The 144,179-nt window shown below is 44.1% G+C and overlaps 7 long non-coding RNA genes across 7 annotated transcripts in view; all 7 read left to right on the top strand.

The window, feature by feature from the left end:
* The first annotated feature begins 8,789 nt into the window (after nt 1-8,789).
* On the top strand, nt 8,790-12,353 carry LOC126525764 (uncharacterized). Its single transcript, XR_007598286.2, has 2 exons — nt 8,790-8,959; nt 11,938-12,353. It is a non-coding gene; the product is annotated as an uncharacterized lncRNA (long non-coding RNA).
* A 7,622-nt stretch (nt 12,354-19,975) lies between these two features.
* Nucleotides 19,976-23,679, top strand: LOC126525763 (uncharacterized). The gene is made up of 2 exons (XR_007598285.3): nt 19,976-20,348; nt 23,529-23,679. It is a non-coding gene; the product is annotated as an uncharacterized lncRNA (long non-coding RNA).
* Nucleotides 23,680-41,626: 17,947 nt separating this feature from the next.
* Nucleotides 41,627-45,280, top strand: LOC129383274 (uncharacterized). Its single transcript, XR_008611147.1, has 2 exons — nt 41,627-41,947; nt 44,870-45,280. It is a non-coding gene; the product is annotated as an uncharacterized lncRNA (long non-coding RNA).
* Nucleotides 45,281-52,241: 6,961 nt separating this feature from the next.
* Nucleotides 52,242-67,315, top strand: LOC140213012 (uncharacterized). The gene is made up of 2 exons (XR_011889950.1): nt 52,242-52,741; nt 66,991-67,315. It is a non-coding gene; the product is annotated as an uncharacterized lncRNA (long non-coding RNA).
* A 14,580-nt stretch (nt 67,316-81,895) lies between these two features.
* Nucleotides 81,896-87,835, top strand: LOC140213013 (uncharacterized). The gene is made up of 2 exons (XR_011889951.1): nt 81,896-82,083; nt 87,585-87,835. It is a non-coding gene; the product is annotated as an uncharacterized lncRNA (long non-coding RNA).
* Nucleotides 87,836-103,299: 15,464 nt separating this feature from the next.
* LOC129383357 (uncharacterized) lies at nt 103,300-109,842 on the top strand. Its single transcript, XR_008611223.2, has 2 exons — nt 103,300-103,688; nt 109,412-109,842. It is a non-coding gene; the product is annotated as an uncharacterized lncRNA (long non-coding RNA).
* Nucleotides 109,843-137,252: 27,410 nt separating this feature from the next.
* Nucleotides 137,253-144,179, top strand: part of LOC140213015 (uncharacterized) — a 7,244-nt gene continuing 317 nt past the window's right edge. The window contains exon 1 of the long non-coding RNA XR_011889952.1: nt 137,253-137,677. This is a non-coding gene — a long non-coding RNA (uncharacterized lncRNA). The remainder of the gene's footprint in view (nt 137,678-144,179) is intronic.

Genomic DNA, 144,179 nt, shown 5'->3' on the forward strand with positions numbered 1-144,179 from the left:
TAATACAGACACCCAAACGACTGTTCGTTAAGATGATTTTTGCTGGGAGTAACTTTGCTTCATGCATCCCGGTATCAGTTCAGTTATGGATGGCGTTCGGTTTCGGATCACGACGTCATCGGTTGGATTCCATCTCGTGGTGGTCGCAATCCGATGCAGGTGGAATGCGAGAAAGCTGGTGTGCCTAAATTAAGCCACCTGTGTTCGACAACGCGAGCTAGTCGAAAATAATTTGCAGTCCGACAACCACTACGTGTCTCTTAGCCGGAACGCTGCTTTAGGACGGTAAACCACGCACTCACGTTTCATTTTATTTCCTTTTTTTCGTTGTCTTCAACATATCATGACTACGGCTGTATCTGTCAGTTCGTCACCCTAGTAACATTCTGTTTACTGATCTTCATATTCTTTCTTTCACGGCGTGAAGAAATTATAGGATCACTTGTTTAGTTCACAAAATGCTCAACACCTACTTCCCCTTACCCTACGCCATATTTACCTTCCCTAGTGCACACAACAGGCAAGCAACCAACTTTAATCTAAATATTCCTTATTGCAGCAATGTCTACGGTGAACGATTATTAGAGTTCTTTGGCGCTATAACTTAGAACACTGTGCCCGTGAAAAGAAAACTAACCTGAAATTTTGATCTTGTACGTAAACGTTTCTTCTTGTCAAGCCAAACGTTTTAACTCTTCCATGAAAAAAAGTACTTGTTCATGTAAATACTGTTCTTACTCATTGAGCAAATACGTAGTTGGTTGGCCTGTATATGTATTTTCTTCTATTGGACCAGCTACTAGCCACATAGGCTAGTAGCTGGTCTAACTATCACTGTGCGCATTCCTTGAATTGTTTATATGAAGTTAATTCTTCGGTATTGATTAAAGAAAATAAAGGGTAGCTCAAAACGTCGCCTTTAGCATGCTCTCAGTTACGTCAATTGACAGTTATCACTTTCGAATTGCCAGGATTATCTTCGAGGGAGGAGAGATGTATCCGATTCAGGTGCTGAAGGAAATCAGGTGCAAACAATATCCGGCTATTTCTCCGTTTTAGGTTTCTTTCCCGGCGACATTCAGTATTTTTCTCTTATTTTACAGTTCAGCGGCACGTGATTTTCTCTGCTTGTGCTGATATACTCATTCAATAACAGATGCGTTTTAAAAATCATTTTCACTAAACCGGTTATCACGCTGGTAGCAACCGCTTTGTAGTGAATTGTACCATGGAATATATATAGTTGCGGCAGCTAGGGGGTGGGATTTCGACATAATGTGCCATTTATTTTGTAATAAGGGTGTGTTGAAAAAAATAATCATAGTTTTCTATGACACTTTTTGAGCACTTTCTTTAGAAAGCACTGCTCGAAAGTTTGTCTTATACTGAGTTTCTCTTTGGGGCCCGTCCTATTTTTCATTTGCATTATTTGCATGAATTTTGACCACAAAGGCTCATGAGCGAACCTACCCTTCCGTTACCAGTAGCACTTGCGAGGTTTCCTCATATCGCAACTAGGTAGGAACATTATCCAGCCAATTTGATCATTCGCGTAGAAATTTATGGTTTAGGATGGCTACTGAAATGAACTTCCATCACGCCGTCATGATGACGGCTTCTCCGTTCGCCTTCATGAAGCAGTTACGACAACCTAGCGGTGGTATTTTGACAAAGTTGGTAAAATATTGAAAAAAGTGATATGCAGCGATATAACAAAAGCGTTATGCAGAAGGAAACAAATATGTCCTGAAAGTAAATTTCGGCCTCCTAGGGGCGTATGTTTTCTCTCAACTATTATCATCTCCTTTCTTGCGGGTTTGTATCGGTGCGGCATACCGCTCCTGCTAGCAAGCTAGCTAGCGCAGATTGTTAAAGAAAGTAAATGTTCGGCCAGATTGACGACAATATTGGCTGGTGGACAAGATAGGCACGAAAGGTTGTAACAAAAATTTAATGCGTACATGACAAAGCGAGGACCAACCAGCACCATGAAGCGAAACTGGGATAAGTGCTATCGCGTATTACCGGCAATTTATCGTAAACTTTATCCCAAAAAAGAAATGATGCACTGGGGTACATTTCCTCAAGAGCCAGACATAATTAGGCTTTCCGCATGCGCTGTGAACTTAGCGTTTGTGAGATTCTTGCTTGTGCGTTGGCTCATAGGAACACACCCGTTCAAAAGCGGACGTGGACCGTGGACGTGGACCATATTCATCTGGCGTATCGGTGTGTGTGCTCTACTCACTCTTATATGCAGGGTGCAGACGGAACGAGGAATACAAGGAGCAAATAAGCAGCAGTTGTGCCGAATGGAAATGCTGGTGCCTGTATAAAGGCTGGCCCGTTGGATGCACGCGGGACTACACTAGCGGGTGTTTCTGTCGGGAAGGTTACTTCAGAAACAGGAGAAACAAGTGTGTAAGGGGGTGGAAATGCTTCGGAGAATTCACCACCTACCGAAATGAGCCGGCAGAGTAAACCTCAAGATGACATACGGTGACCTAGCTGTCGTCCGAAGCCATTGATCTCGGGATACAAAAAGCAGGGAGGTAAATTCAGGTGACGAGCAAACGGGGCAAAAGAGAAAATCAAAACTCAAATGGCCAACGTCATGTTCTGCGATACAGAACGGCGCATCTGAAATAATATAACTGCGAATTTCGCTGAATAAAGATAATTTGAATTTCTGGCAAGCGTGCGTGTGCATGCAGATTTTTCCATTTGCACACTTTGCGCCAGAAAACTCCCGCAACGCGGTGCGCAACAAATGGGGAGAGGTATGGCACCTAGCCCTTTATATTCTACATGACAGTACAGTGAAACGTGGCATTAAACTACGCCATGCGAAATGAAATCCCTAGGATAAATTCGAATCTAGATCAGCCAGTGTTTTCGAGCAAATGCAATTAGCCCGGGCGCTCAGATTTTTTCCACAGTGGGCGTGCTTCTCCGATAACACAGTGCACAGGTAACAACACAGATAACAACAGTGAGCGATGCAAGACACCATAACTTCCGCGTATTTTCTATTGGAGCGCTCCAAACACCATTCGAAAATACGGTAACTTCTACTACCCTAGGTAGAGTGGGTGGTGCCATTACACAAAAGGGCGTTTGTAAACTTTTTTTCATCCAAGTAGAGCTACCATTTGAACTAAAATCAAAGTAAACAATTTTGCATCTAAAGATCATTTTAATGTTCCGTGCGACGTTACGTTGTGAATCATTAGGAATCAAAAGAATCTTTTTTTTTCTAGTTTCAAGTTCAGTGCGACAAGAAATATGAAAAGGAGTCTAAAAGCGAAACTTATTGAACCTCCCAATTGAAAAGAGAAGCACACGATGCGAAAAAAACATTTTGCTCCACATAGCACGCGCTTACTTTTCTACGTATACCTAAAATGGATAGCAGCACCTTCGTCTACATGTACCCAAAGCATACGTGTCAAGATTGCGTTGTCACCGCTACCAATGTGCATGGTTTTCAACGGCTTCGCTTTGAGGGTACGTATGCACTCTGGCAACGGCACCAATCCCAGGCGCGAAAGGTGAGAGCTTGCCAAATTTATGCTTGTGACACACGGGCACCCTAAGGTCCTTTAGATAAGGGAACTTTTACCTGAAAGGCGTCCAAGCGCTGTGACACACGTTAAAGGGGTATCTTCCTTAGGGGAATGTTCCTTTGCTGGAAAGCAGATTGCGCGTCTAGTTTTCGAGCGGAAAGGGATACTGTCGCATACAACGTGTACAACTCGTCAATAGAAGGAAACTTGTCCCCAAAACTACACTGCCCCATAAGTATATCTTATTACCTTTAGAAATATTTTTAAATTTTTGTCGGTTATGCGATTAGTCGAAAAGTGATGATTTGCTCTAGCTATACTCTCAAACGCTCACATCATGTCGCTCGTATTGCAACACAAACGTGAGAGAAGAATGGCAGAAACGTGGGCAGTACCATGGCAGCGCCATAATAAACAGTGTGCACGGCAAAACTCCGACTGTCCATTATTGCCTGACAAACTAAAGTTGTTGCTAACGGAAAAACATGAATAAGATAAACGAATATCCGCATAATAGGCTATAAACTGTGGACAAAATTATTGTTTTTATGTTCTACAATCGCTAAATGTAATCTGCATAGGCAGATTTTTTCTAATGTTTTCTCTCTTGCTGCTCTAACAAGCAGTGCGACTTCTTTCTTCTTTTTGCAGCGTTCATCTGAGGAACCACATCAAGAAGTTAGTGTGGTACCATGTGTGAACGGCGCAACTACTTTCTGAAAAGGATGCTTGAGAGTCACAAAAGGACTTTACTGAAAAGGACTTCAATTTACCCGTGTGTCAGTGGTATTAGTTAACTTTTTTTTTTCTTAGGAAGTGTGGCCAGCAACGGGAACGCTAGAAGAGGTCAGGCCGTCCTTACTTCGTAGAAACAGCAGGACGGAAATAAAATACACCGTTATGGAGAAGGTGGGCGAGCAAGAGGAGACCCTTCCGTGAAAAAGAAGTACGTTTCGATTGAAGTGCTCGATAGGTGCTTCCTGGCACTTCCTGTGTTGTGACACGTCCATTTTGTGGATGTTTTGTTACATTGACCTTGCTAATGAGTTTAGTAAATAAACTTCAAATCTTTATCATATCATATTTAATGCGATCAAGCTTCCTAAGATGCTACGCGCACTTTTCGGGATCTATGTATGTCCGGACGTAACCCTAAAATTTTCGCACAAACTTGGGCCATTTAATATTCGCCATTGGTTCGCTGTATTCCTAGCATGTTGTCACAATTGGTCGTCGCAGCTGTGTTCGGCATACGTGCGAACGGTGTTGCGATGCGGCGGCTTTTAGACTGCTCAAAGCGGTGACACTCTTTCATTCTCTCCGGTACCGTTTCACAATTTCTCGAAATATACTCTCCGCAATGCCGACAGTGTGGAGAGATAGCTAACCTCTACCACATGGTGTGGGCGTGCCAATTTAATCCCATAGTTGACTCCATTTCAAATCCCTCAGAGGACCAGTGGGAGGCTATTCTGCTCAGCGATGATCCTGGCCGTCAGCACTGGCTGGTGGGGAGGGCCAGCGCTGCAGCAATTACAAGTGGACTACCGGACTGTGCGGCCCACCCACGAGTTCTGCGAATATTCAGCAAATAGAGGTGTTTTCATTCAATCAATCAATCCACACGAGCCGGCTGAAAGCATCGTCGGGGATTCCCTTCAGTACACGCCCAACCTTGTCTGGCTCAGCCATATCACTCTCGGCCTTACAGCACAGAGGCAGCACGTCGTCGATGTAAGAGACGTGTGATTCTGTGAACGTGCGGGCGCGGGTCACTAGTTCTTTCTTAGTGCTCTTCCGCCCGGCCAGGACGGCCGAGTAAGTCCATCAGCTTCTGTATGCACGTGTCCAAGTCGTTAAGCTCTTCGTCGTGGTTGTCATAGCACACTTTTGCCGAGCCTTGTAGGTAGAAGACCAAGTTAGCCAGCATAATCTTCGGAACCCATTTGTTGTGGGTCCTTACACGCTCATACATGGTGATGTAGTCTTCGACGCCGAGGTGGTCAGTGCCGAAGAACATTCCTGAATCATGTGACTAGGCCAGCACAACCGTCGTGGTTGTAGACGTTGATGTGGGTCGCGCCATGTCGGGTGCTGCTTCGTCCGTCATGTTGTCCTGTCCGAAATGACAACCACTGCTGAGCTCCGCTGTTGTGTCTCGTGGGTACCCCGCACCTTCCCCGAATTTGTTAATCTGCAAAATTAACATACAAAGATGTATTTACAATATTTACGAGAGACACAATAATGCATAAACAAGCTGGCCGTGGAGATCGATTCCACCTCTACAAGTCAAATTGTCTTCTGACTGGCGCCACTCTTGGTATCGACGTAACAATATGTTCGGTGCCAGGGCAAATAGGTATAATAGCCAATATACTTGAAGACAAGCTAGCTACATACATAAGAACAGGAGCCTGTAACTCTGCCATAACTATACCTCTGAGAGACTTCAAGCCTTTCTTGCACAGAGAGCTGGGAAACTTTTGGCAATTCATCTGGAAAGCTGAAGCCAGGCTAAAGTGGGCGACCCTAACCTAACCCTAACCCCGACCCTAACCCATTCGCGCCTCGGCGTTAGTGGTCTTTACGTTAAGCGAGCGAACGTCTTTCCCCTGGAATGATATGCGGGTGAATAGTGAGAGAGGGTGACGAGGAAGCGCAGCACGCGCCACCTGGCGGGACGTAGTCCTCTAGCGAGCGACGCACGAAGAGCGCCTCACGCGCCCTTGCCGGTGCTGACGCCAGAGCATGTAACGAGCGCGTGCAGCTGTTGCAAGTAAGCGAGCGAGCAGGTGAGCGCGGGGAGAGAAGTGAGAGAGGAGGGAATGACGTCACATCCACTTTCCTAGGCTAATGTTCAGATTATTCCAGGCGACTGGTTTCCATTAATTAGCCGGTCAGACATCATACCACTTTCTTGTATGCTGCTCCGTGAGGCGTAGGGAGTCCTCAAGCTGCATTTGGCAGCTTTTTCCCTTCCGTCCTCTCTTATTCTGTACTTTGTTTTGAGAGAAATAAATCTATCTATGTCATTAGTCTGTAAGGTCATGGCTTCCGCTTTCCACTTCCCAATTTCCAGGGACTTCGCAAGATCTGTGCTCACGTGGCGGCTCTCTGAAATCTACGATTCTGTGCTTTGGTGTGACCTAATCAATGATTTCTAATTAATTCTAATAATTTCAGACATTTCAGTGACTCAACTTGTAACTAAACTTATCCCCAAGGGACTCGGTGAGGGAGCAGGGCTACTCGCAGTGATGTATTTTTGTATATCACCTCTTCATAATGCATTGCATTTTCATAGGACATGTCTGGTATCATTGCCTGGCTTTAATGCGTACATATTTACACACTTATGAAGGACTGTTCTTTACAGACCTCTGTACCGCCGTGTTTCGTCGACACCTGAATTTTCATTTTTCGTATACCAATGTCAGCCCATTTCCTTGGTCTTGGCGCTCTTTGGCCACATCTGGCCATTGTGCCAATGAATTACGATCATAATCACCAAAGCTATTAGCTTTGAAATGCGCAGTACCCTGCTTTCGGCCAGCAACACCGCGAGCAGAACCGGGAACAATTCGTCTACGAGCGCGTGCCAATGCTGCAGCCCAGGCGCATGAGCAACCTCGCGCAGCCGAGCACAAGCAGCAACCGTGTACGTCGGATACGACAGCCTATCAGGCCGTCGTTTACTGAAACCTCGGGGTTAACCCAGTGATGAACACCAGGCCCGCACGTTTCGGCTTCGATGGTTAACCATATGTACGGAGTGCTTGGGCGGCGATATTTTTTTAAGTAGGAGAAAGAATACTTGTTTGCGTCACTATGCCTTATGCGAGTATATGGATGGATGGATGGATGGATGGATGGATGGATGGATGGATGGATGGATAACTTTCTTGAGGTCCGTCGGTGCGTGCGATTAGTGCGCAGCGGACCGCTCCCACGTCGGGACAGAGAGGCCATGCCCCTGCGCCGCGTCACGGGCCTCATGGACAGCCTAGAGCTATGATTCAAGGTCCGAGCTGCGTAGAGCCCGGACCCACTCTTGCTTGGTGGTTCTGACTCCCGGCGCCAGGGGGCAACCCCAGAGTCTGTGAGCAAGGCTAGCTATCCTGACAGCAGCGACGCGCATTGTGAGGTGCGCGTCCGGAAAGGTTTTGTGCAGGTAGGCCGGGCATGAGTAGGCGCCCGTCTGAAGCCGCCTGTGCGTGACTTCTTGTGCTTTATTGAGTGCTTTGTGCGGTAGCGGCATGGTTCTCTTGAGCAACTTATAATGCTGGGTGAGATCGTTGTAAGTGACGAGCGGCATACAGTGGCGGCATACTCAATTTCAGCGCAGTGCCGGAAAGAGGGAATAGTCAGACGAGTATATGAAGGAGGACAATACAATATGTTATCTAACCATTCCGTTCTTTGATCTCACTATTGCCTCTTTCCGGCACTGCGCTAAAATTGAGTGTGCCGCTTCTGTATTCGTGCGCCGTAGGTTGAGCTAAAAACAAGTTGCGGTTACTGTGGAGCGTATTGGTGGGTGTGGATTATTTCTTTTTCATTTGGAAGTCTCGTCTTTTTTAGTAGCACAAATATTACTATCCGTATTCGTCTGCGTCACTGTCCATTCTACCAGTCTCTAGAAGAGCGAAATACAAGATATTATCTAACGATTGTTTTTTATTTTTATTGCTTGCTTCCGGCGCTGTGCTGCAATCGAGTGTGACGCGATTCTGTTCGCGCACAGTAGGTGGAGCTCAAAAGAAGTTCGTGCTACTCTGCAGCCATGTGCGTGTGGTATAATATTTCATTGTGATTTCGAAGTCTTCTTTTTTTATGTAGGAGTATGAATACTATCCGTTTTTATCAGCGTCACTGGACGTTATATAAGAGCAAAATGCAGGACACTATCCAGACCTTACGTTTTAGGAGGACATTATTGTCCAATGCTTTCTGGCACCGTACGGAATTCGCCGCATGATTGAACGACGCTGAGCACAATTTAGCAAGCATCTCAAAATAAAAGTTGCATGAATGAACTATCGCGGCGCCTCAGCGCAGGCTGCTGCCCCCAAAAATACTTGCAAATAAAAATGAAAAGCCCTTCCGATCAATTTAACCTGTCCTTGCTGCTAAGAACAAAATATCCGAAAAAAGCTTGCCGCTTTCTACCATTGTCTTGAGTAGATATAAATGTCGTGCTAGCTTACCTGCATTTGCCGGGCACCCCAGCAATTTCAAGATGTCAACCATGTCTATCCTGGAATTTCTGCTAGCGTTGATGATATGTGCTTCAATTCTACCTGCGAAAGCAGAAGAAAGGGCAGCAGTCGCATCAACAGCAGCTGCTCCTGGAGTTTCTTGGTGGTCCGGGAATCGTTTCGCAAGGAAGTGTATGTATCTGTTATTGCGAAATATATAGGGCTCGAGTTACTTTCACAGTCATTGGCCTAGATAACGGGCATATAATATGCATACCTACGACCGATGTTTATGTGCTTAGAGTGCTTCAGAAAATCTTTGTGTGGGCAATTCGAGCACGTATCCTACACACCTAACTTTTTTGCAGATATTGAAGTTATTACCGCCAGGGCCACGCACGTCCTAAATGCAAATGATTGTTAGACACTGCGACGTTGCCTTGGCCTCCAGTGGTCTGTTTTATCGCTCGCGTCTGGATGATTGGCTGATTGTTGTTCAAGCGCAAATGAAAACACGGTGGAAGCAAGCTTCCTATCGTCGCTGTCCTCACTAGTGCTTGAACTTTCCACAACATATCTTATCTACGAGGCGACAATTTTACTTTCCTAATTGATGAATTATGGAACGTGTGTGTGTGTGTGTGTGTGTGTGTGTTAGACAGCTGTACTTTGTTTCGGTCCGGTTTACGTCAATACATTTATCTTGTACCAGCTCTGTACGCTTCTGGCGTTTTAAATCCAGAACATGGCTGGACGAGATTACGTCCAAATGTCAATTCCCTTTTTGTTGTACTTCTCTGTGTGTCAAGAATATCAGTAGCGCTGATTGCACGTATACGTGTTGTCTTGAATGGATACCTGTATGCGTGAAGCGAATAGTCGTACGGCTGATCTCGTCCATACAGAGGTATGACGCACCCCCTTTACCATTAGTCCAGAGATGAAGCTGAGTAGAGTTTTGAATTTCTAATTTTATTTTACCAGCCGAGGTATGGGAAAAACCAATAAGATAAATAGATAACACGCACTTGGATCGTTAGCACACTGCTAGTATGGGTCCATACACACATAAAAAAGATATAATACTTGTTATACAGGTTCTTTTACTCCAGCGAATTTTGAACCTTTCACGAGACATTACGTGCATCAATAGAAGCTGTGGTTCAAAGTATTGTCTGTGAAACGATTTACATACACCTGTGTCAGTGGCGAAAAAGACAGGGTCTGGCAGAGCAAGATGTCGCATTTTTAACGAGAATATCGGGGGTCCTTCGCTTGCCGGCTGGACCAATCGATTCACGAGACGTTGTAAAAGGCGTGGTCATCGGTTTGGTCAGTGTACAGGCATAATTTGTACAATTTCAATGGAATCTCGTATGCACACTGCCTGACAATCAAAGATATATCTCGTGACTTCCATACAAAGGATACAGACGCCCAAACGACCAGTCGTAAGAATGATTTTCGCTGTGAGTAACATTGCTTTGTGCATCGCGGTATAATTTCATAGCTATGGATGGCGTTTTGCCTCGTAGTACGACTTCACCGATTCAATTTTCTCTCATAGTGGCCGCATTCACATGCAGCAGGAATGCTAGAAAGCTCGTGTGCATAAATAAGACAGCATGTTTTAAAGAACGCGAGCTATTTTGTGACCGAACGCGTCTCTTTGAGCCGGCACACTGCTGTAGAATCGTAAGCCGCGTACTGATGTTTGATTTCGCCTTCTTATCCGTGTTAACTTTCACATATCATTACTACTGCTGTTCTTGTGGTACTAAAAGGTAGCTAAAAACGGCACCACTCGCATGCTGGCAGTTACTCGCATGCTGGTAATTCACAGTCACTGCTTTCGAAGTGGCGTGAATATCTTCGAGGGAAGGAAAGATGTATGCGATTCAGGTGATGAAGGAAAGCAGGTTCAAGCGGTGTTCCACTATTTTTCCGTTTTATGTTTCTTTTCCGGTGCCATTCAGTTTCTTTCTTTTTCAATTTACAGTGCAGGGACACGTGGTTTTCTGTGCCAGTGCTATCATACTCATTCAGCATTAGATGTGCTTTCAAAGTCATTGTCATTAAAGTGGTCATCAAGTCCACAGCAACCGCTTTGTAGGTAATTGTATCGATGACTATATTGTTGCGGGCGCTAGCGTTTGAGATTTTTACAGAATGTCATTTATTTTGTTATAAGGCGCGACGTTACGTCTCATGACGACTCATGAGGACTCATGACGACTCATGACGACTTTTGACGACTTTCTTTAGAAAGAACTGGTCGCGAGTTTTTCTAATTGAGAGTTGTTGTTTGTGAACCTTTCCTCTTGCTTATTTGCGTTGTTCGCACAAATTTTTGCGACATTTGTTCACGAGCAAGCATTTTGGTTCCATTACCAGTGGCACTTGAAACATTTCCTCATATTAGAAGAAGATAGGTACTTTATCTTGCGAATGTAATAAATCGCGTCGGAATTTATGGTTTAGCATGGCTACTGAAAAGAACTCCCATCATGCGGTGATCATAACGGCTTCATCTTTCACCCTCATGAAGCAGTTAGGACAAGTTAGCTGTGATATTTTGACAAAGTTGAAAAAACATCGAAAAGTGATGTGCAGTGATATAACAAAAACGATACGCAGGAACAAAGGAATATACGTGGAAAGTAAATTTTGCCCGTTAAGGGGCTTATGTTATCTCTAAAAAATTATCGTCATCTTCTTTTCGGACTCGTATCAGTGTGACATAGTGTTTCTGCTAGCAACCTAGCTAGCGCAGAGTGGAAAAGAAAGGAAGCGTTCGGAAGTTTGATGACATTTTTGTCTGATGGACAAGATAGGCGCGAAAGGTTGTAACAGAAATTTCGCGCCTAGGTGACAAAGTGAGGAAAAACCAGCATCATAAAGCTAAAGATGAAAAAATGCTATTACTTATTACCCGAAATATATAATAGATTTTACCCCCAAAAGTATAATGCACTTAAGTACATTTCCTAAAGAGCCAGCCTTAATTCAGCTTTCTGTATTTGCAATGGCTTAAGCGTATATGAAATTATTGAAGTTGCACATTGGCTCAAATGAACACATCCATTCATATAGTGACGTGGACCGCAGAACATAAATTACACATTTATGCGACGTCTCGGTGTTTATACTCTACTCCACGTTACATGCAGGGTGCCGCAAGAACGAGGAATACAAGGAGTGCCAGAGCAGCAGTTGCGGCGAGTGGAAATGCTCGTTCTTGTATAGAGGCTGGCCCGATGGATGCACAATGGACTGCGAAACGGGATGTTTCTGTAAGCATGGTTACTTCAGAAACAGCAACAACAAATGTGTAAAAGGGTGGAAATGCTTCAGAGAATTCAACTTGTACCGACCTTCTCTCTCCGAGTAGTGCTGAAGACACCATGCAAGGACTTTTCATCCGAAGCCATTCACTTGAGGGAACAGAAAGCAAGCGATAAATTCTGATGATTCAAATATGGGGCAAGAAATGCAAACGAAAATAGGCAATATTGTATTCTTCACTACAGAAAAATGCATATTAAAGAGAACTGCACATTTGTTGAATAAAGATAACTTGAACTTATGGCATGTGTGCATGTAGATGTAGATATTCCATTTGGACACTCTGCACCGTGAAAATTCCGGAAAGCGGTGCCGAACACTTAAGGAGCGGCCTGTTACCTCGCTCTTTTCATTGTACCTGATAGTAAACAAAAAAACAACGTGGTCTTAAACTATACTTAATGGAAACTGATATGTCGAGTATGAATTGGAGTGAAGATCAGCCAATGTTTAGCTGAAAGTACTGTTATCTCGGGCGCTCCATGTTTTGGAACAGTCAGTAGATTTTGTACCGCAACGTGCACAACGCAACACATTATCACTTCGGAGTATAAATTATCGTACGCCAATCACCATTTGAGGAATTGGTATGTTCTTCTGCAATAGGTCGAGCGGGCATTGCCATTGACTAAAGGACAATTGTCAATTTTTTCATGCCAACTGGAGCGGTCGGCTGTACTAAAATGACGGTATTTCCTTATGTAAAGATTCCTATAAAGCTCCCTACGATGTTACTTTGGAAAGCATTGCGACTGATAAAAATTCTTTTGTGTAACTTCAAGTTCAATGAGAGAAGAATTACGAAAATATGTCTAAGAAAACGAAAATTATTAATCCTCCAAGCTCAAAACAGAAGCCCACAATGAGAAATACGCTTTGTTTAAACATCACAGGCTACTCACGTTAAGTATAGCTACACTTCCTAGCAGAGCCTTCATGTATGTAGATGAATGAAAAGCATGCTTGGCTAGATAACGTTGTCAGCGCTGCCGCTGCCGGTGGATCCTGACGGCTTCGCTTTGAGGGTACATATGCACGCTGGCAACGGCACCGATCGTGAACTTGAACTTTTAGTTTACTTTTTTTTGTGAGGGAGTGTGGACTGCGGCGGTAACACTATGAGGGATCACGCCGTCATTACGTCGAAGAAATAGCAGGACGCAAATAAAATACCCTCGTAATGGAGAAGGTGGGCGAGCAAGAGTGAAAGAGAGGTATCTTTCGATTGAAGTGCTCGACAGGTGCTTCCTGTCGCTGACTGCATTGGGATACCTTCATTTTGCGGATATTTTGTTAATGTGGCCTTTCTTCGTAAAGGCCAAGATTTCAAATATAATCATGTCCGTTTTAATGCGATTAGGCTCCTTAAGACTCTCCACGCACTTCCCGTTGTCCATGTATGTCCGGACCTAACCGTAACATCTTCACGCCAGCTCGGGTTGCACACCTAATGTGTGCCCTTGGGTCGGTACCAACATAATAATAATCATTATGACATATAAAAGATATATAGATAATTGAAATAACGTCACCAATAATTTCCAAAGGATCCCTGTGCCGCAAGTTCAGCTTTAGCCCGAGTTCATACAATACGTGGAAAAGATGCATAAACTGTGGACTTAACCAGTTACTGTGACCAGCTTAAATACGAGGGTGAATCAGAAAGTCTTTGCCGATATTTTTCAGCCAAACTACGCCGGTAATTATGAAGTGAACATATCTGTTCCCAGCGGCGGACCTTTCTTGGGCCGGCCCGACCTTATCTACCGGTAGCTCCACGACATGGTGCTTCAGTGAGCTGTTGAGCACGACGGTTGTGCTTCACACGTTCACCACGTACGAGCAGCGCAGGATGCCTCGTTTTCTATAGAGTAAGGGATGAACGCCCATCAAAATCCCCAGGGAAATGCAGCCGACGTATGGGGAAAGGGGTGTGTCGCTTTTGAAGTGCGAGGCGGTACTGTTGTGAGTCGGCAAAAGCCCGTTAAAACCTGCATGACAATGAGCGTTTGAGGAGGGCGCGTGCGTCGCTGACTGACGACCTTTCCCGCCTGAGTGCAATGGTGAAAGCGGATCAGCGTGAGCGCCTCAAGGACATTTCCTGGGAGCTGGGCATTTTGCGTGTCTACGACATCGTTCACGGGTTATTAGCGTACCGCTAGGTGTCACGTCGGATTACAAGCACTCGTATGACATGATGAAAGGCAAGCGAATGATTTCTTAACTGAATCATCTGCAGTTGCATGCCTAGAAGTTTCTTGTACCGCAATGTTACTGGCGATGAAACGTAAATACTGCATTTCACGCTGGAGTCGAAGGAGCGGGGCATGATGTGGAAACACCCGTGTTCGTTTGTGACAAAAAATTTCCATTGAGTGCCATCTGTTTGGAAAGTGATGTTAATGGTCTTCTTGGATCGCCGAGGACCGATCCTGCTGGATTTCATGCCATAAAGTGCAACCATCAATGCCGTCACTTATTGTTCCACACTGTCTCACCTGATGGCTGCAATCAGGCAAGGACGATGAGGGATTCTCGATATGGATAAAGATGTTATCCTCCACGACAATGTGAGGCCACATGCGGCAATCAGAATAGTGAAAAGATCCGGTCATTTCAGTGGGAGAGTCTTGATCACCCACCACACAGTCCGGACCTCGCATTTAGTGATTTCCACGTTTTCTGCCCACTGAAGGAGTTCCTGCCAGAATAGCGATTGACGAGCAACGATGAAGCCAATACAGAAGTCCGATGGTGGTCCCATGACCAGCCGGATAAATTCTATCACAGGGCATCTCAAATTTAGTGGTGCGATAGGAGAAATGTGTACAACGTTGTGGGGACTATGTTAGAAAAATAATTTAGGGTATGTAGAGTAGCACGTATATAAACATTTGTAATTACGTGTATGTACTGTAGTTTAACTATGAAAAAAGTGGGTGAAAACGTTCTTACTCGCACTCGTATATGATTTTTCAGTAGCATAGGATAAGAAGCGCATAGGCGGGTGAATACCTTGATAACGAATCTCTACATTCCGGCACAAATAAAATGATACGGTGTCTTGTGCTAGAAATTCTCAGCAATGAAATGTTGCATCTTTAAAAAAACAAATTGCACGCTATATCAAAGGCGCATAAACGCGGTCCTGATTGCTGTTTTACAGCCGGTACATCTCGTTGCTGTGTTGGGCATTATTTCGCACATCTAGAGGCTTTTTCTTTTAATTTTTGGACATTAGACACATGGCATTTCTTGTAATAAAGAACAGCTAGCTTTCTTTATTTGTGTTCAGCTACGCCTTGACGACTTATTACGAAAGAGTGAGCCACTTTTGGGAAATATCTGAAAAGAATTGAAGACGCGATTCGGTGTTAAGCGATTGTGCCTAGATTTTTATTTATTATGCTACTCGAAAAGTAGGCTTATTCATCTTTTCTGCTAAAGTATAAGCGTCTTCATAATTATCTTCTGGCGACACGAGACCCGTTCAGTGGAGGGACCCTAGGTTTAAGACAGCTTTGCTTTTATGCAAGCCAACAGAACGTACAAGCGAACATACCACCAAGAAGTGGTAACTGGAAGCGTCAGTCTTGTTTGTCGGTAGCTGCCGTTTCCTGTTTTCTTCTCCAGTCTCTGTATTTCTCTCTTACTTTCCATCTTCCGGGTCTTTTATTCACTTCAGTCTGACTTCCGATTTTCCAGGCAGCTAGGGTTAACACTGTGTGAGTAGCCAACCTAGGTTATGTCATATTCGGTGATAGTAGTAACGTACAGGTCGCGTTTACAGGGCATTTTTTTTACAGGCCCTGAAGAGTCCCCTTGGAGGGATCATGGATTGGCGGCGTGCATTGATGCCGAAAACTACTATTTCACCTATGGACAGTTTCTTCTGCCCACTCCTGATCGCTCGCAGAAAAGAGGGCGCACCGATGAAGTTTTACTGTTTGTTGGTCACCCGGAAGAGCACCTTCCTCGATTCCATATCATCCACACCGAAAAACCACAAAAACAAGCACGAACAATCTCACCGCTTGTTGGTTAAAAATATCCAGCTGAGGCATTTGGACCACGTTATAAAACAACGAAGATGGGTAGCGGCGATCCGCTTTTGAAACTCCGCGATGGAAAGCAACACGAGAAACTCTAATTTATCTCAGTTTAGCGATGTCCCGTGGACAGAGACCCCAATCCGCCCAGTATGACGAACACCACAAGTGGCGTCATTTCCAATGTTGATCTAGCGGAATTAACAGGGCAAGCTGGGCGAGTTGGTGATTGAACATATTCCTATCGGTGGGCAGCGCAACCCGGACGAAAGACGAGAGGAAGTATACAATACGAGCACAGACTAACAACTGGTTTATTTTTTGAAACAAGGGACTACAATATACAGAAAATGTAAACACGTGTAAAGTGACGTTTACAAGGGTGTTAGCCTATCGTGCCATTCAAAACATCAGTTTTTTTATCCTGCTGAGTGATTTATCCTGCTGAGTGATATCCTGATGAGCCATTCCGATGTGTGTTCACACATTGGAATGGCTCATTATTTTTTTTTCGTATATCACCTCTTCATAGTACATCGCATCTTCATAGCACATGTCATGTATCATTGTCTAGCGTTAATGCCTACATATTACTGCGGCGCTGTCTTAGGCTAGTTTCCAGCGTTTCGTGATGTGCATATGCAAAAGGCATCATTATGTTGGCCGCATTTGCGGGGGTATGAGCCATTGCTTAAGGGGAGATGAACCTGTATGTACGATTCTACAGACGAACAATGTACGTATGACGTACAAGTGCGACAAGCCATTTGGTGGTATGGACATCATAATGCGCGGCGATCTGCGGAAACTGCCTCCTGTTCGTGCTAACCAGACCTTTCGGTGCGGACACGGTCACAACCAGGTGTTCCGCCCGGCGGTGAAGTGGCATCACCTCTCCTACATCACGTTGTGGCAGGTTGTGCGTCAAAAGAATGCCGCGTGCTTGAGAATACTCACGAAAATTGGGGACGGGAGGGCCCTCCGGCCGGAAGAGGCGTGGCGTCGTCGAGGGTTGGTTAGACAGCGCCGATCGATCCTTGGTCTTTGCGCCGTGTGCTGTGCGACTCTTCTACTCTAATAAGTAGGTCGATGCGTTCAACATCGTTGTTATCCTGCAGGGTGCGGGAGACATATACGAGGATAGAGCAGTTGATGTGTACCTCAAATACAGGTCCGACGACGAATGTGTTCGCGCACGCACCAAAGTGGCCGGTATGAGGCAGGTCGAAATGGGAAATTTACCATAAACAATACTGCTCGCTCAGGAGAAGCCCTGCATGGTCACGTTCAATATCGACACGGACAACGGACTCGTGAATGGGTGCTGTCGGTGCACTTCGAGAGATTGAGAACAGGAAAGGCGACATGCGCGATGCAGTGTGCATTTGGGTGAAAGTTGATGTGTCACATACTGGCCGTCTGGCTCAGATCAAAGCCAAGCCCGTCGGAGAAGCTGCTCGGAGACGACGGATTAAGATCATGGCCTATTGGGTGTCCATCGAGTTGTGTATCTTTACTCTCACCCTGGATAGAAAGACAGGACTGAGTTGCCGACGAAGGCAGTTTGCGCTGGTGCAAGCTAGTGCGGCCACCGTACAGACTGGAGACGGATTCGTTGTCGCCAGTGAATGCGCTCAAACTGGAATGTCCAAGACGGACCTTGAAGAATTTATGAACGACACCTTTGGGTGGATACTCCCAGTGGATCGCAATCCTATCGCCATTGTTGGTGACTTTAACGTCGATGTGTCTTGTCCAGACGGAAAGTGTTTCTTGGCGTTTTTCTTAGGAAGGTTCGGCCTTCAATGATGCACCAAAACAAACGTCTCCATGACGCGTCATCGGTAGCGTAAACGCCTAACGTTCGCCAAGAACATCTTGTGTCGTCACATAGCTCTCCAGTGTCGTCACACAGCTCATGGCTGCCTATCATAGTGACCATCACGCAGTAATTACTATGGTCACGAGATAAATGTTAATGCAAATAAACATAAAAAGTACGTACTTTTGCAATACTCTTTTGTTGTTTTATTTTATTTTAGTTAGAGCTACGTACAGCTCCGCTGATCATCAACCTTCACAGGGTGAAATGGCTTTGAGTTTTTCAACGCTTTTAAACGAATGTTTTTTTAGACCTCTATACAGCCGTGTTTCATTGAAACCTCGAATTCATAGTTCATATACCAATGACAGCCTATTGCCATGGTCTTGGCACTCTTTGGCCACATCTGGCCAATAAACTGTAATCATCGTCATGATAGCTATTCGCTTTGAATTTCGCAGTACCCCAAGTGGATTCAAAGTACAGGCCTAGAGAATTTCTGTCAGAAATCTTATTTCTCCGCCACTACATTGATACTGCCACAGAGAACAATATAACGCCAATATGACATTGCAGCCAAGTGGTCGTTTTGTATTATTTCTCACATATTTCGAAGTCGCCTGTGGGCCAAAAACTTCTCCGGCGCAATCCCATGCGCATGCGCGATAGAAAAAGAGAGAAATAGAGGCGCGCGGTTAACCTACGGAACCTAGATAGCACAAGACCTGTTTATTCCGATCCATGACCTCAAGTTACCTGGCCCGAAATTTCCATTGACAAGGCTGGTGTGATGAAAGCGGTAACGTCAAAATCCCTGTTGACTACTCGGGAGCATCACCATTAAATTCTATAGCAGTCGAGCAATGTAATATGACGTCATGGATTGGAGTGAAAAGGCCTTGTGCTATCTGGGTGGCATTGGATTAGCTGTGCCAGTAGTGACGTCGTTGCTCTCCGTGGCATCCGAGCGCGCGCGCAGTAGTTTCTCTCCGGCTCCGAAATGGGTAGGCCACGTGTCATACATATTCCTTACGAGCAGGGAGCATTCGATGAGTAACGCCGAGAGCAGGACCGGGAACGAGCTCGATTAGGGGCGCATGCGAATACTGCAGCCCTGGTACAAGAACAGGCTCGTGCAGTCGAGCACAAGCAGCAACTGCATACGGAGGATACGACAGCATACCGAGCCGTTGTTTAATGGAACGTCGGGATTAACCCAGTAATAAACACCGGGACCACACGTTTCGGCTTCGCTGGTTAACCATATGGACGGAGTGCTTGGGCTGTAATTTTTTTAAAAGTAGAAGAAATACTATTATTCGGTTTGGTTTGCGTCACTATGCATAATACGCGTATAAGAAACAGGAACATACAAGGTATTATCCATCCATTCTGTTTTTTTTGCTGTCATTATAGCTAATTTCCGGCGCTGCGCTGAAATTGAGTGTGACGGTATTGTATTCGCGCGCCGTAGGTTGAGCTAAAAACAACTTCGCGTTACTGTGCAGCCAAGTGGTCGTTGTGTTTTATTTCTTTTTTCATTTGGAAGTCTTGATTCTAGAAGTAGGACAATGAGTACTATCCGTTTTGGTTGACGTCACTATGCGTTATACGCGCATATGAAACAGCAAAATGCAAGATATTATCCAGCCACTCAGTTCGTTGATGACACTATAGCCTATTTCTGGCGCTGTGCTGAAATCGAGTACGACGCCATTGTGTTAACGCGCATTAGTTTGAGATAAAAGCAAGTTCGTGTTACTATGCAGCCAAGAGCTCGGCGCGTAATATTTCTTTCGGATTTTGAAGTCTTCCTTCTTTTTGTAGGAGCATAAATACCCTCCGTTTGTATTGGCGTTAGCATGCGTCATATACGAACGAGCAAAATACGAGATACTCTCCAGCCGTTATGTTTCGTGACGTCAATTCGCCTATTGCTTTGTGGCGCTGCGCTGATGTCGACCCACGATGCTAGTCAGGCTAACTGCTCAATGCTAGTCAGGCTAACGCCTAAAAATAAGAATCACGTGAGTTGCTTAGCGCTGGCGCCTCTGCGTAGGTTGCTGCTACCGAAAATACGAGTAAATAAAAATGAAAATCCTTTCTCATCAATTTAACCTGTCCTTAGTTCAAATAACACAATATTCGAAAACAGCGTGATACGTTTTAGCATTGTCATGGTTAGATATAAAATACCTGACTTGGCCGGGCATGCCAGCAAATTTCAAGATGGCAACCATGTCTATCCTGGGCGCTCTGCTTGCACTGATCGCATGTGCTTTAATTCTATCTACGAAAGGACAAGAGAGAATGCCACCTGCTTATAGAGATCCTTGGTGGTTGGGGAATGGTCTCGTACCGATGCGTATGTACCACATATATTGTTTCGAAATACATTGGGTAGGACATACTTGCATAGATGATGGTCTAGATAACAAATATTGTAAAATGCGTAGCTACGGCTTCTCTTTGAGTAATTGCGAAAAGTGCTTCAAAAAAACCTAGTGTGGGTAATTTCAGCATTTATCTTGCATGCCTAATTTACATTTTCTTGCAGATATAGCTATTACCACTACAGCCTCACGATTAATGCAAAACATTTTAAGACACTGTGGCGTTTTCTTGGTCTTCAGTGGCCTATTTTATCACTTGGGCCCGAGTGATTGGCTGAACATTGTTCAAGCGCAAGTAGAAACACGGGCGAAGCAAGGTTCCCATGGTAGCTGTCCTCTGTAGCGCTTGAACTTTCCTGAATATGCCTTATCAACGAGGCGAAAATTTACTTTCGTCATTGATGAATCATGGAACGTGCATGTGTATGTGTTCGTCAACTGTTCCTTGTCTAAGTATGGTTCACGTCAGTACCTTTATCATCTACCAACTGTGTATGTCACTAAATTTTTCAAATTCAGAACATGCTGGAAGAGATCACGTTCAAATGTCTATAGCCTGTTTGTTGTACTTTTGCGTGATTCAAGAATATCGTTGTGCTTTTTGGAGGTACACGTGTTGTTCTGAATAGATTTTTGTAAGTGTGAAAATAATAACGGTACGGCTGATGGCATCAATACACAAGTATGACGCCCCCCCCCCCCCTTTTTTTTTCCTTTCTGTGCAGAGATGAAGCTCGGTACAGTTCTGAATGTCGAATTTCGCATTTCGATGGGGGCTAAATGAGAAAACCCCCGTGTATTTAGACTTAGGTGCACGTTAAAGAGCCCCAGATGGTCAAAATTTTCGGATTCCTCCACTACGGCGTGCCTCATTATCGGAAAGTGGTTTTCGCACGTAAAACGCCATAATTAAATTTTATTTTGGGTTTTAATTTTTCTAGCAGAGGAATGGGGAATACTAATGATATAAATGGATGACACTAGCTTCGCCTGTCTCAGTCACGCCTCGTTGTGCAGCGGTGTTGCTCTTTTTCTTCAGGTGGCAGGCACCTGGATCCTTAGCACTCTGCTAGTATGGGTCCGCACACACACAAAAAAAATCATAACAGTTGTCATACCGGGTAAATTCTAGCAAATCTTAAACCTTCCGCGAAGCATTATATGCGTCAATAGAGGTTGCAGTTCAAAATATTTTGTGGATATGATTTAGATACGTCTGTACTACTGGCGAAAGAATCAAGGTCTGGCAACGCAACTGGTTGCATTTATAATCTCAATTTCATGAGTTGTTCGCTTCCCGACGCACCATTTGATTCATCAGGCACTGTAAAAGGAGTGGTCAGCGGTTCCCCCGTGTACAGGCATATTTCGTACAATTTTAATGGAATCTCGTTTATACCCTGTCTGACAGTAAGTTAAAGATACTTCTCGTGACTCTCGTGCAGGATACAGGCGCCCATATGAGCGTTCCTTAAGATAATTTTCGCTGCGAATAACTTTTCTTCATGCGTCGCGGTATAATTTCATAGCTATGGCGTTCGGCCTGGCAACATGACGCCACGTGTTCAATTCTCTCTCGCAGTGGCCGCATTCTGATATAGCAGGTATGCTAGAAAGCTCGCGTCCACAAATTGGACAGCGTGTTTTAAAGAACGCGAGCTAGTCGAAAATATTTTGCAACTGGTCAACTAGTGCTTCAATTTTAGCCGGCATGCTGCTTTATCAAGGACGGTAAGCCGCATACTGATGTTTGATTTCGCCTCCTTTTCCTCGTGAACATTCGAATATTAGTACAAATGCTATATTTGTCGCAGTATATAGAGCTCAGATCGTCACCTTTCGCATGCGGTCAGGTATGCCAATTGACACTAATTACTTTCCAATTGCCGTTAATATCTTCGAGGCCGGCAATATGTAGCTGACGCAGGTTATGAAGGATACCAGCAATGTTCCGCTATTTGTTCGGTTTATGTCCTTTTTCCGGCGTCATTCAGTTTTTTGCCGTTTTATTTTACACTGCAGGGACACATAATTTTCTGTGTCAGTGCAAATGTACTCTTTCAAGAAAATATACGCTTTAAGCTCTATTGTCATTAAACTGGTTGTCAACCTGACCGCAACCGCTTTGTGATTAATCGTATTGAGAAGTCTTTTCTTTTAGCAACTAGTGTTTCAGATTTTTACATAGCGTCCTTTATTTTGTTATAAGGGTACGTGTTACAAAAAAATGCGTCATATCTCCTATCAGAATTTTTTACCACTTTTTTTTGAAAAGCACTAATCGAGAGTGTTTCTTATTTCATGTTGTTGTTTGCGAACCTTTCCTGTTTCTTATTTGCATTCTTTGCATGAAATTGCGCGGCAAGGGTCCACGAGCACTCTTTTCGGTTCAATTACCACTAGCACTTTAAAGACTTCCACATATCGCAACAAGATAAGTACTTTATCCTGCCAATGTGATAATTCGCGAAGGTATTTATGGTTTAGCATGGCTACTCAAATGAACTTCCGTCATGCAGTCATCATGACGGCTTCTCCTTCACACTCATGGAGCAGTTACGACAAGCTAGCTGAGGTATATTTACAAAGTTGGTAAAATATCTCAAAAGTGATATGCAGAAAGAAAGGAATATACGTTGAAAGTAAATTTTGCTATCTTGGTGGCTTATATTTTCTCCCAGTCATTATCGTCATCTTATTGCGGGCTCGTATCAGTGCCACATAGCGTTCCTGCCAGCAAACTAGCGAACGCAGATTGTTAATGAAAGGTAGTATGGTGCAAGAGTGATGACAATTTTGCCTGGTAGATGAGATGGGCGCGAAAGGTTGTAAAAGAAATTTAACGCGTAGCTGACGAAGCTAGGAGAAACCAGCATCATGAAGCGAAACTGGGATAAATACTATCACGTAATACCCGTCATATATCACAGACTCTGTGCCAAAAAGAATAATGAACTGACGTACATTTCCTAAAGAGCCAGCGTTAATTCGGCTTTCCGTATGCGCTATGACTTCAGCGTGTATGACGTTCTTGAACTTGCGCATTAACTCAAATGAAAACAACCGTTGAAAAGTTGACGTAGGCCCTGGGACACAAGTGACATATTTGTGCGACATGTCGGTGTTCATGCTCTACTCCCTCTTATATGCAGGATGCGGTAAGAACCAGGAATACAAGGAGTGCCAGAGCGGCAGTTGCGGCGAGTGGAAATGCTCGTTCTTGTATACAGGCTGGCCCGATGCATGCACGTTGGACTGCCAAACCGGATGTTTCTGTAAGCATGGTTACTTCAGGAATAGCAAGAACAAGTGTGTGAAAGGGTGGAAATGCTTCAAAGAATACACCATGTACAAGCCTCTCCTCTCCGAGTAGTGCTCAAGCCACCATGCAAAGACCTCCCGTCTTAAGATACGTGCGTCAGGGAAGCGATCGATTGAGGTGATATCAAAATGGAGGAAGGTATAGAAATTAAAATGAGCCATATTGCATTCTTCACTGAAGAACGATGTACAACAAGAAGAACTACATATTTGTTGAATAAAGATAATTAGGATTTGTGGCAAGTGTGCATTTGCAAGTAGATTTCCCATTTGGACACTAAGCACCATGAAAGTTCCGGTACGCCAATGCCTATTTGAAGACTGAATAAGTACTTCTACCATACCTGGAGCGGGTGGCGCCGTTAACTTAAGGACATTTGGCAAGTTTTTCTCTTGGTGAGAAGTAGAGAGCTGTTGTCTGTACTAAGATCAAAGTGAGCATGACCAAATGTAAACATTTCTATAAAGCTACCAGCGATTTCAGTTTGTAATGCATTGTGATTGAAAATATTCTTCTGTGTGGTTTCATGTTCACTGCGTATTGCGAAATGCAAGCATTCCTATAAACCCACGAATGATTTTCTTTTGTAAAGTATTGATATTGAAAATATTCTTTTGTGTGGCTTTAAGTTCACTGCGAAAATAATTACGAAAACGCGTGTAGGAAAATGAAAATTACTGAACCTCCAAGCTCAGAATAGAAGTGCACAGTGAGAAATACTGTTTCCTTCGATCATCAAAGGTTATTTCAAGCACAAGACTGCCTTAAGTGTCGACTTCTTAGTTGAAATGTTTCGTAGCATTGTCAAAGCGTGCACAGCTAAGTTAGTACAATAAAATGTTGTAAAGCGATACCCGAAGCACCCATGGTATACTAGAGCGGTCAAGCAGTTGAGTCGCCGAATAAAGCGCTTTTGCCGTAGCTCTCGCACTCACAAAGTGCGACAAAACTCACTGCTAGCATCACTTACAAACATTCTTAACAGTAAAATTCAAAGGGCTAGAGGCTATTACTATAACAACAATCTGACAATATTCCTAAAAGAAAGCCCATGCAAATTCTGGCAAACAATATTTCCTCCTGTGTCCAACTCAACGTTTATGGTCCTTAATGGACAATCGTGCTCTATTGCTGCCACGATCATTGAAGCGTTGAATACTTAATTATATCTGTTTTTGTTGAAGATGGCGGCAATATCCCTACTTTTTGTTATGATAGTCCTTCAGCATGTTTTCCAAAACTTCAGGTAACATTCAATGGGTTTCACAGCCTCTTGTCAAATATTGACACCAGCAAAAGCTCAGGACCAGACGGCAGTCCAAACATCTTCCTAAAGAGATAGTCGTAATGTAATTCGCGGCATCTGACGATTATATTTCAGAAGTTTATGGATGCAAGAACTGTTTTTCCATTCTGGAAGGTTGAACAATACACAAATCTGGCGACAGGCGAACAATTTCCAGATACAGAGAAATGTTTTTGTTATTTGCCAGCTGCAAAACAGAAGAAGACATAATTTATAACCATAATATACAATACCTCAATGATAACAACATAATTTCACATCATGAGCATGATTTTAGGTGAGGTTTTCCCGCGGTTACGCCACTAAGTAAATTCACTCACGACGTTGGCACTACACTTAATCTCGCGGACACAGTCACGCGATTTTTGTTGACTATTCGAAAGCGCTCGACAAGCTATGTCATACTAAGATATTTATAAAACTTTAGGCTATTTGAAGAGGTATACACGGAGGTCAATTGCTTAGCTGGATAAGAGACCACTTGCATCTGCCGTCCCCATTTGTTCAATTCAATAAAGAGAACTCATCTCCATTCGGTGTATCCTCCGGCATCAAACAGGGCACTATGCTAGGACCATGTCTTCATTATCTGCATTAATGATGTCGATAACTTTGTTACTAACACTGATGCTAACTTCCGTTTGTATGCAGAAGATTGTGTCTTGTACTAACACTACCAGTGTCAATGACCAGGAGATACTGAATAACACGTTAAATACTTTCTAAATCTGGAGTAGGCCTGGCAACTGGAAATTAACTTCCATAAAACGCAATCTATGTCTTTTTCGAGCAATAAACAACTCCTGAAATTCTGATACGCTAATGATGAGAAATTTTACTTAGGTCACCGAGTCCAAGTATCTTGGGCTCAGTTTTTCTGGCAACCTTAAGTTACCCAAACACGTCGATTTCATTTTTCTCTGGGGCAATAGACCGACTTGGGCATTTGTACAGAACGCAAGAAACAGCAAGCAAGAAATGCAAACTAACTGCTTACACAGCCCTTGTGAAGCCCACCATAGAATATGGATCTGTTGTCTGGCCACCTCACTGTGCATATTACGTATCAAAGCTTGAGGCTGTGCCGAACAAAGCTGTTAGATTTATTCACAATCAATATGATCGCAATGTTCCCCTTCTCTGCATGCTGGCCTGCTATCGCTTGAGCCGCTGGCACATAGACATACCTGTGAAAGGATACCAGAGATGCAGAAAATCACACATGCTTCTGTTTTCATCGATGTACCTGTGACATTTGTTAGCTCTTCGGCGCTTAGAACACTAAGAGCCATTCCATTGAATATTGTTCTTTTCCGATCTTATTTAAATATCTTCAAATATTTTTCTTGCTATTTACAACTGAATTGTAGAATAACCTATATACTTATCTCCGAGAATTGCCACATTAAAGTTCTGTAAGGGAAGTTATTTTACATGCGACATGTTGAATATATATTTTATTTATGTGCTTAGCCACTGCTGCTATGTCTCAGATTTAAGCTAGCAGTATTTGTAAACAATAAAAATCAAATAAAATCACACACTCACGCTACGCAAAGCTACGCTTCCTAGGAGCACCTTCGTGTACGTATATGAAAGAAAAGCATGCATGACAAGATTGCGTTGTCACTGCTGCCAACATCCACGGTTTTCGACAGCCTGCCTTTGGGGGCACATATATCTTTATTTTTTTATTTGAGTACCCTAAGGGCCCGTTAGGGCATTACCTAGGGTGGGGACAAAAAAGTTCAAGCATGAGTGAAATCTGTACAATGTAAATATATGAAGGCATTAGGAACCATAAAAAACATCTAGCAGAAGCAAACAAAAAAAAAAGAAAGAAAGAAAAGGGTAACGAAATTTATACAACGTTTAGTAGCGTGAAACACGCATAAGAACCTAAAATGTGATGCAAACAATCAATCAACGCTGGCAATGGCATGGATGGCAGACGTGAAACCTAAGAGCTTGCAATTTTAGTTTGCTCTCTTAGAAAGTGTGGACAGCAACATGAATGCAAGGAGGAGTCCCGTCGTTTTTGCTTCGGAGAAATAGCAGGAATTGGCAATAAAATGGCCCGGTTCTGGAGAAGGTGGGCGAGCAAGAGGGGATTTTCCAGTGGAAGAGATGTATGTTTCGATTGAAGTGCTCGACAAGTGCTTCCGGTCACTTCCTGTGTTGTGATACCTTCATTCTTGATACATGTCGCTTCCTGTGTCGTGAACATTATTTTGGGGATATCTTCTTAATTGGGCCTTGCTAATTTTTTTGGGCAGAAAATTTCAAATCTTTATGATGTAATGGTTAATGCAACGAAGCTTCCTAAGACGCTCCACGCCCTTTCGGTGTCTATGTATGCCAACTTAGGTCACTAAAGATGTGCCGCTGGGTAGGTACAGCTCTTCATAATAATTGATATGAGATATAAAACATATAATCGATTACACACCTATCATAACACGCATTGCTAATTGAAATAACGTCGCCTATGATTCCCTAAGGATGGTCATGACGCAAGTTCAGTTTTTTGTACGAGTTCATAGAACACATGGAAATAATGCACAGTACTATGGACCTAACCAATTACTGTCACCGGGATGAATATTAGTTTTTCAAAGTAATATGCAACTAGAAGCGTATAGACTACTGAATGTCTTTATAACAGATCCTAACAGGCCGGGAAGGTAGAATGCACCAGCGTCTTGTTTTAAAAATTGTCAGCAACGAAATGTTGCAACTGTGAGACATTAACCGCTGTCTGAAAGAAGCACAGAAGCGGCCCTCAATGCTGTATTGTAGCGCGTACACTTTGCTGCTGTGTTGCGCAATCTTTTGCACCATTGAAGATCTTTTTTATATTTATGGATATTTGGCACTTTGCATTGCTTGTAATTACTAAAAGTTAGTGTTGTTGGTTCGTGTTCAGCTAAAACTTAACAACCTATCAAGAAACAGCCAGTCACTTTTGCGAAATATTTGTCAACAATCGAAACTCCTCCTTCGGACTACACATTTATTAAAAGCACTGCTATGGAATCAAATATATTTATTCGCATTTTCTGCTTAAGTTTCAGTTTTTGCAACGCCATGTTCTGGTGGCACCAGAGCAGTCCAGTGGAAGAACCTGCCTTTTAAGACCGCCTTGATTTTATGCATGCTAATTAAGCACCAAAGCCTAATTAGCATACGTAATTATTGCATGCATGTAATTAGCTCATAGTCTCTTTGTCAGCTTGCGTAAGCATTAGGTTTCTGCTGTTAAAAAATACTACGTCATTCAACAAAATAGTACGGTGCTGGTCCGGGCTTTTTGGAGCAGACTTTCGCAGGCTGTCAACACCTTCAAGAAGGCAGCGGTGCCGAGTATCATCTTTTGCCTGAGTGGCCACTGTTCGATTCATTGCCGTGAGATCATGCGCAGGAGCATCAGCTGGGACCCCAAATTTTGATGCTTTCTGCAGGTGACGCATAATCTTCTCTGGTATATGGACGTCCCCCATGACGCTGACATTGCTTCGATCTTGCGTCATTTTCTTGTCTCCTGTACACCGGGTGCAACTCATTCAAGATGCACCTCCACCTGCTCTCCGTGACCTGTACCTCTAAGCGCTTCAAAGATTCAAGCTTCCTAATTGCGAACCAAACAGGACAATCCTTAAAACACAGAAGGCACAAACTGTCCTGAGCGACTTACTCTGCAAAGTATTTTCACATGACTCCAAGTTGGTTTCACAGGGCCGAATGGGGCACTTACTTCATCATGGACGAGTCATTTCCGGATGGAAAAGGCGAATTGTCTTGCCTAGCTTGTTGCATGGGCGATGTGTCTGAGTAGAAGGGTGATGGTAGGAAAGGAAGGTACTTTACATCCTTAGAAGACGAAGGCAAGACGCTTGACGTTTTGCATCCGGAAAGTAAGTGCCATCTTCGGCCCTGTGAAACCAGCGTGGGGGCATGTGAAAAGACTTTGTAGAATAAGTCGCTCAGGACTGTAACAAGTCCAACTTTTTCAGGTCTGATTCCGTCTTCTGCGTTTTAAGGATCATCCTGATTGGCTCGCGATTAAGAAGCTCGCATCTTTGAAGCACCTATCGGTAGAGCTCATGGAGTGCAGGTGTATGTGCATATTGAATGAGTTGCTCCGGTGTACAGGAGACAAGTAAATGACGCAAGATGGAAGCAACGTCAGTGTCACGGGGGGCGTCGATATACCAGAGAAGAGAATGCGTCATCTGCAGAAAGGATCCAAATTTTGGGTCTAAGCTGATGTTCCTGTGCTTGGTCTCACTGCAATAAGTCGAAAAGTGGCCACTCAGGCAAAAGATGATAATCGGGACCGCTGCCTTCTTGAAGGTGGTAACTGCCTGCGAAAGCTTGCTCCAAAAATCTCGGACTCGCACCGTACTAGACTGTTGAATGACGTAGTATGTTTTCTTTAAGAGCAACAATCTTGTGCTTACGCAAGCTGACAAAGAGGGTGCGTTCGCTGTTTTACCCAAAGTAACTTACAATGAAAAAAGTTTGGTAGCGGCTAATAAGAAGTTTGTTCCCGTAAAGAAAAGGGAATTGCGTGTTACAAACCAGTTTGTTGAATTTTGCTAGCAATTAGAGCTAGGAAAGTTTGCTAAGGACATATCTAACAGCAGATAGAACAGCTTGAGGGGGTTTTCACAGCCAAGATACATAAGCCCGAAGTTCCATTTAGCCTTATTGTTGGTGAAGAGGGATCATGACAGAAGTCTGTTAGCCAGTTTTCGCTAAAGAAGCTCAAGGCGCTAACTTTGAACGACCCATTTCTTCTAAAGAAATCAGCAGCAGTAGTACAGTTGCTAGAAGGAAATGATCGTGTTTGTTTCGGTTTTTCGGTAGACGTGCAGGAATTGTTTAATTCTTTTCTGCAGAATCAACTGCTAGCGCGTTTCAAAGAGTGCATTGAAGATAACGGTGGCGTATCCTTCCAGACAACCATCGATTTGTCCGTTCATAATCCTCTATCTTTATTGCAGTTTTATTTGAACTCCTATTGTATTTGACAAACAGCCGTTCTTGCTGTGCTATGGCATCTTCATAGAGTCTTGCGCAGCTTATATTCTTTGCTACATTTTTAAGGTCAAGGTGGACCACATACTGGAACAGGTGTTTAATGGGGGGCCGGTTTTAAAATATTTAGGTATGTGGACGATTATTTAATGCTTAAAAAAAAGCAGCCTACTTTCACCTACCCCTCTACAGTAGGCAATGCTTTATCTATTTTTATCAAACACTGACGTGGGTTACCTTTCACCAATGAACTCCCAGACCTTTCAATTTTAGTTTTTAGCCCTAAAAATCCCGTTCAGTGATGGGCACGTTGGCTGGGGCTATTCCCACGGGCTAAGAAGGAGTTGGTGCACTTTGACTCGGCAAACTCCAAGATAATAAAGAGAGGTGTAAAGGTGTCGCGTATAGAATCGGCTCCCTATAAATCGTGCCCACCTAAGATTAAGCCCAGTTTTAATAATCAGGCAAGCCGTTCTTTAGGTGCAGGGTTCCCCATCTCGGTCTTGATTGCCGTTTCAGAAATCCTCCTTCAAAAATTCAAGTGTGAATGTGGAAGTACAATGGCTGAGGATCAAATGAAGGCACCTAAGACAGAGGGGTCCCTTACGTTCATAAACTTTCCCACAATCTTAAGAAAGCGGCGAGTAGCCACGGTGTGTCAATTTGTTTCTCTGCCCCAATTAAGCTGGGAAAGTTTTGTCCACGTATCTGTAGCGCCAGAAAACGTGGATGCCAGAAGAACCACCAACCACTTTTGTAATATGTTCCACTGGAGTGGTGTATTGAATCCCCATGTCATGTTGGATGTTTTATGTCGGCGAAACTGGTCGCTGTGTCAATGACTGTTTAGGGGAACAGGTTCAAAAACTGAAAAAGAAACTAGATGATAAATACTCACATTTAGTTGTGCACATTAGCAAGCGTATGGATTGTGTGGCGTGGCTGAGAGACGACGATTCTAGGAAAGAGCAGTGACAAGACCGCACGCATCAGTTCCAAAGGTTTCCAAAATAGAAAATGTAGTAGCAAGTGCTTCAGTACCCCTCCTTTGACTTCTTTGATGCTGAATGTGATCTTCCGGGTGCGGCTATCGGGGCTTCAGATTGCAAAGAAAAAGAAAAATGATTGAGTTTTGTTGCGTTTGGTTGGCTTTATTGCGCTTGTCTTCTTGGCAGGGTATCACCCTTGACATGATTTTCCCCTTCATTTCCCTTGTTTCACTCAGGCATATACAGGGTGTCCCACAGAACATGAGCCACGAATTTAAAAATAAAAGGCGCATGGGAAGCGAATTCAACAGAACGCATACTATTCACAATAGCCTATAGAAACTCTATTTTTGTTTTCCCCATAACTCGCTAATTAAGTTTAATTATTCAGCTTTGAATTCTTGGTTGAGGACCTCAAGTATGGTACGCAGATTTGTTCGATCGAGTTGTTTCTTTTACTAAACCTTTCACGTAGTCCTTTTTTCCGGGTCGCAATGAAAGCCCGTGAAATATGAAAAAGGCCGCGTGATGGGAGGATTTGCACACAGGTATTGTGCTGCTCTCAAGCGTGCGTTCGGTGAACAAGGTCGGCTGCATCGTGAGTGGCGACGAGAAACTGGCAGGGCGTTCTTTATCTCATTGGCAGCGCTAGGCCTGCAGCATGCATTTTCGGTGTCATCCGACGGGAGCCGACCTTGTTCACCAAATGCACGCTTGAGAAGAGCACAATACAACTGCACGAGTGCTCTGTCACGTGGCTTGTTTCATATTTCGCGGGCTTTGTTTGCAACACAGAAAGAAGGACTACGTGAGACGTATCGTAAAGCAGACAACTCGATCGGTGGTTTCTGAAGGTGCTCTACAAATATGTGTATCGTACTTGCGGTCCTCAGCCAATAATGAAAAAACTGGGTAAGTAAATTTGGTTTATCACTGAGTTATGGGGAAAATAAAAATTGTCTGTGTTACTGTAGGCTATTGCGATTAGTATGCGATCGGTTGATCGCTTCCAACGCACCTTTAATTTGTAAATTCTTGGCTCCATTTGTGTGAGACACCCTGTATAACGTGTGATATCTTTTCCAATAAAATCCATTGTTAGTCAGCGCTCTGTGTACATGCCTGCCTTCTTGTGGTCGTCGCTTTGTGCTGTTACCCATTTGTTTCAAGGTGAACCACGTCGCCCAAAAGGAATTGCTGATGTTGCTGCTGTACTGAAGTGTTTTCTAATAAGCTTGATTTTTTTCTCTCCCATTAAAAATAACATTTTTGGCAAGTTATTCCCATTCATGTAAATAGACATTGTAGCAGTTGAGAGTCTGTCCAGATACATTATTTTTCACTTTAAGTCAAAACAGTATAGATCACATAGCTGGTAGATCAGTGTATTGATGCTGAATAAATGAAGAACACTATTTTGTGCATAGTGCTAAATTGTCTGCTTGCTCTTGCTATGGCATTTGCTCGTTGTTGGAGCGCTGGTCATCAAATGAATTTGATTTCAACAGCACCAATGGAACATTCCGATTGGCACATGTGTAATTTTAATCGTCATAATCAAGCAACAAGGCCTAATTCACCAGCTGTCAAGAATTATTTCTAATACTTTGGGCCACTTTTCAAGTGTTTTGTTTCATACTATGTATTTGGTCAGCCCAGTGGGCAGTCTTCTATTCAATCTGCTTGTTGCTGTTCAGATCATAATATCTTCAACCAGCAAGTCTAAATTATAATTATATCAGTAAGACTTCGATTACTGGGCAGATTAAAGCATTTTATCTAATCCTAAAAGTATTTTTGAAGAAACCACCAGTGTCTAGAGCAAGCATCATATGCACTGCAACTCATAATAAGTTTTTCAGTTGGATGGGCGAGTATCTAAAGCTAAGTATACCTGTGCATATGCTTTCTACATATTGGCTAGTGTATTAGCCACACGAAACAGCCTATGTTGTGTTTGCTGAAGTCAAATTTATGGTTGATCCACCTGCTTGTTTTTGTTGTGCACCTACACTTCTGTGGTATCTTAAGCACTGTAGTGATGTGACAGCTGAAATATTGCAGCAGTGTTTAAATTAGTTTGCTACACTACGTCAAACATACCTATCACTGTATTTGTGCAGTTTCTGGGAACGAGCTGCGATTACTAGTTGAAATTTGTAGTGTTCTTATAAGTGTGCCTGTCAGTTCATGTAACATTTCTGGACAGAATGTACACAGGAAGGGAAGGGAGACAATACAGCATGACTGCTGCTACAACTGTCTCTTTATATTCATGGAAGGATTAAAAACAACAATATCACTGGATGTGTGCTTATATTGTGCACAAGTTCTTTTAGAGGGAAGGTGTGAGTTGTGATACAAACGCATAAAACTACGATAAACAGTATGTGCGTGAAAAGAAAAGGAAATATGTGCTGAATAATTTCTATTCCTTCTCATTAAGAAAGGACGCTTTTCTTGCATTGACAATGGGGGCTGGCTCACACGTTTCTTATTTATGTGGTACGCCTCACTGATTTCTCTTGTCAACTTTTCACCGTGGGTGAAAACAGATCAAGGATCTTAATTTAGCCTGGGGCCCTATCACGGCAATGCACGGCCAAGTTGGACAAGCACACTGGTCTTTTAAGTGAAATGAGGTGATTTCTTTGGCACACATTTGGCACATTTAGCTATGGCCACTCTGCCCTGTGTACATTTGACCACGCGTGAAAGGAATACAGTACATTGCCTCTCTCACACACTAGACAAATTTGCTTTAACCGAACAAACCGTTTGCCTGCTCGCCTTTTATCCGTATGTATGTGCAAATGTGTATCCATAGCAGTCCACAAGTGAATTGAGAAAGACATCCAGGCTAGGGAGGCTTGCTTAGTTCAAGATACCACCAAATTTGTATTGCGTCCATTAGGGCTAGTGTAGTCTATTCCTTTGATCATCTGTAAACTTGCTCAAATTTACATGGAACAGACTGGGTGGTGCCTCAACATACGCCCAGAAGAGCATCATAATTCACTCCAGGGACAAATATGTTTGTCCCACTGGACAATACTTTCATACGACTGGTGCTGGGCGTCAGATTCAGAATGTTCATCTGTTTGGTTCATCTATGGTAACCGAATGGCCAACAAAAACAGTGAGGAATACCACATAAAAGAATGGGACGTGTTAGTCTGCACTCATTATGATTGCGTGAAAAAGAGGAACACTCTCTAAATGACACAGAATAACAATCACTCTGTGCTTTCTAATTCTATTTGTTATGTGTTATGGAAGTAATGTTTATCATGCGTTTGTACATTTGCATTGCCCCTTTTGCCGTCATTCTAAAGGAACGTTTGTGCAGTGCAGGTGCACATGCAGTGTAAGTACTCTCTTTACTCGTTTCATTAAAATAAACATTGAAACATTGAATTAATAGCTTTTGTGCACTGTCATCTCTTCTGTCCCTTGTGATGCACTCAAAAGTTAAACATGAACATGCACAAACTTTTTCAGTTACTCGTCAGTCATTGTTGATAAACTCAAAATGTTTTAAGCCAGAACATTCTTACCATTTATGTCCCATCTAGTCAGTATAGTACTACTCTGGCTTTTCATAAAGCATGCTAATATGCACTTCTGCATCTATAGTTTATGTAATGATAGCCTCACAGCACACGCCAAGAGTTGTAGAGATACAAGCTGTAGTTTGGCTAACACTAATTGCTCAGAGGGTGATCAGAGGGGGACACTATGAGCGCTCACCTGGTTGGCTGGTACAACCTGTACCGCACAGTAATTTTCTCTAGAGCGAGTTGGTTGTTGCTAAATGCCATGCTGTTGTTGCTCAACAAACTGGAAAAAGAAAGATTCTAAAGGACAGAAAGAAGGAAAAGACAGATGGCGCTACACCCACAACTGTTTATTAGGCACAAAACTTGCTACATATATACTGCGCACACTCGACATCAGGGGAAGCAAAGAGCAAGTGACAGGTCATCTTGTTTGCATCAAACCCAACAATTTCATTTCCACATCACATAACGAAACAGATGTTTGACTAACACATGCTTGACCACTGATCTGAACGTGATATACCTCTAGCAGTTCCCGTGCAGTTTTATCTCTACTCTTACCTAGGATTCTTACCTAAGAAAAACGTCGCTTACAGAAGCATGAGTTGCACTGCGCAGAGATGTGGGTGTTCATATCCTTTTGTAAATTCTTTGTGTTCCCTCATTCGTTCATTCACACAACAGCTAATCTGCCCGACGTCTGTTTTCTCATAACTTAGCGGTCTCTGGTAAACCACACTAGTTGACACCTTTTCCACGTAACGTTTCTGTCTAGTTTGGAGCATCAGGCCCAGCGGCTTTTAAATGCCAGATTTCCTCATTCGGTCCTCCCCTAGTGGCACGAACCTTGCTGCAGAGACTCAAATGTAGCAATAATCCCAAGGGGAGAGAGGGAAGTGAGCACGATTCCCGAAGAAAGGCTCAGGTGGCACCTTATTCCCACAGGGTGAGCCACAACCTCAAGAAGGCAGCGAACAGTTATGAGGTACCTCTTGTTTTCTTCGTCGAACAAGCTGTCTCGCCTGTCTCCGAACAAGCTGTCTCGCCTATCATGTCTCGCCTGTCCCCGAATCATGGGAGTTGCAGTGCAAACGTGCAAAGTCAAGCATGCAGAACGCTACGTGGAAAAGTGTTCCACTGCTGTGGTTTACCAGATAGCACTAAGTTACGGGAAAACCTACATGTGGCAGACTGGTCGTTGTGTGAACGACTGAATGAGGGAACATGCAAACAATTTAAAAATGGATATGAACGCCCATTTGTTCTGCGTATTGCAGACCGGGCTGCTGTACACTAAGCAACGTTTTTCTGAGGTGAGAATCCTACGTAAGAGCAGCGATAAAACGGGGCAGGAACTGCTAGAGGCATGTCACTTTCATATCACTGGTAAAACATGTGTTAGTCAAACATCTATTTTGTTATATGATGCAGAAAGAAACTGTTGGGTTTGACGCAAACCAGATGACTTGTCGTTTGTTCTTTTCTTCCCCTGATGTCGAGGGTTTGCGCGGTATATATGTAGCAAGTTTTGTGCCTAATAAACAGTTGTGAGTGTTGCGCCGTCTTTTTTTTTCCCCTTCTTTCTGTCCTTTAGAATTTTTCTTTTTGCAGTTTTTTGTGCTACAACACCATACCGCACAACCTGTACCACTCTCTACGCTTCACAAAGCTGAAAATGTCGACTCGGGCTCACTGAAACTGGTTATGTGTTGCTTCATTAAAACTTCTTTCTGGGCGAGTTCGTGCATACTTGACATAAAAATTGTTACAGCGCAATCACATGCAGCCACAAGTAAGAAGGACGGGACACAAGCGCTTGTGTCCTGTCCTTCTTACTTGTGGCTGCATGTGATTGCGCTGTAACAAATTTTATGTCAATTATGTGTTGCTTGTATAGTCTTTTTAAAGATTACTTTCAAAGAGAGGTAAGCCGTATAATTTTGTGTGGAGCCCTAACACTAATGCTACTGGAGATCCCGGATCTTTCCGGTTACATTTATCGCACAGTTAGACATACTTCTTTTTTCTGCCATCAGTTAGTGACATAAGACCAATGGCCGATTGCACAAACAATAAAAATGCATAAAAATGCTTGATGTCAGATTTCTCAGGTTCCTGTAAACAAAGAAAATTAGCTGCTCCAATAAGAAAGTTTGGCAAACTGGGGTGTGAAACAAGCACAACTCCGTGATGCCACAATATCCATGTGCTTTTGGAAGTAACCGCTGCAGATGTAAATGCTACTGAGGGTAAGCTTTGCGTTGTGCTATGAAGAACTAAGTCCTTAAAAATCAGTTGTCAGTCCCTTTAAGGTGTGCCTAGTGTATGTGTCATCTTGCGCACGTCACGTCGCAGCCATCTGGTTCACTAAAGGTGCTTTTACGTTCCCACACGTAAGTAGTCTTAACGGGTTTCTGCCCTTTTTTATTGCAGGTACACGTAGGAAATGTATACATTGACGAGGAGTGGGACCTGCTCCAGTGCCATGGCCAGGACTCCCTGTTCTGCGAAGAACTGGAAAACTGGTATGGGGAGTACTGACACTCGGGATAGGAGCATCACAGAGGTTCTTTGTTGACGCTTCCTGAACTACCTCAATACCGTTGAAAAACCGGCCTTGAGCCTCCATAAATAGGAAGCTGTGGACATTACAATTGACATTGTTTGAAATTTGTTTGTGTAATGTTGGAACGAAATATGTTTTACACTGAAATGATTAATTTTCCCGATGCATTTGATGCAGATATTTCGAGATGTGGTGCCCCTGAGGAGGAGAAATCGCGGTGCTCAATATGAACCATAGCCTAGCAGACATGCTGAGAGACATTAAGTAAGCGTGTAATTCTAAACATGCGTACATACAGCAAACCGCAATAATTTGAAATTGCAGGGGCCATGCAAAATGTCAGGCCTAACCAAACACAACCAAAATGGTTTAAACTATATATTTACGTTTCGGCTTCCCCACTGGAGCCTTGTTCACAATAAAACCAGCAGCAGAGTAGGCGGCCTACTTATGGGCAGCTCAAAACATGATTAAGGTGCTTGAGATACATGAACATGGATGATTAAATACTCAAGATAAAGACACGAAGAATGATTTCGTTTCTTGGCAATCACGCGAGATTTTTCCGAGGTAATTGTGTGTGACGTAGTTGCGCAGTGTTCGGCCAGGGCACTCGATGCAAAGTTTCGTTTCTGCATATCATTCCTGTGCTGTTTAAGTCTTTTTTTTTCAAGTTGCCGATTTCTCTGACGCACACATACCGACAGTCCGCACACGGAATAACGTACACTACGCCTAGAATCTTGTCTTTTTGCAACGAGTCTTTCACACGCTCGTGTTTAAGTTTTGGAACGTGCACAGGCTGCATATCATATGACCACAGAACACATACAACGGTCTCGTTTATGCAGGGGACATATGGTATTGAAGCCAATTTTTTGGTGGTCCAGGGTGGGTGGGTACTGCGCGAGCCAGTTGGCATCCTACTGAGTCAATGAAGTACTCAGAGTATCCACAAACCATCAATACCCGCCGCACAAATGCATTGTCTGCCATGCGGTCTTCCGCTGCTGTGCACACATTCTTCACCCGACGAAGAGAGCCGACAACAGACCTCTTTTGAGAAGCCCAGTGTGAGTGGGCTTCCTAAACGCCTCTAATAACAGGTTTGGCCCTTCACGTTGCAAAAGGTGTCCAAGAACGACAGTTGGCCTTCAGATTCCACTTCTACGGTAAACTTGATTGTTGCTTGCCTTACTGTTTAGGTGAACCGTGAAGAGGTCAAGGTTCTGTCGTTGCAAAACACTGAAGCAGTCCAGAATAGCAGCTTGGGCTTGTTGGTTTTCCATCCTGGTGTTACAGCGCAAAACACAGACGGGACACGAGACGAGAAGACGACACCACAACGCTTGGGGTGTCGTCTTCGCCACTCGTGTTCCGTTTACGTTTGGTGCGGTTAACACCAGGACTTAAATAGTCGACATATCTGAAGATGACCTTAGGTGTCGGTGAAAACGAGTTAACCTTGAGTTGAAGCTCGACCTCTTGACGGCTCACCTGAACAATACGCAAGCAACAATTATGTTCACCATAGAAGTAGAATGTGAAGCTCTTCTGCCATTCTGGACACCCTTGTGCCACGCGAAGAGCTGAACCTGTTATTCAAGATGTTAAGGAAGCAAACTCACACTGGTCGCTACCTAAACTACAGGTTGGTGCACCCTGTTTCACAAAGGAGGTGTGTTGTCGGCTATTCGTCGGGCAAAAAACGTGGGCATAATAGCGAGAGACCGCATTGCGGACAATGCACTTGTGCGGCGGGAATTAGCACCTTGGGGATACCCTGAGTACTTCATTGACTCAGTAGGGTGCCAACTGGCTCGCGCGGTGCCCACCGACACTGGACCCCTAAAAATGGGCATCGATAACGTACATCGCCGGCATAAGCGAGGCCCTTGCGCATGTGGAAGAGCAGGGCAGGAAAAACAATCCTGAAAGGCTCACCAATTGTCACAAATTTCAGCGCCCCAGGAACGGACAGAGACACAATGCGAACATGTTATACATTTTTCCTAAGACACAATTACAGCGCAAAACAAATGAACATCAAAGTAAACGTACACAAATTAACTCCCACACACACACGAGATATTCACAAAGCTAGGTATATACATAATCAAAACAAATGAAATATCAGTGTATAATGTTTCTAGTCTGACTGGCCAAGTGACACATAGTCCCCAAGAATTGAATGTTCTCACCGTTAGAATCGCGGGGAACGTCGGCACGGCGTGGCGCAAGCAAGGCTGTGAGCCAGCAATAGATCTCTTGTTCTAATAAAGGGTGTGAGAAATAGCTTATAACAGTGCTGTCAAATTGAGACACTTCTCTGAACGATTTTTTTAATTTTTATTCTTCCCATGATGTTATGGAACGAAGGTTCCAAAAGTTGTAATCTCAACTAGTCCACATGGTCATTCATAATGCAGTCTTCAGCAATGCCTGCTTTTTGCCTTTCTTAATCGCAGAAATGAGCCAAGACGGTGGTTCTGAGGCTCTGTAAGCCTTCTTCCACTAGCAGCATTGTACAGGTGGAATATGAGGAAGGAAGCTTGGATGATGGCTGTCAGAAGCTCGCTTGTCATTATTCTGCCCCTTTTGTTGCTTTCCTTCAGACTGATTTTTCTTTGAGTGCTATTGTTCAGGAAATTTAAGCATGATGTATATTCGGAGCTAAGGGCTTGATCCACTATCTTCAAAGTGTGCACTACGCCCTAGAGTCAGAATGCGCAAGGAATTGGGTGGGGTGCTGCTATTAAGGGCACGCACTTTCATCCGCTCTTAAAGTCGGGGTACATTACAATGAACATTTTACCATCCCTTATGACTCTCTTAGCCACAATGTTTGACTTTCAGTGGTATGGGGAAAAAAAGCAAAGCTGAAGTCTGCTTTATTTAGTCTACTCTGCCAGCTTGTTTCTGTAGAAATGGCATTGTTATTGTCTACCAGAACTGTCGTTTTCCTAATCATAGTTTTGAAGTGAAATAAGTGTTTCAGCGTCTTTTCCACTTTTGCTGCTTTAACTCTTGCACATGTCAATATCAATGAGAAATGATGTCCAATTTACTCTTTGCTTTACCTTTTGTAGTACCAGTGTAGGCTTGTCAGAATGCACTGCTATAGCTATGCTATTTCTGAAATGACTGTATTGCACCTTGTTTAGGCACTTGGGGCAGGTTTCCATGTATTTTTGATGTACTTAATAAGGTCTAGGCTTAAACCTGCAGCTGGATGAGTTACTTTCTATTCTTACTGTGTGGTTTGTGCAGATAACACATGGACAAGAAAGAATCAAAACCCAGTTGAGAGCTTGTGCTTAGCAATAAACTTATTTTCTACAAAGCACTACTTTGCTAACTTTTGTTTGCTACTTCCAGGCTGGAAACCAATATATTGTGTATTTTTGACTGTGGCAAAACAATATTGAAAATTCTTAAATCGGCAAGCTAGCGGATTCATATGAACTCCCATATCTTCCTGTAAAACCGCCGTGATCAATGTAAAGAAATACTCCTATGGTACCCTGCAAAACCTCTCTCGAATGTAAAAATGTATTTCCATAGTTTCCTCCAGATGCTCCTCAATCGATGCAAACACATAATCACACTGTTACCTACAAAAGCTCCTCGATGGATGTAAACATATACTCCCATAGCTTCCTGCAAAAGCTCCTCGACGGAAGTAAATATATACTCCCACATCGTCCTGCAAAAGCTCCCCAATGGATGTAACATATATTCCAATAAGTACATAAAAAAACCTACATTCAGCTGCGGAGTAAAATTTTTACTCCGCCTAACTGGAGTATATTAACCACCCATCTGAGAATGCGCTAAAGGACATGCCATTTACTACCATCGCGGATCATTTTTGCTTAGTGTGCACTGCGCTGATATTGAGTATGACGGTATTGTATTCACGCGCCGTAGCTTGAGTTAAAAACAAGTTCCTGTTATCGTACAACCAAGTGGTCGTTGTGCATTATTTATTTTTCATTCCGAAGCCTTGTTTTTACAAGTATGACGGAGAATACTGTCAGTTTTGTTTGGCGTCGCTATGCATCATACGCGAATATTAAACAGCAAAATGCAAGATATTATCCAGCAATTCAGTTTGCTGATGTCATTATAGCCTATTTCTGGCGCTTTACTGACATCGAGTGTGATGCCGTTGTATTTACGCACGGTAGGTTGAGATAAAATCAAGTTCGTGTTATTATGCAGCCAAGATCTCGTTGTGTAATATTTGTTTGGGGTTTCAAAGTCTTGTTTCTTTAATGTAGGATTATGAATACCATCCGTATATATTGGCGTCACTATATGTCATATACGAAAGAGCAAAATACAAGACCCTCTCCAGCCGTTATGTTTCATGACGTCATTTTTGCCTATTGTTCTGTGGGGCTTCGCTGATGTCTGCCCTCCATTGTACGACACTCAATGCTAGTCAGGCTAACGCCTGAAAATAGAACTCGCGCGAGTCGGTTAGCGCTGGCGCCTCTTCGCTGGTTCCCTTCTCTTCGCCCTTCTCTTCAGTTTATCATGTCCGTACTCCAAAGAACAAATTGTTGAAAACAGCGTGTCACTTTTTAGGATTGTCATGGTTAGATATAAAATACCTGGCTTGGCCGGGTGTACCCGCAAATTTCAAGATGGCAACGAAGTCTATCCTGCGCTGTCTGCTTGTACTGATCGCATGTGCTTCAATTCTACCTATGAAAGGACAAGAGGGAATGGCAGATGCTTACGCATATCCTTCGTGGCTCGGGAATCGTACCGCACCGATACGTATGTACCACATATATCGTTTTGAAATATAGTGGGCAGGAGTTACTTGCATAGTTGGTGGTCTCGATAACAAATATTGTAAAACGCACAGCTACGGCTGGTCTTTGAGGAATTGCAAAGAGTGTTTCAAAGAAACTTAGCGTGGGTAATTTCAGCATTTATCCTGCATGCCTAACTTACCTTTTCTGGCAGATATAGCTATTACCAGTACGGCCTCGTGATTGGTAAATACAAAAGTTTGTAAGACGCTGTGGCGTTTTCTTGGTTTCCAGAGGCCTATTTTATCACTTTTGCTCGAATGGTTGGCTGAATGTTGTTCAAGCGCAAGTAAAAACACGGGCGAAGCAACCTTTCTATGGTAACTGTCCTCTTTAGGGCTTGAAAATCCCTGAATATGCCTTATCAACGAGGCGAAAATTAACTTTCGTGATTGATGAATCATGGAACATGCGTGTCCGTCAACTGCTCCTCGTCTCGGCCTGGTTCGCGTCAGTACTTATATCTTCTGCCAACTGTGCATGTTATTACATTTTTCAAATCCAGAACATGGCCGGAAGACATTAAGTTCAAATGTCGATTGCCTGTTTATTGTACTTCTGCGTGATTTAATAATATCAGCTGCGCTGATTGCAGGTACACGTGCCGTTCTGAGTACATTTTCGTAAGTGTGAAAAGAACAACGGTGCGAGTGATCGTATCAATACACAGGTATGACGCCCCCTCTCTCTTCTACAGTGCGGAGATGAAGCTCGGCAGAGTTTTGAATTTCGAAGTTCAATTTTACTAGCGGAGGTATGGGGAAAACCAGTGAGAGAAATAGAAACTAGCTTCGTCTGTCTCAGTCACGTCTCGTTGTCCTGCGGTGTTACTCGTTTTCTTCAAACGACACGCACCTGGATCCATAGCACTCTGCTAGTATGGGTCCATACATACCAAAAAAAAACAACAGTTGTCATACAGGTTCAATTATTTTAGCGAATTTTGAACCTTCCACGAGGCATTATATGTTTCAGTAGAAGGTGCAGTTCAATATATTATCTGGATATGATTTAGATATGTCTGTGGTACCGGCGAAAAAGACAAAGTTTGGCAGTGCAAGTGGTTGCATTTATAATCTGAATTTTATGAGTGGTTCACTTCCCGACTGCACCATTTGATTCATCAGGCATTGTAAAATGTGTTGTCAGCGGTTTGCTCCTTTTAAAGGCATGTGTCGTGCAGTCTCAATGGAGTCTCCTTTGCACCCTGCCTTACAGTCAATTAAAGATACTTCTCGTGATACCCACACAGGGCACAGATGCCCAAATGACCGTTCGTTAACATAATTTTCGCTACGAGTAACATTGCTTCATGCATCGCGCTATAAGTTCGTAGGTGTGGCGTTCGGCCTGGGAGCACGACGTCACCTGTTCAATTCTCTCTCGCATTGGCCGCATTGAGATGCGGCAGGAATGCTAGAAAGCTCCTGTGCACAAATTAAACAGCGTGTTTTAAAGAACGCGAGCTAGTAAAAAATATTTCGCGACCGCGCAACTACTGCGTCTCTTTGAGCCGACACGCTGCTTTAGGGTGGTTATCCGCGTACAGATCTTTTAGTTGGTCCCTTTTTCCTCGTGCAATTTCGAATAACAGTACTACTGCTGTATTTGTCGCAATAAGGGTAGCTCAGATTGTTACCTTTTGCATGCTGTCAGTTATGTCAACCGATAGTAATCCCTTTCGAATCGCCGGTCATACCTTCGACGCAGGAGAGACGTATCTGATGCAGGTGATGTAGGAAATCAGGTTCAAACAATCCCTCCTTTTAGGTCTTCTTTCCAGCGTCATTCAGCTTTCTTTTTCTGCTTTAGTTTACACTACAGGCACACAGGAGTTTTTCTGTCAGTGCAAATATACTATTTTAATAAAAGATGCGACCGCGACCGCTTTGTAGTTTGTCATGTTGAAGACTCGTTTTATCAACTTGTAGTTGAGATTTTTACATAACGTCGTTTATTTTATTATAAGGATGTGTTGCGAAAAAATGCGTGATATCCTCTATGAGGATTTCTTTCTTTAGAGAGCACTAATCGAGAGTTTTTCTTATTTTAAGTTGTTTGTGAACCTTTCCTGTTTCTTATTTGCATTCTTTGCAAGAAATTCGGCGACAAGGTACCACGAGCAATCTTTTCGGTTCTATTACAAATAGCACTTCCAAAATTTCCACATATCGCAATAAGTACATTATCCTGCCAATGCGATAATTCGCGTGAGAACGTATGGAATTAGCATGGCTACTGAAATGAACTTCCATCATGCAGTCATCATGACGGCTTTTTTTTCACACTCATGGAGCAGTTGCGACAAGCTAGATGTGGTATTCTTACACAGTTGATAAAATATCACAAAAGTGATATGCAGAACAAAGGAATATACGTTGAAAGTAAATTTCACTATCTTAGTGGCTTATATTTTCTCTCAGTCATTATCATCTTCTCATTGCGGGCTCGTATTAGTGCCATATAAGGTTCCTGCCAGCAAACTAGCTAGCGCAGATTGTTAATGAAAGGTAGTATGGTGCAAGATTTATTACAAATTTTGCCTGGTAGAAGAGATGGGCGCGAAAGGTTGTAACAGAAATTTAACGCGTAACTGACAAAGCGAGGAGAAACCAGCATCATGAAGCGAAACTGCGATAAATGCTATCACATAATTTATCACAGACATTGTGCCAAAAGGAATAATGCACTGGAGTACATTTCCTAAAGAGCCAGCCTTAATTAGGCTTTCAGTATACGCTATTACTTCAGCGTGTATGAAGTTCTTGAACTTGCGCATTGGCTTAAATTAAAACATCCGTTGAAATGTTGGCGTAGGCCCCGAGGCACGTGATATATTTGCGCGACGAGTCGGTGTTAATGTTCTACTCCCTCTTATATGCAGGATGCAGGAAGAACGAGGAATACAAGGTGTGCCAGAGCGGCAGTTGCGGCGAGTAGGATTGTTGGTTCCTGTATAGAGGCTGGCCGATTGGATGCACAGTGGACTGCCTAAGCAAATGTTTCTGTAAGCACGGTTGCTTTAGGAATAACAAAAATAAATGTGTGAAAGGGTGTAAATGCTTCAAAGAGCACACCATGTACAAGTCTAAGGTCTTCGATTAATGCTCAAGACACGCTGCAAGGACTTCAGTCCGAAGCCATACACGTGAGGGAGGCGATCGATTGGGTTGATACAAAAATGGAGGAAGAAAAAGAAATGAAAATGAACAATATTCCATTCTTCACTGAAGAACGATGTATATCAAGAAGAACTACATATTTGTTCAATAAAGATAATTATGATTTGTGGCAAGTGTGCGTTTGCAAGTATATTTTCGGTTTGGACACTCAGCACCATGAAAGTTCCGGTACGCCAATGCCTATTTGAAGACTGAATAAGTACTTCTACCATACCTGGAGCGGGTGGCGCCGTTAACTAAAGGACATTTGTCAAGTTTTTCTCTTGGTGGGAAGTACAGAGCTGTTGCCTGTACTAAGATCAAAGTAAGCATTATCAAATGTAAACATTTGTACAAAGTCACCAGCGATTTTACTTTCTAACGCATTGTGGTTGAGAATATTGTTCTGCGTGTTTTCAAGTTCACTGCGTATTGCCAAATGTAAATATTTTTGTGAACCCACCCGCGATTTTACTTTGTAAGGCATTGGGATTCAAAATATTTTTTTGTATGGCATCATGTTCACTGCGAAAATAATTACGAAAACGCGTGTACGAAAACGAAAAAGGAAACCTCCAACTCGGTATAGAAGCACCCAATGAGAAATACTGTTTGCTTCAGTCATCAAAAGTTATTCTCAGCATCAAACTGCCTTAACTGTCACCTTGTTAGTTCAAATGTTTCGCAACATTGTCAAAACGTACATAAGTTCGTACCTAAAAAGTGTGTAAACCGATACCCGAAGCACCCAGGGTATACTAGAGCAGTCGAACAGTTCATTCGCAGAATAAAGCTTTCGATGTAGCTCTCGCACTCAAAAAGTGCGAAATAAACTCACTGCTGGCTTTACTTAGAAACATTCCTAATAGTAAAATGCAGAGGGCTAGAGGCTACTACTATAAAAACAATGTGACGATATTCCTAAAAGAAAGCCCATCTAAATTCTGGCAAACAGTTTTTCCTCCCGTGTCAAACTCAACTTTTATGGTGGGTAATGGACAACCGTGCTCTGTTGCGGCCGCGATGTCTGAAACGTTGAATACTTAATTTACCTCTGTTTTTGTAGAAGATAGCGGCAATATCCACAATTTTTCCCTAATATCCCTAAGCATGTTTTCCGAAACTTCAGATAATATTCAACGGAGTTCACAGCTTGTTGTCAAATATTGATACCAGCAAAAGCGCAGGACCAGATGGCAATTTCAAACAAGTTCCTAAAGAGATACTCGTCGTGGAGTCCGCGGCATCTCTTTATTATATCTCAGAAATTTATGGATGCACAGTCTGTTTCTTGCGTCTGGATGACTGCAGAATACACAAATCTGGCAACAGGGAGACAATTTCTAAATATAGACAAATTTTGTTGTTATTTACCAGCTGTGAAAGACAAGACATAATTTATAAGCACATTATACAATACCTTAAGGATAAAATAATTTCACATCATCAGCATGAATTTAGGTCAGGTTTTTCCGCAGTTACGCCACTAAATAAATTCACTCCCGACGTTCGTACTACACTTAATCTTCGCGGACCCATTCACGCCATTTTGTGGACTAGTCCAGAGCGCTCCATAAGCTATGTCATACTAAGATACTTATGAAACTTGAGACTATTTTAAGAGGTATACACGGAGGTCAATTGTTTGGCTGGATAAGAGACTACCTGAATCAGCGGTTGCCATTTTTTTTATTCAATAAAGAACACTGATCTTCATTTGGTATTTCCTCCGGCATCCCACAGGGCACTGTATTAGGACCACTTCTTCATTTTTTTTTTCATTACTGATGTCGTGAACTTTGTTACTAACACTGATGCTAACTTCCGTTTGTATGCAGAGGATTGTGTCGTGTTCTAACATCACCAGTGTCAATGACGAGGAGATGCTGAATAACACGTTCAGTACTTTCTACAACTGGGATAAGACATGGCAACTGGAAATTAAGTTCAATAAAACACAATCTATGTCTTTTGCGAACAAAAAGCAACTCCTGAAATTCGTATACGCTAATGATGAGAAAGTTTTGACTTAGGTCACCGAGTTCAAGTATCTTTGGCTTACTTTTTCTGCCAACACAATCTGACCCAAACACGTTGATTTCATTTCTTCTGGGTCAATAAAGCGAATGGGCAATTGTAAAGAACACTAGAAACAGCAAACAAGGAATTCAAACTAACTGTTTATAAAGTCCTTGTAAAGCCCACTCTAGAATATACATCTGCTGTCTGGCCACCTCACAGCGTATATGAGGTATCAAAGCTTGAGGCTGTGCAGAAGAAAGCTGTTAGATTTATTCACAATCATATGATTGCGATTTCTTTCTTTTTCTGCCTGCTGGTGGGCTATCGCTTGAGCCGTTGGCACATAGACATACCTGAGAAAGGATACAAGTGATACATAAAAAACACATGTTTCTGTTTTCATCGATGTACCTGTAACATCTAGTTAGCTGTTCTGCGCTTAGAACACGAAGAGCGAATCCTTTGAATATTGTTCCCTTCCGATCTTACTTAAAAGTCTTCAAATTTTTTTCTTGCCATTTGGAACTGAATTGTGGAATAACCTAGGTACTTATCTCCGAGAATTGCCACATTAGCGTTTTGAAAAGGAAGTTTCTTTGCATGCAACATGTTGAATGAATTTTCTCTTAATGTACTTAGCCACTCCGTCTATGTCTCAGATTTAAGCTAGCACTATTTGCAAATAAATACCAAAAATGAAATAATATCACACAATTACTCACTCTATGCATAGCTACACTTTATAGGAACGCCTTCATGTACATACGCACAAGAAAAGCATGCATGACTCGATTGCGTTGTCACTGCTGCCAACATCCACGGTTTCCGACAGCCTGGCTTTAAGGGTACATATGCACGCTGGCAACGGCATGGATGGTAGACGTGAAGCCTCAGAGCTTGACCTTTTAGTTTGCTTCTTTCTTAGGTGTGGACAGCAACAGGAATACAAGGAGGAGTCATGTCGTCCTTGTTTCTTAGAAATGGCAGGAATTGGAGATAAAGTAGCGTGGTTCTGGAGTAGGTGGGCGAGCGAGAGGGGACTTTCCACTGAAAGATATGTATGTTTCGACTGAAGCGTTCGACAAGTGCCCCCTGTCGCTTCCTGTGTTGTGATACTTTCATTTGTGATACTTGCCGCTTGCTGTGTTGTGAACTTTATTTTGAGGATGTTTAGTTAATTTGGCCTTGCTAATTTGTTTGAGCAGAAAACTTAAAATCTTTACCTATTATGGTTAATGCAATGAAGCTTCCTAAGACGCTCCACGCACTTTTCGGTATCTGTGTATATCTGCAAGTAACAGTAATATTTTATTTATTTATTTATTTATTTTGTTTCCACAAGCAAGGAGGTACATGGTTGTGGCGGAAAAAACAAGGAGAAAAAAGCTGCGGCGAAGCAGCTTGGAGTCCCCCATTTAACGCCAACTTCAGTCGGTGCAGCTCTTCATAGCAATTGCTATGACATATGAAACACATATTCGATTACACACCTATCTAACGTGCATTGCTAATTGCAATAACGCCGCCCATGATTCCCAAAAAATTGTTTTTGTACGAGTTCATAGAACACATGGAAAGAACGCGCAGTAGCGTGGACCTAACCAATTACTGTCACCAAGTTGTATATTAGTTTTTTAATGTACTATACAACTGGAAGCGTATAGAGTACTGAATGCTTTTATAAAAAGATCCTAACAGGCCGGGAATGTTCAATGCAGCAGCATCTTCTTTTAAAAATTGTCAGCAACGAAATGTTGCAGCTATGAGACAATAACCGCTGTCTATAAGAAGCACAGAAGCGGCCCTCAATGCTGTATTGTAGCCCGTACACTTTGCTGCTGTGTTGCTCTATCTTTTGCACGACTAAAGTCCTTTTTTGATATTTATGAATATTAGGCACTTTGCATGGCTTGTAATAACTAACAGTTAGCGTTGTTGATTCGTGTTCAGCTAAAACTGTACAACGTATTATGAAACAGTCACTCACTTTCGCGAAATATGTGTCTACAATCGTAACTCCTCCTTAGGTCTTAACCGATTGTGACTACATATTTGTTAAAAGCACTGCTATGGAATTAAATATATTTATTCGCATTTTCTGCTCAAGTTTCAGGTTATGCAACGCCTTGTTCTGGTGGCACCAGATCATTCCAGTGGAAGAATTTTCCGTTTAAGACTGCCTTAATTTTAGGCACGCTAATGAGGTATACAAGCTGACATATCTAATAGAACTTGTAACAGGAAAGTGCAGTCTTTTTTTATATACTGAAATTTTGCTTCACCCTTTTTCTCTCTTTCTCATCGATATCGAGCATCCTTCAGGTCATCTGGCGCAGAATTTTGTGTGTTTTATTTTTAAGTAGTTCAGGTTTAAACTCATTGATTATTGAACAGTTTTCACTGACTATTTCAAGACAGCGTTCTTGGACTTCACGATGATGTTTGTACGCCGGACCAAGGCAGTGCTTAAAACTGCAGAAGGGCAGCGGATTGGGCGAGTAGGTGTTGCATGGTAACTATAAAATTCAAACAGCGCTAAACGACAGGACCAGAATGAGGAGGAGACAAACACGGCGCGTGTTTGTCTCCTCCTCATTCTGGTCCTGTCGTTTAGCGCTGTTTGAATTTTATAGTTAACAGTGCTTAAAACACCCACAAACATACAACTCCGCGGTTACACTAAATAATTTAGAGCGGATTATTCATAAAATGCTAAATATTTGTCCGAGAAGATGCATAAGCATTTTACACAACATGTCTGTGTGCGCGCATTGCACTATAGCGAAAGTTTCAGCGTTTTAGCAGTTATAATTAGAATGTAAAATAATGCTCATGTGGAGAATGTAATACCCTAAGAAATAGGAACAAGGAAGCTTATGTAGCCAGGATTATATGTTTGCATATCGGAAAATAGTTATGCAGTGATTCAAGATAGAACCTGTAAAACTCTGTTATTATGTAAATTTTGCATTTTTTATAATTGATGTGTAATTGGTAGTTATCAATTTAGCGCGAAGCAACAAAGACACACACAATCATACACGAGACAGGCGAATGTTCATTCTCATAACACGGACGCTAGGTGAACGGCTACAACCAAAAGGTGCAACATGCTTCCTCTCAGGCTGTTCGCCATTCCCATAACACATTTACTGCGGCACGCAGAACTACTAATTCAAATCAGGAAAATGCCCTAAAAATTATGGGTATCCCATGCACTGTGCTAGCGGATTTGCGTGAAACATTCTGTGTTATTTGCGTCGATTTAACATAAATGACGGTGATGTTTACGGCGAACGATTAAATACCTTCAGAGTTTAATGCAGTAGGATAGTGGCGACGGGGTGTTAAACGTTACCTTGCCTGCACCACTTGTTTGTCTACGTGATACACACACATAACCCACAACAAGATTTGTTTGCTTAAGACATTTTTGTGCGTCATTCTCTATAACCTGCAAAACGATCAGCACTGCAATTGCTTCATAGGGTACATCGCATCGGGGCAGAAGCATTCATCTTTATTTTAATTATGGGTATTTACGTGCCAAATCTATAATCTAATTATAAGGCACGGGGTAATGGGGGACTCCAGTTTCATTTTTACGGTCTGTAATTCTTTACTTGCCTCCAAATCGAAGTGCAGGAGTACTTTCTCGCATCTCAGCCGTCGAAATGCGGCTGTCGTGATCGGAATCGTACCCATTACCAATATAGAAGGCGTCAAAGGCGTTTTTAAATATTGGCATATAGCCCGTGGCGCGTGCGCGGTACCGAAATTTCGCCTCAAAGAGGTTCATCGAAGAATGAAGCACAGCCAGTTGCACATAGTCAGTGAGCCAAGTTCGCTTTAAAGAGGTTCACTGGAAAGCAGCGAGTACCATATATGGCACCTAATTAGTGACCCAAGATGGCACTAAAAAAGTTTCATGAAGAACGATGCATAGCTAATGTCCCATACCCAGCGACTCAAGTAGGTATCTTATCCCGGCAACGGTGGTCGCATTTCCATGGGGGTGAAACGCGAAAACACCCGTTCACATAGATTTAGCTGCACGTTCAAGAACCCCAGTTGGTCCAAATTTCCGGAATCCCCCACTACGGCATGCCCCAAAAGAAGGTCGGGGTCTTGGCACGTGAAACCCCATAATTAAATTTTTTGGTCCGAAGATTGGTTTGGAACCAGGCACCCTCAACACAGCCTCCCAACGTTCTATCTATTAGACAGTGTGCCACCCAGTGAGCAATGTTGGCGATAAAATGGTTAGAGGCATACACCGACAGAGGGGTAGGCAGATGGACCTCTAACAGTACGTGAGGTATTCCACGAAAGCTAATCGCAATAAAAGACAAAGCAAATGGTAAAACAAAGCGTTTCAGGCAGCTCGGCGTCGTGGAAAGTTGTGAGCTTGAAAGGGACAGTTGTATATTTCCTCGCACCAGAAAAAAGAACAACAAGATTATTGTACAAGCTTTAAAAAAAAACGTTTGTTATTATTGCGCCGCAGGTACCTTTCTTGCCTTTATTCAGGTGTTGCACGGAACGTTGCCCATATTGAAGTAATATTTTAAGTTTGTTCACGGCAACTGGACTAAAAAAGAGGTGCGGCCTGTCGCGTGCATCGAAAACGCTGTCCTCCGCCGTGTTGCCACCAGTTGGTGACTGTTGTCTGGAATCGGCGTCGAAAGTGCGCCAGCAACGCGCTTAGAATGCCCTCGCCCGACACGCCCCGTCCCCGAAAGCTAGCGCCAGTCGGCGCAGCCAAGCGGCCGCAAATGCCACCATGGCTGTCACACTCACTCCCATCGCAGCCCGCCCGACACTGCAAGCCGCAGCTTTCTCTTCATCCAGCGGCCCTGGTTCATTACAGCAACAAGCGCAAAGACAATTCCCCCGCACACTTGTCTCCGGGGTCAACAATAGTGGCAGTTCTACACCACGACCGCCGCTGATTAACGCGAATAGAGTGCGAGGCCGGGTGGGTTATGGCTAGCGTAATTCTCTTGACTTTAATAATTTCACATTGACAAAGACAATATCTACACAGCGCAGTTGCTCATTCGCTTCGAGCTTTATATCGAAAATGTACAAGGAGGTTGACACACGCATTTAAAGAATATATAAGTACAAAGCTACACAATTCCTGTGAACAGAGTCATGACTGGGCGCTTCTGCTTGGCAACGAATCCGAGCATTAGAATTTCGCCGTTGCTGTTGAAAAGTGACTGCTCAAATAGAAGTTAGGCGGCGCTCGAAATCGAGATAGAAACACTAAAGCTGTGTAGGTGTGAATTGTTTTTTAAAACGTTCTAAAACGTGTGGCTTGGGGGAATACAATTTTCTATTGAACATTGTTCCAGCAGCAGTGAAGTACACGGTGCGAGAAGAGAAGAAACGCGGCAACGCGTTGGTGGGAGCCAAAGAAAGATGCGTGGAGTAGCTACATTGACCTTCCTGCATGCTCTCCGCGTTTAGGTTTGTACTACCCGTAAGAGGCCAGGAAGTTCAACCAGCAGCAATGCGAGCTACCACTACCGATCAGCTGCTCGCTCTGATGAAGTCACTGCAAAAGCGTACGTATAGATATTTTGAACCATGCATATCACCACAGAAACATCACAATTGTACACGTATCCTATCCCGCGTTCTAAAGAACGCAAAGTGCACACAATGATCGCGGGACACGCATCAGCGTCCCTCGAAGTTTATGGCCCAATATCAACTAAAAAGAAATGTGATAGTGCCATGTCAGCAAAGCAACAGAACAACGTGACTGATGTTTACATTAGAATCGACATGTCTTGCGGGAGACACACCGTTGTATACAGAAAGTGAGAGAGGCATAAAGGAGAGCTGCCTATAGAGACGTCGAGATGGCATTGGTTTTACAGCGTAAGCTATTACGGGCTCATTCCAACAGCCGTTTCGGGTGGCAATAGTGTCCGCCTCCGCCTCCACCTCCGCCGCCAGTGTCCGGTATCCGTAGCAGCTATCGCCGAGAATGAGAATAAAAATGCCCAGTTACGTGGGGACCCAGCCCGGGCCTGCTATAGGCGGAATCAGCTACTGTAGCACTGAGCGACGCCAGCGCTTGCTAGCGTGCATCGAAAAAATTCCCTATAAACACGTCCTAGCGCGCGAAGAGAAACGAGATGCGACATGCGCGCCGCGTAGCGCCGATACGTGCACGTTTTGCATTGCAGTTGATTATTATTCCATGAGGCACAACGCAATGTAGCAGGTGCACAGGTGGCGGTATAAGGCAGTTGAAGAAGGTTTTAGGAAGAAAAAGCAGTTTAAGGAGATGTGCACCAGAACGCAAGAAGTATACATTGTGCACCTGGTTAAATGAAGCTGGCTAGGTGACTATGTCACCGCCACGTTTCAATTGGGAGGCCAGTAACTCATCATCATTGTCATTAGCATCGTATCATGCCACTTGCCTTGCGATGTGAGATTCGCGCAGTGTAGCGTGTATACGTGCAGCATTTGCATGGCACTTGCATATTGTTACACCGTGTAGCACGCCATGTAGCAGCTTCATAGGTAGCGGTACAAGGTAGATGGAGAAGTTTTGAGGAAGAAGAAGACTGGGTATAATTATTGATGACATGAAAAACATGCCTGGCATGCCTGATTAGTTCAGGCCGGCTAGGTGACTGTTTTTCACCGTGCCGTTTCAAAGGCAATGCCATTAAATTGTCGTCATCGTCATTACCAACGTGTCATGCCATTTGACATGCACACCGTGTAGCATCAATACGAAGAAACTTTGCATTGCAGTTCCGTTACATTCCACCAGGTGTTCCGATATGTTGCAGTTCCATGCTGCATGCAGCTGGAACTGGTTAACTCAACCAGGCCAGATGACTATTTTTCACCATCCCAGTTGAAAGAGGATGCCAATAAATCATCACAATCATAATTATAATCACCAGCATTGTACTGTGCCACGGGTGAAGGGATATGACATGTGCGCCACTCAGTGGTATAGCTGTGTTTACTCTTCGGTACACGTTACGGCGCCTCCTTACAAGGTACGAGCTGCTGCTGAAGCGAATCCTAGGGCTGCGCCCTCAGCTGGAACCACGCAACATCGGGCTCAGCAGGCCTATGTGCAGAGGGCAGGACAAGCCCCAGGAAAACACGCAGCTCACCGTCGACGCCGAGCGCGCTGTTCAAATCGTTCTCGTGAAAATGACGCGAAGAGACTTCGCTGCGAAGGCTATGTGCTGTGTGGTGCCGCAAATGGAGCTCGTTTGCACCCGCTCCTCCAGCTTACGCTGTAACTGTGCTGCGTGTGCGGGGCCGGCCTGTGACTTCCTTGTTATGTCCACATTACACGCTGGTCAGCCTGTAATTACGAGCGTTCTTAGTGGCTGTAATTTATTTTCTTAGCACTACGCGTTTTTAATGAGGTAAACTAGCAGCCGCCGCTATTTATTAAGGCGAAAGCTTTATATATCCCAATAGTCAGTCGACCTTGAGCGAAAACGCGTCGACGATACGAAAGGTACAATAAGGCTACGAACCTTCGACCTTGTGGTGGGAGTCGAACCACGACCACATGCGATAGTCGGCTCCACGATGTGTAGTAATGAAGGCTAAGTTAATTAAGATAGAGTTAAATAAGGTACTCGAACCTACGACTTTTGGTGGGAGTCGAGCCCACCACCTTTGGCCGGAGTCGTACCCTCGGCCTTTGGTAGGAGTCCAACTCACCGCCCTTGGTGGCAATTAAGGCGCAGTCGGAGTTGACACCGAGCTAAGGCTTCCTCTTAAAAAGGATGACCAAGCCAAGCACACTAAGCGAAGAAAGGGGGATCACTAAGCGAACACGGATGACTAAGCGTACATCATGCGTCCATCTTTAATGGTTCGGCACTTTTGTTTTCGCTTTCGAGTTGTCTTAGGGATTACATAAGAGACCTTGTAATTTTTTAGATAGTTCAGATGCTGCCGTAATAACAAGTAATCATAGCCAAACATAAATAAGGAATGAGTTGATGGATTAAATAATCAATACAGCCACGGAACGACTGCAGTTATCGTGTGTTAAGATAGCACATAGCAGTCGTCTCTGCGTTTCTGCAGCAAAAATACTCTGCGCCTTTGTTTCGAGGAACAACATCGCACCAGAGAAGTAAATGAGCAAACGCGAATTCCAAGATTCTGTCCTCAGTTCATAAATCTCGATTACTATCCATGTCTGAAAATAAAGCCTACTTCAATCTCAACAACCCTGCACATCACCGGCATAATTTTAGAATAGGCGAACGCGAAAATTTCATCAACATGCGACACGTCTACGAAGATGTCTCTAAAATTAATTAAGGGCCAGCCGCGGCTGCAACCCAGGAAAGCTTTTAGCATGCTTTGGATGTGATTACTTGTAGCACTAGGTTGGTCCTGTTCACTCAGGTGGCGCTCGCCTTACCAGAATGGCTTACGCGTAAGCGAGAACCAATTGGTTCTTCGAGCGCCACTTCCTCAAAGGCCAGTTTGAAACCGAATGTTGGATTTCGCACGAGAGGCGCAGAATCTCGGATGACAACGTGGGAAGAGGCCATGATCTTGCGCCATCTGTAATGATTGGGGTCGGGCGTGAAATAGATGGTAGCTGGCCAATGTCGTTGTCCAACTTATCCACGCTGAGTACGTTGTTAAAGGGAAAGACTTGTTCTCATCGGAGAACAAGGAATATGGGATTTATTTACAGTATCTACATGAGAACGTCACAGTTCATCAGTCTTACATGACTGAAACAACAATGCACCCTAAGGAGACGCCAACGGCTCCTTAAATACACTCTGTCTATTTATTTATTTATTATTTATTATACAGTCCCACATTCGCTCAGAGAGCATTACAGTGGGGGGGGGGGAGTAATACATATGTTGAACAGTTGTAATTATGGTTACATAACAAAAAGAAACACGGTGACGAATAATGCAGTGCAGGCAGCATAACTATCCCAAAACAAGAAGGAGAAAAAAAAAGAAGAAGAAATGGACTATATGTACATATATACACACATACATGGGCATACATGAGCATATGAACACATATACACTCAGAAATACATATAGTAGGCAAGCAAACGCGAAAAATAAAAAAAAAAGAGAGAAAGAACAGTGAAACACGCAAAATGATCACTTTTCAAGCAGTTCATTGAAAAAGGCTGAATTTGATGTTTTAGAAACGGTATCCTGAGGCAGAGCAGTCCATTCATTGATGGTTTTAGGAAAAAAGGAATACTTTAACAAGTTCGTTCTTGACTTCATTGGCCTTACTTTTAATGGGTGTTCACGGCGATGGGATATGTAATGGGGGTTAAGCATGTATTTTGATTTATTAATGCCAATATTGTTGTAGAAGGTCTTATGAAAAAATTTGAGACGCAAGCAGCGCCGGCGTTCGGCTAACGTCGTAAGCGCTAAGCGTATTTTCATTTGTGTGACGCTACTAGATCTGCGATAGTTCCCATTGATGAAGCGTGCCGCTCGGTTTTGCACGCGCTCTAATATGTACTTAAGGTTGCCCTGATAAGGGTCCCATATCGTGCACGCGTATTCAAGAATAGGCCTTACGTATGTCGTGTATAATAACTTTTTGGTTGCCAGAGGACATGGCATGGCATGGCAAGAACTTTATTTTAGTCCAGAGAAACTAGGGTCCGAGGGCACAAGCCCCCAGGCTAAGTCGGTGGCTCCGCCCACGTAGGCACCGGTAGGCCAAAGGCTTTCCCGATGTCGTGAGCTCTCCGGACGGCCAGGAGTTGATCTTGGAGGACTTCGCTGGATATGCGCCGACTCCAGTCCTCCTCACTGTTGAGATCCGAAGCCCTTTGGTTGGGGCACAGCCAGAACATATGATCAAATAGACACGAAGTGTGTCCACAACTTTTACATTCCGCGGGAAAATCCCGGTCAATTTTGTTAAGCACAAAAGGTGTGGGATAAGATTTAGTTTGAAGCATTCTTAATGTGACTGCCTGAGCTCGGTTGAGCTTCTGATGGGGGGGAGGAAAAAACCTCCTGCCTTCCCTATAGTGTGAGGTGATCTCGTGAAAAGTAGTAAGTGGGTCTTTGTAGGAGCCGCAGTCATCCTGGAGCAGTTCCTGATCTGATGCGCGGCATGTGAGATCTCGCACAGCAGAGTGAGCTTGCTCGTTAGGATTGCAGCCACTGGGGCTGACCGAGTGGCCCTGATGAGCCGGAAACCAGACTAGGTGTGAGCTATCCAGTTGGTCGTAATTATGAGTATTAATACTGTGTATAAGTAACTTGTGTGCTTCCACTGAGATGAAGCCGGCTGAGTAATTCCTAATAGCTGTACGGGAATCAGAGAAAATCGTGGAGCCTCTCCTCATTGTAATTGCAAGTGCTATGCTTGCTTCTTCGGCGGCATGAATGGAGGTCGTTCTTAGTGACGCCGCGTTTATTAATTTACCGCTCTCATCGACCACGGCAATAGCGTAGCGGTTGCCCGATCCATAACTAGTTGCATCGACAAAAAGAGCTGAGCTGTGTTGTTGGTGCAGTTTACCCAGAATGCATTTGGCCCTGGCGTCCCTTCTGCCCTTGTTGTACACAGGATGAATATTTCTAGGTATGGGGTCTACAACTAATTGTGTCTCCACCTCCTTGGGTATTTTGAACTTAGAGACGTCTCCTCCTCGAGGCAGTATTCCGACTTCATCTAGAATTTTACAACCTGGCTTAGTGTTGGAGAGTCTTGCAATTTGTGACATCGAATGTGCCTCAATGAGCTCATCTATAGTGTTATGAAGTCCTAACTTGTTGAGGAGTTCGGTACTCGTTCCGTGCGGGAGTCCCAGAGCCCTTTTGAGTCCGGAGCGTATAAGTGCGTTTAGCTTAGCCTTCTCTCCCTTCCCCCAGTTCAGGTATGATGCAATGTACGTCACATGACTGATGAAAAATGCATGATATGCTCTGATGAGATTGTCCTCCTTCAGGCCTGCATTTCGGTTTGAGACCCTGCCCAGGTGCTTTAAAGTACTGTTGGCCTGACCTGTGAGACGGTTTAGCGCCGTAGCGTTACAGCTCCTGGCGTCAATGAGAAGACCCAGAATTTTTATTTGCTCTACTCTGGGTATGACCCGTCCTGTGTTGTCTATGATTTTTATTGGCAGAGTTTCTAAAGGCACAAGGTTTCTAACACCTTGTCTCCCCTGTCTGAAGAGCAGCAGCTCAGATTTACTAGGTGATAGCCTGAGTCCGGTGCCCTTAAGGAAGGATTCTGTGGTGTCTACCGCTGCCTGTAGTGTCTGCTCTAGTGCTGCGAGTGACCCCCTTGGGACCCACACTGTGATATCGTCAGCATATATGACGTGCCCCAAGCTCGGGATTTTGGACAATTCCTCCGAGAGCCTGTGCATGGCAATGTTAAAGAGGAGTGGGGACAATACTGAACCTTGTGGTGTGCCGTTGTTGCCTAAATTGTATGGACCACCTGTGACTATCCCGAGTTTGACCCGAGCTGTCCGATTAGCTAGAAAGGACCTCACATAATTGTAAAAATTGCTTCCCAGGTTCAAGGTTGAGATTTCATGTAGGATATGTTTATGTGCAACCGTATCAAATGCTTTGTTAAGATCCAGACCCAGGAGGCCCTTTACGTCCCTGCTAGGGTCGTCAATAATAGCCCGTTTGATCATTAGCATGGCGTCCTGTGTGGATAATGCCTTCCGAAAGCCTATGAGATTGTGTCTGAAAAGCTCCTGGTTTTCTATGTGTTCTATTATCCTATTATGAATAACATGTTCGGCTACTTTGCCAATACAGGATGTAAGTGATATGGGCCTGAGGTTCTCCATTGTTTGTGGTTTGCCGGGTTTCGGTATAAACGTCACCTTGGCCTCCCTCCATTCCGGTGGGACAGTGCCGGATCTCCAGTGACTATTAATTTTGACCGTGATTATGTGTATGGCATCATCGTCCAGGTTTCGCAAAAGTTTATTTGTGATGCCATCCGGACCCGGGGCAGATCTCCCATTTAAATTAAAAAGTGCATGCCTAATCTCAGCTGCAGTGAAGTCACTGTCCAAGTCCGGTTGCGATATTCCGGGGTAAGGTTCGCTTATTTCTTCTTCGTTTTCATATTCATTTTTAAGTGGCAGGTACATGTGTGCGAGGTCGTTTGCAACCTCTGTTGCTGTCCGCCCTATAGTTATCTGTTTATTGACGAGCCTGTTTATGGCGAGGTTTGTAGTACCTCTGGAGAGCTTGTCATTAAGTAGGCTCTTCAATAGGTTCCATTTGCCTCCTCTGCGCAATCTTCCGTCTGTTTCTAAGCAAGTTTCGTCCCATTGTTGACGTGAAAGTTGAGCCGCGTATGTTTCGATATCACGATTAACTTGGGCGACCTTGGCTCTAAGTCTTCTATTGAGTCTGTGACTCTTCCATCTGGTTAGAAGGGCATTTTTCGCTTCCAGCATGTGAGCTAGCTTGGAGTCCATTTTTGGGACTTCGATTTCTGTTGAGACTACTTTAGTAGCTTTCTTAACCGTTGCCTTTAGCTGATCTAAAAGCTCCTCATAAGATTCGTCATCTATGCTGGTTTCCTTACGCAGCTTACGGAAGAGATCCCAGTCCACGTATTCATATTTCCTTAGTGATGGTGGTTGCGTCTGTAAGATGATTTCAATTATGTAGTGATCACTTCCTAAATTCTCCTGCAGATTGTCCCATGAGCCTTCAATTCCCCGAAGGAATGTAAGATCGGGGGTTGTATCTCTGGTAGTGGAGGTACCAGTTCTCGTGGGGAAGTTAGCATCTGTAATAAGAGCAAATTTTAATTCACTTGCCGTGGTTGCTAAATTAGTACCCTTGATGCTCTGATGACCATAGCCCCATTCTTTGTTGGGAGCGTTGAAGTCCCCAGCCACTACGAGTGGGGCTGTATCTGCCTTACTGGAAATGCGGCCCAAGAGGGTCTTAAAATCCCTTTTCCTATCTTGCGGAGAGCTATAAACGTTAGCTATGTACACGTTAGCTGCTTTTTTGTTCTTCAGGATGAGTTCGATCATTTGTGCTTCTAGACCAACCTTGTACTTGGGAAGCTCGTGAGTTTCATAGGAGGTACCCTTTCGAACCAAAGTCGCTATTCCCCGACCCCCTGGAATGGTCAAGGTTTCGGAGTTGTAACCCGGTAGAGAGATATCCTCCTTAGCTAGTGTTTCCTGTAAGAGAATAACGTGCGGCTTAACTTTGGCCGATCTAATGAGCTGCTGCAGGGGAGCCTTGCGCCTTCGGAAACTCGCACAATTCCACTGCCATATTTTAATGTTATTGTTGTCGTTTGAAGCCATTATGATACCACTGGTTGACTACCCGAACCCCTAGAGTCCGCGCTCGGGCTACCGTTTGTGCCTCCGTGGACTGCCGATGCAGCCGCTGCGCTTGCCTTTGCCTTAACTTTGGGCCTTTCTAGTTGACCCACTCGAGCATCTAGATTAGTGATGAGCTCCATGATTTTCGCCAGAGTCCTGTCTATTGTGGCTAACCTTGCGGCTATTCTGACTTTTTTGTGTATGGGGGGTGCCTCACTCTCTCCCATCTCCTCTGCCTCAGAGGTTTCTAAATCTTCCTCCTCTGTTTCGCTAATGGGAACGGGGTGGGGGGCTTTACGTTTAGGTTTGCCGGCCAAGGGTTTTGGAGCCGTTGTCTCCATCTGACTACGGGGTGTTTCGGACCTCTCTTTAAAGGATTTGAAAGCCTCCCTGAGCTCAGACAGCTCTTGCCTTAATTTCCGATTTTCTGATTCTAATGCCAATATTCGGGGATTTGACTCACGTTCCGGCTGTGCCCTACCATTAGTACTCCTAGACCTTGCCCTTGTCGGTTGTCCTGGTTTCCCAAGTCCTCCGTTCTTGACTCGATCGGCCCAGGTTGCTCTTGGGGTCGACTGTGAACGGGACCTCGATCTTGCCCCAGGTCCTCGGGGTTGCTGGTCAACACTAGAAGATTCTCCAGAGCTGGGTTGTCCTCTGGATCGAGAACGCCCTCTGGAGCGGGAGCGCCCTCGTGAGCTGGAGCGTTCTCTCGTGCGAGAGCGCAAGTTGGGGTCAATTTCTTGCATGACCCCTTTGCGCTGGGGATTGTCGCTGTCTTCAATGTCGTCGGCCACCTGTGTACAGCGTGCTTGCTGTCGTTGGCGCCTTCGACGCCTTTGCCTCACAATATAAGGCATCTGGAATCTGCGACTGCATTTTCGGTCCCCAGTGTGGTGTGCGCCACCGCAAATAGCGCACTTGGGGTCGCACTGATGATCTTCAGGTGGGGAAGTGATTCCACAGCCCCTACACTTTCTAACACTTGTTGGATTGGGACACACGTCGGATCTATGTCCGATTTCACCACAGCCGTAGCACACATCTATCTGTCGTCGGTAGAGGTAACAGGGCATGAGTACGTTACCACAAATAACGTGGTTTGGCACTCTTTGTCCTTCAAAAAGTACCACCACCGTCGTAGTTTGCTTGATCCGACGTACCTCGACGAGGACAGGGATGAAAATTTCGAGCCAAGAACATTAGTGTGTTATTCCCTTTCGCGGCAATCTCTGCAATGTGATCCTGCCAAGTAAGGTCGCTTGAGAAGTGAACGCCGAGGTACTTGGCCCCTGTTACGTTCGAAATGGTCGAATTATTTAGCCTGTAAGAATGGGAAACGTCAGTTTTTTTTCTAGAAAAGCACACGTAGTTGCATTTTGATTCATTTAGTGTCATGCACCAAGTGGTACACCAGTTCGAAATTTTATTAAGGTCCTCTTGAAGGATTTTGCTGTCATTTGAATTGTTTATCGAGCGGTAAACAACGCAGTCATCTGCGTACAATCGTAGGTTCGACTGGATGTTCTTAGCTATATCGTTAATAAAAATAAGAAATAATAACGGCCCCAGAACAGACCCCTGCGGTACTCCGGACGTGACTGGAACAGCTGATGAGCAACATCCATTTACCACTGTTATCTGTCTGCGATTTACGAAGTAGTTAATTAACCAGTTCATTAGGTCAGCGGGAATTTTTAAATGCTGAAGCTTGTGAATTATACAATCATGCCGTACCCGATCGAATGCTTTTTTGAAATCTAAAAACAAACAGTCAACGCTAGTACCTTGATCTAACGCAGTTGTTATGTCAAAAGAAAATTCCGTTAACTGTGTGTCACAAGAAAATCCGGCGCGAAAGCCATGTTGTTCTGTGTAAAAGAAGTTTTGCGAATTCAAGTGCCTTATTAGGTTGCTGTATACGATGTGTTCCATAATTTTCGAAGCGCCGCATAGGAGAGAAATCGGGCGATATTGTTCGAAATTATTTTTCGGTCCTTTCTTATGGACAGGAACCACATGAGCAAACTTCCATTCGCCCGGCACGATTCCTTCGGATAATGACGTCATATACATTGTATGAAGTAGATTGCTAAGAGAACTAGCACATTCTTTCAGCGCGCGATTGGGTATGCCATCAGGACCGGTCGCTTTATTTCTGTCTAGGCTGGTAAGGATTTGAAAAATACCATGAGTTGATAAAGTGATATCGGGCATTTCCTGAAGAACTGAGGCGCAGGACGGTAAAGGGATATTGCTCATCGCTGAATTAGCGGAAAAGGCGGACCTGAAATAATCGTTGAAAGCAGTGGCTTTCAATTCATCATTTGTTATCGTGCCATTGTCAGACGTGATACATTGTATACCAATTTTCTCTTTCCTGGTTTTTTTTGGCAAGCTTCCATATAATGTTGGCATTGTTTCGAATCTTTGCGTCTAAAGTACTGAAGAAATCACGCTTCGCTTCACTAATTTTCGATTTACAAATTTGTTGGACAGAAAATAATTTTTCAGAAGTAACTGACATTTTGCTTTTTCTGAGGTTCTGAAAAAGACGGCGTGTTCTTCTAAGGAGTTGACGGATTTCGGGGGTGAACCATGGTTTATCTTTCCGACGTTTGGCAGTTAGAAATTTTGATGGTATGTGCTCCGAAATTAGTGCAACCATTTTATCTTTCAGTACGCGCCAAGCAATGTTAACATCTTTTTCTGAGCAAACCTGTGAAAAAGTTGGAAGAAAATCAGTTAATTCACTGTTCATTGCCTGGTAGTTTCCCTGATCATAAAAGTATATAAGTTTTGGCGTAAGCCGAGCTCTATTTTGGTGTGGATAAGAAACGCTGGTTAAAACGACAGCGTGGTCGCTGATACCGGGAACACAGATAGGTGGAGACACCAGATCAGCTTCATTTGTGAAGAGGAGATCGAGGGTGTTGGATGACAGAGCAGTAACTCTGGTTGGGGACTCGACGCACTGAGTCAGGTTGAAGCTACTTGTGAGGTCAAGCAATGCAGAATGCAACGATGAGTTTGATAAATTGGTCGGCAGACCGCCGCCCCAGGACACGTCTGGTAGGTTGAAGTCACCCCCCAGTAGAACAACGTCACAAGAAACTGACGCCAGTGCTTCAGACAGGCTAGATATAGCTCTACTGTCATTTCCAGGTGGCCTGTAGAACGAAGCTATTGTAATTGTCCTGCCAGTTTGTGAAGCAACTTTACACAGGACAAGCTCACAGTCTATGTTGCAAAGATCGATCGGCCAGCTTTGCAAGTTATCTGAAACAAGTATAAACACGCCCCCTCCGTGTCTGTTCCTGTCCGAGCGATAAACCGTGTAGCCTGTTGGGAACACTTCAGCATTTAAAACTGCGTCATCCAGCCAAGATTCAGTGCCAATGATAATGTCCGGATAATGCAGCGAAATTACGAGCGCGAACTCGTCAGTTTTATTTTTTATGCTGCGACAGTTAATAATTATAAGCTGCAGACTTTGTTTGTCATGCGCAGAACGGTCAACTTCGTGGGTTTGCTATGTACTGCACTGTACTACCTCTTTTGCCTCGTTATCAAAGATGTAGGTGCTGTTTCCAATAATCAAACGGTTAAACCGAAGCTTAAAGGGGTGACTTTGCTTTTTGGCGAATGATATTAGATTCCTTCTTTCTAAGCGAACCTGCGCGGAGTAGTCCTCACTCATAGCGTAGACTGTTTCTTTAAGCTATCGACCTTGAAGCAAGACCTTCTGTTTAGTTTTGTAGGACGAAAAAGCAACTAAAGTTGGTCGTGGCTTTTGCGTGCTGTATCGCCCTATCCTGTGAGCGCGTTCAATATCACTGTGACTGATGCTCACACCAAGCAGATCCTTACACAAACAGATAACATTTTTTTCTGCCTCATCCCAGGTTTCTCTTTCGGTATCCGTAATGCCATAGAAAACAAGGTTGCATCGCCTAGATCGGTTTTCCAAGTCGTCGTTTTGTCGTGACAAAGTTTGAACTTGTTTTGTCAGAGATTCTACAGTCGACTGAAGGTTCGTGACAGCTTTCTGTGTGCCTCTGAAGGACTCAATCTCTTCTACTTTGGATAGCTTTGTTGCCAAACAATCTAGCTTCTCCGTGAATTCGCATTGATTTGACTGGATAACAGAGACCTCCTTCAAAAGTTTTTGCTAGTTTTCTTGAATTACAGGAATGACATCAACAGCTTTCATGAGCTTTGCAACCTGAGCCTCTGTCAGAGGTCCAGGATTCAGCTCAACGTCTCCGGACAAAAGTACAAGCAGATGCATCACAAAGCTCGTAATGCAAAACCACGTGAAAGGCACACTTCCAATAAAGCTAATAGCAAGGAACAAGGGCCACGGTGTCGACAGAAAACGGCGTTTCTAAGGTTTAGGAGTAGCATAATATGCGACACCAACCTGCACAAAGGCGGCACGTAAGCGCATGGTAGTGCTCTCGTTGACACTGGGCCCCGTTCTGATGGCGTGAGGCTGCCGCTTTAGTACTTGATGGTCTGTTGGCGACGCCCACTGTCCGCTGACGTTTTCTGTGACGGTTGACCTGGTCGAAAGATCCAGCGATGATCCCGCCATTTCCACCGGGAATCGGTAGGCGTGACCAGGTGACGGTGATAGCGCCGACATCAGTAGCCCAGCTGCCGCGATCTGCACAAAGACGGCACGTAAGCGCATGGTAGTGCTCTCGTCGACACCGGGCTCTGTCCATCCTAGATCCCTAGGTGAGAGAAAACGGAGCGTCCAAAGTCATTGTAGCCGACCCGCCTATGAGGGGGAGGGTTTACACACTCACTTCCGCTCAGGTTGCACTAACCGCACCAAGGTGAGAGGGTTCTCGCAGACACGGTGCCTGACCCGAGCAGGCGCCTCTCTATCCCAGAGTTGACCCTGCAGTCAGTGGCCGCCACGTCTGTCCATTGACCGACGACTTCTAAGCTGCGTGAGACGACACCGCACAGCATCTCCTTCCAGGAATTCCCCTGCTCCAACGAGACCTTGACGGTGACGGCGTGCGCACTAACAATACTTGCTCCGCCGACTGCGGCTAGCCATCTCGGCGTCGTCCGCATGCTGACGTGGCGCATTCTTGTCTTCATGAAGCAGGTCGTCGCCGCAGACCTGCTGGCGTCGAAGGGCTGTTGACTCGCGCATTGTAGTCCTTACGAAGCGAGTTGTTGCAGCAGGCTCGGAGGGTTCGACGGTCGCTTCTTCGAAGCTTGCCACCCCCGTAGCTGCAGCTGCCCGGGTACGGCTGGCAGGTCGGAACCTCTGCAGGCCGTTTCTACCAAGGCCAACGCGTCTAGACAGCTCGCTCTCCTCCAGAAGTTCTATCCCATTGTGTACACAGCCAGTTTCCCACATTGCTCAGAATACCCCTCCCTCTACGACGTCTCGTGGGTCAGCAAATTTAATCCATTCCTCTCTCCTCTTGCATCCCGCTCGCCGGACACCTGGGAAGCCGCGCTGCTGAGCTCGCATCAAGACAATAAACGTCGCCTGGCTGATCGGGCCAAAGCAGAAGCGGCCAGAACTAAAGCGGGCGATGAAGAGCCCCACCTACATCTGGACATTTTCTCCCAATCGTAATAAAAGTTCCGGTTATAGTTATCATCATTGTCGTTATTTAAGACAACAGCGTCTCAAGCACACGACCAGTACAAACATACAAACAGTGCCGTCAGTACAAATTAAACAAAAGTAACGACGGTGAAACCATGCGGTTGGCCGGCGGTACTGCACGATGTTACCATTCGCCTTGTACTGCCCACTTAGACTACACATCTCGGAAACTGGTAGAAAAAAAAAAACGGTTAAACAATCAAACAACGTGGCGGCTAATTAGTTCGCAAAGAATGATAAACTTTATTGACAGCGCCAGGAAGCGAGTACGGGGAAAGCATGAGACACGACAGAGCACTGTCTCTTTTCCCATATGTATGTGACTTCCTTGCTCTATTTATCCACAATAAATTAACGCCGACTAGATCAACTTTTGATGCACCTATTATAAATTTTCATCAGATCGACTTTGACAGTAATGTATGTGCTCCTCAATATCAACTGGACAATTGATGAATACTAGCACCCAAATTTTTTCATCTTGACATCTGTAACTATAAGATTTTATTTATGATATTAAGACATGACACAGTCATAAGATTACGCTTCAAAAAAATCTGTCTAGAGTTAAGTGGATAAGTGGGGTCCAAGTGGCGGGTTTGAAATTCTATGCCTCTGGCTGCCCCGTTTCACTGTAATGAATATAAAAATGTGCTCAAATAAATAACAGAACCATGGCAAATGTTTAAACATATCTCAATGCCACAAAGCTTCTAACTTTCCTTACAATGCAAATCAGTACGTATAATGTGCAGGAAGCTGCTGACGATTGCTAAAGTGAGCAGGAAGCCCATGGTTCTCCCTACTTTTTTTTTCTCCACACACAGATTGCAGATGGAACGAGAAAGTCGGATTGTGTAGCAACAGCTGTGCGGAGTGGAAATGCGAGTACCTTTTTACCGGTTGGCCCAAACAATGCCACTTCGCCTGCAAGAGCGGATGTTTCTGCCGTTGGGGATTCTATCGAGATCACAGGGGATATTGCGTTGGTCCTCTGAGGTGCCTCTACAACAGAAAGCTCTACACGTCCAGTCGCCGAGTGTGACAACTGCAGCGAGATACCAACACTCATTGCATGCGTCCGCGTACCATGCAGCGAATAAACCTCTGGTAATTTTCGACCCCAGAAAATAAAACAAAACTGTGAAGGCACACAGGAACAGCCTACTGCAATAAGCTTCCCTTTACATAACTTTGCCACGGCGAAGTCGGGCGATTGAAATTCAAAACAATGAGAAAAACGAGAACAAGTGAAAAGTGGGAGCCAATGTTTCGACAAGTGGACTTGGCTTTTTCAAGGCGACATATGCTTTCATCGGCACAATATATGAGGTAGGCTTGTTCTAAAGTGGAAAGGGGGTAAAGCGGGCCGGCAACAACTGAGGGTCTGTTAGCGGCGAGGGTGGAGAAGTGAAAAGAATGGGATGCTATTCAACGCCGGTCAAAAAATACGCTGCAGCGCCGTGTGCCAGCCGACCGTGTGTATTTTCATGGAAGAGTAATGTGGATTCAGTATATAAATAAAAGAATAAAGAAAGGCAAGAAAGAAAAGAAACAAGAAGCGAGAGCACTAAGCAACCTAATGAGAAATAACTAAGTGTTGTTGTCTATAGCTTGAAATTTATCATAGCGAAGAGATACTAGAGTTCCCATTGAAACGTATATGCCTATCGGTTGCAATGCATTGAACTTAGGAATGAGGTTCATGAAACTTCCTTTCTATCACGCAATAAAAGTTGTTTTTATTCGATGATTAGTTGCAAAAAACAATGCAACAGCGAACACAACTGACATATTTTAATGCAGTAGCGTTAGCACCCCATGGGGCATAAAATTCTCTGTCGGCGTCAGGCGTCCCCGTGTGCGATAATTCCCGCTAATATAGTTAGGTATATGCATAAGCCGCAGCTTGCTATATGATACGTGGTATATACTGGCTATATTGCCACACTATTCTATCGCGCAACTTATTCCTCGAAATTTTGAGAATCCGAGCCCACAAACAAACGCCATGAAACAAAACACCGACAGCGCATGCCTTTTGTGTTAAATCTTCTCACACTTAAGCAACGTTAATGTGCGAAACAATAACTTAACCATGAAAATTATGTAATATTTTGGCGCGGATGTGCGCCACCTCCGGTATCGGCCTCCGCAAGAAACCGTGGTTCTACCAGAAAGTTCGCCTTCGAGCATATCGATCGCCGCCAGCGTTTCCCTGTATACATTACAGTTACATACGCTGCAGTTGCCGATGAAGCCTGAGAAGCAGTCAGGGATACATGAATGCTGTCGCGTTCCCCTCTTAAAGACGAAGCTTAGGCGTGCTCCAAATTATGGTTTATACAATCCTACCATTTATATTTTTTCTAAACAGCCGTTCTCGGCGAGGGCGGCGCGTTATTCGGAAGGAAGACTATAGCGGTTGGTTCCCGCCGGTTGCTGATATTTTCAGGCAGTATATTGGCTATACGACTTCTTCGATTCGCTGGCTCTGCATTCATGAAGTTTCTGGCGGCAAATGTATTTTCCCTTACAGGCAAGAAGCAGTGGCCTATGCATGTGCCGTGAATTAGTGGACGCTGACAGCTGCGACCGCGCGGACCACATCCGTTATCTGCCTGAAAAGTTCACAAGGAAGGCTCTGCAGCTCCTCGGACCATTCGGCAGCGGCCGTTGCGGCAGATGTGCAATGCAAAAATCTATGTGCTTGTACTATCGATCTCGTAGTTGAACAATTTGTAGATTTTTTCTAGGCGCTAAACCGAATACAGCAATGAGTAACATACAAAGGATAGTGCGCCAACTAAATGGCAGTGTGTTTGCAATAACCCTACCGTTAACGCCGAGCTGTCCGCTATTCCTCTAATTAATTTTCGTGCAACAGTGCGAAAGATTCCACGCATTGGCACGTACATTTCTGTATTGATTGCATAAATTAACTACTGGCGAAAGAAGCGTTCACCATGACAGCATTCGCGCGATCTTTACATTGTCCCGCAGTTGTGTTGGTGTAGAACACAGTATACAAAAAACTGTGTATCACATAACGAACTCTTTATTGAGCGAATTTGCGCCCTTAAAAGCAAGTGACACACGAAGCACAACAATAGTGGCGAGCACAGTCGGCGACTGTCGAAAACGTGATCAGCGGAGGAAGCGGGTGGGGTTTCTTACGTGACCTGTAGAAAACTACAGCGTAATCGCTTTTACCCGCGTGCACTAGAGAAGGTACTACACAGCTCCCACCGCGCATGCAGTCAGATTAAACAAGTTTGGCATGACAACATACAACGAATATCACTATCGATAGCATTGGAGAAACTTCATGTAGGTAGGTCCTGCTCCGAGCGATAATGTTTAACATTTATTAGCCGGTGAAAAGCGGTCACAGGAGAAAAATAAACAAGTACATGTGTCAATACTGAAGTTACGGTGATTGCCTTAAGTAAAAATTGGCTCACACAAGAATAAGTCCTGCTAAACTGCTCTAAGATGCAAGATATTTAATGAAGGCGAAGCGCAACGCACGGCAGATGAGCGAAAGACAATGACCAAAAGCACGCTGAAATAAAACTTAGGAACTTTGGCTAGAAGAGAGTGAAGATGCATTTCGAGATCCATTCCTCCTGCTGTTTGTACAGATCCTATAAACGGACAGACAGCCGCACACGATATGTAAATATCCAGCATCTCCACTAGCAGATTTTAGCGCTGAATTTATGCTCTGCTACCACTGGGCTGTTGACTGTGGCCACCACACTTAAGACAGCGTAGCTGAAGCCTTCCCTTAATTTCGCTGAATGAAGTTACAAGACATAGGCTGCCTGCTCGTTAAGTCACGCTAAAAAGACAGAGAATCTTCTATCAGCTGCAAGATAGCAAGCTTGGACTAGTTATCGATTCATTCTGACGGTGTTTACCCTCCCCACCATCTACAACAAGCATATATTGCTGTAATCAGGACGCGTTCCAACACATCGACATGAGGTAGCTCAAGAAGCCACATGACATTTGACATAATATACGATAGGGATGTTGGTAATTAATGCTAAAAAGAACAGCACGTACAAATGACTAGGACGACCAAGACGAGACCATGCGCTTAGTCCCAACAACAATTTATTCGTACACAGTGCGAATGTATGTACAAACTATCGGAGTTGGAGCGGGCGTGGTGGGCAGACGTTGAAAGTCAAAACGCAAGTGAAATCAAACAAAGAAACAACAAAAACATTCAGATACAACGCACACATTTCAATCTCTTTGAAGCAATGGAAAGAGACACGTCATGCAAGAAGCGTGTATACAGCCGGGCTTCACCCTCGCGTTTCCCTATGGACACGCAGCGCCATCTAGCGGTGCCACCGGGAAGTCTGCCCTTATCGTCTGTGTAAATATAGGTATACAGACACGATTGTATGAATTCGTATGACGCCGATTACATTCCGCCCAGCCTCGCAGAATGTGAAACTACTTTCTTTATTGAAGAGCAGTACATACCCACTGGTAAATACGCATTGACTGAAGTTAGCGCGAAAGACATTCGTCATAAGCGATGCGTACCCCGTGACTCATATTGGCTCCTAGGACGTCCACTTAAGAGCACCACAAGCCTAGTAGCACATGCTAGTCACCCGAGATGGCTTAAGGAGGCTCAATTAAAAGCGCAGCATACCAAGTGGCATGCGTTCGCGTCAAGCGGTTAAACGTTAGGTATGATTATAGCACCGCAATCACTCAGTAGTGTTTTAGGTGGCTAAATACACTAAATAATTTTTATGCGAAACACCTGACAACACATATTATATTACTGGCAGTATTTGAATTAATATCGTCATAGGTGATCTCAATCTCATCAGTATTTAAAGCATGTGCACTTAGTTGAAAACCTCGAAATTCGACAGTTTCGAAATAACCGTTCCCAAGTTGACTGCAGAATGAACTGACACATGTGTTATTTTGCCACAGCACCTTGCTTGCAAAGCAAGATAAAAGACAGAAGCGGCTCCTTCATCATCAGCTATCAATATTGTCTTTAGCCGTATCCCACATTGTCCCGCGTTTGGGAAGTGTACAAGAAAAAGTGTATCGGCTATACTTACTATGACCTTCTGGAAGTGTCGTAGGACACCTACGAAGCAAATTAAAGCATGCTGGCCCGTTGTCATTTTCTTCCATTTATGTCCTCAGAATTTAACAGTATACCTGTGCATGTGCTATTACCTTGGTACAATTTTATTACACTGACTGCATAAGACACGCGTTGTAAAAACAATTGCATATGTGATTTCACTGCATCGGACGAGCAAATAGGTCATCCCTGGCGACAGGCACGCATGTGCACGCGGAGAAATAAAATGGGAAACCGCTTGTTCAATTGTGCTACTACTGGATAAAATGGCCAATATGTGAAAGCTTGGGGAGACAGCGTACTGCCTAGGCCATATCATGGTATTTCTCGCTGGGTATTTTATACAGCAGCCTTTGAGCGCACATGGGAAGCTCGGAAGTGGGCAGCAGTACCCAGCGCATGCTGTTGGAGTGGGTTGTCGACCTTGGGCGGCGATCAAACCGCATTTGCAGCACAAGCCACGTACGTAAATAAACTTTCACATAACCGCGTAATTTGCTAACACGTAGTGGGGATGTGTGGTTTTGATGTTCTGCATCGAAATCGATGCGATAGCCACGCCACCTATAAATCGTGCAGACTTAAGAAATACAGGCACCTATATTACGACAACGAACCTAATTTCCTCAATAGGAAGAAAGAGCCAGTTCCTGTGGACACAAAAGTTGCGAAATGACCGGCTTCCGTGATTTTTCTGGTCGGACATCATAGAGCTGAGAGGGAACCCTATCCTTATGTTCTGATCCCGCAATTATTTTTGCAGGTACATTTTCTTTTCTAGAGCCGGCATGCATGCCTCTCCTGGTGGCAGCTGCCATCTAGCTCTCTCTATACTCTGTGATTGCTATATCTATGCAAACCTAATATTACCACTGAGAAGAAGGTGGCGTGTTACATGCAACACGATGAATAAAAGACGGTTATATTTTCTTAACTAGCATATCTGTTGAGATTAAAAAAAAAAGAACTAAGGATGTACTGAGCCTTGAAGATATGTGACATCATGTGCGCCAATTTGGCAGTGGGCTGATTATCCAACGACCTAATATTGATCTGTCACTCCACGAATGCGTGGATAGAAAGTGGTAGAAACTATAATTTCCAGCCGGTCTTACGTAGGAAGGTTTCGAAACAAGTTCAACTGTCGAAATGCTCAGCAAATGAACTCTTCTCGAGGTTGGTTCCTACGAGCGGGTGGTGTCGCTGATATATTTAGCACACGAGCGTGACTTTGTTGAGCTGTTGCAACTTTGACGGATTGTGAGTTCGCCAAGCTTTCGCCGCACCTGCGAGAGAGCACTGCCTAAGGGCAGCATCGGTAATTTCTGCGATGACGCGGAGATGAGGTCAGTGATCGCAGGTCGTTGCAGACGCTCTGTAGCAGCAGTCGGCATTTTGCTTTTGTTCATTGTCATGCCCTAACCCGTCCGTTGTCTTGCTTTGGCAGTTGGAACCAGCCACACATGCTCTTAAGTGTGCCCGTTGCCATTTTTCACACTGAGCGATTGTTCGCGAGCTGGATCGTCCACGTTGCACGCCGTCTGCCCCAGATAAATATTGTTACATGTCAAGGTGCGTTTCATAAGTGGCACCCATTGAACCTATTGCAAACGGCCTTGCGTACTGCGTGGGGCTGCTTTTCTTGGATTCACCATCATTACGTGATATTCGAGGGCATGACTTGGAGAGTTAATTTACTGGTCACCGAGAAAATCATTTCAACGCTATACTGTTACGTGACCTTCTTCAGGTAGTGATTCGCCTTATGTAAATAGGCGCGGGTCCCATAAGCTAAGCCTATTTTCCATTGCCACCCCTCACTTTCTGCAAGAAGCTTTGCGGTTGTGAAATTGGTTTTGAAATCGGGAGCCAAGCATCTTTAGCTGTCATGCCTACTTCCAGAAACCAATACGATACGACTAAAGAAGAGTTGAATTCAGCGGAATAGCACGTCGGCGTTTTTCCTCCGCTTGAACTGACAGTTGCCGGTTACGTTAGACAACCAAGTGTGCTGCGCGCCTTCAGTTGACATGAGCTGTCTCGATTTGCCGGCTCACCCAACGTTCGCTTGAACCAACAATCCTAACGACACCGCCCACACCTACGAGAGCCTATTCCCGGTGTCTTTGAATATGTGGTCATTTGATTTCTGCTTGACCTGTTGTAAGCAATACAATGTAAATTCTTTCACAAAGGCTACATATGAAAGAGAACTGACAATCTATACTTCTCAAAGTGCAAAAAAGTAAAGTTCCGTCATGAGCAACGATGTTCTGTCGCGTTCTCACATTTTCATCGTTGTGGTGAATCCATATTCAAGTCCAGCACACAAACCTCACAAAACGGTCTTGCGAAGGGCAGACAATATGTAAAGCGCAGCCGCTAACAATATCACCCATTGTTTCGCCGCCTGGATGGTAGCCCAACCGCAGTACTATAGTTAATTTTGGCGTCCCTCTTGAAGGTTTTGGAACTCTATACAAAATAGCACATATGCTCAAGTACAAGGTGAAATGATGAACGTTGTTCTCATTACCCCTTCATACATTGTTATCTCACGGCACTGTTAATATACGTGTTGTTGAAAACCAAAAAAGTGAAGTGGTTAGAAACGGAGCCGTTTATCCGATGTTCCACGCGATGAAAATCTGAAGACCATGAAGCTCGTGCCGCAAGCTTCTTTCGCATCGGCGCTGCTCTTCCAACTTTGGTCAGTCCTGTTTTGTCTGGCGGTAGGTTGTTCTACAGGCCCCTGGCCCGACAGTTCAGGTGCACACCCGAGGTCTCAGTGAGTTCAGTTTCTGTTCATGTATGCATCCCGGAGTCATCATGCGGTAGATGAGCTGCGTCGGTCGCCGTAAAATTGCTCCGCAAGGTAAACGAACTTAGCACGAACGCGGCTTTCTTTCAAAATACAGGGGAAAGTTCGATGACTTGAGCCATCTACCGCTGTAATCTCCGCGCGTTTCTCTCTTCAATAAGTACGAGTTCCCTGACTTTCATGGGCACATGCTTGGGCTTCTGTTTTGTCGTGGGCTGAACGAAGTTTTTGGAGGTATTCACGGCGCCACCTTGTGGGAAGCATTTCGAGAAGCTCCACAGAAGATCGTTACCTACGTCGAAGTGCAGCTGGTTCTGATTTTAAAGCGAAAACATTACTGGCCGTGAACTTGCGGTTTCGCCATTGCAGTGCTCCGAGAAAGCACATGACGTCACACCGCGTTCCTCCTCGCATCACATTCCTCATCGTTGCGTTCGCCTCCACTCGCTTCACCAGCTGCGTCGTATGCCTGATAACATGTCGGAGGACTGATAACGAGAGATCGCGTGCGGCGCAACCACAGTTGAGGCGGCAGTATGGACGGCGACAATTCTGATAAGCAGAAGGAGGCCTGGAATCGACATCGGAACGAGATGAAGAGGAAACGAATCGCCCAGGAAACAGACGAACAGCGCGCCGAACGACTGGCTAAACGCCGCAACATAGCTGTACAACCAGACTGACCTGCACTTGCAATCAAGATTAACCAAGGCTAACCATGGCCTTAGCTTTCGCTGCGTATATCCTGGCATAGCCGAGCTAAGCCACTGCCAATTTTTTAGTGTTGGAAGTGTAGATGTGAATTGTTCAATGGGAGCATGGTCAGTCTTTTGCCAATTAGGAAATTTACTGAAGTAATCGGGCCAGGTTCTGAATTATTACTGCAGACGTAGGTTACTCGTCGCGAAATATTCATTGGTTCCACTTACGTGAGTGTTTTGGACCACTCTTCAAAGTTTATACAGTTTTCTCCAACCACATTCTTCGGCGAAGTTTTCGCTGAACGCCTCAAGCACTCCCAGAATACTCGCCACAAGGGAGCTTATTGTGGAATGAACTTCCATCAGATATTCGTTCAACACTGCCCTCCCTTCAACAATGCCCACTGTATTTTTATGTTCGTCGAGCCTTTTGAATGTTTTTCTAATGTTCGAGTACAAGATTTCCAACAAGCCTTCTCTTGCAACAAATCTATTGAAGGGAAACAAAGTTTTCCAATGAAAGATCAGTGGCATGTTTAAGGTTAATGGCTCGTACAATGGCCCAGGTGAATATCAGTATGTGCGACTCGCCCTTCCGTCCCATCGGCGCTGCTCAATCAACTTCCTTATCTTGTTTTTTTTCTGGTGGTAATATCTTCAAAATATGACAAAACCACAAACTCCCCGCAACGCCCCAGCTTAAAGACAGTTCACTTCTACAAACAGAAAGGAGCGCAAGCCCTAATGCTTGAATGCAATCTGAAGAGCATGTACAAGTGTTTCCTCCTCTTACGCCTCTGAAAGACTCCCATTCCTGAGCTCTTCACGTCGCTGCGGTGTATTCGCTCTATAAATCATAAGTTGCGGGTGACTTATTAGAATATAGATATTTCAATATTAAAGAATAGCTGCCTTGCGTATTTTCTTGGCACTCGCCCTGTGTGAGCTTCTACGCGTGTGGAAGGACCGGAATGATTTGGGCAGCCACTGGTGGCATGGGAGGTGCTTGCAGGACGAACTACTGGGCTGGAGATATAACAAGTACATTGGTTAATTTTGCTCTGAATGTCTGCTACGAAAACCGCGTGAACTGAAAGAAGAATTGTGCGATGTACTGAAATGAAAGTGTGGTGCGTTCATTGAGTACATTACAGGGTATTTTGATAAACTCCGTGACGAGCAGTTTGGAGAGAGCAAGTCAACCTAAATCTATAAACTGACAGCTAGAAAAAAATTCAACACAGTACATAAACATTCTGAAGGAAGTAAGACACCAGGTACTGCGATATCGTCATGTGCTCGTATAAAAGATTTGGCAACAACATCTAAAATGGCCGGAAACTGACCTCATGTGCACTAGAGCATTCGTCCATACAATAAGGCCGGCGTGTAGGGGCCAGAATTGCATGGCATTTCATCCTTAGTTCAAGAAAGATACCCCTGCCTCCTAGACGGTTTCAGATGAGGAACGCAGCCCTTAACGCGTTGATGTGCCTCATTAGTGCGAAAAAGAAAAACTGATAAGCAGCCTTATGTAAGCCAAAAAGGCGTCGTTATGTTAGAGTGAGTGACTGACGAGTGAAAGCTGATGCAATTAACTGCTTCTATTAAGGTGATATACTTGCGAATAGGTGGAATGGCTACGCAGGGATCGAGATCGCAGGTGAAGCAGAAGCATTGAACGCCGTGTACGATGTTACGCGCTTATCATGCAACTCATTGTTGGAGCTGTCCACGTAGGCACACAGCAGGCATAGCGGCGCGCAGCAGAAGGTGGGTATGTCAAATGTTTGTGCAGTAACATCTGTGAGATCCGGAACAGGACGCACAAGCCTGCAGTGGAGCAAGTCACAGACTATTAGGACCTAATCCTGTATATCATTCTCAACTGAGGTTGGAAAACTGTGTGGTGTAATTGCAGCCCCGAGTTGTTTTGTTTGGGGAAGTCTTTCCTACGCCATGGATGAAAAAAATAATAGAATTGCTGATTTGAGTATTGGGCTGGTACTTTAGATCTCAAACTGTACACAGTCGTGATAAACGCTTTATATGTTCCCATTCCCGCAATGACTACCTCTTCGGAAATAAATTACTACACCTAACAACCTGCGGTACAAGGTAGAAAAGGCCTTATCTTAGGAGTGTGGTGGCGCAGTGCTCCACGACCACCGCTACTTTGGAGGGACAATAAAAAAATAACATAATACAACAGGTCTGCGAAGCTCATGTGCGGTGGGGATAAATTTGAGTAGTGCTTTCATTGGTGATTGCTTAAAACGATATTCCTGCTTAGCTGTCATCCAGCTGTTTAGCTTAGCCTCTTAGCCAAAGCCAGCGAAGCAGCTGTCTTTGGCTAGTAGACACGACATGACCCATATTAAGACATTTTTATGAAGAACAACGTTGCCTTCACTGTCTCTGTTTCGTCTTCCGCCACACTAGGATACGCCAGAACCTGATTACCGCCTACACTGTATCCTAAAGGTGGCTGTATATGATCGACTGTATTGTGGCTTGAGTAGGGACAACAAGCATGAGAAGGCTAACTACGTGTGAAGCCTCTGCAAAAAATATGCAGGCATCTTCAAGTCTCCCACCGTGGCTGCTTAGTATATTTTGGGATAAGCTTCTAAGTACGAGGTCGCGGGATGAAAAGCCGGCTGCGGCGGCGGCATCTCGATGGGAGCGAAATGCAAATGCGCCCGCGTAACGTGCATTGGGTGAACTTCTAAGAACTTCATGGAGTGAAACTTTCAATGGGATCTCTCACTACAGTGTGCCTCATAATCGGATAGAAGTTTTGGCATGTAAAGCAACAAATTTTAAATCTTCATTCCTGTTCTGTGGTGCGGTTCCTGCGGAGCTCGTGATACTCCAGACATCTGGACGCTGATGAAAAGTCTTTTTCTTTTCATTCCCCAGGTCAGATGACCTTGATAAATGTCAAAGGATATCGCCTAAACAGCCAATAGTCACCCAACTGTCGCAGACAATACAACCCGCGTACCTTTGACAAAGAGTGATCATGGCCACCTGAGGTAGACTTATGATACCAGGATGCAAAGTGATTGGCATATATGGATGGGAGACGTTGCTCCGCCACGACACCCAGCCGCTTACACAAGGGTGATAACCTATATTACTTATCTCTAGCGTCATTCACGTGTATCTTATGTGTCCAAAAAAGCACTGGTTATAATGGGTAAATGTGGCAAGTACTTTTCTGAATGCCATCTCAGCACTACGAAGGCCTTCGATTCCATGCGTTCCCGACAACTTGCTTCTGGGCCGCCTACCGAGAGCCACGAGCGCAAACGCACTGATCGAAGGACTGGCGACTGCGCCATGCTTCCGTTGGTCAACGTGACAATCTCGGCCAGAAAGCCGACTGTGTTGCGATATGAACCTCAAGCATGGTGCATGTTAGCGTCCTGCCTAATTTACAGAAAAGCAAATTTATCGTAGTCATGAAGTCTGCCCAGTGAGCGCCTGTGCCGACAAGTATAGTCTACTGTCGAAGTGATTACAATAAGACGTGGTTCTCAGCCACCTCTGGAAAGCTCCAGGTACGCCCTGCCTGTTTAGCAAACGCAACTCTGATTGTTGACTTTACGTTGATGCATCTTTAGTACATATCATATCTATAATTAGGCGCTCTCGGTCCCGGCCAAAAGTGCGAGAAAGGCCTGCCAGCAAAAGTGGGCCAGTTTTTTATTACGAATTCCAATCTGTTTGGTCTCTACGTAAAGTGCGCATATTCAATGAACAAGTGAGTGCAAGACTCTCTTAAGTTGCGGGTGTTCGCTACATAATATGGCGATTAGTGTTCAAAAAGCACATCTACAAGAACAAACAGCATTATAATGTGGAAAAATTTTGCTTACTTATAGTAATCTTGCTCGAAGAAATTTAGATGAAACGCATTACTGTTGTAGGTACATTTATTCCTCTGTATCAGTTTATTATTTTCCCACCACCACAGTTTTTTTGTATATAACATAGGCTATTTAAGGACAAAGTTATCTGTTCCACGTGTCAAGCTTCATTCTTGCCGACTGGTCAGGTGCAGGCTGTATTCCTTAAAGCAGTGGAATCCAAGCGCACAACGGCCGGCAGAATTCCGGAAATAACCACGTTTGCAGAAACACCCTGACACGCAGTCTTTGGTACATCCAACGGGCCAACCGTGGAAGAGGTATGAGCATGTCCACTCTCTGCAGCTGCTGCCCACACACTGTTTGTACACCTCGTACTTCTCGCATCGTGCTTGAAAAAAATAAGAGAAAAAGCTATCACGTCTCATATGTTGCATTTCTTCTTCTTTTTTTTTGCAGAGTGCTAAGTTTCTTTAGAGTGTTTTCAAACTTTACTTCCAGACACGTTTAGCCACAGAACAGAACAAGATATGACTTTATTGGCAGTAGTAGTAACCGCAACAATATTATTATCAACATCCTGATTAGTATCTGCAAGGATCAGCTGCGGGTCAAATGCACATAGATCCTGCTTTTTTGCACCACTATTTATTGCTATACCATATCCATTCTTGTAGTTCACGTGTTAGCAACCCATCATAAGCTGCGCGAAGCGCTCATTTTTATATCATACAATATTGTGTTAACGGTTATGGCCACTACTGACTTTTCGTAAAGCTGTAGCATTGTTTCATTGTAAAACAGTACAGAAGCTACTGAATCTTCCAGGTGGCTGGGTCATCTACTGAGTGTCCTTTGAACTTACCGTCTGCCTCTCCGTGACTGACCGCTGAGGTCAACAACATTCGTATGAAGGGGTTAAATGATTTCTTTTTGAGAATAAGTGTCAGAGTTCCAACACCCTTCATGTCATAGCTTGTCCGCTGTCACTGTTGTGATAAACGTTGTTTCTGAAACTTAGCTACTACCAGGTTTTGAAGTTCTGAAGTACTCGACCACTATAAGATGCAGCCGCGGAGGGCACTAGAATGACACTATACAGGAAAGACTAGGAGAGAGCGCTTTCCCATTTAACGCGACCCAAATTCATACCCTAACATCTCTTCTTTTATACCTATTTATTGCAAGCAGGTACCTCAGGGTGATGATTTGTTGATCACAGCGTTTTCATGTGGATATTACCCTAAGCTTTATGAAGTAGTGTTTTCTACCAGGGTGAAAGAGAGAAAGAAGAAATTATAATCTTCAGGATGCTTTCTAGGTGCTCCACTTAGCAACCTTCCTGGCAGCCACAATCGCTCATTGAGTAGACACACAAATATCGTGCCGCTAGGAAATGCAACGTGCACTACAACTATATATGAGAAACCTGGACATGTAAATAGAATAACATACGCGGGCGTGCAGGACGGGGGGGCCATCGGCGTCCAGTGTTCCCGTCGGGATAGACAGCGGATAGCATTTCGGCATCGTACTCTTGACCCAGCAGAAGTGGAATTAAAGGACAGAATGCAGAAAGAACCAGGAGGCCAAATAGACACGTTTTCATTTTGAACTTTCGTGTGGGCCTTCCAATTACCTTATGCCACTCGTGAGCTTATATATTCCTAAAGACAACGCAGCAAAGGTAAGAGTTCTCCATCAAAGTTCTTACTTTTTTTTTACAGAATCAAGCAGATGCTAGCTGCATGGACAAGCATTTCTAATAATTCTACCGAAAATTTTGGAATTTACATCTAACACGAACCGCACGCTCGCCTTGTGCAGGTTGTGTCCAACGACAATTCAGTTGCTCAATAATTCTTTTTCATGTATTCGGTGTGCACGTCAGGTACGCAAAAAAAGAAAGCTATCTGCGTCAGAATATATTGGTCACCTTATCCACTGCACAAGAACACAGCAATTCATGAGCGCGCTTAGGCAACTACTGCGCTAGCTGCTGATACGAACTTTGTGTTCATATCTTTCAGTATGCGTAATTTAACACCGAACCCGATCCCAATGCGGCTGTCAAGGCTTTGGCCAAACGATCCATAGTGCATTCGTTAAGCACATTCTAGAGCACATTCTTACTGTACGGCCACGGACATTCCTTTATTCATGAGCGGTATATACCCATTCTCCCCTTTTTCCCCTTGTGCAGCGCGGTTGAGGTGTCCTCTGCGGAGAGACAGTTACTGCGCTGCACTTAATCCTATATTTCCTTCTCCTTCTTTAGGATCTCTTTACGACTGGAGTTAGTGCGAAAGAGGTTCGTTGAAGAGCGATGCATACCCCGTGACTTAATTTCACGTGAAAGACGTCCACTGAAAAGCGCCACGTACTCAGCAGCGTACACTGGTGACCCAAGATGACGTAAGGAGGTTTAATAAAAAGCGCAGCCTGCCCAGTGGCACACATTCGGGCCAAGCGGTTAAACATTACGCCTGAATATAGTACCACAATTAGTGAGTAGCTTTCTAGGCGCCTAAAACAAACAAAATAATTTTTCTTAGAAGTACCTGAAAACATATATAGGACCAGTAGTTGGGCTAACATTGTGGTAGGTGATCTCAATGTTTTAAAGCATGTGCACTTAGTTGAATACCTCAGAATTTGACAGTTTCAATACAACCGTTCCCAAGTTGACTGCGGAATGAATAGACACTGCATGTGTTGTTTTACAACAGCACCTTCCTTTGCAAACCAAAATATAAAACATCAGCGGGGCTTCTTCATCATAAGCTATCGATATTGTCTCCAGCCGTGTCCCACCTTGTCCCGTGTTTGCGAAGTGTACAAAAAATATCTCCAATGTTTACCATGATGTTTAGGAGGTGTTGTAAGACACCTCCGATGGAAAATAAATTTAAGCATGCTGACATGTTTTCAGCTTCTTCCGTTTATGTCCTCCGAATAAACACTATCTCTATGCATTGGACATTACCTTCGGACCATATTATTAAAGGCGGCGTTTAAGACACTCGCGGTAAAAACAATTGCTTGTGTCATTTCACTGCATAGGACGAACAACGATGTCATCTCTGGCGAAATGCACGCATGTGCACGCGAAGAAACAAAGAAATCGGCAGCCACTTGTTCAATTGTCCTACTACTGAATAAAATCAACATTCTGTAAAAGCTGGAGCACACAGTGCACTGCCTGGGCCTTTGTAAGATGACGACGCAGGCGACTCTTAATATTATCGTATTTCTCGCTGGGTATTCTATACTGCAAAGTTTGAGCGCACATGGTCATCACGGAAGTAGACAGGAGTACCCAGCACATGCTGTTGGAGCGGCTGGTCGACCTTCATTGGCGATAAAACCGCATTCGCAGCACAAGCCACGTACGTAAATAAATAACCTCGTAATTTCGTAACACGTAGGGGGGATGTGTGGTCTCGCAATTTCGCATAGAAATTACTGCGATAGCAATGTCACCTATAAAACCAGAAATCTTAAATGAGAAAATGCATGCCTATATATTCCGAGAACGAACCCTAACCTCGTAATAGGGAGAAAGAGTTAGTTCCTGTGGACACAAGAGTGGCGAAATGACCGGCTTTCCACAGAAGATAGAGTGGTGATTTTTTTAGAGCACATCATACAGCTGGGAGCCGCCTGCCTATATTGGCAACTCAAAATTCTTTCCCTGTCATCTTTGTCTTCCCCATTCCCATTCCCCCTGTGTAGGGTAGCCAAACAGAAGTTATTCTGGCTAACCTCCCCTGCCTTCTGCTTTTCTCCTTCCTTCCATCCTTCAAAATTTATTTCGTAGGTACCTTTTCATTTCTTGAGCCGGCAGCCGTTGTGCCTCTCCTGGTAGCAGGTGTAAACCAGTTTTCCTTGTCTGCTCTCTGTGATTGTTTTATCAGTACAAACCTAATATTGCTATTATCTAACCCTAACCTAATCTAACCTAATATTATATTATTATTGGCATCTACTCGTTCCGACTATGCATGATGTCTTTGTAATAACAGAAATGAATGTCACAGCAGACAGCCTGAAGCGTTACACGTTACCTGGTTACAGGTTGTATTCCTACACGCGCCAAATACAACGGGGTGGGGGAGTTGCAGTATTTGTTAGAGATACCTTGATCGTAACAAAGCTCAGTTTTAGCTTTCACCACGCTGAAGTTATTGCCCTCCGACTAAATACGCCTACTTTGTCATTGGTTATGTTCGCTATTTATCGGCCTCCTTGTTTCAACGGTCGATTGTTCTTAGCCGAACTCGATCAAGCACTCTCGACTCAGTCACACGAAGATTACGTTTGCCTGATAGGCGACATCAATATCGATATATTACGCCCTGCAGTTGGCTTGGTCGCAGATTACCTTGATACGTTGTCGAAATGGGGACTGCAGATTACTGTTCAAAAAGCAACGCGTGAAGAATACCTATCTGGCCGGCTTACCGCTTCCTGCATTGACCACATAAACATTCGTTCTCCAGCTTTGATCTTGCAATCTGCGGTTGTGGAAACAAAACTTTCCGATCATTACTTTGTTTGTTGCTCGTTGACTCGGCAATCTAGCTTATCTGTCTCCTCGGTGGCCTCCATTAAGAAAGAAGTTTCCATCTGTGATTCAAAAACCTTCTACACTCTAGTCTCAAACTATGACTGGGACGCGTTTTTAAAAAGTGTTGCACCAGCCGATATCTACGACAGGCTCGTTGAGGTATTGCACCGGCTTAAGAAGGCGGCCACACGCATCGTACTCGTCAAACAGCGTAACAAGGAAAATAAATGGATGACTTCTGAAATTCTGGCTGCATTAAAAGAAAAGGACCTTCTCTGGGCGCAAACTAAGCGTTACCCCGCCTCTGAAGCGATGCGGTCAAAATTCAAAGAAGCCAGAAATAGGGCAAATGCGATGATTCGTCGCGCCAAGCGAATGCATTTACGGAATGAATTTAAATCCGCTCGGACAGACACCAGAAAAACATGGTCCTTAATAAATAACCTTAGAGGTGCTAATAAGCACCGAAATCGCGAATGTGATTTCGCTTCTTTTGGAACTAATGACCGTAGTCTTGCTAATGATTTTAATACTTCATTCTCTCGAGTGTCGGGTAATGCATCACCGCTTCCACCGTCGTGTACTTTGCATAATAGTACATTGGAGTCCGCTCACTTGCCTTTACTGGCCGAAGACGAACTTAGGTCACTTATCTTTAGCCTAAAGTGTAATAAATCACCAGGTATAGATGGAATTCACGTAAGTGACCTGCGTGCCATCTTTGGTGTCATCAAGGATGTGTTGCTGTCGCTTTTTAACAATATCATTTCCAGTGGTACAGTCCCATTAAATATGAAAACTGCTGTAGTAATTCCACTTTATAAGGGAGGAGCACATAATAGAACAGAAAACTATCGCCCAATTTCTGTGTTGCCCTGCTTATCTCAAGTATTGGAAAAACATTTATTACTAACAATGACAAGTTTCTTGGATAAACACGGGATTTTATCCTCTTCCCAGTATGGTTTCATCCCTGGAAAAGGTACCCAATCGCTTCTTGAAGATCTCTCTGACGTGTTGAACTTGTCTTTCGAACGTAATCAGATCGTATGTGTCGTCCTCCTTGACGTCAGCAAAGCTTTCGATAGCGTGAGTCATGGTATTCTAATAACCAAGCTTTCAATATTAGGATTTCGTGGCACATTCCTGACGCTTCTGGAAAACTATCTGCATCACAGGCGCCAGCAGGTTTCACTAGGGCTGGCTAAAAGTGATTTCCTTGTAATAAAATCTGGTGTCCCCCAGGGGTCTATACTCAGTCCACTGTTATATAATATTTATGTGAATGACCTTGCTGATATGGTACCTGTAGGATTGTATCAGTATGCAGATGATACTGTCATTATAGCTCAATCAACAAACTTTAGGCATGCTATTACTTCCTTACAAGCAATGGCTACTAAGGCTATGGACTGGTTTTGCGCTAACCTAATCAATATTAATACGTCAAAGACAAAACTTATTTGTTTTCACAATCCTCTGAAAAAAATAGACACTGATTACCCATTTGTACTACACAATTCAATGTGTTCACCATGTCTGTGTAAACCTTTAGATTATGTGACTTCTGTAAAATACCTCGGTTTGTACTTTGACAGTGATCTTTCCTGGAACACCCACTTAGATTATGTATGCAAACGACTCCGTGCGGTATCTTGTGTGCTTTACAGTTTGAGATATTATATGCCCCTCTCTGTTCGAAAAGTTGTGGTACATGCGTTGTGTTATAGTGTATTAAGGTACGGCATAACTGTTTATGGTCATTGCGCAATTCGTTGGCAAACTAGGGTCAACTCTATTCTCCGTTCTATACTAAAGAACATCAGCTATGATTTAAATCTTCATGAGAAAAGTGACGTTTTCAAAACCTTATTTATGCCAGACTTTAATAAACTACTGCTGGAAACTGTTGTGCTAAAACACTTCTGGGAAAGTAATTTCAGGGTGAAGTACGTTCCCTCACGTTGTTTGCGGCCTAAGAATCTTTACCTCGTACCCAGGCGTTGTACAAGATATGGCAGGAGAATACGAGACTACTATGTTCCTGTATATTTTAACAAATTGTCTCAAACCGCCTTGCGCGCTCGAACAAAATACAAGTTAAAAAAGGCACTCAGGCAAATTGACTAGTCGCCTCAGGGAATTATTAGTTTTTTTGCTTTTTTTTTCATATACTAGTTTAAATGTGAAAAGTACATGTCAATTGAATAATTGCTTGTTCCGCTGCCTGCCAGGCACTGCCGCTCAAGCCCTGTGTGTCTTTGGCAGGCCTGTTATGTACGCCGCTTTTTTGTGACTTTGTGGAATAAAGTATTATTATTATTAAAAAAAAAAATCAAGAAGCTGGCGCGCCACATTCAACAGGATGACTAAAAGGCCGTCCTGTTTTCTGAACTAGCTCATCTGTTGAGCTGCCAAAAAAAAAAAAAGAAAAGAAACTAAGCGCGTACTGAGTCCTGAAGATGGTTAGCGACTTCATGTGCCCAAATTTGGCAGTTGATTGATTGGCCTACGGCATTGTATTGAATTACGTTATTTCACGAATCCGTCGGTAGACACTGGTACAAATTATAATTTCAAGCCGACTTTATGTACGACAGCTTCGAAGCGGGTTTAACAGTCGAAGTGCTGAGCAAGTGAGCTCTCCTCAAGCTGGATTCCTACGACCGGGTCGTGTCGCTGATTCAGGTGGCATACGAGTGTGACTGCTTAATTGTTGTATCTCTGCGAGACAGTGAGTCACCAAGCCTGGCCGCGCCCTCGAGAGTGCCGCCTGAGGGCAGAATCGGTAATTTCTGCCATGGCGCGGAGATGAGGTTAGTGATGGCAGGTCGTTGCAGACGCTATGTTGTGGAAGCCGGCATTTTACCTTTGTTCATTGTCATGCCTTCAGCCGTTCGTTGTCTTGCTTTGGCAGCTGGAATCGATATTTCTAACACTAGGAAAATCTGAGCGAGCTTGTAGGGATTGATAAAGAAAAAAAAAAAGGTTCCATTCAATTACATTTAGACCGGTACAAGTGGCAAACACAGGTAAAAAAGCAACGATATGGCGTTTGTTTTAACCCACTCGTTGTTATGCTCGTGTCTTCGATGTTTGGCTTTCTACCTATATGAAAGTAGCAGTGGGGTGCTCTAAACCATTCGCGCTATCAAGTCCTGTGAAAGTTATAGGGAAGGGGGGGGGGGGGGGGGAACGGCGATAAAGTTTACGAAAGACAAATGGGTTACTATATTACTGTATTAGCGATCTTTGCGCACCTTTTAGGATGTCAGAAATTGCGCGTAATTGTAAAAAAAAAGCAGCCTGGGAGGAACAGCCAGTTACAATGCACTTCAACAGCTCCAATTCTTCCCCGCTTGTTTTCCTTGTTTCGTCCCGCACGCTCCTCGTTCTCCGATTGTCTCTTTTTGCAATTTTTATAGTCCACACTTAAAGAGCCACCTGCTCGCAACTGTTCATGATACGAAGTTTCAGCAGTCAGTTTTTATCCGTCATGAGCGGGTGTTAGGAGGAGCAGAAAAAAAAATTGTTTGTGGCCTGGTTAAAATGCGGTGGTGAAAGTTTTGTCACCAACTTCAATACCTAATATATGATATGTGCTACTTGAACACCGACACTGAATAACACTTGCCAGATGCCGTATTGAAAAATAAAATTTATTTAGTCTTTATTGAGAGTCCTGAGATACGCGATTATCATGCAGCGGGACGCTGCCACTTCGGGACGGGCAGGCCGAGCCTGGCGCCGCATCGTGGGCTGTCTGGACGGGTTAGATTTTTTCCCCGTAGTCGGGGATTCACAGTGAGATAGTCCATCTTGAGTGGATGCTTGATTTGTGCCTCGTAAGGAGGGGAATCGCCAGAGCATGTGTTCTAATTAAGTTAGCTGAAGCGCCGCACTGAAGACAGGCATTGCTATTATACGTGTCCGGATAGGTAGAGCGTAACAAAAATGGGTTGGGGTATATCCCCGTCTGCAAAATTGTGTTGACACCCTTTCGAAAACGACATAATACGGCTGTACGACAATGACATCAGCTTCTCCAAGCTAATGCATATTGAGCTAGATTGCAATCAATGCTGCCTCGCACGTCTTTCTCAAGACGAACTTTGAATTCCGACACTGGAACAGGTGCTGCTTACCAGAAAATTATTTTTTTTCGACTGCGGACCTTCGTAATTCCTACGCGTCTTTTGCGTGCGCTCTGAAATATGCTGTAAAGAATGACATGTTATTTTGTCATATAGGAATTCAAGAAAACTACATTTACATGTTAATGTTTCTTCCAGAATAATGTAACCGTATTTAACTTTTCAGGTTGCCAAATCTGGGAGAAGTCAAAGAGATGCATCAGCGGAGTTTGCGGCGAGAAGAAATGCTGGGACCTGTGGGTCACGTCACGAGGGTGCGTCAGTGATTGTGAATATGAGTGCGTCTGTCGTTCCGGTTTATACCGAGACAAGCGAGGCAAATGCGTTTTTCGTTGGCAATGCAAGAAAAGCGACTACCTCTACGCTACGCAAGCCGGCGGGATAAATAGATTTGAATAAAATTTGCAATTGCGTAAACAGCCAGCGGCACTGTGTTTTCCACGTTCTCAAGCTTCGAACTGAGAGAACTATTGATTATGTCGTTTAACGATGCCATCAGAAGCGTTGCGCGTCATTTTAGGGACTCATCTGTTTCAGAAGTAATGTTTCCACAAATTCGCGCAATTTCATTTTGTAAGGAACAGCACAATGTTTGGGAAACATACACATAGATGATGACCTCAAAATTCGAGGACGCTTTCAAGGACACTATTGGGCGCTGAAAATGTTGAAAACAGCGACAAGCTGTGTTGAAAATATGGAGGCACTTCATATCCTTGTTTCAGTTCGTTAGCATCACTCGCTGACCGGCATTCATCATATCATTGACCTCGATCGCTATATTTTCCGGTCATGTATAATGATTTGCAAATAAATCATTCCTCTCATTGTTACTACTTCTGGTGGAAAGCTGTGCACGCATGAGAGAAATGCTGTTGACTTCCTTTAAGGAACGCAACTCTCATACGTGGGAGCTGTTAACAAGCGTCACGTCTTTTTCACATAGGGCTTCAGCACATTTTCCTGCTATTTAGTTGAACTTTACGGTGATGGTCTGGTCGGACGAGCGGCTATCCCTTCGGACGTCATCCGCAAAAGCTGCCTTCGCGACACACTCTTTTCATGATTGTGCCGAATTTGCCGCTGCTCAACGAGCAGCGGAAAATTCAGCGTTCTAATGGCAAATCTAGCGTTTTAATGGCACAGCAACACGTCGCGTTCAATCCACTCTTAGCTAACAGCCTCTCCTGCCACAGACTCTGGATCTGAGGTTACCTACGTACATGCTGCTAGCTTCACAGACATTACCCTCTCTTTCAACCAATGGCGAAACCGTACCTGCGACTTCTTCGCACCGTCCATGAGTAACATCTGCGGATACCTAAAATTTTGCTGATAGACCTCATGGACCACGTCCCAAGTTCTATCAGGTCTATCTCACCGTTACCACCAGTTCTAATGACTCACGTTCTGGGTTCCCGAGAACAAGGGGAACCGAGTGTATAATTTTTGTTTATCAACCGTTAATATCCAAGAGATATAGATGCCAAGAAAGGCGTACGAGAAGTAATTTGTAGTTTGTAATTGGCAAAAGAAGTGCATAAAGTGATGCATTAAAGGGAAACGAAAGTGGACGATAAAACAACTTCCCGCCGGTGAGAGCCGAACCCGCAACGTTCACACCATCTTCTTTCGTCTCATCTGGTGTTAGAGCAATGTTCAGAAGTCTGTGACTAAAACTTTCGATTTGTTCTTCGCAGTGTTCCTTGAGGATATTCAAAAGTGAATGTGAGTCATTGTGCAATGTTGTTTGCCTGTTTGCACGATGGTGTGGTGGGAGTGTTCCTAGAGCTTGTACAGCCTTTAGTGTAGACCTTTAGGAATTATATTTTTCTCTGTGCAGATTGTGTAGCTTTTCATATGGGAGGTGTAGCTCGCATGTTTTTTGGTAAGTTTTCTAGCCTGTAAGAATTTGGTGCTTCGTGGCAGAGAAGAGGTATTGATTTGCGATGGCTGTCATTTATTTGCCTTTTTGCGGGTAGATATGCGTGGGGTGTGTTTCTCTTTGGCATGTTTATTACCGCATGCCTGGCTTCATTCGAGCTCGGTTTCTGTTTGACTTTGTGCGTGTGCAGGCAGGCGTGTGGGCGTCTGTGTGAAAACTACCGTAGTGGATTTTCTGTTGTCTGTTACAGTTGTGTCTATTTGCACTGTCGTTGATGTCGTTTTTGGAGTATTGTGTGTATTGTGGCTCGTTTCACATACCACTGTTTGTGTTGCGAGTGTCCTTGAGGTGACTGTTGCACTTGTGCAGTAGCTTGTTTACCATTCCGATGTCTGTTCCGAGTGTTTTTGAGGTGACTGTCGCAGTTGTGCTGTTCGGGGTGGCACGGTCGGCAGAGTCGGTAGGGGTGGTATTTGAGGTGGATTTCAAGAGTGTTTTTTCTGTATTTGTCCTTAATAAACGATTTGATGTGTATCGAAACTAGCTGTATTCCTCTGCGGTTTAAGTGGAAACCGTCCCAAGCAAGGTGTTCGTGCGGTGCTTCGTGTATTTATGCGTAGTGCATTGTGTCAATGTTCTTCTAAAATTGTTCTAAGTTGAACATTATTTAGCTGAGCTTGTTAGTCTCCTGATTGTGCTTTATGAGTGTGTTAGTTTGGTGGATTAGTGGGAGGTGTTTGTTTTGTAGGCGGGGAGCGACAGTTGTTACAGTTATGTGTGCGTTTGGGCGAGCGGCTTGAATAGTTCGCATTACGACGTTCATGCACTCGATCGTTTCCGTGGCGCTTTGTGTTCCAAGGTTGTTTGTGCCTACATTGAAAAGGAAGTGTGTGGTGTCAAGTGGCGCTTCACAAAATAGCGGGAGAATATCTCATGTTTGCGCCTCACTAAGGTATCCTATGAAGGGCGCGTGTGGGCCTGGTGGAAAGTGTTGCTTCTGGTATGTGTACTGGCTGTCTCCAAGGACTGCTACATGGGCAAAGGATGACAAGAGACACTTATACTGTTCCGTCATCGTCAGCTGGAATGTAGATCGATAATGAAGAAAGGGGCTGACAGAGGGAATGGCACACTGTGGTATAAAGGTTGTACGCAGGGATAAGGTGCCTCAGAAATGCTCGCCAACATTTCGATAGGAGTACCTACCTTCATCAAAGTCGGCCTCGTCATCTTCGACATGTTAGTTTTAACGGGTTAGTGCAGTGACATCACGCGCAGTTGTTGTCGGTGGCGGCTGGTTGTAAGGTGTTGCGTACTCCAGGGTAGAGTATCGCACTGCTGCCGAGTTGTAGCGGCGCCTGTTAATCGAAGCTCGATTGACGTTACTATTGGGTAGCGTAGCGTTGTCGGCGGGCTGCAGGCATCCGGTAGACCATGGCGACCCGGAAAGGACGAGACGATTTCTAGTGCGAAACTTGCATGGTTTATTAAAAGGTTGATGAAAGATCACAATAAGAGAATGAAGTGATGAAAAGTACATTTCGCAGCCCCTTAAATAGGCTCTCTACAATTGTGCGAGGGATCTTGCTTCCGCCGACATCACGTGACAGGCAGAGAATTTGGTTTGCGCATGGCCGTCCCATCTCCGTATATACCAAGCCGCAAGTCGGTAGATGTTTTTCCTTTCTCCTAGGCTACGTTGGTTCGCGGAAAGGGCGTCGCGCCCCGTAGATACCAAGCCTGCAGCAAGGAATGAGCGTGCCACCTCCGGATATACCAAGTCGCAGGTCTGGCAATGTAGATGCTTTTTCCTTTCTCCTAGGCGACCCTGGTTCAAGGAAAGGACGTCTAGTTGCGGAAGGGCGATTGATCCATTCTCTTTCGCGTGCTGCTGGGTCGCGGAAGTTCTCCTGCAGAGCTTGACAGTCGAGGAAAGGGTCCCTCTAAAGTCGCACACACACGAAAGGGGCCTGTAAACACTGCAGGGCTTCCGCCAGATCGGCATACACTCGAGACGACCATGGCGAATTAGGAAATCACACTGCGTTTCGATGAGGCTTGGTGGGTGAGAATCCTTATTGCACGGGGGTGCTAAACGCCAACCGTAACAAAAGGGAGAGACTTCAAAGAGGATGAGCGCTGTCGCCTGACGTATTTGAGCATGGTTCCAAAGACGAAGGGACAAGAGCGGGAGAGTGGGAAGGCAGGGAGAAAAGAAAACAAAGAAAAGGAGCGAAAAAGCGAGGGGACACGGAAAAGAAAGAAAGGAAAGATCAAGGAAATAAAGGAGGGGCATGGGAGGGTGTTCGGGAAGCGAGAGGTCAGGAAGCATTCCGGGGTGTTGTTGGCGGCATGTTTTTGTGGCTTTACAAGAGCCGGTCACACGGTAAGTGCGCGAGTGACAAAAAAGGCCCAAAAAGACATCAGTTGACTGATTGACTTTAGTAGCATAGCAGCAATGCATCGAGCAATTTTGAAAGAGTTAAGATGGCGACAACGAGTCCGGGGTGCAATGCATGGGGTAATTGGAAGGAAGCGGCATGGTCATTCAAGAGATGTTTGCCCCAGTAGCTCAACGTAGGTGCCGTTACGGCGGTATACAGAAATGGCGATACACTGTGTGGTTGATGCACCGAAAAAGGTATACTGGCGTCTGGGGCTTCAGAATGTGCTGGTGAGGGTGTCTCAAAAATATACACCAAAAAACCGACAAAACAAGAAAAGGGGGGGGGGGGAACCGAAACCAGAATAACAAATAGGAAGGTGACGGGCGCAGACGCGGACGGGGGCAGGTGTACTTGGGGAAAGGGCGGTCGTTCCAAACACTTGCATAGAAGCAAATAAATTCGGTGTCCGAAGATTAAGGATAAAGGTTTTATGATTAGGCCTTCGATAAAGTTAGCTTGAACGTGCAGCACACAACGTGAAAAACTGTTCACCGTTCTTCCTGTTTTTATTGGAAGTGAGTGTAAAACAGTCATTTTACCGAAACAGTGCAAAAATGAAAAGCCATTGCAAGCATAGCGTGGAAAACTTTATAATTACCAGCCTACAGAGACGATTGTGGGAATTGATACTGATACATGCATATTGCGCGTTTCTTGTGGACGATGCACGCGGGTGCCCTCACGAAGACTACGAACGCTCTCTGGCTCTCGAGCTGTCGGCTGAACTGGCCAGCGCAGCAGTTATCCTGTGTAGATATATTTGTAAATAATTTCCAGTCCTAATCCTTCGTTCACGTAACAATATGACGCCGATTACATAACGCCTAGCTGTGCAGAATCTGTATCCATATTTTCTTTTTAATTAAGAGCGGCTTATACCCAACGGCAAATACTCATTGACTGAAGTCAGCGCTAAAGAGCTTCGTTGAAGAGTGATGCATACCCCGTGACTTAATTTGGCGTGAAAGACGTCCACTGGAAGGCGCCACATACCCAGTGGCCCATACTAGTGACCCAAGATGGCGTAAGAAGGTTTAGTAAAAAAGCACAGCGTACCCAGTGGCATACATTCGCGCCAAGTGGTTAAAAATTAGGCCTGAATATAGTACCACAGTTAGTGAGTAGCTTTTTAGGCGCCTAAAACACACAAAATAATTTTTATGCGAAGTACCTGAAAGCACATGTAATAGCAGTAGTTGTACTTGTGGTACATCGTGGTAGGTAATGTCAATGTCGTCATTTTAACAGCGAAGCTGTATACCTTTACCGTCCAAGGAAATTTTCGTGCCGTTGTAAGCAAAAAACTACCCATACATGGACCAATACCGGAGATAGTGCAATACGGGACCGAATCGCGGCGGAGGTGAAGCAGGCGTTGGGCCGATCCGGAAGATAATGCAATGCCGGGCCGACCCGCGGCTGAGGTGAAGCAGGCATTAACCACTCCCCATACGTGGGCCCATCAACGAAGATAGGGCAATGCCGGGCTGACCCGCGGCGGAGGTGGAGTTCGCCATTAAGGGGCCCACATACACAGCTTCACCGGTGATCATTCTTCACAGAGTGGAAGGGCACTTAGATTTTTTTACAGCATGTGCACTTAGTTGAAGGCCGCGAAATTTGACAGTTTAAATATAACGGTTGCCGAGATGACTGCGGAATGAATTGACCCTCCATGTGTTATTTTGCCACAGCACCTTCCTTTGCAAACCAAGATATAAGACATCAGTGGCTTCTTCATTATCAGCTATCAATACTGTCTTCAGCCGTATCCCACACTGTCCCGTGTTTGCGAAGTGTACGAGATAAAAAGCATCTGCAATGCTTTCTATGACCTTTTGCAGCTTTTGCAAGACACCTCCGAAGGAAAATAGATTTAAGCATGCTGTCCTGCTTTGCTTTCTTCCATATATGTCCTCAATATAAACACTATCTCTATGCATAGGATACCCGCGGTAAAAACAGTTGCTTTTGTAATTTCCCTGCAAAGGACGAACAACTATGTCATTTCTGGCGAAATGCACGCATGTGCACACGAAAAAGAAATCCGAAGCCACTTGTTCAATTGTCCTCCTACTTGAATAAAATCAACATTCTGTAAAAGCTTGAGCAGGCAGTGCACGGCCTAGGCATTTGTAAGATGTCGACGCAGGCGACTCTTAATGTTATCGTATTTCTCGCTGGGTATTCTATACTGCAACCTTTGACCGCACAAGGGCAGCCTGGAAGTAGACAGCAGTACACAGCAAATGCTGTTGAAGTGGGTGGTGGATCTTCGCCGGAGATAAAACCACCTTTGCAGCGCAAGCCACGTATGTAAATAAATTTTAGCATCACCTCGTGATTTGCTAACAAGTTCCGTATAGGAATCATTTGCGATAGCCGTGTCACCTATAAAACCGGGAAATTCAATTCAGAAATACAAGCCTACATCTTCTGAGAACGAACCTTATCTTCGTATTAGGGAGAAGGAGCCAGTTCCTGTGGACACAAGAGTGGCGAAATTACGGGTTTCCGTAAAAGAGACATTCGTGATTTTTTTATAGCACATCATATAGCTAGGAGGAACCTGCTTATGTTCTTAACTCAAAGTTACTTTTTTTCTTGAGCCGGCGGGCGTAGTGCCCCTCCTGGTGGCAGTTGTCACCCAGCTTTCTCCCTCTGCTCTCTGTGATTGTTTTATCTGTACAAATCTAACATTACTATTAACAAGAAGCTGGAGCGAAGCATTCAACACGATGACTAAAAGACGGTCATATTTTCGGAACTAGTTCATCTGTTGAGCTGTCAAAAAAACAAAACTAAGCACTTACTGAGCCCTGAAGTAGCTTTGTAGCTACATGTGCACAAATTTGGCAGTGGAATGATTGGCCTACCACGTAGCATTGATCTATGTTATTTGACGAATCCGTAGGTAGAAACTGGTAGAAATTATAATTTGCAGCCGACTTCATGTAAGAAGGCTTCGAAGCAGGTTTAACTGTCGAAGTGCTCGGGAAGTGACCTCTCCTCAAGCTGGGTTCCTACGAGCGGGTCGTGTTGCTGATTCAGTTTGCATACGAGTGTGACTGCTGAACTGTTGCATCTCTGCGAGACTGTGAGTTACCAAGCTTGGCCACGCCCTTGAGGGTGCCGCCTGAGGGCAGGATCGGCAATTTCTTCCATGGCGCGGAGATGAGGTTAGTGATGGCATGTCGTTGCAGATGCTGTGCAGCGGAAGCCGGTATTTTACTTTTGTTCATTGTCATGCCTTAAGCCTTCCGTTGTCTTGCTTTGGCAGTTGGAACCGATATTGAAAGCACGAGGAAAATCTTAGCGAGCTTGTAGGGATTGATGAAGTAAAAAAAAAGAAAGATTCAGTTCAATTCGATTTAGGTCGGCAAGTTTGGCTTTCTGCCTATATAAAGGTAGCAATGCGGTGTTCTAAATTATTTGCGCTGTCTAGTTCTGTAAAAGTTATGGTGGGGAAAAAACGGCGATAATGTTTACAAGAGACAATTGTTGAACTATATTACTGTGTTTGCGATCTTTGGGTGCCTTTTAAGATGTGAAGAAAAAAGTCAAGAAAAAAGCAACATGGGAGAAATGGCCAGTTACAGTGTACCACAAAAGCTCAAATTCTTCACTTCTTGTTCTTTCGTCCCGCGCGCTCCTCGCGCTCTGATGGTCTCTTTTTGCAGTTTTCGTAGTCTACATTTAAAGAGCCACCTGCTCGCAACTGTTCATGAAAGAAGTTTCAGCAGTCAGTTTTCATTCGAAAGCAGCGGGCGATAGGAAGAACCGAAAAAAAAAAAACAATTGATTCTGGCCTGCTTTTATGCGGTGGTGAAAGTTTTATCAGCGACCTCAAATACCTGATATACGATCTGTGTTACTCGAACACCGTCACTGAGTAACACTTGCCAGATACCCTATTTAAAAAATGTCTTGATAGATGGACGAATAGAAAAACTTTATTGAGAGTCCTGAGATACGCGATTATCGCGCAGCGGGATGCTGCCACTTTGCAATGGACGGGCAGGCCGAGCCTGGTCGCCGCATCGTGGGCTCTCGGGACGGGCCAGATTTTGTCCCCGTAGTCGGGGTTTCGCTGTGAGGTCGTCCACCTTGACTGGTGAGCTTGATCTGTGCCTCCTAACGATGGACATCGCCAGAGCGTGTGTCCTAATTGAGTTAGCTGAATCGCTGCACTGAGGGCAGGGATTGCTAGCGTACGTGTCTGGATAGATAGAGTAACAAAAATGGGTTGGGGTATATCCCCATCTGCAAAAACGTGTTGATACCCTTTAGCAAACGACATAATACGGCTGCACGACAAGGACATCAGCTTCTTCAAGCTAATGCATATTGAGCTAGATTGCAACGAATGCTGCCTGGGACGTCCTTCTCAGGACGAACTTTGAACTCCGACACTGGAACAGGTGCTGCTTATCAGGAAAATATTTTTTTTTTTCGACTGCGGACCGTCGTGCTTGTTACGTGTTTTTTGCATGTGCTTTGAAGTATACTGTAAATAATAACATGTTATATTGTCACGTAACGATTCAAGAAGAATAAATTTAAGTGTTAATGTTTCTTCCCGCATGATGCAACCGTATCTTACTTTTCAGGTTGCAAAAAGTTGGAGAAGTCAAAGAGATGCACAGTCGGAGTTTGCGGCGAGAATAAATGCCAAGACCTGTGGGTCCCGCCAAAAGGGTGCGTCAGCGACTGCAAATATGAGTGCGTCTGTCGTTTCCGTTTATACCGAGACAAGCGAGGCGAATGCGTTCTTAATTGGCAATGCAAGAAAAGCGACTACCTCTACGATACGCAAGCCGGCGGGTGAAATAGCCTGGAATAAAATTTGCACGTCCGCAAACAGCGAGTGGCACTGTTTTTCACGTCCTCAAGCTTCGAACTAAGAGAACTATTAGTTATGTGGTGTAACGATGCCATCAGAAGCGCTGTGCGTCAGGTTAGGGATTCATCCGTTTCAGACGGCAAACTCGCGCAATTTCATTTTGTAAGGAACAGCAGAATGTTTGGGGAACCTACACATAAATAACTACCTCAAAATTCAAGAACGCTTTCAAGGCTTCTATGGGGGGCTGAATAAGTTGATAAAACAGCGAAAAGCTGAGTTGAAAATACAGAGGCACTTCAAATCCTTGTTTCAGTTCGCTAGCAGCACCTGCTGACCGGCATCCCGCATATCATTGACCTCGATCGCTATATTTCCCGGACATGCATAATGATTTGCGAATAAATGATTGTTCTCATTGTTACTACTTCTGGTGGAAAGCTGTTCACGTTTGAGAGATAGGCCGCTGACTTCCTTTGAGGAACGGACATATCATATGTGGGAGTTGTTAAAAAGTGCCATTTCCCTTTTAGATAGTGCTTCAGCAGATTTTCCTGCTATTCAGTTCAACTTTTCACTGACATTCTTGCCGGACGAGTGGTTATCACTTTGAACTTCGTCCGCAAACGCTGCCTTCGCGACACGTTTGGATGATTGTGCCAAATTTGCCGCTGCTCACCGAGCTGCATATCCAGCATCTTAATGGCACAGCAACACGTCGCTGTGCCATCCAGCCACTACGCCACAGACTGTGGATCTGAGATTACTTACGAACATGCTGCATGCTAGGATCACAGGCATTACCTTCTCTTTCGGCCACCGTCGAAACCGTACCTGCGACTTCTTCGCACCGTCCATGAGTTACATCTGCGGATGCCTGAATTTTTTTTTGTTGATAGACCTCATAGGCCACGTCCTAAGGTCGATCAGGTCTACCCCATCGTTATCACCAGTTATAATGACTCTGGTTCTAGGTTCACAAGAAGGGGAAACGAGTGTATGATTTTGGTTTATCAAACAGTAATATCCGAGAGATATAGAAACCAAGGAAAATGTACGGGAAGTAATTTGTAATTGTAATTGTAACTGTAATGTAACTGAAGTGTAAAAAGCGATAGTTAAAGGGAAACTGTCTGTATCAATGGTGTCTGTGTCAACAGGGACCTTTTCTGCCTAAGCGAAACAATTTCTTGAAGTAACAGAAGATTTCAACCTCCAGTAGGTGATAGCATGTCTCACCAGAGGCGATAACATACTCTACTTACTTCTTACAAGTCACCCGGAAGACATTTCTGCCATTACCAGGATACCTGGTTTCAGCGATCATTGTCTCCTGCACGTTGTCATTCGTCTCCCACTGAGTAAGAAATCATCTACCTAAAAACTAATCTCTGACAAAAGGAGAGGTGACAATGAGGCTATAACCAGTAGACTAGAGTCATTTTGGCAGAACTTTCAGACCACTTTCTCGTCACGCTCAGTCAACTCCAGCTGGGAGGTATTCAGAAAGATAATGTTAAACCTAAAAGATAAGTACATACCCACTATGGTCGCAAATTCATATTATCACAACCCTTGGCTCACTAAACGTGTAAAATCTCTTCTTAAAGGTAAAAAACATCTCTACATGAAAGAAAATCAAAGCAATAACACTGCAGCGTGGGAAAGGTATCCCGCTTGCGTAAAACTGTATATTCAGGAGGTCAGTCAAGCCAAAGTTAAATTTGACAGCCATGATTTAATCTCCATTCTCCGATCAAATCCAAATAAATTTTGGCGCATGCTCTTCATGAAAGACAGATCTAACACTATCGAACTCGTTGACCTCGATGGTGAACCTATTCCTAATGATGAATGCGCAACCGCCCTAAACAACTACTTTTCTTCCGTATTTACTGCTCCCATTCAGGTATCTGATCTGCCCGCACTTGCTGCTTCAGTGCAAGATATGACAGACCTAGACATTTACGTGGAGGGCATATTTAACGTAATCAATAGTCTTAAATCATCATCTTCCGCTGGCTGTGATGGTATAAGTAGTAAACTTCTGAAGAACAGCTCTCATGTATAAGCACAAATACTCTACGTACTATTCAAAGAATCGCTAGAAACTAGTGACTAGAAAAAAAGCTAATATCTTGCCCATATTGAAACAGTTAACCACGCGAACCTTGCCAATTACCGCCCAATCTCCCTTACAGTATCCCCTCTAAATTATTAGAACACGTCGTAGCCTTAAGCCTAATGAAACTCCTGGAAGCAACTAATTTTTCTGCCCATTTCAACATGGTTTCCGAAAGCACTTATCGTGTGATTCCCAACTCGCTGAATTCACCCACGACATTCTGCTTATTATGAACAGGAACCTGCAGATCGACGCCGTTTTCTTAGATTAATCAAAAGCTTTTGACAACGTGCCTCACAAGCTCTTACTGCAAAAACTATCTGGAGTTGGAATCGGCAAATACTTACTCAGATGAATTGAACAATTCCTATCCGGGCGCACACAATACACTTCCACAAACAATCACCGCTCACCTGTTACCGATGTGACTTCAGGCGTCCCTCAGGGAACCTGTCTGCCCCCCTTATTATTTCTAATCTATGTGAACGACTTGCCTACTAGAATACATTGTAAGCTACGAATTTTCGTAGACGACTGCGTAGTTAACAACACTGTTAAATCCTCTGACGATGTTCTTTGCCTGCAGCGTGACGTCGATGCCATCTCATCATGATGCGAAAAATGACACATGCCTCTCAACTTATCCAAATACAAATCGATGTCTTTTACCCGAAAGCGCACTCCCTTTTGGTCCCCTTATCGCATTGGCTCTGTAAACATCATCCTAGAAGTACTTGGGTCTTATTTTGACGTCATCACTCTCTTAGATAACACACATCGAAACAATACGTCGCAAAGATGCGCACTCACTCGGTTATCTACAAATACATTTTAAAAAGGCATCCCCAGAAGTAAAGAAGCTGGCGTACGGGACATTTGTCGGTCCACAACTAGAATTTGCTTCCGTTGTCTGGCATTCATCTCAACAATACCTAGCCGCATCATTGGAATCCGTTCAAAACCGAGCCAACCGCTCAAGGCACCACCTTCTCAAACCACCGTTGCGAACTTCCTCTCGCATAAGTCACAGCTCTGCCATAGCACGTTTACCCGGCCGCTCATCTGCCATGACCACTTCCTTCTTTCCTGATGCAATCGTTTATTGGAATGCCCTCCCTGACAACTTCATTACCTGTACTGAGCGCAAAAAAATTCGTGAATACCTAACAAATCACTTTTAATGCCTTCTTTTCCCAGTGTGCATAGTTCATGAACGCATCATAAACCACTCGAAATAGTCTACCCATGTCAACCCTTCCACCTAGTTTTTTTTCTCGCGAATGTATTGCCGTGTTACTCCTCAAAATTCCTAATTTTTCTTTGATTGTTCAAAGTCATACAAAATCAGCAATGTTTCGTTTGTTGTTGTTTTGTAGGTAACCACTCTGACGCGTGTTTGTATTGCCACCCCTTGTGTAATGCGCTCGGGCCTTCAAGGTGATAATAAATGAAATAAAATGAAATAAATGAAACGAAACTGGAAGATAAAGCAACTTGCCGCCGGTGGGAGCCGAACCCACAACGTTCACACTACGCGTGCGATTGTGCTACATCAGCGGTTGTTTGAGCGTACACAGTTTTAGTATTTATGCCTGTAACCCTGGTAGTGTGGTAGTGCCATCATGGCGGATCTGGAACACCCTTTAGACCATTGGCTCAACCTAGCAAGCCATCTTTATGAGCAGGCAGCTGACTTATGAGGCCTCGTATGCTATTTGGAGGCATAGAGCTTGCTGGATTTGAGATCCTTGCTATGCCATTATCCATAAGCTGCCCACGACCTTCTCTGAAGGCTGGCAGTATTTATCAAATAAGTCAAATAAAAAAATAAAAAAGGAACCAAGGGGCCCAATTACCGCTTATCAACCATAAGAAGGCAATATATGATGAAGCCAAGGAAACACAAGGAACGTTATGTGTTGTTTCGAACTGAAGTGTAGAAAATGATAAATTAAAGGCAAATGAAAAAAAAATAGAAATCTTGCCTCCGGCGAAAGCTGAAGTTAGAATTACCGACACAAAGGAGCCGGGATCAATCTTTCTGTCGTAAGTGCCTCGAGCTTGCAGCTGGCATCGGGAAGCCCACTAATGATCGTGATCGCCAACCAATGTCTCCCTGCCAAGTGGCTGATAGCATTGGCTAGTCGAGATTCGGTGGGGCCGTGGAGGAGATGGTATGACCGTATGCCCGTGTCATTGATGTATTTACACAAAGAGCATTCCACTGAGTCAGCATGAGGAATCATGTGCTGAGAACTGCAGCATTTCAACTGGAGGGTGCGTCAGCATTGTGAAGCACTCAGGAGCGTCTTCTCAAGGGACTCTCCCACGACATCATTGTGACGCTCGTCTAACGAGGCCCCTGTGTCATTCAGATGTGAGTTAACAATGTTCGTAATTAGGACGAGATGACGAGGCGTTTCCCGGGACTCTAATGAATTCCAGCGAATAGAGTGATTTGTGCTCGTTGAGCACAAGCCGAACGTGCCTGCCGCGTCCATGAGTCTGCTAACCATCGAAGCAAAGTGTTGTGCTTCAGGCCCACCATACTACGGACGACTCAAGTAGTGATTGGGAAGTTCGGGTAGCGATGTTCCTTCTAGCGAGCTTGTGTCGTTCACCTCTCGCGCTATCACCACTGTGAAAATACAACTAGTGCCCTCACTTCCCCCTTTGCATTATTTTATCAGCGACGGTGCGCGTGCTTTCTAAGGATCTCCTCTCACCGGAGGCGGTGTGTTGCGGCGTATTCAAGCCACCTAGTGGGGCGATTATGACGTCACCTATATTCCTAGCGTACGGATCTGGGGAACACGAGTGTTACTTAAACAGCCATTTTGTGTGTTTGAGGGTGCTTGGTGCTCTAACACGTAGTGTGTTCGCATAACCGCGGAGGTGTGTGCTGTAATGCCCGCTGCAAATGTGGTAATAATCTCGTTGCTGCACTGCAACCTGGCGACCTCACCTCGTTACCAACAAGCCATTGTCGGCGGTAGAGATGGATGACGGCGCGGAACGTCTTGGCTAGCTTAGTGCGACGCCCCGTTAGCGTAGGCTTGCCACAAAGTTTGAGGCACTCCGGCGACAAAGCAAGCGACTCTCTACGTGACGCATGACTCCAAGCCACGAACCAAGAATCAGTCATGACAACATTACCATCTTCGAAAATGGCCAAAGCTTATGTTTATTAGCAATACCGTACAGGTCCCTTGAATTCGCAAAGGCGGAAAGAAAGCAAATTTGTACATAAATACACAGACGAATTGAACCTATGTGTCCTTCCTTAGTATGCAAATGGATTCGTCGAACAAGTGAAAAATGCTAAATGTTAAGACAATTCGAAGGACGCAAGGGCTTTTAATTACGGATACAGACCAAGACGATAAAGAATGCCAAAATATCCCAGTGAATATAAGTCCTATTCACCAACTGAAAGATTAGAAATACCGGCCTTTGGAACCTGTGGAGAGGTTGTTTGGTGACGCATTTTTATATATTGACCAAGTCAAAGTCGGAAAAGGTATAGACTATTCAGTGTTCTGTACAGAGAGAGAGAAAGAGAAGGGAGGAAGGAAACGCAGGGAGGTTAACCAGACTCAGTCCAGTTTGCTACCCTACACGTCGGGACGAACATGGTGGAGTGAGTTTTTGACCATGCTAATGGGTCTACTCACATAATGAAATATAACAAAAGTACTGATGTATTCAAGGCGTGCGCATGTATTTGTGTTATACATTTGTGGTCAGTAGTCAGCTGCAGGCAAAAACACAGAACGTTTTAGAGCCCCTATGAATTTCTATATATAGCCTTACAGACGTTAGGCAAATAAACATGGAAATGTTGACTCTAGTAAGCCCTGTGCATCTTTCATGATATCGTAGTTGTGAACATCGACATGACTAATGATGAAAAATATACACGCGTTTCAGAGTTCCATATAGAATACATAGTTGTGCAGTTATGCTCATTTGCAAGTTACAAACGAAAAACCCGGTCGTTTCTTACCACCTACAAGTTTGCTCATCAGACAGTTAAAGTCGCTAGTCAAACGAAAGGTAAGAATATTGAGATAGTTGGATTTAGTTCGTTTTGTTCCATATTGTGTAAATATGGTGAATGTGGAGGCTAGCTGGTTATTCATAACTAAAACCACGTACAGCGCCAAGGGCGAGTACTAGGCGAGATGACACAGACGGCGCTGTAACTCTTGTCTGCGACAGCGCAGTGCGTGTCGGCTCACCTAGTCTTTTCGTTTGTGCTGCACGCGGTTTTAATTGTGTGAACATGAATTGCATGCAGTGCTAGGTACGGAACAGCGTTAGTATGCTGAAACGGACCCAGTTCCATTCGAGGACATCCCTTGTTTTGCGAACGGTTCTGTACTATATATATATATATATATATATATATATATATATATATATATATATATATATATATATGGAAAATAAGGCCGTACGCCATTTTTCTGCTTGTTGTTCAGCTTTCAATGCCCAATGTGAAAACTCATTTTTGGTCAGGACGTCGCCATGGCTGGTGACACTCGCTAAGCGCAAAACAAGGGTCAGTTGCGAAAGCGATGTTTTGCGATTTCAGAAAGATGGTAGAAGACCGAAAACACCCAGAGATCCCGAGGCACTATTCTAGGAAGGCATTGAGGCACAATAGCTTCTGCCGATTTGGAAAAAAAAGGAGGTGAAAAAAACATTCGACAGAAATAGGTTTTTCCCGTGCACATGGTCTGAATAGCTCATATATCCAATGAACGGTGTAACGAAAACGGTATACAGCTGCGAATTTCTTTTAGTTCGGAGCAAGATGCGAGAAGTAACAGCTGTGCTCACTCTTCTGTTACTCTTTTTTAGTAGAGAGCAAGTGATTGTAGAAGGACTTGAAGCTGGTACTGACGCCACAACATCTAACAGTATTGATGAACACGCCTCGCTAACAAATCAACTTCCGGAAAACCGTACGTAATGAACGTTTTTTTTTTTTTTTTTGCAAAACGATCACTTCTCTGTGGAGATTAAGATGGAGCGTCGCATAATTGTAAACATCCCCGGTTCTCAACCACCATTTCCTGAAACCGAGAAAAAATCACCTCAGGACACGAGCAACTACTACTGCATTGCAAAATAATACAGGACGTCTTATTTTTTAGACGTGTATATATATTCATGAAATGCCGCGAGCTGGCTAATATTTTCCGCATACATAGTATGCACGTACGTCATTCCGCGACTTCCGGTTTACGGCGGCGCCATGTTGGGGAACCTATGGGCCTATGCGCGCGCCTGTTAATAAGGTTCGCCAAATGGCGGAAGGTAGCGGAAGCAGACGACAGCAGCGGATGTGACGTCACGTGCATACTATGTATTGGAAATTATGGACATTTCAGGATGTCATCTTTATTTGCTTGTTCTTTTCTGCCTGCACAAACCCACAATTATTTTCTTGGCATATAGGAACAAATACCTGGCGCATGTCTTGCTCTAAAACCCTGGGTTTAGTTATCGTTATGCCATCGGCACAGGTATTCCTTTTACGAGTGATCGTCTGTTTACGCTTTGGACGTCCTGTAACAAGCAGTATAAGTGCTGATAACAGCCCTTCCAAAAAGCCATTCGGTTCATGAAGCTGAATCACTGATGAATACCCTATAAAGGCGCCTGTTCTGTCACATGTCACAAGGCTCATTGTTCTCTCACTACATTGAAAAACACGCAGTATCAGGGGAGTGCTAAAGGAAATGCGAAATCAATGATACAATCAGAAATGTAAAAAAAAAATCCAGCTCAATCTACGTAATAGACAGCGCAACTCAACCCCACTTGACTATAGCGTGGTGGCATCTTCTAGTAGTGGTTAGCCATTTTAACGCGATGACATTAAGGAGGCCGCGTCGCAGAAAATTCGGCGTCCCACCGAATTTTCGAAGCGCTCATACCCAGACCTTCCATGCGAGGCAAGGAATTGACTGAACTAATTCAGTTTCTCACGCTAAAATACGTAGAAAAATCGTAAACTACGACTTGCACACAACCTACAGATACGGTAGCTCTCGTACTGTAATTTGACTATACGAGAAAACATAATTCTGCTACGCGAAAACTCCAAGAAACCCCTTCATACCGACAAACTGGCCGCAGCGTTGACACACCAGCCGCGGCGTCCGCCATTTTCCGCCCGCTGGCGCGGTGGGTTCCTTCTGTTTGAAGTGATTATAAAGAGAACAGAAGAGATAAGTGTAGTGCCGTAACTGTCTCTCACAGGAGGATACCTCAACAGCACTGCACGGGGAAGGGGTGTGGGGAGATAAAGATGAAGAAAGAGGAAAGGAGAAGGCGGGAGGGGCCAACCCTCGTGTGCTTGGGTACGTGGTGTCGCAACACACGAAAGGCCTGCTCACACAGAGGCCCCTGCGGGGGGGTTTCGTGGAGGCCACGGAGCAGCGCGCCCGGTTCCTTATATTAACTCCAGCTGGCGCTCGCCTCCGCCGCATCGCAGCCCACGCAAGAGGCCGTGGCTCCACCACAAAGCTCGCCTTCATGCATTATGTTAGCGGTAAACGTTTCCAGCTGAACATTGCGGATACATACGCTCCAGTTGCCTCGAAACGTGAGAAGCAGTCAGCGATCTTTGAATGCTACCGCGTTCCACTCTTAAAGGCGAAGCTTAACTCTTCGTTTACTGCGAAAAAGTGGGCGCTTTTTGTGGGTCTCGTAAAAAAATAATTTACCACTACAAATAATATTCCAACACACATTGTAGCATAGCATATTTTATAATGAAATGCTCTTTCAAAGAATATACGATGCCAAAGAAACAAATCTATTAGATAATGTATTAAAATTCTATAAATCGCCGTTTTTCTGGCAGTTGATAAAAACAACAATAAAAAACGACATCTACAAGAACAATAATATCAAAGGAAATTCAGAACATACATTTAAAAGATAAATAACCCAGGAATAGTGTCTGAAAAACAACTTTTCAGTACACCGCCGTTATGCAAATACAAAAAAGAAACTAAGAGCAGTTCATCGCTCATTCCATGCGGTGAAGCAGTTCCTGAATCTTGTGAAGCGTAGGTACGCTCCCGACTTGTCCCACAAAACGTCTGGCTTTTTGTTAAACTTTGCGGTCCTCGTAACGCATTTCGGAGTTCCGCCTTTTCGGAATGTTCTGAGGATGGCCCGATGAGAAGTACAAGGAACGTACTTCACCAGTTCGTCTAGAGTCATGCACCTCTACCAGGACCAATCGCTCTCAGCGTAGCGTGGTAACTACATGATTATGTATCCAAGCATATCTGTTTGCAGTTTTGCAGATTGTCTGTATCACTTCTGCAGAGAAGAAGTGTAGAAAGAAATCCAGCGCCATTGTAAACTGTCTTGCGCTGATCCGTAGTGCTGGGCCAGATGTGCTACAGGCGGCCGTCTTGGCGTGAACGGAAGTTTCCTTGATGCCGCTGGCAGCACATCATAAACAAGCGAAGTATGCACCCTGAAGATAATCAGTAGAGCTCTCAGGTCATGCAAAAAGATCAGCAGATAAGCGCGCACAAGGGAGGAGACCACTCGTGGCCGTAAAGGAAACTAGCTGGTGAACAGGTGCGAATATCCCATGCTGACTCAAAAATTATCACCGTTAAAACTTGAATCTGCGTCGCCGTCATCTTCGGAATCATAACTCGAGTCCTCATAATTAAATTTAGGTGTGGGTGCGGCACTGTTTCGAGCACGACGCTTTTCTGTCGACGCAGCCGCACGGTACGACGCCATGGGAGCGACATTCGATAATTGCGCATTGACACCGGCAGCCTCTCTCGCCTGGATTTTAGGAGGGAAAAGAAACCGAAACTCCTGTAAACTGGTTGAAGATGCAAGGTCCGCATGTTGGCCATGCGGCAGACCTTCAGAAATGCACTTTGGCGGAATAAAACGACTCTGGCTCCAAACCGAAGCGCTCTAGTGAAGAGCTGGCGTCATTTTCGATTAATTATCACCGCGCAGCAGTGTAGCACGGTCGAGCCGGTGATATAATTTAATTCGTGACTTGCTGGGTGTCATTTATTTACAAAACTTTGATGCTGGTGCAGCGTAATCGTGAGAGGCAGGCTTTTTTCTCGAAGGTGACGTCCACGCCTCTATTCGCTACAACTTACGCACATTAAAAAAGGACCCTCGAAAATCACAACTTCACCGGAGCGCGAAAATTTAAATCGATTCGAAAAGTTCAGTGCCTGCACTAGCTACTGGATAGCCCTAAGGGGATAATAAATGGCGTCAACATGTCGAGATCGGTGATATAAAGCATCGATCACCGGTGATCGATTTGAATAGGCGTGGTAACCAAAGTTAGGCGTCCTTCAAATTTTTTGGTTGAATGGAAGCGGATACTTATTTTTGTGGCAGGCCAACACCAGTTTCAGATTGTTCTATTTACCAGAGACAGGCACGGTTGTGAGCGATAGTTAGTGATGCAGCAATGCATCTCGGTGACTGCTACATAAGATATGCGTGGTACACGATGGTGCCGCTAACAACAGGGAACTGTGAATTTTGATTGCACAATGAGAAGCACCACCAAATGGCACCATTATTAAACCGGCTTCCTGCGCGAGCTAGTACTGATGTATCGTTACAACACCGAAAACAACGCGGCAGTCAGGCTGCTTATAATGTTTCACTCCTTTTCGTTTTCCGATAAATTCAGTTGTAAGTCTGGGCTCTACCGTTACTTTTATAACCTTGTGTACGCTTGCCAAGAACTTTGTACAAATTCCACAGAGACCAGCTTATGTGACAACCCATACTTATAATTCGCGTGGCACCGTCGGCCTATCGTAGCTAGGCGACTCCAATGCATTCACGAGCGCTGCACAAACGCGCGCTTGATGTGTTGGGCGCTGTGCTTTTCCTTGTTTTCAACGCACCGATTTAATTCACACGTAAGTCGAATTGGCATCGCAAGTCGAAGCAGAGTAGTAGCTGGCGCTTCTGCGAGGCACCAACGTCTCCTTACATAGATTTATTAATAATGAAAAAAAAAAAAAATAGGACACGTTCACAGCCAAGAAGGCGCGATCGTATGCGTAGATGAGAAGAACGCCTCTTCGGTGACGTCGCCAGTTCGTGTTATTGCTTACCAGGCAGATTTACCTCAAGGACAACTGTAATCTTTTTAGTGAGATGTTTAAATATGGCATTTATACCTTTGCTAGTATTAGAATAGGGAAACTATTAAAATGTTCATGAAATCCATAAGTAACCTCACTAAATCACCGCTGAACTGATTTGAATAAAATTTACTGCACTTAAAAGAGAGCCAAATTTAACCGACCGTATCAAGCGGAGTTTCCATTTAGTGACAGAGTAAATTGCTTAAAATGGGTCAGTTAGTACTTCAAGCACCAGCTGTAGAGATATATAACTCCGCATTAAATGATTCCTCGTTAAAGGAACACTAAAGAAGAAGAAATAATTCCAACTCTAATAATAAATTATCCTATCGCAGTATCGAAAAAGTGGGCTGTTCTCCTAAAAGGAGGCTTCCGTAAGCCCGAAGAGACAAAAAAAAAAAAAAATAGACTCCTGGAGGTGCCTCCTTGCAGTTTCGTGGCGTCTGTTCGGGCATAGTTAATCTTCCTAATCGGCAAAGGCGGTCGTTGTGTTAAAGAGTGAAAACCGTAATCTAGCTTTGTCACAAAGGCCCAAAAACATGTCAAGGATTTGAAAATTTGGAACGTAACACTGACGCATTGGCGGCGGGGATTCCGAAGCAAAATATTAATAGAATGAAACTTTGACTTCATTTTCCCAAATGATTGCGAAGTGTTGCAAAGGGATGAGCGAAAACCGGCTTTGAAGCCATACTTTGTTAGCGCAAACTTATTTGGTGTTTGTCCTTATAATGTCCCTTCAAGCAGGTTTGTTGCGCACATGGCAAAGCTGCGAAAAGAAGGATCTTTGAAAGTCTAAGGAAATGCAATCTGTGGTCGCATATAGTATTGGGTAATTCGAGGGCCATACGCTGATTTAGGTAGCAGAACGAAACGTGGACAAAGAGACGTGTCCCAGTCTTATCGCGCACTATACTCTTGTCTGCAATCTAGTGGAGAAGGGGTCTCAATTTCTCGGGGGCATCGTTTAGCATTTGTGGTAGTTATTTTTTTTTTTCATATGGCGCGAAGAAGTGGATGTGGAGGTAGCACACTATTTTAACAGCGAACTCAACATTTAGCCAGGTCAGTACAATTTGGAATTACAAGTTAGCACCGCCTGCGCCATCATTGAGACTGCGTCGTCTGTCATGCTCTTCATACAATTACGACGCCACCAGAGGCGTTATTGCGAGATTTCTGGTGAAGGATACCTAAGTGATGCTGCCGAAGAAGTATGCATATACGCGTAAAGAAACTGCTTGAAAGCAGCACCATAAGAGAAATTTGGAATGAAATCTACGAGGGAAGTTTTATTCCGTGCGTCAGGATTATCCGGCTGCTTCGGAAATGTAAACGAAAGGCTGCAGCTCTCTTCCTAAATAGTCCAAGGTTTGTTAATCTTTCTGAACCATCTCGCTGCGTTAAGATACTGACCTTGCGCAAGGACCTAAAAGCTTTTTTCCATCGTGCAATTCGGAAGAAATGGTGTGGTTAGAAACTCCTAACCTGGTCTTTCTGGCATGCAGGCTGCCGCTCGAAGTACGAGGTATACAGCCAGTGCGAGAGCAGCAGATGCGCCGAGTGGAAATGCTCGTACCTCTACAGAGGATGGCCTCGACGCTGCACACGTGACTGCTTAGCCGGATGTTTTTGTCGGGAAGGGTACTTCAGAAATTCGGCCCATCGTTGTGTATTAGGGTACCACTGCTTCAAGGAGTGCAGTCTTTACGAGCCCAAACGCGGAGAGTAAAGCGTACTGTTTACACCATCGAGAGAGTCACTCACTTCTGTGGTAGTTGAATTCGGCGAAATGGGAAAAAAAAGTTCTAGCGATTGTGAAAGTGGAGAAATAAAACCCATGTCGGGAAATTTGGGCATCGCCATCCCACAATGGATGTGGAATTTTACTGACTTATATCTTTATGAGTAAATATAATTTGATCATGTCACAAATGCGCATGTTGTCCGTGTGTGTGTGTGAGTGTGCGTCGATATGCCAATGCGTCAGTTCTTCATATGAAATACGAAGAATGCGACACTACTTCAGGGACAACAACAGCATTGCTTTCACTACATACTTACGTTTTTTTGTGCACACAAAAATCACGGGCGTCGGTACACTCCCAAAAAGCCACGCTCGGATTCCTAGCTACTGTATTCTATCAGTCGGAAACCGCCAGTACTTTCTCAGTCACCTGCCTTTATAAGATGCCGCATTCACGACCAGTAAAGTACCAGTAAAGACACAGCACGGAGTGTGTCCGTCGCTATGTAATTCACAATAGGCAGCTCTCACTCTTCTGAAGTCCTAGATGCAAGTGCAGACTGAAGGTAGACCAATTCATTAAACGGGAGTGCAGGAAGTTTCAGCACATGAGACCAGCTGTCTTCTGCTGCTCAATTGAGGAATCGAACACTTGAGAGAGGAAAAGAAAATCGCAGGTGGGCATCATGGGCTGTACCTTTTAGTGGCGGACCACACAGTTTATTGGAAAGACGTCGCAAATATTTGTATGGCTGTCAGGTTAATTTTCTTTATTTAAATTTTGTATTCTTTGTCCTACTAACTATTTTACGTCACCTAAATTCGAACTGGCATAATACGCAAGAAATTATTAAAGGATTAAGGGCAGCGTGCATGGTGATTGTACTTTAATGCGCGGTAATGTTTGTTAAATGCAATGCCATGCAGACATATTTCATTATTGAGCTAGACCTGTTGTCGGGGGATACAGGGTGAGGAGGGCTTTCATCTTCTTGCTGACCGGCGGACAATGTCACGTGCATAATTTGTTCGGCAAACGCGATCGTGGAAGCATCGCAATCCCGGCAATCTCAAATTGCGGTTTACTTTTGAGACGGTTACAGCATGCTGCCTACAAGCCAAAGACTTTTAGAGAGAGCAGGAATCAGAAAACCAGCTTTAGTGTATCGGTGTGCCGTATCAACCGTGTAATTAGTACATGTCTTTAGGCACCACCCTGATGGATTTTGTTATTCCGGTTCTGTCTAGGCCGTTGGTGCGGTACATATTGGCATGTGACAGCATCTTCCTCCTTCCCTTTCTAGAAGAAACCGACTTGAAGATTGTACCGTGTGCTTTCTTTGTTGTTTTATTGCGCTTGTTCGTCTTCTGCAATTAGTGACAATACTTGATATTACTTTCAAAATTTTGTGTGCTTACTCATTTCTTTTACTTTTAGCAACCTCCTTCTATTTTCATTTCTTGCTACTGTTTTTCTCTATCTCTTATTGTTATTTTGCGCTAGTATGTGGTCTGTCATCGCGTTTCTTCCTGTTTTGTTTATCTTACTCCCCTTCTTTCTATTTTTGTACACCGGCTTTCCTGAAGCATAGGCAAACGCTTTGCCACTTCTGGGCTATGATTTCGTAGCGATATATTTTCCGATTCCCTGTCTTTTAGCGTATTTCGTGCTTTGCCAGAAGTGAGGGAGAAGCGCCGCCTGTGTTATCAACAGAGTCAGCCTGCTATGAAGGTTCGTTGATAAGAATGGCATAGACTCGAGCAAAGGGAATCGTCATAAAATTGCTACCTTAATTGCAGATGCCAGCTTGCTCGCTCCCTTGTTGTGCTTTATATATTTCAAGACACGTTTTAAGATTAAATAATAAGTATAATATAGGAATCGAAGTCACCACCAGGTCATGGAAGCTACACTTGTAAGCGCGTTTGCAAGTGGTGAAACTGTGGTCATCGAGAAATACATACCCTTGTTTATTTTGTATTTAGCCTTGCTAAATTTACTGGCGCAGGTTATCTGCACATACAGCTGAAGTGCAAGAGAGCTGTGTCATTGTATAAGCTAAATAACAGCACATATCCCTCAATGCAATGCACTGTTTTCCTTTAGCGCAACAAGCGCATAAACCATATAGTGCTTGTTGCGGTTATATTTTACTGCTGTACTTTTCCTGTTTTCTTGCATTGTACTTCTAAATAGTGCTACTGGATCCCTGCATGATGGAACGGTAAGAGTTAAACAATAGGAATTTTACAATCTTAAGCAATGGCAGGGGAGAGGATACTCCTCAAGAATGAAGTGGCATGAGTAATACCCCTGTCACACTGGGAGTTTTAATGTCATTCGAACCGAACGGCATTCGGTGCAACGAATGTCATTTGCCCGCGGAGGTGCTACATGGTGCTACACTCGAAAAATTAATGTCATTCGGTGGCGATATCAATGGCGATCATTCCGAAAAAAACGTGGCAACTAAAGTAGAACAAAGTAGGTATAAAGTGCTTGCATAAGCAATCCATATATTTAAATATATTTTTGGGACGTCACTTCACTGAAAAAAAAATATTTTAGTAATGCCTATAAAAAAAGTTACATTATTTCAGACTATGTGGCCACTATAAGCCAAAACAAGGCTTAGCCACCTGAGTAGCCGACAAATTGAAAACAAACAAAATGGCTGACATGGCGCCGCTGGACGACGACACTAAGTTGCAGCAGGTGAAGCGATAAGTTGCTGCGTACTTTGGATTGCGAGCAAGGCGTAATAATCGGAGGAAGCGATTAGACGTTCTACGGCCGACGAGCAGAGTGGCGGCGGCATGGGCGGCGGCCAGACGCTGCTGAGATGGAGAGTAACAACATTTTGCGACAGCCTGCCGCACATATTTTGTCTCTTTAAAGTAGCAAAACCATTAAAACACGCAAACGTTATTATTTCTGTACGAGTAGGGTTTTCAATTTGCAAATACTGTGTCTTGTTTCGCTTTGTTTCTGGGGTTGAGAGTACACATTCGCTCCGAGTGCGAAGCCGAATGAGTTTCTCGAACTCATTCGATTGCGGAAGTCATTCGGTGCTAATGGCATTAAATATCGCTGTGTAGCAATCGAATAATGTCATTCGATGCTAACGCCATTCGGTTCGAATGACATTAAAACATGCAGTGTGACAGGGGTATAAGATGCGTTTTAGAGTGCAGCTCCGAGGCGCCCGTTCTGCGGCGAGCGTCGGCCTCACTTGCAGCCGAGCCAACGAGCACAGCTAAAGGTGAGAGCGAATGCGGTCCGCAGCGGGGGATGTAAAAAGGGGCGAGGGTGAAGAGGCGCGAGCAGGAAAGCAGAGAGGAGGGTGCAGCGGAATCATGAGGCAGAAACCGGAGGAGGGTGTGGCGAAAAGGTAAGGAAGAAAGTGGTGTGCCGCCGGCGACCAAGCATGCGACGAGCGCAGAAACAAAGCGCTGGCGTAGGTTTGAGACTCACTGCGCATGCTCTACTTCGCCTGCGCCGCCGCCGCCCCTACAGAATGCGCCCCACGCGAGCTTTCTTTCTGAACAATGAGCGACCCAACCGGTGGAAATGCTTCGTCTGCTGCTGCTGCTAAACGAGCAGCCCGAGAAGAAAGGCTCGGCGCCACTGCCGAGAGCACCCTGCCATTCAGAATCAAATTATTTCCCACAATATATCGCCCATTCAAAATACCTAAACAGCGGCGCTCGAAATTAGCTTTAGGGAGTATTGTAATTGTCAGTGAATTTTTTTTATTGCCGCATGTCCGAGAAATAAAGAAAAGTTGTACAGATCCAACGCACACTCTGGAAAGTGTGTGCAGCTTACCTTTCGTGAAGTGGCGAAGTCAACACTGCATAATTGATCACGTTCTGTAACGGGGAAAACAGGGGGAAGGCGGGAGATGGAAATTCAAGATGGTGAGCAAAACGAGAACAAGGTGAAAGCAGGAGCCAACGTTTCCACAAGTGAACGTGTCTTCTAGAATGCACAGGCATGTGACGAGCTTAGATGAGGTGCGAAGCGGAAAGCATGTCATCCATATGACATGCTGCGATGATTCTGGCATAAGAAGGAGGGGGAAGTAGCAGCAATTATGTTCTTGTAGAAGAGCGCACACGGATAACCATATTGACAGAATGGGTTATTCCAGCAAGCTTTTTGAAAAAGTGCTGCAGCAAGAACACCCTCTACGTGTATACATCTTCGGCACCTTTCTGGCCAGTTTGGCACATATGCATTTGTCACTTTGGTTACCCACATATAAGACGTCCACGGGCGCTGACATATGATCTCTACAAAAGGACCCGTGACCCAGTTGAACTCCGACAGTGAGGACTCTGGTTAGAAATAATGCTTTTGTCTCTCCCTTCTTTGGTCTGTCCAACCAGCCATAGGTGTTGGCCTGATAACTAGAGTTGCTCAACTATGCTGACTTAAAGATGGCTCCTAAAGGTTGTTACATACCGGCTCATTATTCACGAATAATCTCATGATTGGAGATAATGAGTTGCAGTGTGAAGCAGTATTATTATCGTGGTTTATTTCGCATAAGCAAATGTGTACAGGTATTGTTGCAAGCTGAAGCTGAAGTATCACTTCATGAAAGTAAAGACATACTTAAAGAAAGGACATACTTAAGCAGCTGGAAAAAAGACAGAGCTTGAGCGCATGAAGGAGGAAAAATTTATGCCTATTTCTTACAACAGTTGTGCTCTTTATTACCAATCTTCTCGTGGCGTGTGCGCCTGATACAAACTGCTTCATTGGGTTTGCAATGAAGAAACAAAATCTAAAGCAAGTGAAAACGAATCTGCAATAACATACCATATCGTCTTTCTTGCAACGATTAACAATAGAAACGGTTACAAATAGAAGACCATGCATTGTGCAAAAAAATTATGGTTAAGCTTTATAAAACAGTTTTTCAAAAGTATAAATCGCTTCGTTGTATATCACAACGTTTAAAGAACTCTCAAAGATAACTCGGCGAAATACTGCCACGGGGTGTTTTTGCGCACTAGATCATTCCCTTGTATCCTCCTCTCGAACTGCGAAGATAAATGGGTGCATTGTTTCCTTAGCTTCGCAGCTGACGGTGATAATACTTCAATGCTACAGTAAAAGCACGGACAGCGTGAGTCATTACACAGAACAAAATTCCAGGTGGCAAGAAATTTCAAACAGTTGAGTCTTCTCTGAATATTAATAAAAGTGAAAGGTTTCAGGTGAAGATTCGAATGTGTGCACTGAATCGAAGGTTTCTTCTTTGGAGCCAATACTGCATCCTCTATATCTAGCGCACACATCAGGAGACGCACATTCAAAATAACTGCATGCACTGTATTTTAAGATACTCGTGATCTGCGCTAAAAAGGTTGGGTTGGCCTTTTTGTGTACTCGTTTTTGCTGCAATTGCAAGGGCGGTACATGAAGGTACGCGGACGAATGTTGTGTTGATGTAAAGTGGTCGTTAGCGACGATAATTACAAAATGACACAAGAAGAAAAAAAACGATGACACAGCACTGTGTCAACGTTTTATTCCTTCTGTTGTCCTTGTCTTGGGTGCGCTGTTGCAACCCGTAATTACCATGAAGCCCAACCAACTGGCCCAACTTGCCATTCTGATCCAGATTAAGGGTCTGCGGCATTGTGTGCATAGGAACGGAACGCACTAGCCAGCGTACTGCCACGCCACATTCTCGCTTGGCAACGGCGATTTGGTTTTGCGGCCCTAACAGACTCTGAGCGGTGCAGTTTGTGCAGGCCATCAAGTAGGGCAAGGAGGACTACGTTGTGTCCTTCCAAGATGGTTTGTTCCCCTGTGACATTCTGCTGCTGCAGCAGGGTATGAGTTAAAGTCCCAAAGGAATCGCTGAATACGACAGTGACATTACGAGCCCAGTCAGGCATGATACTAAATAAAGTTTTCGAAATATTCTGCACTTCAAGTGAATGCTTTACAGTGGAACTGCGCTCTTCGAATATATTATTAGCTAAAATTCCATTTAATTGTTAGAACGCAATGCCTGTTCTTCGTAGGGACCCTCTCGCTGACCTCTCTCGTATGAGCATTCGAAACGCCCCACTGTCACTCACAGAAGACCTGGCTTTGCTGAAAAAAAAGTGATATATTCGATTTCATGGCCCTGGTGTGTTTTTCGAGGGCCATGGCCGATTTCGTAAGCACACGTTTCCACTTCATCTACGCGCACAGAAAGGCAAGTGAAGAAGTTTTAAATATGGAAAATGTATTATGAATATTTGCCGAAGTTACCTGAAGAAGACGCCGGAACTCAAAATACTATGACAAGAATAATATTTTTTGCTTGAATGGCTAGAGTGTTTTCTGGCACCCTATAAACTCCCTTCCCTTAAACATACATCACTGTTGACTTGAACCTATAATGCGACTTCAATCTTTCCGAATGGCTCGAGATTTTCGTGAACTAACATTAAGCCTAAATAAATAGTTGCGAAAAATATATGAAAGAGACACGTTAAATGATGGTAAAGCCAGTATTGCCTTTATCAAATTGGCATCATCATTAACACGTGCCTCATTTCAGACAGATTCCCACATCTGCCTTGGGTCTGCTTAATACCTCTGTCACGATGGACAGCCTAATGTCATTAGAATAGAAAGGACATAAGCATCGCATGCATGATTCGACTGCTGTAGAGGGACATTTATAGTGACTGAAATCGGCTAGCTTTCACAAATGAACGAGATAGAGGAATTCCTTCGGCGTCTCGCTCGAAGCGAATGTTTGCTCTCCGCCGCAGTCTCAAGTGAAAGAACATATATAGCATTTCCCATTTAGGAACTGTACATGAAAATAACGATAATTTTTGTGTTTTTTACGTCACATGACAGTTTCAGTAGAAAAAAAAAGAATGTTATACTGTAGGCTATCAAAATGTTATTATTCTACATCTAAGTAAGGTGGGCGCACCTTCGTGCATGTGTAGTTTCATGCGCAGTCTCGACACGGCTACATAGCCAGAGCACCGGGTCAAGTCGGAAACGTTTACGCTGGCTTGGCTCTTGGAGAACTACCTGACGGAACTATGCAAGGAGAAGTGACTGAGCAACATGAGCGCTGACTGAGCGCTGCCATGCTAGCCAAATTGTTCCTTTACAGTAGAGTGTACTACTTTAAGGATGAGTGGGACGAGCAGCCCGCGTGGCACGTACTTTGCAGTGAGCTGCCCGACGGCGATAAATTCTGCGGCGGCGCTGTGTTCTTGTTTTCTAGGTGAATGGTCGTTGATCAACACACCGCGATGGGTTCGGTGTTCACCTTGTAATTTGTGCCTTAAACAAATGAAAGAGAACGCCGATGACATCGTTTACAAGCGAATAGGTATCAGAATATTTAGCAGTTCACTAACATTTGTGAATAGTAAGAATTTAGGATTTCGGTTCAGCATAAATATTCACCTTAAGGTGATTGTCCAGTCCTGCGATCATGTGATCACTCCAGAGAGAATATTTAAATACTGCAGTATTACCTGCCCAGCAGCGCCCTGATTATGAGGGGCGCCGCAGTGGTGGAATTCGGTATTAATTTCATCACCTCAGGTTCCTCCAAGTACATCAGCTAGACAATCTAAATACACGAGGGCTTTGGCATTTCGCCTAGCTCGAAATGTGGCCGCCACTCTCGGGATCGAACCTCTAACCTCGTCTTAGTAGATCATCGTCTTAGACAGTGAGCTACCATGGCAGGTCATTGCAGAGAAAAATAATACCGAAGGGTAAAGGACACGAGTAAATATTTACATATATTCACAAAAGAAACATCAAAACGACGATTTCTTTGCCTCTTACGCCATGTTTTTGGTACCGACCTGCTCCTTGAGGTCTTACGGGATTGGCTGGTCTGGACCATAGTGCAAACCAGCACACAATGTAGTGCAAAGCTAGGCATTGAGTGCTGGCAGCATAACAGCTGTACAGGGGCTCCAATAGGAAATCGCACGACTGCTCAATCTCCAACGGAGACGTCTAAGAGTTAGCGTGGGTGCGGGCTATGCGCTTTCGTTCCAGAAATCGAGCTCGCCGAATCGCTCGTTGGTGTTCGTGCGTGGCAATTCAGTGTAAAGCACGTTTTATAGACTTGTAGTGTAGACTACTATGCTCCTCTCCGAAGCTCGAGCTCTCGCCCGCTATCTAACATAACACTGGTGCACAGCAGTGCGCCGAGAGAGCCACAGCCACCGGTGCTCCCGTAAACGCCACCTGATAAACAGGACGCGCGGGCAAACGGCCTCGCAGAAATCGACTCACGAAGAAAAAACAAAGCGATGTGTGATCGCCTACCGGCAAAACCACGGCGATACTTTGGGAGCAATCGGAGAATTCCGCCACCAGTGGTGCATCTGTTGGTGTTGCAGGGAACGGAGCTTCACTGCATCAACGCAATCTCTCCCCTCTCTGGTGGAATCACCGTCTGGTGCGGTTCCCAGGTCCGCGCTGCAGTCGGCGCTGACGACGCGAATGTGAAGAAAGAGATGGGAAAAGCTAATGCTTTAAAGAGACCAACAACTGGCCAGAATGTGTTGTGAGACGTTGATGGAAATGAAATGACCATGATTAATAGCGATATAATTCAGCACGCAGTACGCCATTTAAGTAGGGAGTGTAACTTTAAATCGGCAAAGAAAGTCGCAAAAACCTGTAAGTGGCGACGCCTGGCGGTAAAATCTTGGTAGTTTGGATGTAGTCTATGAGATTACTGTAGGTAAGTCTACTGTTATTAAGTACAAGATAATTATTGCTTAATATTGCAGTTGTTGCATTACTGAACACTTACGCCTTATTCTGTGCTTTGGCGAAGAAAAGCACCCGCACGGTTACGGCAACACGCTGAACTGCGCATCACGTGTGTAAGCATCGTTTCGTTTTCGACCCGATTGGTTTCGTTTTGACTGGTTAAATACCAAAGCAGTTACTACCTTAACAATTAGGAAAAGATAAATCGCAGGAACATCGGCTTGGTAAACAACATAATATACTTCGAGCCATCACATGACGTCACCACAACAAAAGTGCCGGATCATTATTTTTAGTAAAGTTTCTTCTTCACATTTATGACCACACTTGTCGTCTGCCTTCCACTAATGCCGGCGTATAATTGCTATCGCACTCACCTATAAATGCTTTCACCATTTTTGCAGTGAACGATTAGATCCGCAATGCAGAATGAAAAATAATCTTAAGAAACGTTCCCCGGCGTTTTCCGTGTTACCCCTTGGCGATTAGACAATCTGACTGGTAAGCTTTCTATTGTATCAAAACAAAAACACGTACCATAAAAATTGGTTGCAGTCCCTTTAAAACCCGCTTTCCTCGTCAGGCCTTCGCCATCATTATTTTGTCGTCCTTCACTCCAATCGTTATGATTTCTTCGCAACCATGCTGGAGTGATCACTCCATCATCGTCATTGCGTCTTCATCGTGCAGTCGTCGCCAAGCCAGGGTCGTGATGCATACGTCATTATTCTGCCATCATCACTACGTTGTCTTCTTTTCGTCGATTTCATTTCGACGTTGTCATTTTTTTGTTCCAATGTCGTCGTCATCATTCCGCTGTCGCGAATTTTCGGCGTCGTCAGTCATTTCCGAAGCCGCTTTTGCGGCTGTGTGGCTTTGATGTTCCTCTGCCGATTATGAGCTCGCCATTTCCATTCCCGACAGTGTGTCCGCACTTTGTTTAGGGTGAAATGTAAAAAAGAATGATCATGTTGCGTAATTTTAAAGTGCGAAAAGAACTACAGGTGGTCGAACTTATTCTAGAACACCCCCCTACGGCGTTCTTCAAAACCCCCTGCACATTTTATGGAGGGAAAGCATTTAAAATATATCTCGCATCATCGATCCTCGTCATTCCATCGTCGTCATGTCTTCGACATTACGCAGTCAAGGTAATGTGATAGCCTTTAATACAACGCTGTCACTTCATTGTTAAATGTCTTTGTCATTAGGCCACCTTCGTTATTTCCTCGTTGTCACACCACTGTCGTCGTTATGCTGCGGGGTCACTTTGTCGCCGTCAGAGAGAGAGAGAGCGCTCTTTATTAGAAAAACAGAGAATTTCGCCGGCGCGTATATAACCGCTGGCATGCTACTCTATATAGGGATGGGAAATGGGATTAAAGGATTCCAAAAAAAAGTGGGAGAAAAAAAGGAATAAAGCATTGACATTCCATTGCTGCCATGCCATGGCCGTAATACCCTCTTCACACCTCCATGTAGTAAATGTATCGTCGTCTTCGCCGTCAGGCGTGGATCTGCACATTCAAGTATTACCAGTTTGGGATGAGTGAGGCGTTTCCCGGTGAAAGGTGTCCAACAAGGGCGCGTCCTTTGTACTTGTTAATGGTCCTAAAGAAAAGCAGTCTTCCTCATAAACACGAAAAATGCTTCCCTTAAACCGATTGTCAGAACGCAAGGAATCAGCATATTTCTAACGTGGCAAAACACGAAGGAATACTAAATGTAAAAACCGAAGCAACTGTAGACATTATAAAACGTTGTGCTCTATGGAGTTAATGAATAATGAAAGGACGGACAAGGCATGTTGAAATGAGTCGTGGTTCTTTGACTTGTATCAGGGAATTTGCTGTTAAGCTTGAAATTGAAGATGCAAAGTGGTGTATCAAAGAATCCGAGCAAGCCTAAGCACTTATGAGTTGCGAATGCGAAGTCATTAACGTCCAATTGAATGCCGCTAAGCCGCACTTCGAGTTATGGACTCCTTGCGGGAAAGCGATCGGTTTGAGACGCTTGGCCAAGGTTTAACCCAGTGAGTAAGACACTCGGCTTCCGAACGTGCGGTCGTACGTTGCAAGCTCACTAACGCCAACGCTTTTCCTTTCGAATATATTCTGTTTTTATGCATGAACTGACACCGATTGCCGAGACAGAGCGCAGGCGAGTGCTCGCGCGGACAAGGAACGAGCGGATAACACAGGCTTCCGAGAGCGAGAGCGGATATGACGTGGCGTGGCATCGACGCCTTCTCCCCTTGCCCAACAACTGGACACTTACTGCAGCAGCAGGTGTTCGCCATGGCCAGCTCTGCTCTGTCGGGAAGCGCTCCTAGCGTGGCGTCGGAATCTTTTTTTTTTAGGTGCAGCCAATGTACGGTAGGCGGGCATTGTTTCCATTTCGCCCTAATCAAAATGCATCCGGCACAGACGAGATTTGATCTCGCGACGTCGTACTTAGCAGTGCGACGCCAAGGTGACTAAGCAACCAGGGCGGGCATTGAGACCGTGCACACAAAAGCAGTGTTTTCGGTTTCTTTGTTGTAACAATCCGCCGGCATGACCACAGGAAACCCTCAGGAAAGCCATTGGCCCACACATCTTTGGGGGTGGTAGTATTCATCTTTGGCCCCTTAACTTGTTATGAGGGTAAAAGCGATGACCCTTCATTGCTGGCAGGCAATGCTATAATCCAGAATACAATCTTGTGCCGCGAATAAACATCGAGCCGTGACAATGCACAATTGTTTAACACTGCTGGCATGTTTATCTCTGAGGTTTTTTCTTTCCTGGCTCCTGCTTCTGCAACAAGATTGCTCCTTCCGGAATCTCTTTTTTACAAAAGAAACGGTGATACTTAAATGAAGAAAAATAAATAAATATAGAATATATGTCAAAACATCGTCACCAGAATAAGGTGTTTTACCTGAACGAAAGAAAGAGTCAAATATTTCGACGTGTGCCATTGGGCAGGATTTCGCACAGAAGTGTCTCAGGCTGCCACAACACGGCGATTTCTTAGTCTGCTAACTATGAGAAACTTTACTGGTTCGAAAGATTTGGTTGTATTGATCGCATCTACCTTTTTAATATGTACAATGCTAGAGACAACTTTTGCAGGAAAAGCCATGTCTAAAATTTCTCATCAATGGCCTCACTACTCTCCACTGCATCGGAAAGCACATCTCCGGCGAAATCGTCAAACCCAGCCGCATCAACATTCTCCTGATAATTCTGGATTTGAATCGTTACGACGAGCGCGGAAAGCACGTGGCAAGTAAATATTTCATCCCCACTCCTGGAGAATATTATTGTATAATAAACCCATGATGCCTAAACACATTTACAGCACACGTAAAACTTAAACAAATTGCAAACGCTTACTTTGACATGGGGTGTACATTCGTTCACAAACATTATTGTTAGTTGATTGGAAATGCAAAAGTCTAGCTGCCTACATTCATTATGTGTTTCTAAAGGTGTCCACTACTGAAACTACACACCAGGAAATCGGAAACGTCACTGCAGTTAGGTATCCAAAGCACAAATAAGAACATTGAGAAATCAAACTCAGCATAGCGTAAATGTTACGTTAAGCGTTACACGGTTATTACCGTGATGATGAAGGCGTCAGTGGGAAGACAGGCAACGGAGACGACGAGCTAATAGTTGTTTTCATCTACAGCAATGAACGACGACACCGACGCCTTGAGAGCTGTTTAAGGCGGCACTAAATCTCGAAAAAGAGTTCCCGCTAATAAACCTTGCGCTGCTTTTCCTTAATGCTAAACATTTAGTGCTAAAAATTGAAATTCCTTTATTCATCAGTTGAGCCCTTCAGTAAAAGAAGCTATGTTGCTCTACATATATTGAAAGAGACCCAAATATAATAAAACAAAGACGCACGCATACTGCATATCGTTGTAATCGGCTTTCCCACGCATTATCATGTCCTTGGTCGAGAATAGCATTTAGGAACGAGCGATATTTCAGGACGCCATAAGGGTCAGTTGTCACCTTAACAAATTAATAATACATGAATACACTTGTGCAATATACACGCAAAACGGTAAAACAAACGATCAAAACAATATATACACTGAACGTTAAAAAGAAACGTTTTATTAAGAAACGTTAAAATAGTACATGATGGATATTTAGACGTAACTGTTGCGTAAAAGTTCCTGAAAGTTTGTGAAATCGGTTTGAGTAGCAATGTGTGATGGCAGGTTATTCCATGCAACAATTGTTCGGGGTACGAAGGAGTTCGCATAGTTAGTTGAGCGACAACTCATGCGTTTTATCTTGAAGATATGGTCTGTGCTTGGGAAGAAGGCTGTTGCTCGTTCGAAGATACGGTGAAGGTGCGGATGATGATAAAATTTGTGCAGCAGTGGAAGGCGGGAAACGCTGCGGCGATCAGCGAAGTCGTCAAGCTGAGCGCGAGCTTTTAGTGTTGATATGCTAGTATAGGTTGAATAATCAGAAAAAAAAGAAACGGACCGTGCGGTTTTGCAGTGATTCAATTTCTTGGGTAATATATATGTATTTGACAAGGATCCCAGATAGCTGATGCATACTCCATTTTGGGGCGTACTAATGTGATGTATGCTAGTCTGCGTACTTTAGCTGGACCATGCTTAAGGTTGCATTTGAGGAGGCCTAATGAGCGATTAGCTGTTGCCAACGTAAGGCGGATGTGATGATGCCACGTTAGATCAGACTGTAAGTGAACGCCAAGGTACTTATATGAAGTTGGAAATGCAATTATGTTATTATATATTACGTACGATGTTGGAATACGATGGTTGCGCCTAGTAAATGATAATAACCTCGTTTTAGCTGTATCAAGAGTCATCAACCATGTTGAGCCCCGTGTGTTAATAGCGTTAAGATCGGTTTGAATGATATCTTCGTCATTGTCACATGCAATTGACCGATATATTACGCAGTCATCGGTTTAAAGATTGATGTAGAAAGACACACAGATAGACAAGTCATTAATATAGATTAAGAAAAGTAAAGGCCCAAGAGCGCTGCCCTGCGGAGCACCGGGTGTTACTTTGGCAGAAGAGGATTTGCTGTTGTTAACAGATGTGTATTGAACTCTGGATGAGAGGAAACCCTTAATCTATCCAATAACGGTTAGGTGTATGTTAAGGTTCATTAGCTTCAGTACTAATCTATGGTGAGCAATATGACCGAAAGCTTTTGAGAAATGCAGGAAGATAGCATCAACTTGAAACCCTAGGTCTAGGTATGAGTAAGTCATGTAAACAGCCAGCTAACTGGGTGTCACATGATTAACCACTACGAAAGCCATGTTGGTAATCAACAATAAGATGCACTTCATTTTTCTAGATTTTGCTAAGGCGTTTGGTTCCATTTCGCATGAGGTACTTTTCGGTAAACTAAGCAAGCTTAACGCGTATACCAATGTCCTGAAGTTGATTAAATGTTTCTTTTCCGATTTTTCACAATATATGCGTTTGCTAATGGCCATAGTTTCAGAGTTGCCGCCACGGCCTGTAGTGGGGCGTACGGTTCTTTTCTGGGACCTCTGCAGTTTCTAATTTATGTCAACAACCTACATAAATAAATTTAATCTAATATCAAAGTGTTCGCTGATAATTCTGCTCTTCATCGCGCAATCAATAATACTGAAATGATCCCAATAACAATTTTTCTTCGTGCTCTGATTGGCTCGTGAGCTCAAGGTGACTAAATGCAAGAGCTGCGTTCCTCGCGTCATACAAATAACCCCTAACCAAGACGTACTCCTAAATCACCACCACCATCATCATCATCTTCTTCTTCTTCATTATCAGACTGGCTACGGCCACTGCAGGGCAAAGGCCTCTCCCATACTTCTCTAACTACCCCTGTCATGTGCTAAATGTGGCCATGTTGTCCCTGCAAACTTCTTAATGTCATCCGCCCACCTAACTTTCTGTCACCCCCTGCTACGCTTTCCTTCTCTTGGAATCCAGTCCGTAACCCTCAATTACCATCTGTCATTTTCCCTCCTAATTACATGTCCTGCTCATCCCCATTTCTTTTTCTCTATTTGAGTTAAGATGTTATTAACTCGCGTTTGTTCCCTCACCCAATGCGATCTTTTCTTGTCCCTTAACGTTAAGCCCATCAGTCTTCTTTCCATAGCTCGTTGCGTCGTCCTCAATTTAAGTAGAACCCTTTTCGTAAGCCTCCAGGCTTGTCCCCCGTAGGTGAGTACTGGTAAGACACAGTAGTTATACACTTTTCTCTTGAGGGATAATGGCAACCTGCTGTTCATGATCTGTGAATGCCTGCGAAACGCACCCCAGCCCATTCTTATTCTTCTGATTATTTCAGTCTCATGATCCGGATCCGCGGTCACCCCCTGCCCGATGTAGATGTATTTCCTTACCACTTTCAGTGCCTCGCTACCTATCGTAAACTGCTGTTCTCTTCCGAGACTGTTAAACATTACTTTAGTTTTCTGCAGATTAATTTTGATACCCACCCTTCTGCTTTGCCTCTCCAGGTCAGTGAGCATGCATTGCAATCGGTCCCCTGAGTTACTAAGCAAGGCAATATCATCAGCGAATCGCAAGTTACTAAGGTAATCTCCATTAACTCTTATCTTCCGATCCTCGTCTCTGAATACCTCCCGTAAACACGCTGTGAATAGCATTGGAGAGATCGTATCTCCCTACCTGACGCCTTTCTTTATTGTGATTTTGTTGCTTTCTTTATGGAGGACTATGGTGGCTGTGGAGCCGCTATAGATATCTTTCAGCATCTTTACATACGGCTCGTCTACACCATGATTTCTTAATACCTCCATGAGTGCTGACGTTTCGACTGAATCAAACGCTTTCTCGTAATCAATGAATGCTATATATAAGGGTTGGTTATATTCCGCACATTTCTCTATCACCTGATTGATAGTGTGAATATGGTCTATGGTTGAGTAGCCTTCACGAAATCCTTCTTGGTCCTTTGGTTGACAGAAGTCTAAGGTGTTCCTTATTCTATTTGCGATTTCCTTAGTAGATACTTTGTAGGCAATGGCCAGTAAGCTGATCGGTCCATAGCTTTTCAAATCTTTGGCGTCCCCTTTCCTATGGATTAAGATTATGTTGGTGCTCTTCCAAGATTCCAGTATGCTCGAGGTCATGAAGCACTGCGTATACAGGGTGACCAGTTTGTCTAGAACAATCTTCCCACCATCCTTAAACAAATCTGCTGTTATCTGATCCTCCCCAGCTGCCTTCTCCTTTTGCATAGCTCCCAAGGCTTTCTTTACTTCTTCCGGCGTTACTTGTAGGATGTCAAATTACTGTAGACTATTCTTTCTTCCATTATCGTCGTGGGTTCTACTGGTAATGTGTAAATCTCTATAGAACTCCTCAGCCACTTGAACTATCTCATCCATATTAGTAATGGTATTGCCGGCTTTGTCTGTTAACGCATGCATCTGATTTTTGCCTATTCCCAGTTTCTTATTCACTGCTTTTAGCTTCCTCCGTTCCTGAGAGCATGCTCAATTCTAGCCATAATATACTTCTGTCTATCTATTCTATCTATTACACTTCTAAATACTACGCCACTAATAAGTGTCCCATCAAATAAATTCCTCGATATTCGCAAACCCAAAGAGGCTTTCGTGGAATTTACATATGGAGTTGATACATAACAACGCTAATCTCGTGGTGGAGTACCTACGGCGCATTTTCTAATCTGTCACTGTCTGTCCCGGTAGGGTTATCTTTGTATAAGGCGGCGATAGGGCCGAAACTCCAATATATATTTTCTATACGGAATTCCTGGCATGCTTCGCTAACGAACATCCTTGAGTCGCCTCAAAACCGTGCCGCCCATTTCATTTTGTTCAATTATTCTGGTCATGCTGAGGCCTGATCTTTAATATTACCTCTAGTTTACCTGACGTCACTTTGGGGTACAAAAATGCCCATCTGCATTTCCTTAAATAAAATTTATTAGAGTAACCCGGATCTTTACCAACAACTTCTAATTTTTCGTATCATATTTTGTCAGGCATTGAGCATCAGTAGAATGCTGCAATCCTGACCTGCCGCTCGACTAATTCATGTGACGCGCCAGCCCAGAAGAAAACTATCCTACTGGCTCCATCGCTGCAACCACAGACATGAACAACCCTGGGAAAATGTGCCGCAATCATATCATGTAATCCCACTCTTGTCTGCAATGCTCTACCGGCCTCAAGAGTAAATATTTAAACACATAAATAAATAGACCACGCCACTGTGCAGCGATAATATATTACGTGGCTTCCTGAATTTCGAATAGATGAGGAGAGCTATACGTTGCTAAGTAGCGCAAAGGAGTTTTGACACGGCAGCCTACGACATTTTTGCGTTTCGACATTATGAGCTGTAGTAGGTAGGTGATCATACCCTCATATTTCTTTCTAATTGTATCAAATGTATAGGAACCTAACCCCTCTCGTTCAACAAGCCAATGTAATTTGAATCATTCAGTCACAACGTTTACGTGTGGAAGTGGAACTTATTTTGTCTTGTTCATCGCAGTGATTTCGATGCAGCAGTGGAGATCACTGAGCTGAGTGCATTATTTGCTAAGAGAAAGCAGAGAAAGCGCGCTTTTTGTATCATAACGCTTGGCAGGATGTTGAATGGGTGGCTCTTTATGGCTTCAAATAACTTTTCTCTCAAGTAATTAGTAAAATAACGCCTTTACTTATAACTGGTACAGGTACTTCAAATGAATACTTCACGACAGCAAATCGCCTATGAAAGCGGTATATCTGTAATTTGTTGTTTTTGTATTAATCGAAAGGGATCATTCGAGAACTAATTATTTATCCCAAAGAAAAACCATGTTTAATGTCTTGTATTATGTCTCCACCAAATTGCGTGTACATTACACTTAAGAACAATTCGTAATATTTCAATGTGATTCAGCTCCACTTCATGGGAGCAGTTCGTTTCTCTTATTCACATAAAATTCATGTTCACACGTGCTTTAGTGAACGCTCTGCGTGCTTTCTTACCACTACAATCGCCAGCTTCGAAAAGACGTCTTTAGAGGCGCAAAGTTCTTCCCCACGAGACACCGCGTGTCCTCAACGCCATTCAATGAAGGAAATTTGCGCCATGTTGTTGAATACCACAGCTATTACCCTTCTGTTTATGTCCCTTCATAACAATTTCTGACATGACTCGCATGTTGGGCGGCAATGAATCATTACCTGCCCAATGATTTTGAACCTTCGTGATATCTATAAGTAGTCTAAAGCAACGCTCTAATATTGGAATAAAGCTCCGCTCGCAGTTCACCGTTCTAATTAATTATCATGTACATTGCGAAATATTTCATTCTTGAAAGAAAAGGAGAAGATATTACGCAGCAAACTAGGTCATGTGTAGTTCGGCAACCCGTATTATCGAACATTCTTTGGTAGAAAACTTTCATACAGGGATAAAATGCTTGAAACAGATAACGTGACTTGTATTCTCGCACTTGCTTTCAAGTGTACTGACAAATGAAGGTGACTGCGAACAACGAGCTCTAATAAGACCTGAAACATTTCTCTTTCAGCTATGCCTTTGCATGAACTGAGTATTGTCATGATGGTCCTGCCTTACCTTTCTGATCCTTTTGATGCTACATGTTATTTTGCTTTTAATTCCGTCAGATTTTGCAGTTTATTTCTAGTGTTCGCGTACCTTGTCATGATGGTCCTGCCTTATCTTTCTGATCCTTTTGATGCTACATGTTATTTTGCTTTTAATTCCGTCAGATTTTGCAGTTTATTTCTAGTGTTCGCGTACCTCTATTTCGAAATATTGCGCTTCAGTGCCTTAAGGTTTTTTTCGCCAGTGCATGATGCATTAAATTTCACTCGACAGCTCTGTAGTTACTGAATGATATCTGCTCCGCGATTTATTAAAACCTAACGAAACCGTTATTATTTGCAATGATCTTTATTTGTGTGTGTCTACATGTGTAGAGCAGATAACATTGTAGGTGTGACATTAGGTACCTGTCTATGCCACCCCATTTACAAATGAACTATATATCACCAATACGACCAGCTTTTTTCATTGGTCGTATTGGAACAGCGTGTTTTTTTTTATTGTTTCCTGTTTGCTGCAGAAAATTCGCTACAACTGAACGCATATCTGTCGCAGGGGGCGTCACTCGACCACGGCTGAATGGCACTTCTGAAGATCCTCGGGAACTACACAGCTAACAAAGAACTCCTCACTGACAAAGCGCACGCTCAAGAGTGAGAGGCGTACACTTGAACGTTTGAAAGTTATAGCTATGAAATTGTAAAGCTTTACAACTCTCCAAGATATATGCGCACTTACTATTGTACTAAAGATATATATCATTTATAAGGGAACTTTAGAGTAAATCTATTCCAATTTCTTTTAAGGTGAAAGCCTTAGGTGGCTCATACTCCCCGTGGCATTGAAAAAAAAACTTGTCGTCCAGTGGAATTTTGCCAAAATATTATCAGCAGCAATGAATTAAACCCCCCTCCCCCCTAACTAGGTAGGAAATGCAACGGCTGATCCCCCTCCCAATGGAGACAAGAACTCAGCAAAGTGAGGCGTACAGTGGGTACATTAATTGGAATCACGCACATAATGTGCAGAAAGCGGACTTCTTGTCGCCCGCTATTCTGAAAAAAGTTAAGACTTGTTGGCATAACATTGCATTTAAGGCATTCATGTCACTTTGACGTGGTGAGTTGTCGCGGCTTCATGACGTAGCGGGACAGAAACGGGAAGTAGGCGTGGCCCGCAGGCTCTTTACTGATAGCGGAGGACTGATGGCGAAAAAGTCTGGAACCAGAAATGAATGAATAAACCTTTATTGAAACGGTGACTTGTCACTCGAGGCCACTCGCGTCGAAGCCGACACTGCTGCAGTATACTTTGGTATGCAAATGGTACGGTTCCTGTTTCCTCCAATGACGTGGATGGGTGGGCCGTGGTGTCTAGAATCTCGTGCGGAAGGAATTTTCTTATAATGTTCGGTATAATCATTCAAAATCAGTGTGTACACGTGGCAGACATGTGAAGAGGGGGGTAGGCTGAAAAATGCTTGACGAATTGTGGTGCGCTGATTGCACGAATACAACCGAAGCAGTTTGGTATAGCTTTACGTTATAACGCCCGGTATGCATGCAAATATAAAGTTGCAAAGCTACAACTTCGTATTCAGAGTGAAAAGTTTACGGACAATGCATGTATGAAGAGTGCAGCTTTGATGACATAAAGCACCCCAATGTCTCCATGCACGACTGCGCGCAGCTTCTTACAGGAATTCAAAATCCGCTGGACACCATTCTCAATCAAATGGATACAAATCGTATACTCGTAGTATCTAACATAAGGGTAATACTATCAACAATCAATTGTTATTAGTAGTTTGGTGGGCGGAAATATCAACTTCTGGCACACATTACGAAATTTTGAAAACCACATCAGTTATATTTTGTGAATAGATTAATAAAACATTGTAAGTTGCTATATGTACTGCTGTCCATGTCTAATGCCTAATCTTTGTCGCTTTAGTTCACGTAAATCATGTGCACCGGCCGTGAAAAATACAAGTATCTGCGGGTTCTAAATTCGCTTTTATGAATTTGTTTGTTGTCGATGCACTTTTTCTTCTTTCTGTGAATACTGTTTTGCTGTCCATTCAATTTGTATTTAGTACGTGCATGGCCACTGCTTCCAGAATTTATTTGCTAGTATTCTTCTGTTACTCGAATTTCTTTCAGCCTCGTGGTGAAGCCACTTTAGTCCTAATGGCCTTTAGATTCAACTAAATTTTCTGTATATAGATAAGTGCAGGAATAAACAAGCATCACAAAACGCGTCAGCTGCTGCTCCATTATTTTGATTCAGACCAATACCGATGGGTAAACATAAAAAAAATGTGTGATCGAAAGGACTGAAGCAGGGCCGGTTTTACTTGGCAAAACGATGTTGCCGATCTTGAAGCTGGCGTCTAAAACTTAGGGCAGAGCAGAATAGGATTGCTGCCATTGGCCTTAAGCACGCAAGTTGCATGAATATATTGTAAACACTATCTTCCTCTGAAATATTATCATTGTTGAGCGATGAATGCGCCAATGATGAGGGCATGATTGAACGCTCGCGCCAGGCGGAAGCCTGCGTTTTAAAGCGAAGCTTTTCTTTGTTTCTTTCTTCGACTTTCCCGCTGCTGCTGCCTTGCATGCCGCTAACGCCGTCCTCGTCGGGATGTGGTTGAGATGCGGCCTTGTCACAAAAAATTAAGCGCTGTCGGTGTTTTGTTTGATAAGATTTATTTACGACCTGTCATTCCCGAAATTCGGAGGAATACCTTTGTAAAAAATGTAACACAAGGTATGAGGCATGTGAGGGCCTGTATGGTAGTGGTTCAGATTGACTTTTGCAGAATTTCTGCCACACAGGGCGCTTAACGCTATCGCGATAATACACGACAGGAGTGCGGCACAAAGGAAAGATGTTCCGAGAAGCTCGTGTCAACATTTACGCCATATCGCATGTGCCCAATGCCGTCATTAGGCGTGATCCTCCGCAAGTGCAGTGCAGGAGCTGCCGCGCTTGCCTCCGTGATCCCCTCCCCCCCCCCCTTCCACAACAGCTACGACAGCAGAACGAGTAGGTGGGGAGATTGTCAGAGAGGTAATAGAAAGATCGAGAGAGAGGGCAGTTCTGTGAGTTACAACTCTACAACCCCGAATGGCGCCAAAGCGCGCACTTAGTGCCGAGAGGGCGGAGGCTCACGAAAGCGTCGAGCGGAGCAAGAACAACAAACAGGAATGGTGCCGGCAAGGTAAAATTTCACATCACGTCACGACTGTCGTATGCCCTCAACATCACTGACAAATAACATCAATGAATGCAAACATCGGACAACGCTTCGCTTACATCGATTCCCAAAGTGCATGGGATCTGCATATTTTTGTGCTTTGCAAGTTGAAATGTGCCAATGAGCTACGGGCCACTAAATTCTCCTTGTGATTACTAAAAAAAAATATATTTTTTCTATATTTTTGCTTCCATGCATCCGCTTCTTACAACGAAGCGGCTTATGGCTAGTCTTCCGTGCATTTTTGTTCTGCGTCAACAAAACCTATCACCATCAGCAATCGATCATACCCACCTAAGCAAGCAAAAAAATCAATGCTCATCCCTCCCGAATTCAACAACCGGAGTGGAACGGCTCTCCGCAAGAGCATTGCAAAGACCGACAACGCTTTCCGCCTCGTTCCGGCACCGGCACCGAGGCATGAAGGAGAACCATCCCTTCAGCCTGATCAACGCCTTCGTACTATGCCACTTCACGTACATATATATACGGAGAAGTGGCTCAGAGCAAAGTGAGACAAGCTCAAAGCTTTCATCCGCAAAGTAGTCAAGAGGGCTCTCGGGCTATCCATCACGACCCATACCGAGGATCTCCTCATGCTTGGGGTACATAACACCACCGAGGAAATAGCCATGGCCTAAGAACGCGCGCAACCCGCTCGCCTGACCACCACAGCGACAGGAAAACGCATAATCCAAGAGCTCGGTTACCACCCTGCGGGATTCTCGATGGTCAGTACTCCGATCCCTAGGCGCATTTGAGACAAGTTCGAAGTGGCCCCCGTGCCCCGAAACATCCATCCCGTCGAAAGCGATGGCACACGCCAGACCAGAGCAGCCGCGATCCTCAAACAGATCGAGCAACAAGACATCTGAGCAAGCTTCGTCGACACAGCGGAGTACAGCGATGGGAAAACCTTTGCCGTCGTCGTGCTCAACTCCAGGGGCAAGATTTGCAATAGCGCCTTGATTGGCAACTTCAGACCCCGAAGTCGCCGAGCAAGCCGCCAGCGCCCTTGCCCTGCTAGACGGTCGTGGGTCTGAGATCTATAGCGATTCCAAAACGGCAATTAGGGCTTTTCAGAAGGGTTGCGTCACCGAGCAAGATGCTCGTCTTAGCATTTGGAGTCCGTATGCTCTCACGCCTCTTTTGATTCGCTGGTTTCCGGCTCACTTAGGGCCGCTCGAAGGTGCTCCCCCGAACCTCAGTCAGTCTGCTCACGAGGCTGCCGGCGACCTCACCGACGGCGCGTTCTCTGTAAGGCGCGCCGACTCCCCATCCTCCTGTGGCCACAGGGACGTTCCCGCTACTGACAACGCGGTTACAAAATTCTTCTACACGTCTAGAAAGGCCTTTCCAACCCCTCACCCCAAGTTGAATAGGGCGCAAGCCGTTTCTCTTAGACTAACAGACCGGAGCATATATGTGTGGCCGTGGAACCAGCTTGTGGAACTGCGCAAGGAGAAGTGACTGAGCATCATCGACCAGCGTTGCCATCTTAGCCAAATTGTTCCTTTACGGTAGAGCGGACTACAATAAGAATGAGTGGGACGAGCAAGCTGCGTGGCGCATACTTTTTAGTGAGCTGCCTGACGGCGAGAAATGCTGCAGCGGCGCTGTGTGTTTTCTTTTTCAAGGTGAATGGTGGTTGATCAAAACAAAGGGACGTGCGCAGTGTATATCTTCTAGCTCGCGCCTCAAGCAGTTTACTGAGAACGTAGATGACATCGTTTGCAAGCGAATAGATAGAATATTTAGCATTTCACTAAGATTCGTGAATAGTTAGAGTTTAGAATTTCGGTTCAGTATAAATAATCATCTTAAGGTGATTATTCCCACCTGCGATCATGTGACCACTGCAGAGAACATTTAAATACTGCAGTATTACCTGACAAACAACGGCCTGATTATGAGGGGCGCCGTAGCGGTGGAATCCGGCATTAGTTTGATAACCTCAGGTTTCTCCAAGTACACGAGCTAGACAATGTAAGTACACGAGGCCTTTTGCATTTTGCCCTTCTCGAAATGTTGCCGCTGCTCTCGGCATCGAACCCACAACCTCGTGCTAGTCGACGATTGTGTTGGACAGTGAGCTAGCATGGCACGCTACTGCAGGGAAATAAACACCGAAGGGTAAATGTAACGAGCATTTAATTCGATATATTCACAAAAGAAATATCAAAACAAACACTTATTTGCCTCTTTTGGTACCGAGTGCTCCTTCAGGTCTTACGCGATTGGTTGGTCTGGATTATAGTGCAAAACAGCACATGATGCAGTGGAAAGCTAGGCTTAGAGCGCTGGCAGGATAATAGCTGCAACGGGGCTCGAATGGCAAATCACACGATGTTAAGACTGCAACTCAGACGTTTAAGTGTTAGCATGTGTGCGGGCTATGCGTTTTCGTTCCAGATATCGAGGTCGCCGAATCGCTCGTTGGTCTTCTTGTGTGGCAATTCAATGTAAAAAATTTCACTATGGGGTTTTACGCACCAAAACCTCTTTCTGGTTATGAGGCACACCGCAGTGGGGGACTCCGGAAATTTGGACCACCTGGGGTTCTTTAACGTGCACCTAAACCCAAGTACACGGGTGTTTTCGCCCCCATCGAAATGCGGCCGCCATGGCCGGGATTCGATCCCGCGACCTCGTGCGTAGCAGCCTAACACCATAGCCACAAAGCAACCACGGCGGGTGTAATTCATTGTAAAGCGTGTTTTATAGAGTTCTAGTTCAAACTGCTGTGCCCCTCTCAGAAGCTTGAGTGCTCACCCACTATCTAAAATAACACTGGCGCAGCCGGGGGCACAAAGCACGCCGAGCAAGCCGACCACTGGTGCTCCCGCAAACGCCATCGGATTTGCAGGACACGCCGGCAAACGGCCTCGCAGAAATCGACTCACGAATAAAAAACAAAGCGATGCGTGATCGCCTACCGGCAAAACTACGGCGACACTGTGGGAGCAATCGGTAAATTCCGCCACCCGTGGTGCATCTGTTGGTGTTGCAGGGAACGGAGCTATACTTCGTCAACGCAATCTCTTCCTTCTCTGGTGGAAACACCGTATGGTGCGGTGCTGAGGTCCGCGTTGCAGTCGGTGCTGACAACGCGAAGCTGAAGAAGGAGATAAGAAAAGATAATGTTTTAAATCGACTGAAAACTAACTGGCCAGAATGTGTGGGAAGACGGTGATAGAATTGAAATGGTCATGATTTATAGCGATAGAATTCAGCACGCTGTTCGCGATTTAGGTAGGAATTAGAATTTTATATTGGCAAAGAATGTCTAAAAACCAGTAAGTGCCGAGGCTGGCGGTGAAAAATGTATAGTTGGGATGTGGTCTATCAGATTACTGTACGCAAGTCGACTGTTATTAAGTACAGATAAGTAATGCTTAATATTGCAGTTGTTACACTACTGGACACTTGTGTTTTATTCTGTGCTTCGGAAATCAAAAGCACACGCACGGTTACGGCAACACGCTGAACTGCGTATCACGTGTAAAGGCATCGTTTCATTTTCGACCCGATTGGTTTCGCTTTGACTGGTTAAATACCAAAGCAGTTACTACTTTAACCATTCAGAGCAGATGAATGGGAGGGTCATCGACATTATAACCAGAATAATATTTTTTCACAGTTACGGCCACACTCGTCCTCTGCCTCCCACAAACTCCGGCGCATAATCGATATCGCGTTCACCTATCGCCGTCTTCAGCATGCTTGCAGTGAACGACTAGATCCGCAATGCAGATTGAAAAATGCAAATAAAAAATAAGCCACAGCGTTTTCCGTGTTACCCTTGGGGATTAGACACTCTGACTGGTAAGCTTTCTATTGTATAAAAACAAATAGAGATACCATAAAAATTGGTTGTCAGCACCCTTAAAACGCGCTTTCCTCTTCAGGCCATCGTCATCATGATGTTGTCGTCCTTCACTCCCATCTTCATGATTCCTTCGCAACCATGCTGGAGTCATCCTTCCATCGGTGACGCGCAAAGCTCGCATATTTTCATGTATCCGTATCCTCTATGTAATACCCATTCGGGGGCCTTTAGAGGTATTATGAAATAAACTATGAAATAAATCATTGTCATTGCGTCGCCATCGCGCAGTCATCGCGAAACCATCGTCGTGATGCATTCGTCATTATGCTGCCGTCATCACTCCTTTGTCGTCTTTTCGTCGCTTTTTTTTCGACGTTGTCATTTTTTTTGTTCCATTGCCGTCGTCATCATTCCGCTGTCGCGAATTCGACGTCGTCAGTCATTTGCCGAAGCCGCTTTGGCGGCTGTGTGGCTTTGATATTTCTCTGCTGAGCATGAGCTCGCCATTTCAATTCCCGACCATGTGTTCTCATATTGTTTAGGGTGAAATGTAAAAAACAATGATCGTGTACCGTAATTTCGAAGTACGATAATGAACTGCAGGTGGCCAACATTATTCTAGAACACCACCCTACTCTGTTCTTCAAAATTTACTGTACATTTTCTGGATGGTAAACAGTTACATTATGCTCTCGCATCAATCGACCCTCGTCATTCCATCGTCGTCATGTTTTCGAGATTATGTAGTCAAGGTAATGTGACAGCTTCTATTACAACGCCGTGATTTCATTGTTTAATGTCTATGTCATTAGGCCACCTTCGTTATTTCCTCGTTGTCCCGCCATCGTCGTCGTTATTATGTCGGGGTCGTTCCGTCGCCGTCAATAAAGCGTTGACATCCTATTGTCGCCATGCCATAGCCATATTACCCTCTTCACATCTCGTTGTCGTCAATCTGTGGTCGTCATTGTCGTCAGACGTGGCTCTGCAGGTAGGAGTACCCCCGGTTTGGGATGAATGACGCGTTTCCCGGTGAAAAGTGTCCAATAAGGTCGTGTGTTTTGTACTTGTTAATGGTCCTAAAGAAAAGCAGTCTTCCTCAGTAACACGAACAATGCTTCCCTTAAACCGATTCTTACAATGCACCCCTACCACCTGGACCGCCTGTGGTTCGCGCTGCACCCGTCGCCGGGCTGCCCGTGGCGCGAGCACGAACGGGCCGATACGACCCATGTGCTTTGGGAATGCCAACGCCATGACGAAGAAGGACCAAGCGGAAGGGGGAAGACGACAGCAGGACCCTCTGAAGCGGGGCGTCTCGCTGAGAGATGGCAAGCCGCCCTCCTCAGCGATGCACCCGAAGACTAGGAGCGGGCCGTCGAGCGGGCCAGGGCCATTGCCGAGAATCTCGGAAGATTTTCCTCGGGCGCTGGACCCCTTGCAGCCTAGCCCCAGGCACCAACAGCAATAGCCGTTGGACAAGGAAGACGCGTGTAACACAGGCTTCCGAGAGCGAGAGCGAAGATGGCATGGCGTGGCCGCGACGCCTTCTCCCCTCACTCAACAACTGGACACCTACTGCAGCAGCAGGTGTTCACCATGCCCGGTCTGCTCCATCGAGAAGCGCTCCTAACGTGGCGTCGCAGTCGTTTTTTTTTTCTAGCTGCAGCCAACGTACGGTAGGCGAGCATTATTTCTATTTCGCTCTCACCAAAATGTATCCGGCGTCGCCGAGATTTGATCCCGGGACCTCGTACTTAGCAGTGCGACGCCAAAGTGACTAAACAACCATTGCAGGTATTGAGACCTTACTCGCCGAAAGCATTGTTTTCTGATTGTTTGTTGTAACATTTCGCCGGTATGACCACAGGAAACCCGCATGAAATCCATTGGTCCACACATGCTTGGGAACGGTAGTATTCAATCTTTGGCGCCTTGGCTTGTCATCGAGGTAAGAGAGACGACACTTCATTGCTGGTTGACAATAGGATAATGCACAATACAATCTTGTGCCGCGAATAAACATCGAGACGTGACACTGCGCGATTGTTTCACGCTACTGGCACGTTTATCTCTGAGGTTTTACTTCTTCCAGCACCTACTCGTGCAGCAATAACGCCCTTTCCCGAATACTTTTTCTTACAAAATATGTGTTGATACTTTCATGAAAAAAGGCGATGAAATATAGATATATGGGCAAGACATCTGCACACCAATAAGGTATGTTATCTGCAAGAAGGAAAAAGTGAAGCATTTGGAAATTCGTGCATTGTGCAGAAACAACACTGTCACTTCTTGGTCTGTTAACTATGGAGATGGCGGTCAGCGCGACCGCGCTTGCATTTCTAATGTGTACGACGCTAGAGACCGCTTTTGCAGGGAGAGCGATTTCTATAATTTCCCAAAGGCTGTCTCATCGTTCTCCACCGTATCAGCGTCTACATGACGAGCCAAGTCTTGAAACGCCGTTGCATGAACATCCTCCAGCTGATGGTACATTCGAATCGTTACGACGAGAGCGTAGGGCTGTCCGTAAGTAAATATTTCATCTTTGTTGTTGGACAACACACATGTATATTAACCCTGTAATATCCAAACACATTTACAACACACGTAAAACTGAAAGAAATTGGAAACCTTGACTTTGCCATAGAGTGCCCATTTGTACAAAAAGAGAATTGTTAGTTCATTGAAAATGCAATTGTGCAGTCATATTCATTACGGGTTTGTAAAGGTGTCCACCCCACAAGCTACAGCCCGTTAAGATGAAGCTTTAGCTCGGGTGTTCCTATCTAAATACACATAAAAGGAGAAATAGTTTTTCTCCACAACCACTGCCCCAAATTTGGCGAGGTGTGTTGCATTTAAAAGAAAAACTTAAAATCTAGGGACTGTTGCTCTCAAAAGTTTGATTTAGGTCGTCAATCGTTTGTTAAAAAATGGCAAAAATCTAAAATTTCCAGAAACTGAAACTATCACTTTCACAACTATATAACTAGGCAAAGAAAAATGATGCCATAGTTTTATTAATTGCCTCTAATAGTACTTCTAAAACGAACAAAATTGACATGTTACACATGAATCTCAAATAATTTAGTAATATGGAAATACAGTTCTTGCAGAACCCTTGTATACAACGTCAGAAATTCACGTAAGATATAAAATGACATATCAAATTTGTCCGCTTTCAATGGTCTAATGGATTCTGTTTACAGAACCGCGATATCTGTTCTTGATAAAGAGCTATTAATGTGTAAACTTCGTGCTTCTATTTCTTCCACTTTCACATTTTTGGACAATTGTTACACAAAATTGAGGCCCTAAATCCAAATACCGCTTCCAACAGGCTGTCTAAATTTAACTTTCTCTCTCAAATCCAACAGATTTCATTAATATCAGTCCAGGGGTTATCTCAAAAAACCGTTTTTGCGTTTTACTTGTATTTGAATAGGCCGCGTCGGAGTTGGGCCCGAGCTAAAGCTTTCTCTTAGATTGAAAATGGCACTACAGAGCATGAGCTAAGTTTTCTCAACCCAAATAAAAACTTCGAGTTATCAAACTTAGCATAGCCTAAATGTTACGTTAAGCATTGCAGGGTTATTACCGTGACGCTGAAGGGGTGATCGGGAAAAGAGGCAGCAGAGACGACGAGCCAATAGATATCCTCACCTACAGTAATGAACAACGACCCATTTATGGGTGATCAGATTGCCGCTAAATCTCGAAAAAGAGTTACCACTACTCAACCGTCCACAGCTTTTCTTTAATCCTGGACATTGGGTTAAAAACAAAGGTTAAAAATTCTTCATTAACCAGTTGATTACTTCAGTAAAAGAAGTTCGGTTCCTCCACACAGCTTTAAAGAAACCCAAATATAATAATGAAAAGAGGCATGCACATTGTCTACCGTTCTTATTGGCTTTGCCAAGCATTATCACGTCCTCGGTTGGGAACAGCATTTTAAAAGAGCGATCTTTTCAAGGCGCTATAAGAAACGAAGACGTGAGAGTCTTGGTCGCTTTATGTTAACGTAGAGAAATGGGTTCTGGTGATCCCCTTTTACAGACAGCCGCCCACGCTCCCCACGGTTGTATCTATCACTGGCTCGGGAATTTTAACCCACCTGTTGCCTATATTGGTAATGTTTTTACTTTTTATAAAATTACACTGAACCGCTATTACTGCGCTCTTTCTGTGTGCGCTCACACACTCTTGATCGAACTGAATAATTCATTACGATTAACTCTACTAGATCGTAAATACGTGCATAAATTTCAAGGACGTTATGAAAGACCAACAACTGTGTGTTGTGATATCGAGGGGCGCCACAGAAAAAGATGCGCGGCGAATGCTTCACATTACACGTAAAAAAATATGGCGGCGATGCCTTTAATTTTTCCACAGCAGGCAGGCTTCATTATTGAATAAATTTCACACTAATACACGCCCTTCACTTGGTTACCGCACGCACAGATGTTATACTAAATGTTTTGGTAAAATAAATCCTACTGCTGATCGTCCGTACCTTTTTCTTCCCTTTTTTTTCGAGTTTTTCTGCATGTCATTGCACATGTTACTTTTTGGCTCATATAATTGTTTCGGCCTTAGCGTACTGGCTTAAAAAACAAGTTTAGCGAACTCCTCACTGCATTGTACTCTTAACCTTGAAAACATGTTGTCTCGTCGACTGTTGTGGTATTGTGGTGCATTTCCCTGCACGCTTACTGATTTAGTGCATCTTTTGTCTTCATGTAATGAAACATGTCTAATGTGTAGTTTTGGAGAAGCTAATACATAATAATGCCGTTTATTGAACCTCACTTTTTGGCGCCCGAATTCCTCTTGTTGCAACAACTGTTTTGCGTATCAACACGCGTTATAATGATAGTTTCACAAGCTCTTACCGTATTTCTCTTTCTTCTTGTGAATTTTTTCACCGCCACTGTAGTCCTGAAACACACCGCGTGATTAGAAAGTAGGCAAGGTGGTTCCTGTGCACAAATCAGGAAGTCGCCGCCTTAACGCTATCGTTCAAAATTGTTAACAAATGCCCCATGTAAATTATTGGCGTGTGGTATATGCTGACGTTTAGCTGATTTTAATGAGCCTAATTCGTTTTTCCCGTCCCATCAACACGGTTTTAGGAAATATTTCTCTTGCGGAATACAACTCTGGTGCTTGTCTATCGATTTATTATGGGCACTTGATTCTGGCCAAGTGATGGACTTCATATTTACAGATTTTGCTAAGGCTTTTTATTCTATTTCACATGAATTAATTTTCGGTAAACTAAACAAGCATAAACGGTATACCAATGTCCTGAAGTTGATTAAATGTTTTCTTTCCGATCGTTCAATATATGTGTTTGCTAATGGCTATAGTTTCAGAGTTGCAGTCAACGCCGCTGGCCTGCAATATGGTTCTTTTATGGGGCCGCTGCAGTTTCTAATTTCTGTTAACAACCTCCACGATAAAATTCAGTCTACTATCAAACTATTTTGACAGTTTTGTTCTTCATCAAACTACGAATAACGCTAATATGATCCGAATAATTTTTTTCTTTGTGCTCAGATTGTTTAGTGAGCTAAAGGTAACCAAGTGCAAGAGCACATTTATCTCGCGTCATTCAAGTAACCCTAACGAAGAAATAGTCCTTCTCAATAGTACGCCACCTAGTCATTGTCACATCAAATAAATTCTTTGGTATTCAAATACTCGAAAGCCTTTCATGGAATGTACATTCGGCTACAAAATTTTGCGCAACACGAAATCAGAGACTTAAATTGACACGAATTAAACTAAATTAGACTAAGAGACACGAATTAAACTTAAATTGAGGGCGACGCAACGAGCTATAGAAAGAAGAATGATGAGTGTAACGTTAAGGGATAAGAAAAGAGCAGATTGGGTGAGGGAACAAACGCGCGTTAATGACATCTTAGTTGAAATCAAGAAAAAGAAATTGGCATGGGCAGGACATGTAATGAGGAGGGAAGATAACCGATGGCCATTAAAGGTTACGGACTGGATTCCGAGGGTAGGGAAGCGTAGCAGGGGGCGACAGAAAGTTAGGTGGGCAGATGAGATTAGGAAGTTTGGAGGGTCAACATGGCCACAATTAGTACATGACCGGGGTAGTTGAAGTATGGGAGAGGCCTTTGCCCTGCAGTGGGCGTAACCAGGCTGATGATGATGATGATGAAATCAGAGAAAAAACCTGTATATGCGCGCAGCCTCACAATGCAGCTTAGTAGTCGCATTTACAGCCTCTAGCAGCACATGTAAACAACCTTGTGATATTCTTACAGGCTGCTCGGAAATTAAACATTTTTCTGAGATTCCATGGTCCGTAAACTTTCATGGTTGACTGTACGCATGGAGTTCTTATATAACAACCCTAAACCCCTACTGAAGCCAATGCTTATCTAACCAAAGTTCTTGAGTGGCTTCAAAACCGTGCCGTCAATTTCATTTTGTTTAACTACAAGTATTCTCGTCATGCTAGTGTCTCATCAACGAAATCAACCCTTGGTTCTTCTGATCTCGCTTTGCCGTGCAAGAATGTCCATCTATGTTTTCCCATATACAATATATTAAGCTAACCTGGATTTTAACAAAGAACTCGTAATTCGTCGTATGAAAACTTCCTCAGCAAGGCGTTGACCATCAGTTCAAGGTTGCAGAGGCGATTTGCCGCTCAACTGCTTCATGTCACGTGTTCAGTGCAGAATAAATCTATTGTACTGCCTCTATCGCTGCTACCACAGACATTGCCAACTTTAGGAAACTGCGCTGTAGGCATATTATGTCTTCCCACTCCTCTCTATAATGCTCTATTGGCCTCGAGAGTTAAGAAATAAATAAATAGAGTGTGTCGCAGCACAGCGACAATAATGTGGCTGTCCGAATTACGAATACATAAAGATATGCACAGGTTGTTAAGTAGCAGATAGGAGTTTCGGCCGGGCAGCCTACAATATTTTGACATTTCGACATTATGAGCTTTAGTAGGTGGTTGTGCCCTCATGTTGCTTTCTAATTGTATCGAATGCATAGAAATAGTGTGCCTCTCGTCGAAAAAATCAAAGCACTGCTATGGAGACCTTGTCGTCGAGGTGGGCCACCACTACGTGCAGCTCAGACCTCGGCATCCAGACGTGGGCAGTGCAGCAAGCCCGTGACGCGGCGTTGAGGCGCGGCCTTGACGTTCCCCCGTGGGAGACCTGAACACTGGTCGCGTTAAATCTTGAAGGACGTACAATAAATTTGTATCCATTCATCCATCCATCCATCCATTAGACCCGTTCAGTCACAGTGCTTAAGCGTGGAAGTGAAAGATATTTTCTGTTGTTCCTCTTCCCAATGATTCCAAGGCCGTAATCCCGATCACTGAGATAAGTGAAAGTGCATTAAATTAGGGGGTTTTACGTGCCAAAACCACTTTCTGATTATGAGGCACGCCGTAGTAGAGGACTCCGGAAATTTTGACCACCTGGGGTTCTTTAACGGGCACCTAAATCTAAGTACACGGGTGTTTTCGCATTTCGCCCCCATAGTGAAAGTGCATTCTTGGCTTACTAGAAAGCAAATCGTTTGCTACCATAGATCAATTTGCTACAGAAAATAAAAGCAAGCGCGGTTTTTGTAACATTACGCTTGGCAGGAAGTTGAACGGTTGGTTCTTGATAGTGTCAAATAAGTTTTCTCTCAAGTAATTGGTATTATAACGTCTTATAAGTGGTACAGGTACATCGAACGAATACTTCGGAAGAATAAATCATCTGTGACAGCCGGGTATATGTAATTAGTTTTTGTAGCAATGGAAAGGGATCAGTCGAGACTTTATCCCAAAGAATGAACCATGCGTTACGTCAGCCTACGTGGGCTTTATAAAGTCGCCACAAAATGACGCGTACATTACACTTAACAACAACTAGTAATATTTCAAAGTTATTCAATCGCTCTTCATGGTAGAAGTTCGTCTTTTTTATTCTCATCAACTTCCACACGTCTTTTAGTGAATGCCCCGTCTGCTTTCTTGCAACAACAATCTACAACTCCGGAAATATATCTTTAGAGGCGTAAAGTGCTTGCCCATGAGACATCGCGATACCTCAGCGCTGATCAATAGAAGAACTTGCACAAACTTGTTGAATACCACTGCTAATATGCTTCTGTTTATGTCGCTTCATAACGATTTCTGGCTTGATTCTCATGTCGGCTGGTACTGAAGCATCACCTACACAATGATTTGAGTCATCGCGATGTCCATAGGTGCTCGAAAGCAACACTCCTTAATATCCGTGTATAGCCCCACTCACCCAGTTCACTGCTTTAAATAAACATCATGTACACTGCAACAGATTTGAATATTGAAAGAAAAAGCGAATCTGTTTTACAGCAAAATAGGCCACGCCGTGATCAGTGTAGTTCGGTAACGCGTGATAATGAAGTTTGTTTGGTAGAGATCATGCAGACAGGCATCAACTGCCTAGAGCAAGATAGCTTGACTTGCATTGTCGCACGTGTTTCCAACAGTATTGACAAATTAATGTGTATGTGAATGTGGAAAGCGCGCGCCCATAGCACTATAATCATTTCTTTTTCAATTCAACTAAGGCTTTCCGTGAACTGAGTACTGTTATAATGCTCCCGCTTTAGGTCTCTGATCCTTTTGATGCTCCATGTTATATTGCTTTTAATTCCATCACATTTTGCAGTTTATTTCCAGTGTTCCCTTACCTCAATTTCGAAATATTGCATGTCAGCGCATTGAGGCGTTTTTCGCCAGTGTATAAAGCATTAAATTTCATTTGACGACTCTGTAGTTGCATGGACGCCAGTTATCAATTTAAATATATCTGACCCGCTCATAATTAAGACCCAAATAAAAGTCATTACTATTTGTAATGATTTTTATTTTGTGTACGTGTGTGTACGTGTGTGTGTGTATGTCTGTAGAGCAGATGAGAACATAGTAAGCGTGGCATTGGGTATCTATGTCAGCCAATTTACAAATAAACAATAGAGCACC

Source organism: Dermacentor andersoni, chromosome 8, assembly GCF_023375885.2.
Source record: "Dermacentor andersoni chromosome 8, qqDerAnde1_hic_scaffold, whole genome shotgun sequence".
NCBI classification, from domain to species: domain Eukaryota; kingdom Metazoa; phylum Arthropoda; class Arachnida; order Ixodida; family Ixodidae; genus Dermacentor; species Dermacentor andersoni.